At 30.4% G+C, this 125,295-nt stretch overlaps 9 protein-coding genes and 1 long non-coding RNA gene across 13 annotated transcripts; 7 read left to right on the top strand and 3 right to left on the bottom strand.

Moving 5' to 3' along the window:
- Positions 1-14,171: 14,171 nt before the first annotated feature.
- LOC125418537 (type IV inositol polyphosphate 5-phosphatase 9) lies at positions 14,172-17,361 on the top strand. Its single transcript, XM_060813696.1, has 8 exons — positions 14,172-14,520; positions 14,652-14,839; positions 14,982-15,080; positions 15,243-15,570; positions 15,769-15,953; positions 16,619-16,727; positions 16,842-16,993; positions 17,111-17,361. Exons 1-8 carry the CDS (start codon positions 14,500-14,502, stop codon positions 17,340-17,342), a joined length of 1,314 nt encoding a protein of 437 aa, XP_060669679.1. The 5' UTR covers positions 14,172-14,499; the 3' UTR covers positions 17,343-17,361.
- A 3,205-nt stretch (positions 17,362-20,566) lies between these two features.
- LOC125418546 (cyclin-J18) lies at positions 20,567-32,070 on the top strand. 2 transcript variants are annotated; one of them, XM_048462155.2, is made up of 9 exons: positions 20,567-20,745; positions 20,875-20,957; positions 21,586-21,685; positions 21,771-21,869; positions 21,957-21,974; positions 22,053-22,123; positions 22,210-22,336; positions 22,437-22,497; positions 31,495-32,070. In XM_048462155.2, exons 1-9 carry the CDS (start codon positions 20,680-20,682, stop codon positions 31,578-31,580), a joined length of 711 nt encoding a protein of 236 aa, XP_048318112.1. In that variant the 5' UTR covers positions 20,567-20,679; the 3' UTR covers positions 31,581-32,070. The 2 variants fall into 2 exon arrangements, with proteins under 2 accessions (XP_048318112.1, XP_060669202.1); XM_060813219.1 differs by lacking the exon at positions 31,495-32,070 and adding an exon at positions 22,666-25,510.
- LOC125418547 (uncharacterized) lies at positions 26,036-27,506 on the bottom strand. Its single transcript, XR_007237435.2, has 2 exons — positions 27,266-27,506; positions 26,036-26,683 (listed from the first exon to the last, which is right to left on the bottom strand). It is a non-coding gene; the product is annotated as an uncharacterized LOC125418547 (long non-coding RNA).
- An 11,482-nt stretch (positions 32,071-43,552) lies between the features above and the next one.
- LOC107405091 (65-kDa microtubule-associated protein 6) lies at positions 43,553-50,324 on the top strand. 2 transcript variants are annotated; one of them, XM_016012100.4, is made up of 12 exons: positions 43,553-44,511; positions 45,663-45,866; positions 46,891-47,157; positions 47,379-47,594; positions 47,670-47,825; positions 47,911-48,070; positions 48,223-48,374; positions 48,642-48,729; positions 48,801-48,874; positions 48,954-49,028; positions 49,176-49,530; positions 49,861-50,324. In XM_016012100.4, exons 1-11 carry the CDS (start codon positions 44,437-44,439, stop codon positions 49,509-49,511), a joined length of 1,803 nt encoding a protein of 600 aa, XP_015867586.1. In that variant the 5' UTR covers positions 43,553-44,436; the 3' UTR covers positions 49,512-49,530; positions 49,861-50,324. The 2 variants fall into 2 exon arrangements, with proteins under 2 accessions (XP_015867586.1, XP_024924709.1); XM_025068941.3 differs by lacking the exon at positions 43,553-44,511 and adding an exon at positions 45,132-45,486.
- A 5,968-nt stretch (positions 50,325-56,292) lies between these two features.
- Positions 56,293-64,228, top strand: LOC125418613 (IAA-alanine resistance protein 1). Of its 2 annotated transcripts, XR_007237595.2 has the most exons (12): positions 56,293-57,033; positions 58,974-59,057; positions 59,197-59,246; positions 59,698-59,749; positions 60,474-60,587; positions 61,312-61,577; positions 62,307-62,456; positions 62,602-62,709; positions 63,232-63,333; positions 63,422-63,466; positions 63,564-63,771; positions 63,902-64,228. XR_007237595.2 is itself a non-coding variant. In XM_048462608.2 (11 exons), exons 1-11 carry the CDS (start codon positions 56,694-56,696, stop codon positions 63,717-63,719), a joined length of 1,467 nt encoding a protein of 488 aa, XP_048318565.2. In that variant the 5' UTR covers positions 56,294-56,693; the 3' UTR covers positions 63,720-64,228. The 2 variants fall into 2 exon arrangements, 1 of the variants encoding a protein (XP_048318565.2); XM_048462608.2 differs by having other exon boundaries at positions 56,294-57,033; positions 63,564-64,228.
- A 624-nt stretch (positions 64,229-64,852) lies between these two features.
- LOC107405088 (uncharacterized) lies at positions 64,853-66,822 on the bottom strand. Its single transcript, XM_016012098.4, has 3 exons — positions 66,540-66,822; positions 66,150-66,350; positions 64,853-65,422 (listed from the first exon to the last, which is right to left on the bottom strand). Exons 1-3 carry the CDS (start codon positions 66,579-66,581, stop codon positions 65,162-65,164), a joined length of 504 nt encoding a protein of 167 aa, XP_015867584.2. The 5' UTR covers positions 66,582-66,822; the 3' UTR covers positions 64,853-65,161.
- A 10,696-nt stretch (positions 66,823-77,518) lies between these two features.
- On the top strand, positions 77,519-79,009 carry LOC107409537 (putative clathrin assembly protein At1g25240). The gene has a single exon (XM_016016968.4). It carries the CDS (start codon positions 77,789-77,791, stop codon positions 78,950-78,952), a length of 1,164 nt encoding a protein of 387 aa, XP_015872454.3. The 5' UTR covers positions 77,519-77,788; the 3' UTR covers positions 78,953-79,009.
- Positions 79,010-81,356: 2,347 nt separating this feature from the next.
- On the bottom strand, positions 81,357-83,468 carry LOC107405089 (protein BASIC PENTACYSTEINE2). The gene is made up of 2 exons (XM_016012099.4): positions 83,233-83,468; positions 81,357-82,480 (listed from the first exon to the last, which is right to left on the bottom strand). The coding sequence occupies exon 2, from the start codon at positions 82,473-82,475 to the stop codon at positions 81,639-81,641; it is 837 nt and encodes a 278-aa protein (XP_015867585.1). The 5' UTR covers positions 82,476-82,480; positions 83,233-83,468; the 3' UTR covers positions 81,357-81,638.
- Positions 83,469-88,662: 5,194 nt separating this feature from the next.
- LOC107429220 (PHD finger protein MALE STERILITY 1) lies at positions 88,663-92,704 on the top strand. Its single transcript, XM_016039870.4, has 3 exons — positions 88,663-89,025; positions 89,488-89,800; positions 91,194-92,704. Exons 1-3 carry the CDS (start codon positions 88,728-88,730, stop codon positions 92,581-92,583), a joined length of 2,001 nt encoding a protein of 666 aa, XP_015895356.3. The 5' UTR covers positions 88,663-88,727; the 3' UTR covers positions 92,584-92,704.
- Positions 92,705-112,693: 19,989 nt separating this feature from the next.
- LOC107429215 (zinc finger protein SHOOT GRAVITROPISM 5) lies at positions 112,694-115,723 on the top strand. Its single transcript, XM_016039867.4, has 3 exons — positions 112,694-113,196; positions 113,382-113,781; positions 114,634-115,723. Exons 1-3 carry the CDS (start codon positions 113,082-113,084, stop codon positions 115,481-115,483), a joined length of 1,365 nt encoding a protein of 454 aa, XP_015895353.3. The 5' UTR covers positions 112,694-113,081; the 3' UTR covers positions 115,484-115,723.
- The last annotated feature ends 9,572 nt before the right edge of the window (positions 115,724-125,295 follow it).

Raw genomic sequence — 125,295 nt, 5'->3', positions numbered from 1 at the left:
TTTAATAATAATTCCTTTTCAAAAAGATCTATTATATAAAGTTTTACAAACGAAAACTCTATTTTCATCAATTATACCAAACGGACCTTTAACTTAAATCATATTCCCACATTTGAAATTGATTCCAATCATAAGTGTGAAACTTGTGTGGAAGCAAAATTAACGAAGTCATCATATCAAACAATTGATAGAAATAACGAACCTTTGGATTTAATACATAGTAATATATGTGATTTAAAATTCGCACCGACTAGAGGTGATAATAAGTATTTTATCATCTTTATTGATGATAGCACGAAATACTGCTATGTATACTTGCTTAAAAGCAAGGATGAGGCTATAGAGAAGTTGTCTTTAAGATCACCGATGCTATATGTATTAAAATATTTATCAAATAACACATGTTAAAATATTATTAGTTGATATATTCAGATAATCTAAATATGGAAAAAGTAAATTTTTAAATGGATGAGTAAATTAAAAAAATAACAAATTAAATGCTACCTGCCATATTATTTAGTTTATTAATTTAGTAACTTGCTAGCTAGATTTTTCGTTGTTTAAGAGATAAGGATCTGGATTAGTCATCCTCAAAGATGGTAGATACAAAAGTTGATCATGAATTAGATAGCTGAATTAAAATATGGGAGAAAGATATTTTTTTCGTCAAGTGGCAATGGTATAAATTAAAATCGTCCGACTTAACGATGAAATGCACAGTGTTGACTTGGATAAGAAGATACCTTTTATATATATAGCTTAATCATTCATGGAGACTTTTTTGTATCATTCCGATCTCACTTATTAAACTAGTACACATCCTAATATATATATATATATATATATACATATATATATAGATAGATAGAATCTCACAATTTTTTACCGATCTCACTCATTAAATTAACTTATTTTATTTTACTACACTTATCTTTAACAAAATTGATTATTTTTACATATTTGATGTAAAAAAACAAAAAAATGGTCTTAACATTATTTATATTATTTTTTGAAAGCTATATGAAAGTTAAGTAAGAAAGAAAACGAACATTATAAAATAATGTGCCGTGCTCTAATGTATAAATATTTATAGGAAATTCAAGTGCAAAGTGTATAATGCATACAGGATTAATAATTTTTGTGTACCTATTGACGAATAAGATTCTTGTATGAGATAAAATAAAAATAAAAAAGTAAGATTGCGCCCCAACAAATTGTCAATAAAGAATAGCATATACATATATATATATATATATATATATATATATATATATATAAATGTTTACACGAGAATCTCACAATTTTGTTGTAGCCCAAAGTTTGACATTTTAAATACCTATGTCTGCAAAATTAGCATCCATCTACTCAGCATGAAATAATATACACATCTATCGAAGTCATGATACTTGGAATTGATGGAGAAATTAACAATCCATTTGGATAAGAAGAAACCATGAACCTTCACACTTAAATAACTTTATTAATAAAATAACAGAGGTTTTAATTTTAAAATTAAAACACTGCTTGAAATTCTGAAAGATAATTAACATGATTATATATCTTAGTTAACTAATGCTTAGGACATAACAAATATTATATTTGCCCTTTTTATTATGAACTTTTTTTTTTTTTAAACTTTTGTGTATTTGATTATTAGGGAGAAGAATTCTATCACCAAACCTAAAATCTAAAATCTGAAAATTATCATTAATAATAATTACCATCTGAGCTATTAAAGGAATTTATTATAAACATTTAAGAAGAAAGGGCAGAGACATTGGATATTCGCATCCAAATTAATAAAGGAAAATAGATAAATAAGACATGGATATTATGAGATAATATAAAGGCATGTTTGGTAGTGCATTTTTATAAACACTTATTTTCCATTTTACTTATTTTTCTTAGCATTTTCATTAAAAAAATGTTTCATAAAAAAAGTACTAGAGCATTTGGTTACTCAAAATCAAAAATACATTGTTTGATTAAAAAGTACTTTTAGTACTCTTAAATTACAAAAAGTGCAATACCAAAAGCCATCAGAAGATGTTGGAGAAGCCATCCAAATGGTAAAAACCATCCGAATAGAAGAAGTTCAATTTAAAAATTAGATCTGGTGGAATTAAAATAAAATGGGTTTATTTGAGGTATTTCAATATTTTATTTGATGTATCGGTGCTTTTCTATTTTCTTCATTCAAAGCATTTATTTAGAGAAGTGCTAACCTTGATGCTTTTATAAAAAGCATATTTAGTGCTTTTTTGTTTTTTGGCCAAAAATGTGCTTCTCATTTTTATGTTAAATATTATTACAGGTGCTTTTTTTTTTTTTTTTTCTTGATAGTACTTTTAGATTATATCATGAAATGTACCTCCAAACACATCCTAAATGTCATGATGATTCTCTTTTCAATATTAATTTTTTTTAGTGGGCCACCTTTCAATAGTTAGATTGAGAGGTAATTCAATTTAATACCATACCATGGTATGAGACCCAAGAAGGTCATGTTCAAATTTTTCTACTCGAATTCAACTAATGCAATTGTCCAAAAGTTCTACTTCAATGTAACCAAAACATGCCTTCCATATTTTAAGCTGATTCAAAATGATTATTAGTATTTAGAAGCCCGTTTAAGAATGATTATTTTGGAACCACTTCTCCTTTAGGAAATGAGTTATCAAAAAATCACTTAATTAGTATTTTTTTTTTTTTTATAGAATCACCAAATAGGTGATTTAAAAATAAAAAATCACCAAAAAGCGATGTCATATATACATTTTTTTACCAAAAACTATAGGAAGTATTTTCATTTATCTGAAAGTGATCTTACCCATTCTAAAATGACTCTTTTAACTTTATTAACAGTCTCCTAATGACGACCTAATGATGGAAATTATGATTCTATATATGAGTGAGTCCAAAAGATTGATACAAGCGAGTACTTTTAGGAGTGGTGACCAGCCATTATAGTCTGATTAAGGTGGGCAAAAGAAATTCCTTCCCTTTAAAAGAACAGACCCGTATGGAAGATGTTGGAACCCAGCGGGTATGCACAGAAAATGTGCATACCTTCAATATATTCTGCACTGCCTACCCATTCCCTCCTCCGAGTTTAACTTGCACTAACTCATGCCGCACCAATATATATATATATATATATATATATGTATATGTGTATATACATATATATATATATATATATTTTTTTTTTTGCTTTGTAATGATGTGTTGAAACTAAAATATAGACATTTATTTGAAAAAAAATTACTCAAATAATATAAAATTTCATTTTCAATATTACATTTTTCTTAATTATTTTAATATTTTTATAAATAATAATCAAAAATCAATTTAGTTATTATAGATAATGTAATTTTTAAGAAAATTATATGAGTAACAATAAAAAATCATGACAGCTTGAAAATGTAGTTTTTTTTTTTTTTTTTTTTTAACTAAACGTAGTAAAATTCCTCCACTAGTTTTTTAAAAAATAAAATATTATTACTTTTTAATTTTGTTAATGTTATTTTTTTATTCTGTTAGTATTATATAACGTTAGAAAAATGTAGTTATTGTTATAAATAATAATCAAAACTCTATTTAATGGAATTATTGAAAAAAAATTGCATCGGTAATAACGTAAAAGCACTTTGTGCATTTATTTATTTATTTTTGAGAGAATCAGTTTGTTCATTTTGAATAATGTAATTATTTACAAAAAGTTAGATGAATAATATTAAAAATCAATTTTATATATAAAAATGTGTTCATTTTTTTTTTTTAAAAAAATCTGTGTTATTGTACCATTAAGCACAAATATTTTACATCATTAATACAATATTTTTTTCATAATTTGTTATATATAATAAGTATATCTTTTAACAGATTAAGCTATGATAATAAGTGGTAATTAAATTTTTTTATCAAATCTTAGAATCCTAGATACCTTAGTTCATGTCATATCATCTCCCATTTAAAAGACCAAAATGTCCTACAAATGAAAGAGAATATTCACATATAATATTATAGCTCACTTCCATAAATTTAAATTTTTGAAAGAATAGATAATTCAACTTGGTATTAAAGTAAGAATCCAAAATGAATCCAAAAGAGATCGGACTTACATATAAAAGTGAATGTTAGAGAAAATATAAATAATATGATAATCCATCTCCTATTAATTTAAGCTTTTAAGAAAATTGGTAATTCAAATCAAATAATAAAATTCTCTTCCTAATAACTTAAGCTTACAATTAATAGGATAGAATTTAGATAGTATACTCATGCATACCAAATATGCCCTTCGATAAACCATAAATATACTTTTAAATAACATCCATTCATTAAAACCATTCGATAGTTATATATATATATATATATATATGATGGTGGTGAATCTAATGTGCACCACGTTGCCATATGTAATACAATAAAACTATACAATTACGTGTACAGAATATCAAATTCTCAACCTCCATCCCACTCACCAAGCAAAAATATTCAGATCTTATCAGATACAAATATTACCATGTAAATAATTAATTAATATAAAATTTTATTAAAAAAAATTATTATTATTATTATTTTATAAAATAGATGAATTAATTTAACTGCATCCCCGAAAATATCTCACTGTCTATCCAAATAAAGATCATGGCACAAATGCTTTAACAATTAATTTGTTTATTTTAATACAAGTAATGAATCTTCTCCTATATTTCCTTTTAAAAAGTTTCAAAGAAACGAACAAAATATATATATATATATATATATATTAAAAAAAAGTAAATCCCTCTTTTAATTTAATAAAGGAAAGAGATGAGAGAACGTTTGCATTGCCATTGTTAGGGGTCACTATCTAAAAGTGAAATCTCATTAGTGGCTTGCTCGTTGTGGTTCTCATTAATTCAAGTTGCATGATTTTTTAATAAGATTAGTTTAGTAGAATATTAATGGAATAGGTGGTGGTGGTTTTTATATGTTAGAGTTAAAGATAAATTAATATATATATATATATGGTAGTAGTAGTCTTTACATAATAAATATTGAAATGTGGTTAATTAATAAATTAATTAAATTGAAATTGAAACTTTTTTTTCATAGGTTAGGTTGGATACCATTCCAAAGGTCACAAACTCTTTTTTTATCATATCGATTACACGACAGAATTACACATGTTGTGCTTCGGCTATGGCCTACATTACACACATGGCTCATGGCTTCGCTAGCCTGCGTTAGTTAAGTTTTATTTCCGCTAGCCTTTTAATAAACTAAATTGTAAATTGGCTCACTATGGTTCTATTTTCAAAAGTAAAAAATACATAAAATAGTGACAAAAACCTAGCTATGGTTCTCATACGATTTTTTTTTTTTTTTTTTTTTACTTCAACATTTTTAAATAGAGTGAGCAGTGTTACTAAAATATTCATTTGTTTACTAAAGATACATTTAGTATATGAAATTGTTATTCCTAATAAAATATAAATACCTATTCATAAGAATTAAAAAAAAGGATAAGGAAAATTGAGTTAGGTTTAATATTTAGTTATTATTAAGTTTTTTTTTTTAAATCAAATTAGTTAAAAATTAATTAAAAGTCAAATTTTATAGTTATTTATGTATTTTTTGTGAGGCCTAAAGATGCATGTAAGAAAGGCAAGATCAGTGCATAATACATTAGAATAGATTGTGACAATCAATTGCAAATCAATGTAGGGCTACCAAGATAAGTGTAGGCGGATGCAGGGTACTAAAAAGCTACCTTACTGGCAAAGGCTACCTGGTATTCAATTCTACATTGTCTGGATATGGAATGATGATTGTTTACATGTAAAAATAATCACTCTCTTAATAATTAAGGTTTTTTAAAGTTGTTGGCAACAGGGTTTGAAAGAACTATGGGATTAAGCGTATTATAGTGAAAGCAATCCTTGGATGAAACTATAGATTAAACATGCTACAGTGAGAGTAATTCTAGAATAAGTGATCTCCTAAGAAGTATGAACAAAATCTCATATTTTTTGAATTGCAGTAGATAAATTGTGGATAATATGTAGAGAAAAAAATACAGTTACAAATGGTATCAAAGTTTGTACAAGACTATAAAAGTACCAACGAAAATGCTGGGCCTCAAGAGGGTGTATTGTAAAACCTATGAGCCATAAAGAATGCAATGCAAAAAAGGACAAGAATTAGTGAGTAATATATGAAGGTGAATTATGACGACAAGTGAATTGATGTAAGGTTGCCTAAATATGTGTGGGCAGGTGTGGGGTACTAGTAGGCTATCTTACTGGCAAAGATATACGGAGTCCAATCTCATATCGTCCAAATATGGAATAGTGATGGTTCAAATGTAAATATAGTCATTTTTTTAGTGACCAAGACTTTTTTAGAGCAATTAGTTTTAAAAATTAAAAAAACTCTAGAGTTAAGTATGTTCCAATAAGAGCAATCCTATGATGGTTGAACTTTTAGAATGTTTAAACAAAATCCTATACAAGTGAGTGTAAGTCTGAATAAAATCACATATCATTTATAATGCATGAATAAATCTGGGACAATATCGGTAGAGTAAAAAAGTGACAAGGCATTGAAAAATATACAAGAATGGGAAATCATATTGAATTTTAAAATATACAAGAATGCTTAAAATATACAATAATGGGAAATTATATTCAGAACTTATCCATAAGTTTTTTTTTTTTTCATTTAACTTTTATAGTTAAAAATCATAATTATAATTATGCCAAAACTTAGGGAGTTTAAATGAAATTTATCCTTTCAAGAATATTTATTCCTTAGTAATTCTTATTCCACTATTTTAAGAAATAACTATTCTTTTCAAACAGTTTAGAATTGATATTTCTTCATTTGAAGGATAAATATTCTACCATATTTAAAATCTATTTCAATCAAGAATGATTATTCTAAATTAAATTCTTGAAATTTAAAATATACCAAACATAAAAATAGTTAATTGTATAAAATAGATTTTTTATTCCTACATCTATTCCACAAACCAAGCATACAATATATGATGTGGTGAATAATGCAATAATATTTAATTACCGTATTTCTTTTAGTTCACTTATTCATATCTATACTTATAAATATATTGACCAATAATATATTAACACATGTCATTTAATAATAACTTTAATAAATTTTGATGTCTAAAGCATTACTATTTAAACTGTTATTTTAACAATGCAAAAGGTACTAAATTGTTTATTCGATCTGTTTACTGAAAAATATAGAATGTTTAATCAACTTGTTAAGGATTTTAGAGTTAAAGCTTACTTGGTTAGAATTGGAAGAAGAGATGTGCAAGTGAAGACAATAAGCAGTGCATGGCCACGCCATGCCATAGGCATGGGTGTTGTCACGGGGATGAGAAATTCTCCCAAAATTTTTCTCGCCTCCGTGTGGCCTAGAGCACCAACTCTAATCAGCCTTATCACGGGCCCACCTTGCATGTCGCAATGGAACGTCGCCGCGGAATCAATACGCAACACTTGCACACTCTCGGCCTGAGGCTCCAACCTTGGCCTACCTCACAAACTCTTGTAGTCCTTCACAAGGTTTCGTATGCCACCAAGCACACTTGACATAACCAACATAAACCCGAGGATCGAGTATGCCTCACTATACACTCACACACACACACAAAGTGTTTAAGCAATCACAAGGCACTCTCAATTTACAGGATTACTCTTTTGGCCCAACCTTTTTCTATTTCACTTCAGAAAGCAAGGATTACGAAATCCTATCACATGGATCAACACACCCTCTTTCTCTACTGGGTAGAATTATGATGTTGGTGTCTCATGCCTTCATCCCTACTTCTATTTATACAAATAGAGTGCAACTAACATCCCTACTTGCATGGGATAACAACTATTCTTATCCTTAGTTGCATGGGATCACAACTTACTCTCTTAGTTTTTGCAGGACTTTTCGAACCAGTGAACTCTCGCCACTTAACTCTGGTAGTTATTCGTCCCATAACCACTTGCCACATGTCATGCATCCGTCCATACCACGTGTCCACTTTGGCCAAATCCATATCCTTTTGAATTCAAATTCATATCCTTTTGAATTTAAACTCATATCCTTCGAATTTAAACTCACTTTCAAATTCAAACTAGGATAGGGTTGTAACAACCCCCTTGATCTCCGCTTATCAAGGCTTACAACCACCTTTCAAATTTCAGCCAAATCCATATATGTTGGCCACATTTCAAATGAAGCCTATCCTATTCAGACTTATCTCAACAACCCCCATTTGGTGCTTAACAAACCCCCAAAAAACATGGCCATCATGCCTTTTGCATGCACATGTTCAATAGCTCACACTAGTGCATACTCAAGCAGCCATGCACCCCTATCCATGCATGTAACCAGTGCATCGTTGCACCTACCAGTTCACGTATCACCCCACGCTAGCCTTGGATCCATTCAGGCATACTGCTGCATGTTGCATCTCAACTCTGCCTACAAGTTGCCACTATGCCACGCACCATGACTTGTCCCTTCTCGGCTCGTCATGCTCAGTGAAGCAAATGTCGTTGACACAGGCGAAAAGTTGCCGATACTGTCTGTTGTCGACTACCTCCGACACCAAAAGGGGGGGGGGGGGGGGGAAGAGTTTTTGTCATGGGTGTCGCCGGAATGTCGCCGGATTCGATGGGTTTCACCTGGAAATGCAGGAGTCGGTCGGGATTTCATTTTTTGGGTAGATATGGTGGAAAATCCGGTGGAGAAGTCGTCTGATTTCGGTGGATTTTTCAGGGAGATGTTGGCGGCTGTGATTCTGAGATCTGATATGTTATGAATTTGTTTCCCTGTTGGGTTGGTTGTGATCTGGCAGAGAAGAGAGGGAGGAAGAAGACGAAGGGAAGAGAGGAAGAAGAAGAAAGGATAAGAAAGAAATCTTTCTTCCACGTGGGGGGGAAGGAAAGAGAAAGAAAAAAATAAAAAAATAAAAAAAATATGATAATATTTTATAATAAAATAATAATATGATAATATTATATTATATAAAGGATAATACATGATTTTTTTATATGTAGTATTTTAATACACATCTCTTTATTTTTTTTTTATTTTTTTTATCTTAGTGTTTAATTTAATTTTATTTATTTTTTAATAAATTTGATTTTATCTATTTAAAAATAAATAAATAACATTATTAGTTTTTTTGTTATATAATATATAAGATTTTAGTATATATGCTTAATTGGATTAGTATTTTATTATATTTTATTATTACTGTATTCTAATTATTGAATTTTTATATTATTTTATTATATTAATTATTTTATATCTCAAAATTTGTATTCTAAATTAAAAATTTACAGTTTCCGTAACCTTATCGATATTTCCATCAATATCGACATTTCCATCGATATTTCTGTAAATTCATACCTTCGATATTTTCATCGACATCGATATTTTCTTCACTGGTCATACTCATCCCACACTAGCTTTGTATGCATGCTCCATCCATGCACGCTAGCCTTCCATGTACCTCCACCCACATGCTTTTGCTAGCCCACCATCCTTGCACGGTCACCCCCACCATGCCTTGGTTGAGTCCGAATCCATGCATAGTCCATCATGCATCCACCTACCAACACCTCATCGTGCCTTCAGTCTGTTTGCCATGTCTAAGGCATCCATCCAATGCCTACCAATGCTGCACGTCATGCCGCCCACACAACCTCATACTTTGCAGCAATACCATGGGCCAACCTCCTAGGCACATCAAAGACCCAAGGATGGTTCATGGCCTTCATGCTTGGTTCCCCATCCGATGCTTAAGGAGCTAACAAGTGCACTGCTTGATATCACCATAGGCTTTGGCATGCAGTAATGCAAGCATGCTCGCACTAGCATCTTTAGCAGCCTTCATGTGTGGGAATCTAGTGAGCATTGTGTAGGCGCACCCAAATAGCTAATCAGGTATGTTGCGCAGCACAAGTGCTAGCCTTTGAATGCTAGTGTGCCGTGGCTTGTTGCTGTTTATAGCAGCGCACAAGCACACAGTCTTCAATGTAAGGCACATTGCGGGTTGATTGATGTTGTATATTGACCGTTTTGCTTGCTTTAATGTATATCTTCTCTTGGGTATATCTGTATTGAGAGAAAAAAGGAGAAAGCTATTGGGTATTCTTCTCCTAGGGTTTTCGAGATTCTTGAAGCAAGTTTGTAATTCTTCTAGATCAATACAATGATTGTTCCTCAGTTTACTCATGGACATAGATCCTAGCATATATGATTGGACCACATAAATTTCCATGTGCTTTTGTTTTTTCTTTTGCAATTGTTCATCTTTGATTTACGCTTGGTTTGTTGTTTTTTTCTTGTTGCCGTTAGTGTTGTCTTTATTTTACTACATATATTATTTGCTTAAGACGTATGAAATTTTTTATTTGTCCAATATCTATCGATGGGTGTGCACACAAGGTATTTGATGAATTGTCAAGCTCAGATTTAAGAACAATTCTATATTAATTGTTAAGATGAAAAAATAATAGCACAAAAAAAATTGGAAATATTTTTTTTTCTAAAAACAAATGAAAACATTATTTTAAGATTGTAAAAAATTAAAAAATATTAGATAAGGGAGAAAATCCTAATGAATATAAGAGCATCTCCAATGGCTTTGTACATTGATTTTGTCCATTTAAAAATCATTTGCCAGATCAGATACATAGATAAGGTTTTAAAAAAATTATCTCCAATAGTTCTGTGCATTAGTTCTGTCAAGCTGATGTAGCAACAAAGAAATAGACGCTATGAAGGACATTGTCTACTTCTGGAAGCTCTATTCAATAGGCTGACTCAGTATTTTATTTATTTTTATTGACTTTTGTTAAAAGAAAAATAAATCATGCATGGACTTTTGATTTTTTTAATTAGATATAATTTTAAAATAAAAAATTACACATTAGCATTTCAGGACATTTTAAACAGAACTCATTAGATAGAAATTATTTAAAATATTATCTATTAAATAAAGAGAATGCCATATAGACATAAATACTTTTCAAAATTAATGTCACATAGACGCCAATAGAAATAACCATTGAAAGTGCTCTAATACTGCCATCCAATTGCTCGCTAGACTCCAATAGAAATAACCATTGAAAATGCTTTAATGCTGCCATCCAATTGCTCACTCTATAACATGTCAAGGGACTATTCTTTTCTTTTACTGATAAATAATAATTACTTTCTAAAATCTTTTTTGTGAGGCTCTTTTCTTTTTGTTTGATAAATATTTTTAAAATTACAACGGAGTGGTTTCAACCCAAAAAGGGCCCAAAACTATTGGAGGTATGTAACACTTTTCGCTACACTCTAATTGATTTTGATTTTGATTTTTTTGGAGTAACCCGCGCACTCTAATTGATTGAATGCATATTTATTGTTTGATTGTGCTCAAACTTTTCAATATTATAAATTGATTTTGTCCATTTAAAAATTATTTATCAGATCAGATAAATAGATAAGGTTTTAAAAAAATCATCTCCAATAATTTCGTACATTAATTCTGTCAAGCTGATGTGGCAACAAAGAAATAGACACTATGAAGGACATTGTCTACTTCTGGAAGCTCTGTTCAATAGGCCGAGTTAGCATTTTATTTATTTTTATTGATTTTTGTTAAAAGAAAAATAACTCATTCATTGACTTTTGATTTTTTTAATTAGATATAATTTTAAAATAAAAAATTACACATTAGCATTCCAGAACATTTTAAACAGAACTCATTGGAGAGAAATTATCTAAAATATTATCTATTAAATAAAAAGAATGCCATATAAACATAAACACTTTTTAAAATTAATGTCACATAGACACCAATAGAAATAACCATTGAAAGTGCTCTAATACTGCTATCCACTTGCTCACTAGACTCCAATAAAAATAACCATTGAAAATGCTTTAACGCTACCATCCAATTGGTCGCTCTATAACATGTCAAAGGATTATTCTTTTTTTTTTATTGATAAATAATAATTACTTTCTAAAGTCTTTTTTGTTAGGCTCTTTTCTTTTTGTTTGATAATATTTTTAAAATCACAACGGAGTGGTTTCAACCCAAAAAGGGCCCAAAACTATTGGAGGTATGTAACACTTTTCGCCACACTCTAATTGATTTTATTTTATTTTATTTTTTTTGGCCAACCCGCGCACTCTAATTGATTGAATGCATATGTATTGTTTGATTGTGCTCAAACTTTTCAATATTATAAATTGATTCTGTCCATTTAAAAATCATTGGTCAGATCAAATAAATAGATAAGGTTTTAAAAAAATCCTCTTTAATAGTTCTGTGTATTAGTTCTGTCAAGCTGATATGGCAACAAATAAATAGACGCTGTTAAGGACATTGTCTACTTCTAAAAACTCTATTCGATAGGCTGAGTCAGTATTTTATTTATTTTTATTGACTTTTGTTAAAAGAAGAATAACTCATGCATGAATTTTTGATTTTTTTAATTAGATATAATTTTAAAATAAAAAATTACACATTAGCATTCTAGAACATTTTAAACAGAATTCATTGGAGAGAAATTATTTAAAACAATATCTATTAAATAAAGAGAATGCCATATAAGCGTAAATATTTTTCAAAATTTATGCTACATAGACACCAATAGAAATAACCACTGAAAGTTCTCTAATACTACTATCCAATTGCTCGCTAGACTCCAATAAAAATAACCATTGAAAATGCTCTAATGCTGCCATCCAATTGCTCACTCTATAACATGTCAAAGGACTACTCCTTTTTTTTTTATTAATAAATAATAATTACTTTCTAAAGTCTTTTTTGTTAGGCTCTTTTCTTTTTGTTTGATAAATATTTTTAAAATCACGGAGTGGTTTCAACCCAAAAAGGACCCAAAACTATTGGAGGTATGTAACACTTTTCGCCACACTCTAATTGATTTTTATTTTTATTTTTTTTTTTGGCAACCCGCGCACTTTAATTGATTGAATGCATATGTATTGTTTGATTATGCTCAAACTTTTCAATATTATAAATCATCATAATTAATTAAATCCATATTGCCCGCAATTATTAAATATTTTTTATAATTATCCATATCAATCAATTAATTATGTATAATAATATTTATTTTGGATTTATAAGGAACTAATAAAGAATATTAAAAAATATGTGATACACTTTATTAAAAAATATATGACACACTTTTTTTTATATTAAATATGTAATGTATTTGGAAGTTAATCGAAGTGAATACATAAAAACTAAGGACGGATTCGATGGAATTCGTATTTATTTAGTACCATAATATGTGTTAAAGCTAGTTTTTTAATATAAGATTTTAAAAAAATAAATAAATAAGAAAGAACAAATCTTTAAGCTAACAATCAAATTATGGATTCGTCAATCTATGGGTTTAAAATCTTCCAAAAATGGTCTAATTAATGCTAAAAAAATAAAAATAAAGAAAATCAGAACAAAACATTTAAAGAAAATAAAAATTAACAGATTGATTATACGGAGCTGACCTTATGATTAATGTGGTTATCTTTTCATGCAAAGCACCAATCATCACTCAATTATCACTCTTAAAGTTTGGACTAATCGGATAGTTACGCTTACACAAGATACCACCCGAGTTAATTAATTTAAATTTTGCTGACATGGCAAAATAGAATATTCCAAATAATTAATATTGTGTAAGATATATATATATATATATATGTGAGGTGGAAATTCAAAACTAAAATAATGGCATGATGGCATCCACGAGCACTGTAAAGTAGCCAATATTAAATGGACACGTTAGCAAAGTAGAGAAGTAAAAGGCAGAAGTTTTCATATCTGTTTTCCAATATGAGACGTATACATGGTTTTTTGGGAGGAGCTGTGGGCATGGAGTATGAACCACCCCACTTAACCTCCCCCAACTTGCACAATTTTCAAGCCTTATTATCGAATCATCAGCTCAACTTTCAATCCTGCAGAGACCCTTGTTTCTCTTCTCTCTCTCTCTCTCTCTTTCTTCTCTCTCTCTCTCTGTCTCTCTTAATTTTCTTACTGAAATTTTATTTAAATTATTAAAAAAATAGTTAAGTTGTCTATCAAATTTTACGGAGACAGTTATGAATAATTTTTATCTACCCTTTACTGTTTGATATCGCCTTACACTAGCAATCCTCTATATATATATATATATATATATCCGTATCCTTCAAATCATATCCACGTCATGCCTGAAAACTTCCTCTTCTCTACCTCTACCTCTAACCCAACTTGCAGAGAGAGACAGAGAGAGGGTATAATAAGATGAGCATAATCTCTGCCATTTTCTTTTTCCTCTCTGTTTTGGCATTTCTCTACTTGTCTTTTTCTTATCTGACCCTTCTCTTCTAAGCTTTACCTCCATCAATAATATTACTATTGTCATCGCTCTCAATATCTCTTTTTTCTCTAGGCTACGTTTTTCCACCATGCCAATAAACCAAGGAGAAGTATATGCACTTCCCTCTCTCTCAAAACATACACATTTTCCTTGGATTTTCTCACTTTCCATCCTTTTGCTCGATTTTCTAATGAAATTTTTGTCTCTTTGTGTGTTTTCTGCTCTCTTTTCCATTATTAGATCATGTGGCCTAGATTAGTGGCTAACAAAGTCTTCAGAAAGCGAACCGGAAGCAATAACTTTTTTGCAGATTTTCGAACCAACTCGGATGCAATATTGGAAGGAACCTCGGGAGTTGTTGATCATGATCAACCATATTTGAATACCAAAGCAATCTTCAATCCTCACAATCATAACCACAAATACAAGTACTATTACGTTCCTCTCTCATTCAGCGCATATATATATATATATATATTGAATATCATATATTTTGCAAACCAATTCTGATCAATATCCATGCTTATATTTATTTATAATTATGATGAATATCCAAACTATGTTATAAAGGGTTTTTGTTAGTACATGGAACGTTGCTGGGGTTGAGCCACATGAAGATTTGAACCTGGAGGATTGGATTGATCCCTCCTGTGATATCTATGTTCTTGGGTATTTCTCACAACTCCTACATAATTTTTTTTTTTATAAAAAAATACAATAAAATAAAACAAATAACAGAAAAGAAAAAATAATAATTTACTTAAAGTTGTTTTTCTTACGATGCATGAAAAAAGTCGTTCATATGTATATATTTTGTATATATATATTTAGGTTTCAAGAAATAGTGCCTCTGAAAGCATCAAACGTGCTGGGATCTGAGAATAGTAAGATCACCATGAAATGGAATTCCTTGATTAGACAAGTTTTGAACAATAAACTACACCGAGTCAAACACAAAGAAAAAGATCAGAAAATACAAAAGTTGCAAAACTTCTTCACTATCAAAACCGAAAAGCTACAAGATTTTCAGTGTATCATAAGCAAACAGATGGTTGGAATACTAATATCCGTTTGGGTTCGAAGCGATCTTCGTCCATTCGTTCACCATCCAAGTGTCTCATGTGTTGGCTGTGGCATCATGGGCTGCCTAGGAAACAAGGTACATATATAGACTAATTATACTTAATAATTATATTAACCATATAGTCTTATCAATTCTCAAAATAATTGATTGGTTCAAAAATTAATTATCATCATTATCGACGTCATTGAATACATCATCCATCCAAATTAGTCCTATTGTTTTCTTTTCTGTTTTTTTTTTTTTTTTCATGGTTTTTCAAATTTCGATTTGCAGGGTTCGGTTTCAGTAAGATTTCGGTTACATGGAACAAGTTTTTGCTTAGTGTGCTGTCATTTAGCTTCCGGGGGTGGAGAAGGAGATGAGAAACACAGAAACTCGGACGTTTCCGAAATAATGTCAAGAACAAGCTTTCCTAGAGTCCCCTTGCTTGATTTGCCAAGAAAGATTCTAGATCATGAGTATGTTCAGATCCATTTCTGAAACCATCCAAACAATAATAATAATTTGATCAAATAATATACATATATTATCGTTTTTGTTCATGAATTTTAATTTATAGTTTGTCTCATTTAGTCAATAATAAAATTTTCTTTCAGTAATATACAAACATATGTATATATCATGAAAATAAAGACAGAATTACACAATTAATCTATTGCTTGATTGATTTTAATTAATTAAAAATAGCATATTATTGGTTATATACTATAACATTGAAGTTGTCACGACAGATTGAAGGCCGCCAATAATATAAAAATGATTTGTTTTGTTGGTTTTTTGTGATAAACTTTTTTATGTATTTTTCCGCCAATCGGTAGTTTGGAAATCTTCAATACGGTGGACTCACTCACTTGAATAGGTTAAACAACATAACAGAAAGTTGTGTTTGATAATTAATTATTTTTGTATATATTCTGCGGGTAAACAGTCCTTTTGTTTTTTTTTTTTTTTTAATTACCATATGCTTCATATTTCTTTAAACAAGTTGACTTCATAACCAAAAAGTAGTTGATTTTTTATATAAACCTAACAATTAGTTAATTATATTACTCTTTAACATTACAATATTAATTTAATGAAGTCAGCTAATCATAATTATGTCTTGATAATTGGAATGATGCAGTCAGGTAATATTGCTTGGCGATTTGAATTATCGAATTTCGTTACCAGAAGAAACAACAAGATTGTTAGTCGATGGAGGCGAATGGAATGTCTTGCTAGAAAATGATCAGGTAAATAATATTACAAACAAATTAAACTAAAGTTATATTTACAATTTTTTGGTTGATCAACTTCACTCTTATTGTTTAAGACTAATTTGAAATTTCAATTATTTGGAAATGAAGCTAAGGAAGGAACTAATTGATGGTCAAGTACTTGAAGGTTGGCATGAAGGAGATATAAAATTTCCTCCAACTTACAAATATTGTCCAAATTCTGATACATATTTTGGCTGCGTCCAAGGTAGAAAAGACGAGAAGAGGCGTGCTCCTGCATGGTAATTGATTTTTTGCTAAATATCTTAGTATATTTTTAATTAATTAACAATTTAAGCTTTTAAAAATAGTAGCAATTTAACGTTAACCATATTTAATTTTTTTATGGTGATTAATAGGTGCGATAGGATAATTTGGTATGGAAAGGGATTAAACCAACATCTATACACAAGAGGTGAATTAAAGTTGTCTGATCACAGACCTGTGAAGGCAATATTTACAGCTGAAGTTGGGGTGGAACCAATAATAAAAGGCTTTCATCAAAGCTTCTTTCTATCAGAAAGGTTTGAGCAGATTACAAACAAGTTTGAGGTATCCTCCACAAATGATTTCGTATGTAAAAGTAGATGAAGCTTCCAAATTTAAACTTCTTCTTCTTTTTCATTTTTCATTTTTCATTTTTTTTTTTTTTTGAAAAAAGAAACATTATATATATATATATATATATATTATATTTATATTTATATGTTTGTTTAATTAATGACATATTGAACAAGAAAAAATGGCCGGAAGATCAAAAACATAAAAGGGTTCACGAAGCTTCTCTTATATTATATATTCATATATATGACGATTAAACAGTAGTGAAAGTTTTTGTATTTTATAAACTCTATCCGAAGGCATCCTTTCTCTTTAATTTATTGGCTTATATATGAAATTTGTTGAAGTCCAAAAGCTATGATCCAAATTAAATTATGTACACTTCTATATGATGCTTCCCAACACGGGTGCAGATATAAAAACCGCGGCAATAGTTTATTTCAATTAATTGCCAAATGATTAGTGCGGTCCAAAGATTAATCAAATTGATTAATGTATATGTAGAATATCTCAAATTTAGATATTTTTACAAAATTTAAAATAATAGTTAATATGGTAATTTACACAATTATAATAAGAATTCTGATAAGATAAAAATAAATAAATAAATAAAATAAAATAAAAAAAGACTTGTGATATAAGGACATAATTTTTAGCGGGGACAAGACTTGCAGCTAGCTAGCTTCATCCTCATTACATTGTAAGTGGAAGATTCATCTTTTTGATTTTTAAGTCAATTGTTTATATAAAGCTAGCTAGCAATTTTAGTTTTTTTACTTCAAAGATATGATTTAATAACCACAAGTGGCTCAAAAGAAAAAATAAACTTATGGATGCTTTGTCGGCCTATATTTATATCTATATATAATACATGTTTGTGTAAATAATATGTATTATATATGAAGACATTAATGGATTAGACCCATTTGATTCCTAGTAAAATAGTTAGTGGATCAATAGTATCTCATAAACCATTTTTCATCATCACTATTTGCATATATATAATCTGAAGATTTGTGACAAAATATATGAGATTGAGATGTAATAAAAATTTGGTTAACTTTAATCTATATCTCTCCAAAAGGAAAAAAATATATTTATATATTTATAAAGGAAAAAAAAAAAAAACTATCCAAAAACACAATTGAAAATTGAATATTCAGATTCATGTACAAACCAACCAAACATATGGAAAAGCTAAATAAAACCCAAAGGGGTAAAACAAGTGGTAAAAGCTGGCTCTCCATCACATCTGCTTATATCTATTTTGGTGTGAACTCCACGTGCCCTCATATACTTTGGGAGAGAAGGATTGGGATAGTCATGCGATAGTGGGTTGGATAGTCCATGGACTCCTATTCAAGTTGCAAAATCATGGTTATTAATGGTCTCCAATTTCCAATCTCCTGAACCGATGATATCCACTAAAAAGCCTATTTTTTAATTCTTATAAATATATATATATATATATATATGGAAAAACTGAATATTTATATATCTTTGTTCCTTGAGGAAAAAGTTAAGTAGATGAATATATACCATATATGGACTCTAAATGATAGCTATTTAAGAAATTAATTGAATGTATACACCCCACCTTCCAATATGTCTAAATCTATCAATTTTCAATATCTTTTGTAATTGCAGGCAAATAGCCTTCATGCTTACGAAATTACAATTCAGTTTACAGGTTTTAGGGGTGGGATTCGAAGCATAACTAATAAATAAATTAATTTAATTATGTCCATCATTATGTGGTGGGTATATTTAACATTAGTTAGAGGTTTAATTAAAATAATTCCCAATGTCCTAATTAGGAATAAGTCAGCGAAAGCTGCAACTTGGTTCTAAATAATTCAAAAAATTTAGCGTCTGTTACTGTACCATATGTATAAATTATTTTAAATTTTTTGCCGACGGTATTTGGACCACACATTCAATTCTTATAAAGAATACAATATGTTACATTAATATACCTTGTCATTTCAAAGTCTTCTTCTATTTAACAAAGAGGCCAAAATATAATATTAATATAACCAAAACCTTTTTTAGTAAACTTTTAAGAAAAAAGATGATATAGGTTGTCGTCTAACTGGATTTGTTTTGGTATTAGCATATGCTTACGTATGAATTCTATCCATATATTATTCAAGATAAAAATAGTAATGTTTAATATAACCAATTTTACGTGCAACATTAGTTGGCAAATCATGTATCATTAAACACCAATAATAAAAGGGTATATTTAAATTATATATATATATATATATATGTATATATATATATATATATATTTTTCATCCAATAGATTAATAAACTATTACAAATAATATCAAAGTTATTGGTAAGGCGAAAGAGTTTACCGCCAGGAATGTGGGCCGTCAACTAAACTAACGGACCATTTAGGTGTTATATGGGTCCAATGGAAATGCCGTCCAACAAATAGTCTCACATGTTGACCATAAACTACGTTACAATTTGGCCTTTAATTTTTTTTTGTTATTTAATTTTCAATATTATTAAAATATAATTACTAGGAAGATATATTAAATTCTATTTTGGTTATACTTTGGGCTTCTCTCTCTCTCTTTTTTTTTTTTTAAGAAAATACAATTAAATCTGAATTTTTTTTTTCTTTTTAGAATTAACTATATTTTTGATATTCTCAACTTTTAAAATTTGACTATATAGATATTTAGTTTTTCGATTTAATAATTTAGAGGCTCTTTGACTTTTAATTATCAGGATTTAATAATTATTTCAGGTGGTTGATAATCGAAGTGTATTGAATTTTGAATTAGAAAATATTAAAGTGCAAAATTTTAATTTAAAAATTTTATATCTTTAATCTTTTATAATTTAAAATTTGATGCTATTATTAATCAGGTGATTTATATTAATTTTTATATAAAAAATAAAATATATTAAAGTATAAAATTTGAAAAATAATTTTAATATTTTTTTTTAGTTTAAAAATTAATACAATTGAAACTAATCGCGTAATATGATTGATAAATCCAATAATCAAAAATCAAATAATACTCAAATAACAACAAACTGAAAAATGAAGTGTTCAAATTGTTAAGTCCAAATATAAAAGACCTAAAGTGACTAAAAGTTTTTAGGTATCAAACTGCAACTAATGCGCTTTTTTTCTTTTTTCTTTTTTTTCTTCTTTTTTTTTTAAATATCTATAAAAATATGTTGGATATTGTAGGGGCTCACATACTCCGCATGTATGATACTGTAGCCAATAAAAGTTTTGCTTTTGATATAAAAAATTTCAAAATTCCCGCTAAAAATTCAAACATCGAGTTCGATCGCATTCTCATTTGAGAGAAGTATAGAGAGAGTAAGAGAGAGAGAGATGGGAAGCGAGAGCGCTTCGGCTATGCGAACCAGTCTGATCGAATTCCTCATCGAATCTGCTCAGGTGAACCCTAATCCCTCTTTTGTCTTCACTTATTTTTTTTTTAAAATTATTATTTGTTTCAATTTAAAAGCAATTTTTTTCCGTTTGGTTTATGAGTTTGAATTCCTGGAATTTTTTGAGAATTTGTAGAAACTCCAAGTCACTCCCATCGTCAAATACACCGCCTTGTCACTCTTCGCTGATAGATTCTATCACTATTTGTCTTTATCCAGGTAATTTCTTCTTCTTCTTCTTCTTTCTTGAAATTTCAAAATTTTCGCATCTGATTTTGCAAATTTTTGGAGCGAATAATTTGTAATTTCGGAGTAGAGATCATAATGTCGATTTTTTCCAATTATGCCTTTTTGCTTTTGGGTTCCGAATTTGCCGCACAATAATTTGAATAGGCAGTGATTTTCGTTTCTTCATGGTAGAATTCTTGTGTTGAGATGAGAACCAAGAATAAGATTGAAAAAAGCACCCAAAAAAAAAATAATTATATATATATATATATATATATATATATATATATATATATATATTGTTAACTACGGAGTAAAACAATGGGTTTGCTTTTTTTCTTTGTGTCTTTGATATATTCATCAGAAATGCATTTCCTTTTTTGTTATTAATTATGCTTGTTGTAATCAAAGTATGGTTCTCAGAAAACCAAATTTAGCGGCAACTCCGTATATTTTTATCTGATTGGCCAGGTGTTGAATTGTTCCTACATAGACTACTTTGCCTAAAGAATGAGTAACACTTTTGCTTTATATTTATATATAATTAAAAGTTTGAATATTTTTCTTTCCTGGCTGTCTAATGCTAGAAGAAAATGTAACTACTTGTATTTTTATATAGGTTTGAATCAGGTGATAAAGTATCAAGCTGGCTTTTGCAACCACTGAGGGAGAGCAACTTGCAGTTGTTTGCACTTGTTGCTCTATGGATTTCGAGCAAAGTGGGTTTTCCATAAACTAGCATAGTGATTTCTACATAATTCTCATTGTCGTGTTCTGTTGCTTACCTTTGTTGATTATTTATAGATGCACAACTCTCATCAGCTGCGCGTGAAATCTTTCAAGTCTTTGGGAGATACAGTAATCAAGGAACAACATTTTACAACTCGAGATTTCTTGGAAGCAGTAAGTTAGTTTGGCTATGATGTTTTTATAAGAATTGTATTTTGTTTTGGCTATCATGTCCGCTGTGGTTGACAAGAAATTCCACAGGAGGTGATCTTGATGCAGGTAATCTCATGAGCAATGGACATTAGCTTTCTATTCTGGTCAAATGGATGATATGTATACATAAAAATATAATGGAAGGTTATGGATTTTGAGATTGGTGCGGGAAATACTGCTTTTATATTCCTTGAAGAGCTCTTGTTCCAGCTCAAGTAAGTTTATTTGTTGGAAAATCTTATTTCCTTAGGATCTGCAGAGTGAATATGCATAACCAATAGGTAGAGTTTCTTTGTTTCAGGGCAGTGGCTAAAGTTGGGGACCTTGTGAACTTTGAGGCATGCATGGATATCATGGATCTCCTTTATGAAAAGGAGGAGTCATCAATTCTATATAGTTCTCCATATTCCCTTGCTGCCTCAGTCTTGGTGTTTATATATATTGGATTCTAGTCCTGTAGTAATTTCTAACAAATATTATTCTTTTTTCTTTTGCATAAGAATAATTTTCTTTTCAATCCTTCTCCAGGTTGCTTCATATGTCATCACGGTTCCTAGACAAAGGTGGGAGTTTCCCATTCTTCACTGGGGTAAGATTGACTGCGTGCATTTCGTCTGACATTTTTTATTTATTATTATTTTGTTCTACTTGTTTATTTAATTATTATTTTACGTTTTCTCTTTAGCGTGCATCTATGTTCCTAATGTGTTTTTTAATTGATTGTTCATTTACACTTTTCTGTGATTGAATTATCCAGCTCCCAATTAAGTCTTTCAGCTAATGTGTCCTGCTGTACGCCAGAATGTTTCTTGTTTTTCTAGTATTACTCTCCTTCTGCGTAATTGTTTTCCATTGACTTGTGAATGGTATTATATATATTATATACCTGTAGGCTGATTATTTTTACATACGTTTTCTTCTACTGCCCCTTTTCTTTTGGTGGAACATTTGCTGTCAAAAGTAGTGCCTAGAAATGCTAGAAAAATATATGGCAGTGATGGAAGCCACAGGAGGTAGTTCCAAGTGTTGGGAATATGAGGGATGGAACAACTGAATTTGATCCTTTTCTTTCCTAAACACAAAAGAGGCCCATCTCACATTATAACTATTCATTTTAGTTATAAGTGGAACATGGTTATCCTAATAAGGAACTCTTCTACATAAGGATTGTTTTCCTTCTCCGAGTTACTTCCCTGTTGTTCCATTTCACCTCTTTATTCAAGCTGTAACGGAGCTGTTTACAGCTTTTAGTTTAATCAAAACTCTCTTTTGTTTTCAAAGAATTCCTTTCCCTCCGTGTGCTATTTCAGGTTTGACGAGAGGGAAAAAATAAGGTGCAACTCTAGGTCTCTCTTTGAAATTGGCTATATCTTTTATTTGAATGCCAAGTGTCATGCCGTGGTTTTTGCAAGATGATGTTTTGTAGAAATGGCAATCGGGGCGGGTATATCCAAACCTGCGAACCTAAGGGTATATCCAAACCTGCGAACCTAACCCCATTATCGGATTGTCAATGAATCAAGTAATTCTCAAACACGGATCCGTTGGGTTCGCGGATACCCCAAACCTAATCTCTTTTTTTTTTTTTTTTTTCTCCAATTTTTTTAGGGTTTGTTTGGTATATGCAATGGTTATTTTTAATAAAATAGGATACTTATTTATAGGAATTAAAAAAAAAAAAAACATATCTTATTGATATGTTTGATTATTATCTTGAATTGGGTTCAATATTTAGTCTTTATAATTTAATTTTTTCTTTCAAAAATATCAAATTTGGTAAAAAAATTAATTAAAAATCAAATTTATAGTTATTTATGTATTTTTAGTTTAGGAATATTAATCTAGATTTGAATATATTTTAAATATGGTAAAAAGTTTTATATTTCAAATAAATGAATAACCATTCTAAGTTTTTCTTAAAAAATAGTTACTCTTTAATATGGGAGAATAAGTTTGGAGAGTTTAGCTTGTCTAATGCTAAAGGCTTGTTATTTTACAAATACATATTTTTTGGAGGCTAGATTAGGCATTCAACCTTCTCGTTTATGGAGAAGTCTTTATTAGGGTAAAGGAATTGGTCATGATCAAAGTACTTGAATTTATAAGGATGCATGGTTGCCATGTAATGGATCCTTACGGTCTTTCTCGTCCAGTTCTTGGCGTCCAGTTCTTGGCGAAAATGCTCTTGATCCTGATCTTATAACTGATCTGGCAAGTGGAATTACTGATTTGTTTAATGCCCTTTTCTTCAGATGAAGTTAATATTATTTTAAATTTGCCTATTGGAGGTCTTGAAAAGGAAGATCAGTTTGCTTGGCGTTTGTTTACTCAGTCGTGACTTTATACAGTGAAGTTCGGTTATTGTGTTGGAAGGAAATTACGTAGAGGAGCTTTTTTGGGTTGTTTGAGTAATCCAAGAGCAAATGTCTTATGGCGTGTGATTTGGAAGATGGAAATTATGCATAAAGTGAAAGTTTTTATGTGGAGAGCATGCTGTGAAGGTTTACCATGTGCTTCCGAGTTGGTAGGTAGAAAAGTTTTAGACAATGCTCATTGTTCTCTTTGTGAACGTGGTGAGGAAACTGGTCTTCATGCTTTATGGCAGTGTCTTAATTTAAAATCTGTGTGGAAACAAGCTGAGTTTTATTCAATTCTAAAGGTAAGACAATTTGGTACATTTGTTGATATGTGTCGATAGGTTTTCCCACAGCTTTCCAACAAGTTAGGGTTGCTTCGATTGCATGGAGTATTTGGCAATTCAGTGGGGGCTGACATGTGGAGTACATGAAAGCTCATAATAAGGAAGCTCATGATAAGCTCATACCGACTGTTAAAAATTGGCAACCTCCAATTGGGGATGAGTAAAATGTGAATGTGGATGTTGCAATTTGTAAGGCTTCTAGCATGGTAGGGGCGGGAGGAGTTGCTTGGAATTTAAAGGTTGAATTAATGGCTGCTTTTGATTAACCTTATTTTAGTGCTTGGAATTCGCTAACTGCCACACTAATTGCAATTAGTGATGCTGTCCTATTTAGTTTAGAATCAGGATTCTTTATAGCCAAGTTGTTAGTGATTCGTTGTGTGCAATTCAGTTGATTAAGGGCTAACGTGATGAAGTTGATGCAAATTGTTTTATTGTTGGGGAGATTCAATCCTTACTTTCTCTTTCATAGCAACTTTAAATGTCTTTATAATAGTAGAATTACTAGTAGGATAGCTCATAAAATAGATCGTTATGTATTAGGTGTGGATTCTTTTGAATCTTAGATAGAGGAAAGCCCTGATTGGTTTTTTAATCCTATTCAAATGATATTTGTATTTCTCTTCTCCTTAAATAAATTTTTTTATTCAAAAAAAATATTTTTATAGAATAAATATCCTTAAAATTTAAAATATATCAAACATAAGAATAATTAATCATATGGAATAGGTTTTTTATTCATACATCCATTCTGCTTACCAAATATATCCTTAGTAATGTTTTTAAGGACTGTGGACTTGCCTAAACTTTTTAAGTATTTCCGATTTGGTTAATAATTTTGGACTTGCTCAAATTCTTTTCTACTTAATTTTGAACATGTTATGTTGACCACCGAAATAATAGATGAATGAACTTAAGAAACAACATGTAGGTCAAGAGGCATATTTAAGTCATGAAATATTTAGGAGCCAAAAACATATTCATACAAAATAAAATTGAAAATGTAGTAATTGGCCTTATAAAAATAGCTCATTCAATACAAAATAATATTATAGCTTTCCAAAATAAACTACACAGCTCCTCCAGTACAAAATAGCACATTAAGCAAAAAATAGCTCCTCCAATACACAATAGCTCTATAGCTCTCCACAATAAACTACATAGCTTCTCCAATGCAAAATAACACATTAAGCAAAAAATAGCTACTCCAATATAAAGTAGTTCCGTAGCTCTCCACCATAAACTATATAGCTTTTCCATTCCAAAATAACACATTAAGCAAAAAATAGTTATTCCAACACAAAATAGCTCCATAGCTCTCCATAATAAACTACATAGCTTCTCCAATGCAAAATAGCACATTAAGCAAAAAATACCTACCCCATTACAAAATAGCTCCATAACTTTTAATAACAAACTACATAGCTTCTCCAATGCAAAATAGCACATTAAACAAAAAATAGCTATCCCAATACAAAATAAACTACATAGCTTCTCCAATACAAAATAGCACATTAAGCAAAAAACAGCTACCCCAATACAAAATAGCTCCACAACTGTCCATAATAAACTACATAGCTTCTCCAATACAAAATAGCACATTAAGCAAAAAACAGCTACCCCAATACAAAATAGCTCCACAACTGTCCATAATAAACTACATAGCTTCTCCAATATAAAATAACACATTAAGCAAAAAATAGCTACCCCAATATAAAATAGCTCCACAGCTGTCCATAATAAACTACATAGTTTCTCCAATACAAAATAGCACATTAAGCAAAAAACAGCTATCCCAATACAAAATAGCTCCATAACTCTCCAAAATAAACTACATAACTCCTCCAATACAAAACAGCACATTAAGCAACCAATAGCTCCTCCAATAAAAAATAGCTCATGGGATTTGTATCGTCTTCCTTGTTCCTTCTCTTCCCCAACTTTATACCCGTCATCCAAAATTCAGGTCTAACAAAAAGCATGTGCCATATTTGTAAGTGTCATAAAGCCTTGAACGCATAAGAAAATATAGTCTCCTAGATCCCCATATACTTCAAGTAAAAAGTGTCTGAAACTGAAAAACCAGAGAATTGAATTTGAACTTTGAAGCTTGTAAGTAACTAACTGATAATGGATAAATATTAAAAGTTTTGAATCAGACATGTTATGGAACTAGACAATGAAACACCGGATTTCTCCCATTTTTTGTTTTATGTGATTTTTATCTTCTACTTATTTCTTTCCTCTAACCAAGATTAATAATCACCGCTTTCTCACGTCCTGATCCATTTTATAAAAAACAATTCCACAGAGTTTGAATGCTCTATATGTAACTATTGCTAATCCACCAGTACCATAGAAAATAAAAACAAACCAGATATATTGATCTCAAATAATTTAGAAGCGGTTTGCATAGCTCATTAAATTGGTCTATTGTTCTCAGGTATTGACGCCTAACGTACAATGAGTCTAATTGCAATTTTTTTGAAGAATTTTCCATGCACACAAATTCAGATATGAAAATATCTTTTAAAAAAAAAAAATGCTCACTAACCAGCCTAAGATTCAAATTTATCAAATACCCAAATAAATTCAAACCCAAAACTCAAATAATTTATATCAATAAACAGAACAAAAATTGTACAAGCTCACTGACCTTGCCGTCACGGTCACCAGTGAGTCCTTGACCCTGCTGTTCGGGTTCTTCAATCTTGCCGTTGTGATTTCCGTTGCAAGTTCTGATCGAGTTCTTCAATCTTTAGAAAGAGTTAAGGATTTGAGATTAAGAAGAATCGGGAAATTTTTAGGAAATTTTTCAGAATAGTCTGGTTTCCTTCTTTTTATCTTTATTTTTTATTTTACTGTTATAATAATTTTTTTGATATTTTTAAACATGATTTTTCAATGATAAATTATTTGTTAATTTTTGATTAAAATTAAAGTGTGTATTTAATTTAGAATTAGAAAGATTTTTAAAATGTTTCGAAGAAGTATAGATATATTCTATTTATATTTTAAAAATGTCATATAAGATGAATGATATTTAATTTAAATTTTGATAAATTTTATAAAAATTTATTAAAATGCAGATGTAAAATTTTTTAAAATTTATAAGTATTTAAAAAATTGATTTTAAAAATTTTTAAAAAATAATTGATTTTAATGGATTTAAAAGAATTTTAAAGATAAAAATATAAAAAAAATTATTAATATAAAATTTACTTTTGATCTTAAATATTTTGTTGGATTCTTATAAATTAAATTGAATACATATCTAACTTTAATTTGTTTATGATGATAAAAAAAGATTTTTTTTTTTTTTCATATGTAATTGATGAAATCTTATATAAAGGTAGATAACATTAGAAGATTGGTATGTGATGGTAAGATACCTACCCTAAGGTATATTTTTGAAAGCTCAAAGGAGCGAATAAAGAACTCCTTTGAACCAAACTATCTTGATGAATTTTGAAAATGTAATTTTATTCCCATTACAAAAATTATTATTCACATTGTAATGTTAATGATATTTTTAGTGAACATTTGTATTGCAGGGATAAATTAGACTATTATAATTTTTTTTATTAAATTGGATTATTTTAAATTTATTTAATATGATTCGGCAAGATTTTCAATAGTTTAATCTAATTCAATAAAAAACAAAGAAATAAAAAAAAGATACAAAGATAGTTTAAGATCCTGATTGAGAGAAAGAATTGGGGAAGTGGCTATGGTGGTTGCTTTGGGAGCTTGCTAAGGAAGCATGAATGGGTTACTTGGAAGGGAAGCATGAAGATAGAGATAATTGAGGAAATGAGAAAGTGGCTATGGTGACTGCTTAGTGTATATATATATATATTTATTGTGAAATTGTTGGATGTTTGGTGTTTGTAAATTTAGAATTTTTTATTTTTATTAAAGGTAAATAGTAATCCTATATATATATATAATATCAAAATATATACCAAAAACAAAATAATGAGTAAAGCAATTTGAGATCTTTAGCATGTTGAAAGGCAACATAAATATATTTTATCCTAAGATAGAAAATAAAAATCAAATTTGATATCAATGTTTCTAGAATTTAGTATAGTTAATGTGAATTCAGCCGTCATTCGAATCCGAACTCAAATCAAAGAATTCAAGCTCAGATATGATATCCAAATTCGAGACCGTACTGAGTTCAAACCCGTTCCACACCTTTTTTCCATCCCATCCCCGCTTCAAACGGGATCGGTACTTATGGATAGCTGCGGGTTTAATTGCATTGTTTTGAAAGCGTGATGGGCTTTTTTTGGGCTGAGAATTAGACTTTTAGAGTTTTATGGGCCTAATAGACCTACAAAGGACATTTACTGCTTGCATTTTCATGTATAAAATTTTGGTTTGTCATAGTGCTTCTTATACATATATATATATATATATATATATGCATTTTATAATAATCGTGTAGAAGTGGCAAATACTTTTTAAGTTATGGTGGAGAACATCTAGCGCACGAGGACTGGAATTTAATTTCGTTTCTTTATGAACTGAAAACGATCTCTATCTGCTTTTAGGTCTCTTTCAAACTTTATGATTTTCCTCATTTATTTAATCACAAAACTTTTGCTTTCCACGGATTCGAAAGTTTTTTACTACCGTAAATTACCAGGCAATTGCTTGGAGTCAATGCAAGTAAAATTGTTTCTTTTTTGTTATTTTTAACCCCAATGATCTTCACTTTTCATCCTTTTGAGGTGTTTAACCGGGTAAAATTGTGTGTCCCCAATTACCCGACTAAAAGCATTATATTTGGGCCTGAAAATTTTTAGGCCATCGCATTCATTGTGGGTCCTCAATTAATTAGTGAGACTCTGTTGAATAGTGGGCCGTAATCAATGGTCACCAGGACAATAGTAGATAGGAAGTGTGTTTACTGGCCACAAGTCTAATGGGACTGGTACTCTTACATAGAACATGCAAAGGCAAATTTTGACATTTTTCATGCCGTTCCAAGCTGGGTACTAGACCGTCCAGAATCCAATCATATCTTCTAAAGCCATCACAATTGACTCTTGACCATGTACATCTGATCGTCGATCTTGTGGGTCTCCAAGAGTAGGATCTTGTGGTCCTTGCTTAAATATTGTACATCAACTTTATGAAATCACTGATGACAGCTTATCAGTTCTTCTCAAGGTAATTTCACGGCGCCCAACTCTATTTCGCTTGCGTTGCCTATCCTTTTCTTCTGTCCAATTTCTGCGTTTGTAGTCTCTCTAGTTGATGGACTCTAAGCTCTATCAACAGTACTTAATTTATACAGAAAAAGTAGTCATAGTGTTTTCCAGCGAAGAAAGTTAGTAGTTTTAAATAATAAATGCTTACTGCAAGTGAACATAAAAAGAAGCTATTAGGATTGCTGATTGAAAATTTTTTTTGTTAATACTCTCAAAGAAAAGCTTTTATTCTTTTCAGCACCGCAGAGATGTTGCTTTACTTGATTGTTATCGATCAGTGTCTTTTTTCTTTTTTATTTATATATTTATATATATTATATATCTATATATATATTACCAAAAAAAAGAATCCGTGCTTTTCCTTGCTTTTTATTTTTTTATTTTCTTTTTTACTTATATACTTTTGAAGAGTAGGCTAGTTGGCAAGTGAACTCATGACAAGTTCTTGTAATTTTCAACTTTTTTCCTTTAAATCTGCTGATTTTAGTACTACATTCGGTTGGTTAATCAAACATTGTTTAGTTCCTAACTATTAATCTTGCAAATACATTGAAATGGAATGGCACAAATACCAAATAACATGACATTCTACAGGGTAAAGGATATTGTGCAAAGTAGCATTATTAGTTTCGTTTTTACCTGTAGCTACTCTCCCAACAGTCTGACTTGAAAGCAAATATTGTCTTTTCAGTAACAGACTTTGATATGATAGGGGTAGGCACAGCTTTTGGCTCTTTCTGTTTAGAGGTACCCCACATTGACAGGTTGTGTTGTGGTAAATATAGTCAGCAAGCTGGAATTGAGTAGAAACCACACGTGTGAGTAGCACGGGCAAGGTAGTATAGAAATTTCATCATTAAGGTAGGTGATGGTAGGAGGGATTCCCACAACCTGTCTGTATTCCACAAACCGGTACTTATCCATACACAAAATTTAAGACAGAAGATATGTAGCATGATCATATAGTAGGGACCCATATTTCAACCCATCAGTTCCCAAATTCAGTCATCTTCCCTTCAGGGAAGATTGATGCTCCTCGTGTACTTGTTCCTACTCTGCTATGTTGTTAGGCTCTTCCTGAGACCTGAATTACTACTTTCAATAGGTTTTTTTTTTTTTCTTTTGTGTTATGTTTTATGAGATATTGTACTTTTGTTGTTTTCTGTTCTTGTTGCTCCATACTTACACATCGTGGTTGGTTGTACCTTCTTTTATATTGTCATAAATGTATTATCATTTCCTTTCTTTTCTCGAGCAAATTTAATTCTTTGTGCTTATTAATTTGGTGTGATATTTCTTTACATTTACCAAACGCCAGCTATTTCTTTTTGTATCTCTCTGCCTGAGTTGAATTTCTATAGAGTGTCTTGGACCACCTTAAAAAATTAGAGGTTTTGGCTAATCAGGGGTTTAAAATATTCTAGGAAATATCTTGCACCGGCTGAATTAAAATGAGTCAGCTTATGTTTTCTAGATTTAGGATTGGGAAAAGGATATTTAAGCTTTGTTAGGTAGCCCACCTAATCAATGTGCTTGATGGTCAACCTTGCATTAATTTTGTTTTTCCTTGAGCTAAATAATTTAATATTGAAACTTAATGGGATTTCTTGTTACTTTGAAATTCTCAAAGTGCTGATACTAATTGAAGGAATTTTATTTGCAGTCAAATTTGTAACAACATGCAAAGAAGAGGATATATTAGAGATTGTCGGAGACATTCTCAAGCATGTATTTGATCCATCTTGCTAAAGGTACAAAATTACTTTCAAACAGATCTCTGAAACTGGCAAAGGTTCATTGAATATATACATATATATATATCATCTGCTCCTTTTTTGTGGTGCTACTTTTGTCAATGGCAACTTTTTAGCTAATCTGTAGATTACGGGGGGTTGAGGTATATATTTCTTTTGGCCAAGAAAATTGTAACCAACGGTTGGGACCCATTCATATAACTCAATGGAAGTACTTTCCGAATGCTTAATATGATCTGTGGGCTCTACCACACGGCTGTTTCATTTCATAAAAGAGGTGGACTAGAACTTTTTCCTGCTATTCATCTCTTGTGGTATTGTGTTCTAGAACAAGCCAAAGATGCCAAAATAGTATGGCAATAATGGCCTTAGTACTGAATATAAACTTCTTCATTTTTTTTGTTATTTCTTATTTTTACTTGTTCAGTTATTCTGAATTGAAAGAAAATAAAATAAAAAAAAAAAAAAAGAATATCAATTAGAAATTTCTTATCTCGCTCTTTTCAACTTATTAAGTACTGTTAGTAAATGATTGGTTCATAGGGTACAGAACATCTGAAGCTAGGGCTTGGGACTTCTTATTCCATTAATCTTTTTTTTTTTTTTTTAAATTTTTGGTGAGACCTAAAACTCCGTTATTATACATTATGTGTTTTTCCTTCTTTTTTTTTTAATTATTTATTCATCGTTGTTATTATTACTATTATTATTATTTTAAGTATGGCGCTTCACGTGGGACTGTAATCTATTGTTCTACCATATATGACAAATACAAGATGTCAAACCCAATCTAAACCTCTCTGCCCGATGCAATTCTTTTTGTGTACTTTTAATGCTGTCATGTGAAAATACTTCTGAATTAGATTTTAAAATCATTTTGTTAGATCCAGCAGTCAATTTTGCGTTCACTGTTTTTCTCTATAGCTTTATTCTTAATTTTTAATCTATGGCTCTGCAATTTTTCTATCGGATAAAACCGTTTTGTCTTCCAACTTCTAGCTTTTTTTTTTTTTTTTTTTTTTTTTTTGGCTGTGTCACCAAAATAAATATTACTTTTTTTTTTAATAAATATTACTAAAAAGTGACGGTTTTCTATTTTGAATAAATAAATTAGACCTTAGGTTGAGTATAAATGGATAAATGCATATATGTTTTTTTTTTTTTTTTTTTTTTTTTTTTTTTGGGTGGGGGTGAAACTGCACGCATGGCCTTTTTTTTTTGTTTGGTAATTGTCTATGAAGGATACCTCCTGTTTCATAGGATGTATTGCTCAGTTTTAATGTCATTTTGTTTTGAAAGGCTTTAGTTGGTTTTTGGTATAAAAAGATAAATATAAAAATATTTTAATGTCATTTTGTTTTCAAAGGCTTGACTTGGTTTTGGGTATAAAAAGATAAATATAAAAATATAGGTAATTAACCGTATATGGTATGGGATTTCATTTTGTGGAAGCAAACTACCCTATTTGTATGAGATTTTTTTATCAAAGTTCTCAAAATGCTATCCATCTTTCGAATTCTAAAGCTAACTGTTTTAAAAATGTTTTAGTGTCATTAGAATAACTATCATTATATTTAAATTTTACACCCACTGTATAAGATTGGAAATCAAATAACCCTCTAACTCTTTCTCCTCTTCTAAATAAGGCTATTCTAGTTCAGGCAAGCTATTGACTCCATTTCTCATAACCCATATACCCCCGGATGTATACAATTATGATTATAAAATCCTAAGTCTTTCAAGGCAAGCACTAGCCACTCTAATCGAAACCTTCTAATCTACGGGTATCTCTTGCATCTGTCCACATTGATTATTACATTGACTGTCACATTAAGATAAATAGATTTAATTATTTAAAACTATTGAATTATATATATTTGATATGATAAGTAATTCAACAATTCTAAATAATCTAAGTTCATTTATTTTCAACTTAAAAAGTTGAAAATATTTTCATATGACCTAAATTATATAGATAATATCAAAAAATATGTACATATTATATATAGACTATATATATGTTGGCATGGGAATTCCACCATGGATTATGTGTATGAAAAAAGCAAATTTTGCCTTTGGATTGTACCGCAGAAGGACTAAATGGATTCATACACATATGTACTATCCTGCCCATTTGACAAATCTTTTTAATAATGTATTAAACGTAACCACTCATCAAAATAATATTTAATATTTGCTCATTTAATTATGTTACCGAGTTTTTAAAAGAAAATGTGATTTCATTTTTTTGGCACAGTTCAAATGATATTTTAGTTTAAAATTTGGTAGTGAAATTCCTTTAAAGTAGATGGGTTTGTTTAAATTCTTTTGTTTTCTTTGGATGTCATATTGTTCTAAATTCTAAGTACCTTAAATTTTTTTTTATATTGATATTGTAACAATCTCATATTTGGTCCTTTTTATGTCTTTTTTTTTAGTGCCACTCAAAGGTTGAAATTTTGTCATGTCAAAAGGAAAAATAAAAAGGCTGACATTTTATAGCATTCAATATATCTTTATTCATTATTAGAAAGAAAAAAATTTATATATATATATATATATATACATATATCTATTCATGTAATAATTATTTTAAAGTCAATCATGCGTTTTATACAATTTGCAAATATTGGATTCGGTATAGCTTTTCTTTAATTACCGTAATATGTTCTATTGATGAGCCAAATGATTCTTCCAAACCGAAGAGCGATAATTATAATTATATTATCTTTCAATCATTATTATTTAAATATTATCAAAAAAATCATAATATGTGCATTAAATTTTTTCATAGGTTTATATCTATACAAAAAGAAGCCAATTTGTTTTTTTTCTTTTTTTTTTTCTTTTTTTTTTCTTGTTTGATAGAAAAAGAAGATGATTTGTTATACATTGCAAAATAAATTGCATGTACTTGCAAACATTCCCCAAATTTAATAGGGGATAAGGATATAGCATATCCCAAGCAGGCTGTTTATCAACATATCACAATTATGTCAGTGCTATTTAATCACATGAAACAACGCATAAGAATATAACTTAATTAACAATGGAACTTTGGAACTTCGTCTATGACTTAACTTTTATTTGGTAGAGTTTTTTTTTTTTTTTTTTAAAGCTCTATTTGAGGATCAAAAAATTTTTTATAAAATAATAAAAGTGTTTGTCAAAAATCTATAAGTACTTATTGACTAAAAAATGAACTTTTTTAAACTGTTTTAGAGAAGTTTTCTCTAAAAAAGTTTTTTTTATTACTTTATATGGAAATTTAATTAGCATTTAATGTAGCTTTTTATATTTACAATCAAATACTTATTAGCTTTTTAATAAAATACATTTTTCAAAAAGATTTATTATACAAAGCTCTATAGACTAAAATTTTATCTACAGACTAAAATTTTATTATCTTCAGTTCTATCAAACAGATCCTTAATTAGATAATACCACTTTTCTATCATTCTTGGATAAGAGAAATGTGTAAAGATTAATATTAGCTACCAAATAAATCAATTAAGATGGATAATAAATTTTATATGTCAATAACTAGGATAAATGAATTATCAAAAAAAATAAGTATAATAAAACAATCAAATATTGGTATATAGAATTTGGTATGGTAAATTTATTTACCACCTTTAGCATTATTTAGCGATGTAATCGATAATGACGACCATTTTAATTTAGAGTAAATTTTATGGCTATTTTCCAACAATAAGTAGCAAATTCACTGCTTTTTAAAATGATTTCTCAATCTAAATTCTCTTCCTATGTATTTTAATATGCACAAAATAAAATAAAATAATATAAAATAAAACGCACGGAAATACAACACCGGTAAAAATATTGTTTAGCAAAGATAAAAGACAATGTCAAAAATGGAAGTTAAAAATGTTTTGTCAGCCTTTGGATTCACTAATAATCACCATCATCATCCTCATCATCTAACCACATGTTATAAGCCATTAAGAAAAGGTCCACCACATATATATTCGTCTCAACCACACTTTAAGCCCAAATTTTCTTTTAATTGTGTCGACTAATAATTCTGAGTAAACCAACCCCACATTTTCACTAACTGCAAATTCGTACCCTATTTGTCTCCGGTCCCACATCCCACCCCCAACAACCGCTATTTTTTCCTCTGATTTTTTTATCTTCTTTTTCCTGGGAAATCTTTTTGGTAATTTTCACTTATTATTTTTTTTTTTCAACTAATCACTCACCCTTTTCTCTCAAACAGACCCATGTCTTAGATTCTAAAGTTAGCATGAACAATTACAAGTAAAAATAAGGATTTGAATTTATGATTTTTTGAGATTAATGAATGCAATCATTCTGTGTCTAGTACTTGCAACTTCTTTAATTTCAAGTAGTGGCAATGCTTGGATTCCTACCTTCCTTTTTCCTTTTTTTTTTTTTGGGATTCCTACTTTTCGTAGCTTTAAATTTGGAAACAAACTTGCCCTTTTAGTTTGGTTCATGGACTCCAATGTTTTGCCACTATACATAATTATAACTCATACATTATAAGTACGGCTTAAATTAATTGCAAAGCCTATAACATGTTGTAATTTTTTTTTTTCTTTTGATATTGTATCATATGTGTTTGAATTAATAAAGAAATGCATTATAATATATAGTTGGAATCCCCCATAAGAGTCATTAAATTAACTTTCAAATTTAATTAACATTTTATTAGTCTTGAGAAATGGAGATTAATAACATATATCGTTGAGCCTTAAGATTAAGGTGGACTTTTATCATCTTAATCACCGATGAATCACGAAATTTATAATCATTTAGAAGATAAGTAATTTCATTAACTCTTTTTTTTCTTAGTCAAAAAAGAAAAGAAAAACAATATTTCTTTTTGGTCAAGCATCCCTATTTTGATTGTTGATAAAGCCATTAAATGCGATGCCACGTTACTACTACTATAGAATTTTCATCTTTTAGGATTGTCTAATGTGGTATATACGTCTAATTGTACATGATCGATTCTTTCACTAGCTTAGCTTTCGTATTATTTTCTATGTGTCATTGTATTATGTGGCTCATTATAAGATCATTAAAAATATGTGTATAAAATATAAAATGAAATGGAATTTGTTGGTTGATTAACAAGTGGAGAAAATAGTAAACATCCATGATTTAATATTCAACATCTATTATCAACTGGTTCTGAAATTCAGTCATAAATATAAAATTGAAAATATAAATGTCGCTAGGGACAAGTCTACCATTCATGATTGTATAGTATACTAATTTTTACCTTTTCAATTTTTTTAATTAAAAAAAGGATTATTTTATTTTATTTTCTTTTTTCTTATTAAAGAGAGTTTTTCAGTTCTCACCTTGTTTAAAAAGGGAAATGAAAGAGAAGAATTGCAGGGGGACCATGTCCATTCTCCATCTCCATAGATGAGAAATTTCCTGAGTGATAAAAATAATGAAGAAAAGAGCATCTTCTTTGTATGATTTTGATGATTGACAAATGAAAAACAATATTATTGTGTCCCTCTCTTCCTGTATTTTTCAAAGCCAGCTATATAGTTCCGTTGTCCTTGTCTCACACCACCATCTCCTTTCTTTCAGACTATATAGTATATATCTATGGTCGTTAGCCAACAACACCATAATCTCTCCCTCTCTCTTTCTCTCCTCTCATTATTGTTTATTATTGTATAACACATGGATTATTGTTATTATTAAAGAAATGATTAAATTTTGGGGGCCTAATCCACCAAACAAATTAATAAAAACTTTTAATCAAATATTATTAAAAGAAATTATATTTTATAATCTTAAGATAATGGGTATTTAATTAGGTAGATCGTATGTCAATCATTTGTGGCGTATGAGATATTGATATATATGAAATTGTATTATCTAGATGACCCTTCTTTTTTCTGGTTTACTTAGATTTTATTTACATCCATATGTCTCCCTATTTTTTAAAAAACATATATACTTTCTAGCTATTTATGTACCAGAAATATTAACTAAATAACTAAATAAATCATGTTTTATATATGTTCGATGCACAGAATAATAATCAGTTTCTGATCATAAATAATCAAAACTAACCTTTGCATAATTGATCTAATAATCCCCAGCCAAGTCATTAAAAAGTTTTTTCGTGTTTTGTACTGAAATTAACTAGATGGATTTATTAACAGTTTCCTTGTGCATTTGTAACCTATATACATATATATATATATATATATATATATATATATATATATATATATATATATATATATATATATATATAATAATAATAAAAAAAGCTCCTGCTCACTCGAAAAATAATATAACCGTACAACCTTTCTATCCCCTTGAACGATGCAACTTCTTTTAACTTCCTACCTTATATTACAGAATTCTAAATTTAAGATTTTATTTTGGTCAATAAATTTGATGAAGTTAAATATACACAAATCATATCACTTTATTCATAAATTGTTTTATTCTATTTAATATTATTTTTTGATAACTTACATGGCTAATTTTGTCAGATCACAAAGAAGAATTGCATGATTGGAATAAACTGATGAAAACGTAACAGTTTAGGGGCAATTAATATGAGGGTTTTATAATTTAAGGTGCAAAATGTAAAAGGTAAAATAACTGGTGGTGGTAAAATATAGTGACCCCAAAAATTTGTGTAAACCAATAACAAATTAAACAATTCCCTGATCAATGAAATGGAAAGGCTTTATTTTTATTTTTATTTTGTATTTCTTCAGTTATAATCTTCTGTTTATATATATATATATTTGCAATTGCAACAGATATAATATTCTCTCTCTATATATATAAATATCTATTAATTCAATACCTGGTCCCACATTAAAAAAATAAAAAAACTGGTACATCCCATGTATTATTATTATTTTCATCTATGTACTGGGGATTGATGAGTATTGATTTTTTTTTCCCCATCAAAAAAAGAAACAAAAGAAAACAAAAAAGATTGATGAGTATTGTCATGTATTTTGCTGTACCTTCAAATATAGTAGAAAATTATGGCTCACCACATTTATGTTAAAGTACGTGCATATGGACCGTTCCTCTTATTTTGTTTGTTTCCCCTTTCTTGTTTTCCTTCTTTTTTTTCCCCCGAAACTTGATAATTAAAATGTGAAACAGGACTATATAACATGTATATATATATTGGTATATAACAAAAAATTAAAGTTTTAGCAGCTATGTGTGGATCTAATCAAGACAGCTATCTATTGCTTGAAAAATGTGTGTATACAAATACAAATATATATATATATATATATATATGTCTGTTTGTTATATAAAAAAACCAAAAAGAGGTAAATAAACCTATCGTAGTCGTACCAGCAAACCTAAATGAAGTTAGGTTGTAATTATCAAGCTTAATTTCCAATAGTTCATGTAAAGTATACACAAACAAAGTTATTTTGAGTCATGACTATACCACTATTCTTGAATCTTTTTCTATATTATCTAAAGTGGAATAATCTCGCTCTCTAATTAAATATATATTAATTGTTTTATTATTATTTTTTTCCTTCTTTTGATTTTTCCATAATGAACTTTAGTTAATTCAAGTAGATTCATATGAATCAATATTGTACTTCAATATTTTAGTTTCATGATATGTAATATTGTACTTCAATAAATTATTATATAATATATCACATCTCAACAGCCTCCCACCATAATTTAGATTTTTGAAATGGTTTAATTTTATAACAAATTAATAATCATGTAAAAGGTAATTGTGCGCTTCATAATCTTGTAATAACTTTTGTGTAATTTTTATTGCAACAGCTTAATTAGTTTGAATGTCTAACTCATAATAACCTTATAAATCTCCTCTCTTTTAATTGCATAAAGACATTTGAACATTTTTATGATTTGACAACTATATAATCTTGATACAGAGACAATGGATTTATATATGATTTTTTATTTTAATATTTAAAAATAAAAATTCAATTTCAGAATCATTACTCGGTCTTTTTAGATATGTCAATTACAATTATAATACCAAGTGGAATATATACTGGTTTGCATATTTAGAGACATACAGTTTCTTTAAGCTCTGCTACAGTAACATATATAACATAAATTAAAAACATTTTGCATCATCATATACAAGAAATGGTTAAACAAATATAAAATGTGATCATGTGTTCATTTAATTTCTAGAAATACAAAAACATATACACAAAACTGGTAAGACAAACAGGACATTATTTTAAATTTCCCTTTTAAGAGAATAAAATATATTTTTTTAATCTTTACTAAAAGTGAAATTGATTAGAAGGCTTTCCCATCAAAGAACATGAAATTTCAGGTGCTTCGATACTGTTGGCTACCTTTACAAGGTGACCTTGCAAAATTGTGAGCATGTATTTGCTTTTTTTATCATAAAATTGGCTAAGCAGCTTTTTGGGGATTATTTGATGTATGTTGTGAATGATTGGTTCCAACATTTTTTTTTCAAATTTTATTGATTGAAGATTATATAATATGGGTATAGAAAAATAATGTAGATATAACTAATTAAAATAAAGACAACTCACAGATGGAAGAAGAAAAAAATTTCTGCTTGAAGGGAAAATAGAATGAAAAGAAGAAAATTGTATTGATACTAACTAGAGACATCTTTTTTAGTTTCAAGCAAAAAAATATAATAAAATAAAAGGGACCTACAATATGCATCCAAAGTTTAATTCCAAGGTGGCATTTTATAGGATTCCACTTTGGTCCTGACCTTATTTTACATTTTTTCTGTACGGTTTGTCTTCAATAATTATATGGTGAGGACAGCAAATTATAATTTTTTATTTTTGTTTTTGTGTTTTTAAAAGGGTGTGTGTCTATGATTGAAGCAAAATTGATATATATATATATTGATAAAAATAATGAAGCAAATTTGATAGTTGAAGATGACAATATAGTTTTTAGAAAACAATTCAATAGCAAAGTAAGTATTTTAGGATTTGAATCCCTTTATTCCATTATAATAAATAAATTTAACCCCAAAAAAAGAAAAAAACAACAGAGAAAGAGAGAGAGAGAGAGAGATTGCACGAAAATCCTGAAAATCCTTTAACATCTTTGTGTCCATTCATGAGGTCACTTTTGTTTGTGAGCCTTTACCAAAGGGTCTCTTTAAAAGTTCTGTCATAGATTAATAATTTATTCATTGGAGTAGTTGAAAATAAAGATTAGGAATTCTTATCCTTTTTTATGTTGGATTGTGGCATCAAAAAGTACTTATGATGGGTTAAATGATGACAGATGAAGGATTGAGTACCCAAAAAAGAAGGAAATACCAAGGGCTAAAGTTTTTGCCTTGCCACAAGGTGAAAACTTAAAAAGGAATTGATCTTTTTTTTTTTTTCAAATGTTTTCTATATTGTTCTCTTTTGTTAATCTCTAAACCATGGATATGGGGTAATATTGATGAATGACAAAAGAAAACTCTACATATTATAGTCATTGATAATGTAAAAGAAGGGAAAAGCTTCCTTTATTATGCATGGTGGTAAAAAACTATACTATAGGGAATTTCTTCTTCCTTTTTTTCTTTTTTAGTCAAATAATTATTCGATTCTAAAAGAACATCCAGAATCTAGTAAACAAAAAAAAGAAAAAGAAAAAAGAATGCACTTCAAACATAAAAAAAAAAAAGAAGCATAATATGAATCATGTCCCCACAAAAATTAAAAAAAGAAAAAAGAAAAAAGAAAAATGCAGATCATTGGTACAAGTGAGTGACTATTTGTCCATTCACAATCAGTAAGAAGTATGAAAATTATTGCTGCTAGTAAATCTCAACCATCAACACAATAATGAATAAGAAGTAGGAAGTAGACTTTCTTTTTTCTTTTTTTCTTTTTTTCAATGAATGTGGAAATTCGAAATTAGAATTATTCTTTTAAAAAATAATGACTTTGCTTCTAATGGAAAAATGCAACTTAGTGTTTGTAGTTTTAAGGAAAAATACATCATTAACTATAGACTTAGTTATGACAAAGGAATTTTATTTTTTAAAGGAAGATTATGGACTGGAAGACATGTATTTAATGGATGATTCTTACTTAGGCTTTTGTTATTTTTATTGCATTTAAAAGTTATTTAATATAATGCCTTGAATGAAAGGTTGGTCCAGGGTCTATGATACTATCAAGTAACTCTTTTTTTTAATTCACCAAAAAAGAAAAAAGCAAAACTATCTATCTTAAAGCTCAAAAAATCATCTTCTTTATATATGACATTTTGAGTTCCAATAACCTCAAAAATACAAAAATAGATAAATAACCATTATTTAGCATATATATACCTGCTTGACAGAATGTGCATTATTTATTTATTTATTTCTGGGAGCAAAGGATTGAAAAGGGTACAATAAATCATGCTTTGTATGGTACATTTATTATGAAACAATATTATTTTAATCTTGAATTTTATTATAAGATAATGTATGTCAATTATCTTATGTTATTTACCAAAACAAACACACTTTTTTTTTGGTAATTCCAAAACAAACACATTGAACTTCCTACAATAACAATCTTTGCATACAATTTAGCTCTCTAGAATTAGAAGGTGTGAACATAAATCTTGACGAGACAGGAAAATTTTAAAAGTTTTCGATTGTTCCTTCTGTTAGATTAACTTTTTAAGTGAAATTTCAAATTTTAATAAGTGGTATCAAAATTGAAACACATAATATGAAATTCCCTAAGCGATTGAACAATGGTGATTGATGATTAAAATTTGATGATAAAAATTTCATATGGAATAGTGTGGTAAATGAAACCTCCATATTCGGGAATATGAAGGAGACCATGATATACAATAAGCCAAATAAACTATAAAAAATATATTTGACATGATATATTATCCAACCATTCTATATAATTTAGCCTATTTATCATCTTTATCTAAACCAAATGTGTGTGTGTGTGCGTGTATGTATATATATATATATATATATATATGGGGTGGGTTTGAACGAGTAAATTGTAAATGTTCTTCATGATCAGGTGAGCGGTGGTATGTCTTTATGTGCATCTTACAACCACAACGCTGTTATTGAAAATAATTTCTCAAAATGTTACTGCATACAAATTCAAATGTATTATTTTATTTCTATAAATGGAAATATATATTTTTTGGGCCAACTATTATACAACAATATAACATAATTCTTACTTCAATACCATATAAAACTTTTGGGGAAAAAAAAAGAAAAAAAAAAAGAAGGGGACAAAAGGTTCCAACAACAATACCCTAAAACTTTATTTATTTCAATGTAAAGCTTCTTTTTTGGGTGCAGTGATGATTACAATTGCCATAAGAATAATAGCAAGCAAAATAAAAAGAAATAACAAGCACAAAATATTTATATTTTTGCCAAGTGTATGAATTATGATTATCCATCAAAAGCTAGTATTTTTTTTTTTTTTTTTTTGGCTCATTGGGATGTATGCCGTCTGGCTTTTCACAGAGAATTTGTTTCCCTTCGCCCTGTTTCTTCCATTGCTTGGAATTTTCCCCAACCAAATAATAAAAATAAGAAGAAGAAGAAAGAAAAGCTAAAATGGAAAATCACCACCACCATCCCCCTCATGAATATGCATGGAATTACAGTTTCAACATCAAACAGCTGCTTCTTGTCCTGACTTGAATCACCAGGAGCCCATTTCCATATCATCAAAAACTCACACCCCCACCCCACCACTCGCCAACTCAAAGCGTGATAATCAACCCAAGCTTTTGATATTAGAAAGTAGTTTTCACGCGCGAAGTTTGAGATTGGGTGAGCATTTTTCCAAGTGTTACAAAATAAATAAATGAAAAAAAATCATTTATTATATTTTTTTTGGTAATTCTATCTCAAAGCTCGGTGCTTTTCTTTCTTCTAGTGTGGATCACTGGCTCACTCTCACATCCCAAAGTAAAAATTAAAAATTAAAAAAAAAAAACAGAGAGAAAAAGAGAAAATCAAATGAAAAAAGAAAAAAAAAAGAAAAAAAACCTCTAAAAAAGAAATCGTTTTGGCTAATGTGCGCAGATGAATGTCAAAGTTTTCTCTGACATACCCAATGACCACCTACCTGCTACAAGGGCGCATTTTAGCCTAACCTCCAAAACCTTTTAAAGAATCAAAGAGAGAAAAAAGAAAGAAAGATAGTATTATTTATCTTCTTTGTTGTGGCTCTGTGATTCCATTATTGATAATTGTTTTTGCTTTTTTTTTTGGCTTATTAAAAAAAAAAGCTTTATTTTTTTAATGTTTCCTTATTACCATTTATCAGTATCTGCTAGTACTGGCTTTTGTTCCTGTGAAGCTTCAGCTGCTTAACTTCTCTGTCTGTTTCTTTTCTTGTCCGTACCGTTCAAAACCCATTTCACGGATCACTTTTCTTTCCATATGTTTTTTTGCTCTTGTTAAACTTTTTTTTTTTTGGTTAAATAAAAAAGAAAAAAACAAGAAGTTGAAACTGGGTTTTCGGTGCTGAAGAGAAAAAGGTTTGGTTTTTAGCTTCAGATCTGAAAAAAAGCTAAGGTTCTTTTGAGGCAATGGAGGCAAACCCAAATGTATCTTGGTTTCTTGGTCTCTATATTTACTTGAGTTGAGAAAAAAAAAAAAAAAAACCACTTCCTATTTTTGTTCACTCTTTTCTCTTCTTTTCTTTACCTTCTCTTTTTAGCTTTTTAGGCCTTCTTTCCATTTGACCTCTGTTTCTGGTATTTTCTCTGTGTCTTGGTCTTCAAAACCCACGAAACGAACTTGGTTTTCTTCAATTTTTTCTAAAGAAACTGGGAGAGAGGAATAGAGAGATCTGTAGAAAATGCTGGCTATTGGGAGTCCTGCTATCAGTGTCCGAACAAGCACTGGTTGCAATGCTTTACTCAAAGAGCTTCAGGTCTTTCTCTCTCTTCTTTTTTTTTTTTGTTTTTTTTATTCTACTATTTTGGACTTGGGTCTTGTTCGTTGCAGAGTTTGATGTTTTTGGGAGAGGGATAAATATGTGGGTTTTCTTCTTCTTATTGAAATTTTTTTTCTTTTCAATGATTGGGTTTTTTGGGCAACTTTTTTCTTTTACTGCTATGTCAAAAAGAAATCTTTGATTATGTTTTGTAATTGTCTCATAATGAGCCTATTAGTTGAGCTACTCAAATTAGGGTCCTTTTTAAGGTTCTTTAGAATATCACTAAAAGCTAATGTCTTTGCGGTTTAAGTTGTAATAGTCTCTGGGAACGTGATCTACCTACATCAGTTTTGGAACTTCGTTTATTCTGCTTCATTTGTAAAACTTGAGCTTAGTTTTTAAGCAACAGAAGTTTGAAAGCTTTGGAGTTTTTTTTTTTTTTTTTTTTTTTCTTCTTATTTATTTATTTATTTTTTTTATTTTAAATGCAAGTGGTTACACCAATTTCTTGAAATTTTATTATATATATATATATATATATATATATATATATATGTATATATTGTATCTTATGGGAAAAAAAGAACAAACTTCTTTGTAAATTCATCCCAAATTCATGATTTTTCTATTACTTTCCTTTAACAGTTTGATTGGTTTACCAGTGCTTAGGAAGAAGGGTCTTTCATTTTTGAGTTGACTTCCTCTGGGCTCTACTAATTTTAAGTTAGTTCGCTAATATTAAAAAAAAAATAAAAAATAAAATTCAAGTTAATTCTGTGAAAAATGTTGTCTTTCTCAATTTTTTCATCGTCTTTGGATATTGAGGAGGGATGACGCTTGGTGGGAATTGGGAATGGTTTTGAGGTTTTATGTTTCGCCTTCATTGGGTTTTGAAGGGTTTTTTCACTTGTTTCTGATGTGCAATTGTTGATGAAGAATAGGTTGTGGCAGGAAGAGAAGGGCATGTGGGTGTGTAGATTTTTTAAGTTTGATAGAAATGTTGAATGGGTTTTAGAAATAAATAATTTGCTTCCTATCCCAAATTCGTATTATCTCTGTTGCGGTAATGGAGAAGATAATACATGTTAGTTTACCACACTTCGCCTTCATTAACTGTTTTTATTTTTGCTTTACCCTGAAATCAGCAAATATGGAATGACATTGGTGAGACTGAAGCGGACCAAGACCGTATGTTAATGGAATTGGAGAGAGAATGCTTAGAAGTTTACAGGCGAAAAGTTGATGAAGCTGCCAACGCCAAGGCACGCCTCCATCAGTCTGTTGCAGCCAAGGAAGCTGAGCTTGCAACTCTCGTGGCTTCTCTTGGGGAACTCAATATCCACTCACCGGTAAAGAATCCAATAATCTAGAAAATGATTAGTCATTGTTCATTCATTCTTCCTGTCTTAAATTATTTTCTTGCTATTTTTTTCTGCTCTCATCTTGTCCTATTTGGATATACAATGATCAGGATAGCTGAATTGTAAAGTTTGTCATTCTCTAATCTAACTTGAATATATACATTAATCATGACAACTTGATTGTCATAAGAGGATGAGGGACTTTTTGGGGGCTAGGAAACATGCCTTATTTATAAGGAGCTTTATTAAAATTTGCCTAATTTAATCAGAATGGACTTTTGTTGTGTTGTTGTTTTAATGCTGCGTAGCATGGAACTACCATAATCAGATAGATAATTTAGACTTGTTGAGTATTGTTGATGAATGGTGTCCAAGTTTTTTTTATATTTATTTATTCTTTTTTCATCATAAGAAAAATGCTTCTATTAGATAAGACTGCAGGAAGATAAAAGCAATAGTGAAAATTCTGCAACATGATTGTGCTACTATTCCATCCTACTTGAATATTATATTAACAGTTATTTTCAATTGATCATCTATAACTATGCTAACGACATCCTGGCAGCATCTTATTTACCACTAATAGTGTAATGAGAAGTATTCATTTGCCGTACTCTCATTCTTCGTTTAGGTACCCATAACAATCACATTCTGAACCTTCTGGAATGTGCTCTGTGTGAGAAGCTTCATGCATGTAGTCCATGCCCTTTCATAAGGGCGGATCTGATTTCTACAAGTTTTTTTTCTTGAAATGTTATTGTATTTTTAGTTACTTAATGAAGATGGCTTTAATTTGACATATCCAAACATGAATATCTGTTGATCTTGCAGTTATACTTTTGGGTCCTGTAGTAGCTTTCGTTTCGGCGGAGATCCATTGTTTCTTTGTTGATTCTGTTTGTATTATCTCGTTTATGGGGATTGGGGATTGCCCATCTCAATTAATAATGCTCAAAATGCTCTTTTTCATATGATTTCTGTTGCTTGTTTGGTTATTGTTATAAATTTGCAGATTCAGACAGAGAAGAGGTCAACATCATTGAAAGAAAAACTTGCATCTGTGGCACCACTTGTGGATGATCTAAAGATGAAGAAAGATGAAAGAATGAAGCAATTTGCTGATATAAAAACACAAATTGATAAGATCAGTGGGGAAATTTCTGGATATAGTTATTTAAATGGTGTAGTGATCACTTCTTTGTCTCTGGATGACCAAGATTTATCTCTAAGAAAGCTGACTGAATTTCAAACTCATCTTCGCTCTCTTCAAAAGGAGAAGGTAAACTTGAGTTTATGGAAATTGATAATATATGTTCCTTCTTACCAGTTCTTACAATGATATGACTCTACACTTCTACTATGATATGACTGCATTGCTTGCTTGAAGAGTTACTGTCTTTGCCAATGTGGTTGTTCTTTCTTTCTTTTTGTTATTCCTTACATATTCTGATATGATGAAGATACCTTTTTATTTATTTATTTTTTTAACTTTTGGTACAGTCTGACCGCCTTCATAAGGTTTTGGAATATGTGAATGAGGTCCATTCTCTCTGTGGAGTGCTTGGTTTGGATTTTGGTCAGACTGTAAGTGATGTGCATCCAAGCTTGCAAGAGACGAGCATAGAACAATCAACAAACATCAGCAATAGCACATTGGAAGGCCTGGAACAGACTATTCTCAAGTTAAAGACAGAAAGAAAAGTTCGAATCCAAAAGGTATTGCTAATGATTTTGTAAGTGGCCATTGGTTTTTTCTTTGCTCTCTGTAGTAAACCCCTCATTTGAATCCAGTTGAAAGATATTGCGGCATCACTCTTTGAACTTTGGAATTTGATGGACTCATCAAAAGAAGAGAAGATAAACTTTTCAACATTTTCTTCTATCCTTGGAACTTCTGAACCAGAAATTATTGAACCTGGTTTTCTTTCTACAGAAATTATTGAACAGGTTTGTGAGCAGTCTCAAATAAATTTTGATGTTAATTATTCATAATAGATCCTGAAGCTGGAGTTTTCTTTTCTCTCTTTGACAGGCATCTGCCGAAGTTGAGAGGCTCACTAAATTGAAGGCAAGTAGAATGAAGGAACTTGTTATGAAAAGAAGGTCAGAATTGGAGGAACTATGCAGAATTACCCATATTGAACCTGATACAAGCACGTCAGCTGAGAAATCAAATGCAATGATAGACTCTGGTATGATCCTCTCTATCTGTTCTTTTTCTTTTGGGGTACGGTGGGGGCAAGAGATTCTTTACTTATCATAAAGCTATTAATGAGATGTAATTAGTTGAATCTCCTTACAAAGAGGAAAACACACAGATATAAATCTTGCTCCTTTTATTCAGGTCTAGTAGATCCATCGGAACTCCTGGCTAACATCGAAGCACAGATAGCAAAAGCTAAAGAAGAGGCAGCAAGCAGGAAAGAAATAATGGACAGGATAGACAGGTGGCTTTTTGCCTGTGAAGAGGAAAATTGGCTTGAAGAATATAACCAAGTAAGCATAAAAATTATGATACAAAGCCTCTTAAAAGGGACTAAACATGATTTCTTCTTCTTCTTCATCTTCTTATTTTATTTTATTTTTTTTATCCATATTTTCCTTGGATGACTCTCTCACATGCATGCGCACACACACGTTGGTTGTTTCACAATCTATATCAACAAATTCATAAGTTAGATTTGGTTTGTATAGGCTAGAATCTAAATTTTCAAGTTGTCATTTAACATTGGAGCATCAGTAAGATTTCTAATTGAATTCCAGGATGAGAACCGATACAATGCTGGAAGAGGTGCTCATATTAACCTTAAACGTGCAGAACGAGCTAGAGTGACTGTAAACAAAATTCCAGGTATTGCGTTTTTTGGTTAGTTTTCCTTATTTAATGCTTTACGACTTGGGGCTAACAGGGTCTCTTTCCAGCTATTGTTGACAACTTGATAAACAGAACTCTGGCCTGGGAAGATGAAAAGAAAACGTTATTTCTTTATGATGGAGTAAGTTGTTGTTGTTTTGCCAATCAATGTTGTTTAGATGATTTATCCACTTGGTATTTACAATCGTAATGGAATTCAGGTAAGATTGGTGTCGATACTAGAAGATTACAAAATCAGCAGACGACAGAAAGAAGAGGAGAAGAAGAGATTTAGGGTAATCTATCTTTTGCTGCTGTACATAATTCTTTACTTGAGGTTTACCATGGGCTTTTTTCTTATTAGACTCAATAGTAAATGAGTTCAAATCAAAATAATTTGAAAATAGAGTATAGCTTTTGAGTCTTTTTTTCTCCTTTCATAGGACCAAAAGAAGCTCCAAGATCTGCTTCTCACAGAGAAGGAAGCCATATATGGTTCTAAACCAAGCCCTAGAAAAAGTAACAGCTTCAGGAAGGTGAATGGATATCGAGCAAATGGAAATGGATCCATGACTCCTACACCTCGTCGGAACTCAGTTGGTGGTGGAACTCCTGAGCTCTTGACACCCCGGTCCTACTCGGGGCGTCAAAATGGATATTTCAAGGAAATGAGAAGATTGTCTACTGCACCATTAAACTTTGTGGCGATATCTAAGGAAGATACAATGTCCTACGCATCTGTTTGTGGTTCTGAGCTAGGGTCCCCTCCTCATGGATGAAGTTGAAAAATTCAAAATGGTAAATTGCTTATCAACATTTTTAACCATTATTTTGCATCCTTTCTGATTTTATCTCTTATCAAAAGCCAAAATAGTTATACAAAAAAAATAAAAATAATAATAATAATAAAAAAAAAATACTAGCTATGGAAGATATATTTGATTGCTTACACCCACCAATGCTTCATGTTTACCCTTTAAATGGTATCTTGCTTTGACACAATCCTATGCTTCATGTTTACCCTTTAAATGGTATCTTGCTTTGACACAATCCTTGGACCTTATAACTTGTAGTTCTACACCATTATCTTCTTCTTTAGGCTTGGAATTTGTTTGTACTTTTCTGCAGGAACAGGTTACTGTTTACAAAGCTAGAGGATATAGTACACCCATTTTAAGCAGCGGAAGGCTTGTGAATACGAAACAAATTGTACACTTGTATGATTGTAATTTGTTAGGGGATTACGTGGCGAATGGTAACTAATGATATGCGAACATAAATTTGGTTGTCGCTGCCACTGCTGAGGATCAGATTGTGGGAAAAAGACTCGCTGTCTCTGGCAGATGTACTCTGGTAGATTTATAGTTTTTAACTTGTGAAAGTTTGGTCGTCCATGTCAATATAGGGAAAGATAGTAGTAGTAGCAAAATTAGTAGTATGGAAGTGTTATAGGAGTGCTGACCACGTATTTTAGTGGATTTTGCTTGCGTTATGGATTCATGTATATATTTTGTATACCAGAGTGATGGCTATCATTTTAATGTGGGGATGTTTTTTGGAGTCTTTGGCAATGCTTATTTGGAATTTCTTCAGTTTGTGTTCCTGTCTAAAGCAACCCTGTATGTGCTAACGTGCTTTTTTTTTTTTTTTTCCTTTTCTTTTCTTATGAATTTAGGTCTTCTTTGGTATTGTTTTCTTTTTGTTTGGGTATATCTATGGATCTGATTATAGTCCTAGCCTGAAATATAAAGTATGTAAAGTGTGATGTTTTGTTCAGTGTTTGAAGTGTTGGAAAGAAAAGTATCCCATGTGGTTATATGAGGATAAGAGTGTGAAGTGAAGGGATTGTTTTTGCCTTTTCTTTATTTTTCTGTTTCTCTCTTTTGGCCAAAAAACATTGTTCTATCAGGGGATTGTTACTAACCATGGAAAGCTCTGAGGCCGTTTGATTAGAGAGAATAAAATGTTTCCTAAAAGTCCTGAAATTGGGATAAATGATTAATGGGTCCAAGAAGAAAGTATAATGAATGAGCATTACGAACAATTAATCCCTGGAAATTAAATTGTCATTGTAAGTCTAGAACTTCCTCTTTTCAAGATAATGTGAACTGAAAGAACAATCATGACTATAATTGGCAAGAGAGTCAACAACAATATTGCACTCCCTTAAAACATAAGAAATACAGAAAAAAGGACTTTGAGAAGAGATGATTTTGCAGCTTTCAATGATATCTCATGATGAGGATGAAACATATCAAACCCTTCTTTAGCCCCAGAAACAACCAGCGAAGAGCCAGCTTGCACCTGAACTTTACTTAGTTAAACCCAATCTTAAAGCAAGCTTCAAAACATGAAGTAAACCCCAGCTTCAGCAGCAACACTACAGGCTTTCTTCCCCAAGTTCACAGCAAACTCAGACACCCAACAGCCTTGAGAATTTCTCAAAACCCCTCCAGAACCAGCCTGACCATGACTCCTACAACTTCCATCTGTATTCAACTTGATAAACCCTTGGCCAAAAGCCCTCCATGCCAACCGGATCATATTTTTCTCACAACTTTTAGTAATCTTCTCACCAGCCAAATAGCATCACTAGGAAGCATGAGGCAGAGTAAAAACTGTCTTACATCTCCACTTCCACAAAAGCCAGCAGCCAACACTAAACATAATGCTCCAGTGAACATTCATCTTGGCATCAGCTAACACAAAGTGGCTTTTACCTTTCATATTAACTGCGATCCAGTCAACCCAATTACGCTGAAAGAACGCAGCATCTCTATCCAACACAATCAAAGTATTCCACATCCCCCTTTGCAACTTTACCAACAATCCCTCAACACGTTCAAACTATTCTCATTGGCTTCACGCATTGGTTAAAAGCTTATCCTGTACTATAAGCCAAAGAAACATTTGAACCAGAGAAATGACCTTCATATACCAAATGCAATTCCAATCCCACCCCCAACACTTATTTAACAGATCCTCAATAAAATTTAAAAAAAAAAAAAAAAAAAAAAAGACTGTCCCCAGATAATTTGGTCTTTAATGTCCAAATTGGCAGCAATAGGAATACTATGAATTTCCTGGACAATATCCATGGTAACAAAATCAGAAAGTTCATCAATTTTCCACCCACCCTCATGCATTACTTCTTCAGTCACCCTTAAAAGACCAATTAATATTCAGATTCTCAATTGCAAACTCTTTCAAGTTTTCGCCATTGCACCAACTATCATCCCAGGAAAGCACCTCCCTACCATTACCAAGCCTCCAAGTTAACCCCCTCTCTTCAAGAGAGCGAAAACCTTATTAATACCATTCCACTGGCAAGATTTTAAGCTGCCAGAAAAATCAAAGTTCCTAGACACAGGATTAAATTTGTATCTGCTTCTCAAAACCTGCGCCCAGATACCAACATTATCTTGCAACAATCTCCAAGCGAGCTTCATGAGAAGGGCTTTATTCATAGAATCAGCCTTTCTAACGCCCAAACCTCCCTAAGGTTGGGCCTTACAAATAGTATTCCAATCAACCAAATGAATTTTCCTTTGGGATTCAGAGCCTTGCAAAATAAAATCCCTGTTTACTTTATCAATCTCATCACAAACATATTTAGGAAACAGCAAAACCTGCATTCGAGAAGTAAGCATAGAATTAAGGACAGATTTCACCAAAGTAACTCTCCCTGCAAAAGATAAGACTTTTGCCTTCAAAATAGATTTACTATTATAATGGCCTCTACCATCCATGAACAAACCAATACCCAAATACCTACGAGGCTCTTTAGCAATAGGAATATTAGTTAACTTCCTCACTGCATTTTTAACACTCCTACAAGTGTGCTTGGGGAAGAAAAGCTTAGATTTAGCATAACTAATCTTTTTTACCGGAAGCACTGCAGAAATCATCAAGAAATTTAAGCACCAGCTTGAATTGATCACCACCAGCTTCAGAAAAAAATTAAAAGTCATCTGCAAACATCAGATGGGAGATGCCCGGCCCCTGTTTAGAAATCTTCATAGCTTTCCATTTCCCCACAACTGAATGCTTTAATATAGCAGGGGAGAGTTGTTCTATGCTGAGAACAAATAAGTAAGGGGATAAAGGATCCCCTTGCCTAATTCCCTTGCTAAGAACAAAAGAATCTGTTAGCTCCCCATTCCAAACCAAATTCATCTTCTCCATTTTAACACATTCAATAATGATTCGTCTCCAATTATCCGAAAGACCCACCTCCTTAAGAATTTCAGCAATAAACTCCCAATTCTTAGCCTGTCATAGGCTCTTTCCAAATCAATTTTCCACATATTTCCTAGCCTTGGAATTCTTAAAATGATTTAACATTTCCAAAGCAACCACAATATTATTAGTGATATGTCTTCCAGGAATAAAGCTAGCTTGATTAGGAGTAACTAGCTTAGTCATTAGTCTTTGAACCACAGCTTTACTGATAATCTAGCAAAGAGTATTATAAAGACTAACTAATCAAAAATTAGCCATTGTTTGAGGGCATTCCTCCTCAGGAATGATGGAGATTAAATTGATAAATGAGTTTTAGCTTGCTTGTTAGTCTTTTATAACTTGATTATTCGTGAAAAGCTTAATTATTTATCGTTATTTTGATATGTTTTACTATACTTGTATAGATGAACTCTAAAATGAAATTAAAGCTAATTAACATAGTTTTTAGAACTTCCCGGATCGCCTCTACTCACCATACCTAAACCAAGTCAAACATGTCTTTTTTTTTCTTTCTTGATTTTCAAAATGTTGACTTTCAATGTCTTATGGATCAAAATAAAGTGTAGACAAAATCATATGCTAGTCATGGGACTTTGTTCATCATGTGCTAGTTATGTGACTTTGTTTTAAGGAAGTCAAATGTTAGTCATGTGACTAGGTTTTGATGAAGATATCTCAAAGCCATTTGACTCGGTGTAGAGAAAAACATGTGATTTACACATGGTTTTATTTTAAAGAGTGCAAATGAGCGTTATGAGCCTTGTAATTAGGAATGAATGACTTGATTATTCCTTTCTTAGTAGGGTTTTAATCTTGTGAAGAGAGGAGGCTTAATTGATAGTCTAAATATAGCCTAAATACACAAGAATATAGGGGCTTTTAGAAGAACAACACACACACAAGTTAGAGATAGGCCTCAATTCTAGATAGAGAAAGCTTAAGAATTGAAAATAATTCTTGGAGAATTCAAGAGATTGAGCATCAAGATTAATCATTATTGAGTTTTCTTTCACTCTTTAGTCTCTCTAATTTTGTATTTAAGGATTCATTTTGGGAATATTGTATAAATTATGATTTTATTAATAAAATCCTATTTGATGGAATCTCTACTATGATTGTTAAATGATTGAATGGGTTGATGATTATTTCATTTCTTTTATCAATTTCTTGTATTTTTTTACATTAATTGTTTATAATATGGTAAAGTCGTCATCAATCATTCAAACCTTTAGGTAACTGGCTAGTGTCAAATACTTCCTTAACTAAACAACATATATTAGCTCCAAAGAGATCCCAATAATTTTGAAAAATAACAGCTGAAAACCCATCAATCTTGGAGGTTTCCAAGCACCAATATCAAATAAAGCTTTTTTAAAAGATCGTTGTATTAAAGAAAATTAATATTCAGTTTTAGTCTTTTAGAAAAAGTGGGAATTGAGTACAAGTGTTTGGAAAACAAGCGAGAACAAAAAGAGTGAAAATGAAAGGGAATGAAATTCATCTTTTTTAAAAGGAAATTGGAAAATGATGAAGACATGGTAAATCAGAAATTAGGGTTACTTTATAGAAACACCCTTTTGAAAATTATAAGAATACAAGAATGTAATTATATATACTTGCTTTATGGTGTGTGAGTTGAAATTAATTTAGCCAAATAAGATCCTTTTGAATAATTTCTAATTTTTTTTTAAAAAAAAAAAAAAAAGGAGAAAGGAAAAACTAAAAACTCATCACACTATAAGGTGGGACTTAGATCATGGTCGGATTTAGTATAGTCCCAGTATGCTAAACCTTGAGTTTCCTTCATACGCCTAGTATTTTCATAAGAAATTAATATTTGTACTTTTATATTAAATAGTTTATATTGTTTATAAACAAGATCAATTTGTTAAAGAGGTTTTAATGTTTTGAATTACTTTTTTTATAAGTCTTATTGCAAAATCTTATCTGTAAATTTAGCTCAATGATAAAATGCTCGAGAATTCAAATATGGATCTATGTAAAACTCTCTTTATTTTAAATTGTAATAATTAAAAAATTGTTAACTATACTTTTAGATCTTGTAGCTTTGCCTCCATTTTTAATCTTTCAATATTGTAATCGAGTGTCTCCATTTTCATTTTGATTCCTATTTACGTTTTGTTTTTAATATTTTTAACTTAAATTCTCAATTTTAGTTGTTCTTTCAATATGAGCAAAATCTAATGAAAATTTTACTTGAAATAAATGTGAAAAAAAAAAAAAATTATTAACTTGAAATAGTAAAAAATAAATAAAATTACTATCATAAAGGTTATATATACAATACTCCAAATTGAAATAAAAGGAAAATTAAAGATCACAACTTAAAAATAATAAAAATAAAAGTTGAGGTCTAAATTGAAACGAAAGAACAACTCGAGACACTCAATTGAAAAAATTGAAAGTTGAAGCAATTAATTGAAATTGGGGGCAAATTAGAAGGTCTGAAATTATAGTTTTTATTTTTTTTCCACCAAGTCCAAATTTATGGTTAACCCATTTAAAAAAAGGGTCTTATTGAAAAAGTAAAACCTATGCCTTCTTCTTTTTTTAGCAGATTTCACATTCACTATAAATGATACATAATTAACGCTAAAAAAAAGTAATAATATTCAATATATAATAAACGCTAAAAAAAAAAGGTAATAATATTCAATCTCTTTGATGCATAATTGACGCTAAAAAGGTAATAATATTCGATCTCTTTAATTATTAATGTTGTTAAAGAAACCTTTTTATTATTCATTTTGTACAAACCTCTTTAACTAAAAGCAAATTTTGGAGGTACTTTATTATGGTTATTTACATTTTATTGTCCATTTAAACCACTTTTATTATTATTACATGCTTAAATCTCTCCAAAAAAAAAAAAAAACTATGTTAAATTTTTGGTGCATTTTATTTTATAATCTTATTAATTTAATAAAAATTGATTTTTATAAATAATCTTTATTTAAATAATCAAGTCAAACTATATATATGTATTTCTAAATTTATCGAAGTTACTATTTAAAATTCCAAAACATCACTACATTAACTCTACGATGTCAAATGTTACAAAATCATAAGTGAAGTGACCAAAAGGTGAATTAAAAAAAGAAAGTGGTTTGTAATGAATGGAGAAAAGAATAGCATGGAAGGGTAAATGATAACATTTTGGACTTATTACCATTTCATATCAAAGTTTTAGGATAGAAAAGAATAAAACAAATAATGATAAGAAAAATAAATAAAAAATAAAAATCTTGGAACATGGGTAGTTATGTTTATCACCTACTAGGAAACCATGAACAAAGTATGTCCACATTTACCAAAAAAATGAAAAAGGAAAAAGGATTTTCCATTCCACTCCACTTCACCTCTAGTACACACTGAGCTACAACAGAAAAAAAAAAAAAAAAGGCCATCTGGGTCTGTCAGATCCACATTTTGGGACTTCCCAAAAAAAAAAAATAAAAAAAATTGCAAAGTAGAAAATGATGGATATTGTAACGTTCGGAATAATAATCGGCATAATCTTGCTCTTCTTGGGTATTGTTTGTTTTATCACCGTTGAGGGTACCTGTATACGCCGCAATTCGGCTCATTCCTAGTCCTCAACCAAACAGCCCCTTATCTCACCACCCTCCTAAATCGGAAACACTCGCTGTTTTCCTTACTTGGAGTTGGGTTTTTGTGGGTTTTGACTGGCTGACAAAATGGTGTTTGGCAATGTATTGGTTTGGTTGGTTTTGGTCTGTGGGTTTTGTTTGGATCTGAGCTCTGCTTCTGGGTTCTGTTCATCTGCTGTCCCTGAATCCCATGGTCAACACCACCACTGTGATCATGGGCACGACCACCGTCACCACCACAAGCACCATGCACATGAGTATCATCAGCATCACCACCATAAGGAGAGCTTGGTGGAGTCTAAGCTTAAGCTTCCTGAGGAATTGGCTGAGGAGGAGGATATGAGGTTGTATGGATTTGGGTTCCAACACGACCTTGACCATGACCATGACCATGAACATCTTGGTGTTTCCGAGCTCTCGGGTGTTGGTAATTTCATTCGATCATTTTGGACTTGTTTCGTGTTGCTGCTCAACTCTTCTTGATTTTTTCTGGGTCTAATTTTCTGTCTGTACTTTGCATTATACTATACTGTTTGATGCCTGAAAAAGAAGAAAAAAGCATGGAAAGCTAATAATCTAAAGTTTTGATTTTGGGTTTTGACCTTTGGGAATCAAGGAAATTATGACCTTTACTGCTGTAGTGAATACTGTGAAGCCTGAGTTTTTCATACTTATGGAGTTTACTGATTTCTTTTTATGCTTATTAAATCATCTAGATATATGGGTTGAAGTCTGTAGGCGATGTTTTTTAAAGTGAAAATTGAAATACATATTCACTTGGATGGTCATTGTTGACAGTTAGAAGCTCATAAGCCATGTTGCTTTATAGGATGAGATCTTTATTTGATTTTTTTAATAAATATCTACCTTTCTATCAGTGAGATGGAATGGGAACATTGCACAGTGGATAGCAAATTCATGAAAAGATCATTGAAAGATGATGATTATAGTCCTATTGTAGGTGAATGAATCTAAATCTAATTGCACTTGAATTGTGATGGAAGGATTTAAGTGTCATTTATTCACTCATTGCCTGCTCAAGTCAAAGTTGAATTCGTATTGTGAGCTACAGTTCTCCTTCACAAAGGATTCATATTTATCATTCTTTTATGATCCATTGGTTCCACTTCTCAACTTGGTGTTTCTGAATTCTAACGCAGTCAAAAGGACACAACCTGCATCATTTTATTGCAATACATTGGAAAAGAAGGATGGGGAAAGAGCGAGAAGATATAGAAAGAAGACCAATGGGATGGCAAATTACAGTCTTATGTGTCTATAATATCTCAGTAGAAATGTATATTCATTAAATAGTCTGTTTATAAGTAGTTCAAACCATAGACAGCTTATAAAGGCATGTTACTTGGACTGTTCACTTTATCTCACTATACCCCTGTCAGACACTTGGATACTGCTATGCGTATGGCCATCAGACACTCCAAATACTTTGAAAAAGTTTGGTGAAAGACAAATCTGAACACTTGGACACATACGCACACCTGACACTCATATCCAAGTTTGAGCAACATTGATCTGAAACCGTAATTGTAGAGAAAACCTGGTAGTGAAAGCCTCAAATCAAGAAAATATCCTTGCTTTTTCTGTTTGCACATTTGCTTAATTTTAGTGTGACAAATCTGACTAGTTTTACTTTAGACCTTTTTATTAGATACCCTGTATGACATTGTGATTGGTTTTAATCATTGACCTTTTTATTCGTTTAAATTCTATTTGGTTATTCATTTAGGCTATCTCCTAGGATGTTGTAGAAAATATTTGTCATGGATCCAGATCCTCCATTTATGGCCAAAGGCATATGACTGATGGGATGCTTTTTGTAAAGCACTAAAGAAAAAGAGAGAATGTAGTTGAGATGAAGCATTGAACTTCGCTTTTCTTTGAAACAGAAATGTTTTGGGATGCTTCAATTTGCTGTTTTGGCTGTCTGGATGTCAAGGGAGTGAGTTTACCTTCCCCAAATATGCAGAAGGCATGGTTTTTCATTTGAGCAAACCCATCTTGGTTATTAGCTCCCATTAGTCAGAGAGATCTATGAGTTGAAGGGCGGGGGTCTGCTAGTGTTAGGAGAAACCAATGCAGCTGTCATTTTTCTATGATTGTCTATTGAATTGATAGGCTGGGTTAATGAAAAATGAAAATCATCTCATGTATTGATATACAATTAAGTAATGCTAATATAGGCTGGTAAAGTAACCCATGCTTACTCTGTTTTAGATATCATTTAGTAAAATGAAATCATGTACATCTCCGTTGTTAAAATAATCTCATGTGAGGTTTGAGGTTTGAATCTTGATATATGATTTGAAGTCTGTTATGTGGAACTTAACTTATATTCTGTTTCCCTAGGCCTCTGGATGAATGCATTGGGCTGCTCGTTTTTGGTGAGCATGGCTTCCCTTGTTTGCCTGACTATCTTGCCTGTAATATTTGGTCAGTAACTTAAATATTAATACATTTGTATAGCTTTTTTCTCAACATCCGCTGTGGCTTTTTCTTGATATATATATATATATATATATTTTAAGATGTCCATCTTAATGAGAAGATTGAATTTCTTGAATTATTGCAGTACAAGGGAAACCATCCAAGGCAGTTGTTGATTCATTGGCTTTATTTGGGGTCAGATTCTAGAAGCTCGCTTATTTGGTTTATAAATCTTGTCATTTTAATTATTGAACGTGAGGTTAATTTCAAACACTTGTTCTTTGGTCTTGTCTCACATTGGGTGGCCCCTAGAAACTTTTATATTATGTAATCTCAGGCTTAACTAATTTCAAGTAGGTCCTTTTTGGAATAAACCTCAAGTTGGGGAATAAAAATTGACAAGATAGACTGTCTAGCATACAAGTAGATAAACTATGCAAATAATAGTTACTTGAATTAAAGATTTTTTTGGAATGAAATTAGTGAAAGAAATAAAGAGAAGTAGAAAACAATTTATAGTTTACTTTTCTATTTTTTCTCTATTTTTTCCCGACTTTTTATAATCAATTCAGTTACAAAACTAATTTTTTATACATGCAAATGTCCTCTGTGTATTGCTGTTGATTTTCATAGAATGCCATTGCAGGCAGGTGCCATGCTAGGGGATGCTTTTCTTCATCAGCTGCCACACGCTTTTGGTATGTATTCTGATCAGATGATACATGCATACACTGATTTACAAATTATAACTAGTAGTCTTTTTGCTTGTTTTAAATGTGTCAAGAACATAGCTGTGCTATATCACTACCGGAGTTCTTGTATTTGTTAGATTGCCAGAAGATCACTTTAGTGGAATTGATTTCAGTTGCTTTCTAGTAATTGTGAGAATTTTTGTTCAACATACTGTCTTTCCCACCCATGGAGATTGTCAGTCCAGGTGGGCAGGGCCTCTGCATTGGGGGGCCACCCATTGGAGCAGTCTCCACTGGGAGCTGTCCAGCTGGACTGTAATTTTTCATGGCTTGGGAATTGGAGAATGTCCAATTTCTAGTTGTTTGTTACTTCTTGGAAGTTTCTGAGTTCATATTTCTTAGTTTCCTTCACAATATTTTAAGAAACCAAGTAAACTTATTACACTCTGTTAATTTGCTGCATTTTTCAAGTAGTTCTTCAAATGCTCACCTATTCCTCTCCAAGAAAAAAGAAAGATGTAGTTAGGTGGTTGAATTATAAATCAGTCTACTCAAAACAACAGGTTACATAAATTTTTTGTTTTTCAAACCGTTGAGAGTTGTGGTCTCAACATGAAAAGAGTCAACTCTATCTAAAGCAACATACTTTCTGTTTTTGGTTCTATTATTGGCAATCATATTTTTCCTCGCTACATTTTGTCATAAATTAATGTGATTATATTTGCTGCAGGTGGTGGACATTCTCACTCACATGATCACCATGATGACCATGTCCATGATGAACATCATTTACATGCCCATGCCCATTCTTTAGCAGATCTTTCAGTAGGAATTTCCGTCCTTGGTTAGTATGGATTATTTTAGACTGGTATTAATTGTATTATTTACATATGTTGGTTATTTGCATGCCTCTTTGTGGGTGTATTTACATACACAGACTCACGTGTGTGTGTAAAGTGTAAGAATATGTTTGTATGGTGTGTTTTGCCTCTGCATGATTGCATCTACACAAAGCTTTATGCAGCTTTTCATAGCATATGAAAGGTTTTGGAGCTTAGTTTCGATAAAGATGTAAACATAATAGATGATAATTTTTTTCTGGACTTTTTTTTTTTTAATTTTTATGACGATGGACATAATACATGAGATTGAGTTAATGTTCTGCATATTCCTTTAAATGATCTGGTAGATTTTACCTTCAAAATGGACAAGAAAAATGAAAGAGGAAAAACTAACATAACTGGCTAAGAAAGAAACAAGAAAAAGATAAATAAGGGACAAAGTAGGAATGCTTTTTTTTCTGTATCAGTATCATTAGATGCCTCATTAAATGATTGTATTCCATTTGATCTGTATATCCTTGCAGGCTGCAATATCTTCTTTACTTTCCTGATATATTGGTTCTAGTCGACCTTTGCTTTGAAAATCAAATTGAGATATTTGTCATGCTGGCTTGGTATATATACTTGTTGGAAAAACTTTGTAACAGGTTAAGCATTTGATGTTAATAAGTTAACACAAATTATATCAGATGTTTATATGGTACAACATTGTATTGGTTGATGCAGCTGGAATTGTGCTTTTTCTTCTTGTGGAGAAAGTAGTGAGATATGTTGAAGATTACTCTGGAGGAACTAAGGCATGGAGTCACACTCATCACCATCATCATCATAAGAAAAGTAAGAAACTGAAGGATGATAATGACATGCAGTCACAATCCTCTGATGGAAAAGATAGCACTGCTCTGAATAATTCGTCTGAAGAAAAAGTGCCAGATGATGTGTCTCATAATTCTTTGAAGGAAGACACTCAACAAGAATCTTACATTAGGAAGGTAATTTATTTGGTCAGAAGGACATGATGATTCTCATAGTGACATGAAGTCATAATCAAAAACCGCTTTGTTCTAACTTTTAAGTGGAGTGCTCACTGGGACATGGAGACTTGAACCCAGAGCAGAGGTTGGGTTAGGACATACATATGTGTTTTGGAATGCCCTTAAAATATTTGATGTGGAACAGCTTGAATTGAATTAATAGGGCTAACTTATTGTGCCAATGGTTTTAATTCATGTTTTTAGCTGTAGATATGTAGTCATCATGGAGGATAAAGGTCTTGGTTCAAAAAGAAAACTGGAAGTCCTGGATACCAGTGAAAATAGGGGTTAGGATTGATAGTAAAGGGCTATGATAGGGAACGGTGTTTATTAAAATAGGTTGAGCTATTAAGCTTTAAATAAAGAAACTATTTATAGTATTTGATTAAGGTTGTTTGGATCTTTTTGTACTTGGTGCTAATAAGTTACAGGTTTTGATTGGGCTTTTAGGATGAAACTTGCGAAGGTTAAAAGTTGTGGTATCGTACAGGTCTCACCTATTTTACAAGATTTTTCCATGTTAAGAATCAATTCCACGATTTGAGACAAAATCTTGTTGAGGCTGCATACCAAAGCAGAAAGTATTAGAATCTTATTAGAATGTTGTTTCTTATCTAAATTTCATTAACGAGGTTGGACTTAGATGTAATTGCTGGATAACATTATCGTACTTTATGTCTCCTGCAGAGACACTCTACTGCTGATAGAGATGATAAAGAAGATGTAGATACTGCTAAACTCTCCGCTAGTGATATTAAAGTGTTGAATGAGAAGGAACATTCTAAACCATCATCAAATCTTGTGATTGGCTATCTCAATCTCTTCTCTGATGGTGTTGTAAGTGATTTGTTCTTTTACTCTGGATTTCATTTATTTATTTTCAATTTCTTTATAGGTTAATTTGAGTAATACAGCGTTAATTTTTATGTTTGGAAGATGGTAAGTTTCATGTACTGATAGATAAGTTTTTGTTGATTTGCAGCACAATTTTACTGATGGGATTGCTTTAGGAAGTGCTTTCTTGCTTTATGGTTCAGTTGGTGGTTGGTCTAGAACTCTGTTCTTACTTGCCCATGAGCTTCCTCAAGAGGTTCACATCTCTCTTATTCATTAAAATGTGTTTGCTTTTAGAGAAACGTTTCCTTCTTTGGACATGTAATATAGTACTTCATCTGGAAATCATTTCTTCTTCCTTTTGGCTAGGCCATATTGGCTTAGCCTTTTAAATTTGTTAACTAGAGCGGGCCATTGAAAAGAGGAGCTAGCTGGTACCTCCTCTCCTATTGGACCCTATAATTGAACATCGTTGGCCTACGCTAGGATGCTACATTGTCAATTCTTGTTGTGAAATGTTTTCACTTGAATGTTAGCTCTTCTGCCAAAAGTAGTTCCAAACCATCTGTGGTTCGTTAAGGAACAAAATAACCTTGTTGCCTTATTTCTACCTAGATCCTCCACATAATTGGTTATTAAGGAGCATTTTTGGCCTTGTATGTGCATTAGTTGTTAGTCCCATTTAATCTTGTATCTTGATTTGTCAATTTTTTTATTTATTTATTTACTCACAACTTTCTATTGTTTGAGCTATATAGCTTGGTTACCTCCTGTGCAGGTTGGTGATTTTGGTATTTTAGTAAGGTCTGGTTTTAGTGTCTCCAAAGCCCTGTTCTTCAATTTTCTTTCAGCACTTGTGGCACTAGCGGGAACAGCAATGGTATTGTTTCCATTGGCAGAGTCATTCCCTTCGTATTAATAGGTTTTAGGACATGAAAGGTGAAGTTTATTTGCTTCTTTTGGTGTAGGCTCTGCTCTTAGGAAAGGATCCAGGACAGTCATCTTTGATTGAGGTGAGCAAGTCTTGTCGAAGCAACATGTTGATTGGGATTTAAGTTCAAATTGTTGGTCCAGATCATAAACTTCATTGTCCTTTGAACTTATTTGCAGGGGTTTACGGCTGGTGGATTTATCTACATTGCAGTCGCCGGGGTGCTTGCAGAAATGAATAACAATGGCAGCTCAACGGTAAAAAGTACAGCAATACACTTGATTTCACTGATCCTTGGCATGGGTGTTGCCCTGTGTATTTCCCTCGTCGAATGAAAGTGCATTTAGCAATGAGAGCACTGTATCAACATTCAGACTAACTTCACAGGTAGAAGCATCCAGATCGATTTCGTCTTGTCTTGGCCAATTTTTATTACGGTGAATTTAAAAGGCCTATGAAAAGGTGGAAAAGTGAAGGAATGAAGAGTTTGATTAAGCCCTGGTTCTGTTCTTACCAGGGACTACTGGAAAGAATGCGTGCAAGCTCATTGACATATTACTTGTGCTCTCAACACAGAGTTGTCTAGTAGATCATTTGGGGCCAAAACTATGTATGACTTGACACATGACCTAGAGGAATTGTATATCCAAAGCTTTATGTTTCCTAACAAACTTTAAATTTCCCATCCTTTCTTTTGTTTTTTGTTTTTGTTTTCTAATGAGAAGTGGGCAAGCAGACATCATTAATCCTTTGGAAGCATTTAGCTATTGTAACTAATAGGTATTTTATTAGGATTTTAGGGGGTTCTTTTTGCAAAAGAATAATTTGATTGCACTTTTTCGTTTCCCCATATTTTTAGTGGCAAATTGGCAATGCTTTTGTTTTTTAATCTCTTAAGGATGGCTTGAAATTCACTACTGTGTTTTGCTCTTGATTAGCGGCACTCATTGCTTTTATATTCCATTGGAATGCGTGCAGCATGCCTAATTTGAAAAATTGCTCCCTTCCTCTTTTCACAAAGTTTTAGTGCTTTGCAGTTTGCATTTTGCTTTCTCAAGATTTGCTAATTTTTTTTTTCCCCCCCTTTATCTATCTATTTTGTATCATAACTAATGCACACCAAATCGCATCAGAACTTTAAAATTGAACATCTTTGGGCAAGAATGATATTAAAGATAGGTGATTTTTTGAACAAATTTGGACGAGAGTGGTATTAGGATAGGTGATTTCTAGAAAGCTCAAATGTTGCATCCTTGCTTCTAAAAAGTTATAAATAAAAATAAAATAAACCAAACAAAACAAACACAAAAACAAACAAACAACCATTTTCAACGTTGTATTGGCTCTAAATCAATGTTTCACATGGCCATTGTGACAATTTTCATACCGTAAATTTGAACTTCCCCTTCTAAATTTGTTTACTATTACGTAATTCCATAAAGTAAATCTCAAAAGCAATATAACCATATGAAATCAACATGAAAGATTTGGTGATATATTAATATTATATATATTATACTGAACAAAAATCTGAGGGGGAAAAAAAAAAAAGAGAAAAGAAGCAGGTGAATTTTACGGAAATGTCCATGCTACTGGTTGGATTTTTTCTTGTCCTATAGTAGTACCAAGCTACAAACATTGAGTTTTTTTTTCTTCTCATCACTCCAAGTGGGTTTGGAAAAATACCATACTTTGATGAGAAATTAAAAGGGTCTAAATTTTTTTTTTTATTATTTTTTTTTTGGGTTTTTTAATTTTTTTTTTTTTATAAATAAATTCAGGACTCGAACTTGTCAAATTGCTGAAGCATTTGGAAGATGGTGACGCTCTGAGTTGGAAGAGAAGGAAGAGGTGGCATTCTTGATAAAGGCATTATGATATGGTCTCCTCCATGTGTGAGTGTATGATGCCTTTTACGCACCGTTTTGATTGGACGCTCTTCTACTACCTCCTCCATTCCTCCTTTGTTCATTTCTTCTGAAACTTCTGCTCTTTTCCTCATGCTCTCACCAAACCTTTTCTCTCGTTTTCCTCCTTCCTTTAATGAATTAAACCCAAATAATAATTAACTATTATATATATATATATATATTATAATTTGAATAGAACAAAAAAAAAAAAAATTGTTCCTTACAAAATTAGTTTGAATTAGAATATATGATAAAATACACAACATAAAATAATTGAATTTCCACTAGTGTCATTTGATAATGTTTATGTTTTTCATTTCTTTTTTTTTTTTTACTTAATTATATGCAATTTGCCTACATCAAATATTAGTTTGACTAGTAAGCGAAACCAATAATAATATTACAAATATTGCTTTGAATTAGAATATGATAAAATGCGTATATAATAAATACATCATGATATTAATTTATTGGGTAAAAGGACCACAGCATAAAATAATTGAACTACAGTATAAAATAATTAAACTCAATGTTCTGACAACGTTTATATTTTTGGTTTTCGGAATTTTTTATTATTTTTGTATAATTTACTTATTTTAAATATTTTATATTGATGGTTTAAGTTTATTAAACATCTTAAATAATTAAAAACTAAAACAAAAAAAAAAAAAAACATAAATTTCGAATTAAAAGTTGTAATTAACTGAGATGCTTAACAAACTCTTTTTAAAAATAATTAATATTTGAACTAAGCCAACTAAACACAGTTAAGTTGAAAAAACAAAACTTTAACAGAAAAACAAATGAAACATCAATTTTTCTCAGGGATAAAAAAGCGGGGGAAAAAGTGCTTACATTAATAACAGAAGAATCAGCAGACATTGGACATTTAACAGGTCTATCTTCATCTGGGGGTTCCATGGGATGCTCTACAGGCCAGATTTCGAAATCCACTTCAACATCTTCATCATCATGGTGCATTTCCATACCAACTCTCTGTTTTGTAGCTCTGTTTTCGTTTACATACGCTGCAGCAACTTTGCTTTCTTTTCCATCCTAAAATGGTCCAAAATTAATAATGACAGAACTCAAACAATCAAATCCATTACATCTATAAACAACCAAATAATTAGACTCAAACAAGGCTATAAAGAAAACCCATAAATATGACCAATATAGTAGTTCAGCCATTGATCTTTTGGAAGAGAAAGAAAAAAAGGGAGAGAGAAATATAGGACTACTTACAAAATCATCTCCACTTGAAAATCCTACAGAGAAGATGTTCATAGTCTCGTGAGAGAGAGAGAGAGAGAGAGAGAGAAGATGAGAAGGACTAAACTTTGTCTACGTATGAGAGAGAATAAAAGAGAGAGAGAGAGAGAGAGTATGAAAAGTAAGAGTAGTAGTAGAGCACCGGGAGAGAGAGAGGTGGCGATGTAGGATAGTCTATGCACACTAATGTTAGCAGAGGTAGGGAAGAAAGATTCCAACCCATTTTTCGTCTCTTTTTATTTTTTTTTATTTTTTATTTTTTTTAATGTGGGAATACTTTACTTTTAACCTTTTCCTTTCTTTATTGGCCCCTTTGTTTCTCTTTTTCTTTTCTCTCTTTCTCTGTGGGATTGTGAGAGAGAGACCCTTTTCCTTTGCGCTTTGTTTGCTTTAAGAAACAATCCGGAAGAGAGAGAGAGAGAGAGAGAGAGAGAGTTTGTGTTGAAAATCTTACAATCCCACCGCTTTTCTTTTTTTTTTTTTGGTGAATATTTTCTGTGCTTTTCTTGGTTTCTGTAGAAAACGGATATATATATATATATATATTAGCGCTTCTATATAGAAATCCTGAATAAATTTTTGCTCCCAACAATATTAAATAATATGTTGTTTAACGTTTACATCTCAGAAAATATGTTTTCTAGATAAAAATTTCTTCAAACTTTCACGCATAATAGAAATTTTTTATATAAATGTGTATATATATATAAATTTTGCTAATGTAGGCATTAATCCACCGTTATAATGTGAGCATCAACTGGTCTTGATTTTGTCCAACAATATGTTGCGGACATAAGAGCCCCTGACAATATGTTTCGCAACATAGTATAAAAATGCCCATATTATGATAGGGGACTAGCCACATCATCAAATTGCTATCTATATATATATATATATATATAGCGAGAGAGAGAGAGAGAGAGAGAGAGAGAGAGAGAGAGAGATACACACACACACACGCAATAGATGTTTTGTTATAAAAAATGCCCATCTATGAGAGTCTAAAACATTTATACATGTGTAATCCGTTTATTTTCTAAAGGATATGCACGTAAATGGTTAAATCTACACGTTATGGAGCAGAAAAACATTTATATATATATATATATGTAATCTGATTATTTTTCAAAGAATACATATTTAAATGATTAAATCTACAGCAGAAGTACAGTTTGCTGTAACATTACTATATGCATGAGAATAAGATAGATTTGTTACTTTGCCAAGATACCCTTATTAAATGTTTTTTTTGGTTTAAGGGCGCCCTACCGAAGTACCAAAGGCTTTCGAGGCTTACACCTCCCTATTAAGTGTGAAAAAGCTAATAAGCTATGTTGTGAGAGAGAGAGAGAGAGAGATCGAGAGAGAGAGAGAGAGAGAGAGAGAGAGAGAGAAACAAAGAGATGCAAAGGGGAAGCGGAAAGCAGGATAAATAGCAGCAGTAGGGCAGTAGTCTCCACAGAGAGCTTTAAAAACTTTTTTTTTAGCCGTTTGTATATTTCGATGCAAATCAGTTGTAAAGTGATTTCTGATGTGTTGTACCATTTTTGCATTGCCCGCTTCTCCTCACGGAAAAGATTTCTTAAAGCCAATCCTATATGCATCTCCCTAATCCTTTTTTTTTTTTTTTTTTTTTTTGGTAATATCTCAATTTTATGAATTAGATAATTTGTGATAGCACAACTAACCCAGCTCTTTAGTCACAGCCAGGGATAGCAATGGGGCCGCCTACCGGTTATAGTGTGACAAAGGCAGAATAGGGATTTCCCATATCAGTGCAAAGGTTTCCCCATTTCTTGTTCCGTTTTAATTTATAAATTTTTTTAAAAAAAATTTAAATATTGTTATTTCCATTTTAACAAAAAAGAAAAGCAATAAACAAAATAGATGAAATTTATAATTAAATGTATAAAAAATGAATAATAATAATAATATACTTTTTTTTATTATACATTAATATATATGGGATCAAAATTATATTTCTTGTCCCTACAGCAATTCCAACCTAAAGCAAAAAAAATTGCCTCGTTACTGCCCCTATTAATAAGGGAAAACCCACTGCTTTAGGTCTGGGCATCACGAGACAAATTACCACCTGTATTGATAGTCATAATCAGCTGATTTGGAAAATTTTAATTTGGTTCCTATCTCTAAAGCTGTTAAGCATAACATATAAGCCTTATTCTACTAGGCGTAGTCCAATTTGTGCTACTATATAAGATATCAATTACACATAATTCATCTAATTGCATGATTATGATAGTTAACAATGATTTCTAGTAAAAAGTCACAGTGGCAACAATATATTTGGGCCAAATGAGTTTTATAAGAATATAAGAAACTATTAATGTATTTTTAAATTTTAAATATTAAAACGGTTCAAAAATTGATAAAGGAAGTTTTTATGATAAAACCATAATGTTAATCTAATATTAGACTAATTATGTATAATATATATATATATATAATCTTGATCGATGACTTTAGGAAATCCAGATTTTATACAAACAAAATCCAATGCAAAATAATTAGGATACAATGTTGATTTAATGCAAATAACCTATCAACCTTGATCTGGTCATGCATATACTTCTTATAACAGTCCGGTTTTTCTGCCAATATAAAATGGAATATCAACTAGCTTATAGCTAGCCCAACTAGGATAGGAATATTTCCTAAAACATCATATTGCTTTTAAGTTCTTCGATATGCTTTAGAAGTTTCATACCCTGTTCAAATGTCACTGGCCCACGCTACTAATTTGTACGTTGTTTGTTTGTTTTGTTATCACTATACAAGATAAATGTTAAAGTTTTTACTAAAAGAAAACATTTATATTTGGATTAGAATTAATATAATTCTAACTGATAATTAAGAAGAAATTAATTGTTGGAAATTGGGAGCGAGTAAATAATGTGAACAAATAGAGGAAGGATTATAATTTTAATTACTTGGGTTAAGTGCTACGTTTAAGCTAGCTTTTAACGATAATATTCAATATTATAAACTTTAGAAAGAAATGTTTTGGGGTATTTAGAATAACAAATGGGAATTGGGAAGTGATGTAGGATTGCTTAAAACCATAATTTTATGATTCAATATTAACAAGTTAATGAAACTACAATTGTTATCATCCTAAAAACACTTAATTTTTAAACCTTAATTACTTTCTGCTTCTGGTCCTCTGTTATTCAACAAGAAAAACCAGCTACATCCCCAAACAGTCCCTGAACAAAAAGTGAAAAATAAGATGGGCAAAAAGAGGTTGGAGCTTTTTAGTGTCACTGATCTGTGTATAAAGATGAGAGCTAATAATATTCAGGTATGGTGATGGTGATGAAAGAGACAAGTGCATGCCTTAGAACTACATAGGGTGAATCAGGAATCCGCGTGAACTCCAATATTACAAAGAAGATGAAGAGCTTCATGTCTAGTTGTTTTCACTTGACGTCAGAATCGTGCAAAACGCTTTCTTTTCCCTTTTTCATATTAATTTGTTAATTCTTTTACCAAAAGAATATATATATATATATATATATATATATATATATATATATATATATATATATATATATATATATATATATATATATATGTATATATGCATTTGCTAAATTGGCTTTTTTTCTTGTTCTTTCTCTCTTTTTCTTTTTTTTTTTTTTTAATAATCTATCAAGAACTAAATAGCAAATTATTTTCATTTAGTATTTCTAATTTTGGTTCAATTGTGTAAAACCACATACAGTTTCATATTTGGGTTCTTGTTGGTGAAATCTCCTCTCCTCTTTTAATTTAAAATATATTGTGATCTTTATAAAGAAAGCATAAAAGCTATGTTTATTTATAACTTTTTTTTTATAATCAGGATGATGGATTCGGATATTTGTTTCTATCGTTACTATAAAAACCATTGTTTTTCAAACAATAATCATTAGTTGGAATCCTTCATTTAAAAAAATAATCATAATAATGATATAACACCTAATAATTAATAATTTAGCACTTCTTATCGAACAAGTGCATACTTGGATCCTTAACAAAATATATATTAATATTGACAAGTGAATTTAGTGTAGTGGAATTTTTTTTTTTTTTTAAATTGTGAGTTTGGATCAAATCCATCTCTATTTAACTTAACCAAATTATACCACATAAACAGTTTGGATCCAATCGTCAAATTGCGCCACGTAAACAGTTTGGATCCAATGGTTAAATTATAACATACTATTATTCTTAAATTGGAATCAATTTCGTTAATCATTAGTGTTAATTTCCTTTTATAATTTATAATTAACAATAAATTAATTAATTTTCTTATTTATATATATGTTTCTAATATTTTTTTCTGAAAAATACATTTTATATATTAAAAAGAATATATATTTTGGTCCCCCAGTTACTATATTGTCATTTAAAAAATATTATTATCTATAAATTATTATTATTATTATTACACTAATTTAGAAAAATTTTGATAGTATTATTGTAGTATAATTATGTATTAAATATAAAGTGCTAATGTTTTTGCCTTTTGTGTTTTTCATCTATTTAAGGTACCATTTATTAAAATGTTTATTATTTTACTGTTTTTCCTAATATAGTATCTTACTTACCATACACTAATATTTGTAATTTAATTTTTTCTTTTCTTTTTTCAACATTTAATTTAGTAGGTTTTTAACAACAGTATTACAATATTATAATTATCAATTAGGAAATAATATTTTATGGACAAAATAAATATATGGAAATAAAAATAATGTAAATGAGATTCTTTTGTTTACATATCTTTTATAAAAATTCAATTAATAATTTTTTTTTGTAAATAAATGGTCATTTAAAATATTTTATCTAGTGTATGTGTGTGTGTGTGTGTGTGTGTGTGTGTGTGTGTGTGTGTGTGTGTGTGTGTATGGGCCGCCAAAATGATTTTCAGATGGGTTTTTCCCATAAATAACCACCTTACAACTCCATTTTAGAAAAATAGCAAAATTTTTTTTTTTTTTAAAAAACTAGCCACCTTGGGACAAAAATATCCTTGATAAAATTGAAAATTACACAAAAGCTTTCCTTTCTTCTACACAGCCGTTCGTTCGTGGGGGTGGGGTTTATACAAAACTGTTCGTGGGGTTTCTCTAAACTCTTTGCATCTCATCGCCTCTCACTCTCAATTTTTTGTATTTTCTCAGATCTCAAACTAAAATCAGGTAAAATTTTTATCTTTTTTCTTATTAGATGAAAGTAAGGAAATATGTATTTTTTTTGTTTTTTCTCTTTCTATTTTTTCTTGTAAGTTTTATTAGTTTAGGATTTTTTAAGCTTTTTATTTGATATGGGTATGCAAGAAATTGATTTATGAGATGTTCTATGTGATTTTAAAGATACTTTAGGTGGCATATGGTTTAAAAATGGGAGAAATTTTGTGTAAAACTGAAAAATCACGAAAAACAGTAAAAACGGAGGAAATTTGGCGAAAAAGATGAATTTCCGCCAATTTCCTCCAGTTTGTCAGTTTTCGCAAATTTCCGCCAATTTTTCGCCAATTTTCCGCCAGTTTTCCGCTATTTTTCCGCCAGTTTTCCGTCAATTTTCCGCCAGTTTTCCGCCAGTAGGAAAAAACTATATTTGGCCCGAAAAAAAAAACAGAATCAACTTTTTTAATATAGTTAATATGTTTGTTTAATATTATTCAAAATTTTATATATTTATTGATTTAGTTTAACGTTATTCATTTAATTTTGTAGTCAAATGGAAGATGATGACATTGTAATTGCGGTTTTATACAATGGAACATTGGTACAAAATGATAGTGGTGATTGGGAATATCGAAATGGTAAAAATGTAATGGTTTCCGTCGGCAAGAGATGCACAAAATCAGAGTTAGAGGATGAGATTTTCAATTCTATTGAGATAGATCGAAATGAATATTTGCTAAAGCTAAAATGGATATATGGACGATGTGCATAAAAGTTGGATCCTACAGAAATACGATGTGATAGGGATGTGAAATGCTTTCTTCAAGAAGTGAGGAATGGAGGGATGACAATGATGCGGCCTCCATTGTATGTTGAGGTGATTTCAAAAGTTGAACATGTATGTAGAAATGTTCATCAAACAGCATTTGCTTCGGATAGTGGGAGTAATCTTCATTCTTTTTCTTGTCCTCCAATTGGCGGTCGTCTACCACAAGCTTCCGGTACTGAACCAATTCAGGCTACATCTCAAGAAATTATGGTTCAAGAAACTCAGTTTAGAGATCAAGTTGATGTTCGTGGGGGGGCCTGGACATCATTTAACATTCACGAAGGAGTTGATGTTGGAGGTGACTATGCTGAACGGTTTCCTAACGACGAGGAGTATGAGCAGTTGCATCATATTGATCATGATGAGAATTACAATGCAGCAGGGGATGATGTTGGTCATAATGATGTAGATTTTGATCATGAGTTGCCGGATAATGATAATGATATGCATCCTGAAATGAACAATGAAGGAGTTGATGATGTTAGGGTTCATCGTGCTACAAGTGACCACATATCATCGAGCAACAGAAGTGGTTCTATGGCCATATTTTCGTCAAAGTTCACTGGCTGTGAGAGCATAGTAGTTGGACAATTATTTCGCAACAAACGTGACCTACAGAATAAACTGAGTATCTATTGCATGCGAGAAAATAAGGAGTTCAAGGTGACACGATCAACTACACAACGGTATGAGGTTGTATGCTTGGAAAATACTTGTAAATGGCGACTACGTGCAACCACATTTAAAAATGGAGAAATATTTGTTGTGAGAATTTTTGATAATGTACACAGTTGCTCGTTAGATATCGTGCATCGAGAACACAAGCAAGCTAGTAGCCGGGTTATCGGGCAATGTATCAAATCTAAATATGAAGGTATTGCACGTGTTTACAAACCCAAAGAAATTCAACATGATTTTTTGCAGAAATATGGGGTGAATATAAGCTACAACAAAGCATGGAGAGGTAAAGAGTATGCACTTAACAGTGTTAGGGGATCTCAAGAGGAGAATTTTGCTAAGTTACCTGCCTACTGTTTTGAGTTAGTGTCGAAGAACCCTGGGACTGTTACACGTATCAAAACAGACGATAATAACAATTTTGTATATTTCTTTATGGCGATTGGAGCAAGCATTAGGGGATTTAAATCCCACATAAGATTCGTATTGGCTGTTGATGCAACTACATTGAAAGGGAAATAAAAAGGGTACATGTATATTGCATCGGGCATGGATGGCAATAAGCAAATATATCCTTTGGCTTTCGGCATTGGAGATGGAGAGAACGAGCAAGCATATACATGGTTTTTCCAAAACCTGAAGGATGTCATCAGAGATTTTCCAGATTTGGTGTTTGTGAGTGATAGACACCCCGCTATTGAAAGGGCATTACGCAAAGTTTTTCCCAATGCATACCATGCGTTGTGCACGTACCATATAAGCAGAAATATTAAAGCAAATGGACATGCGAAAGATGAATCAATAATACAATGTTTCATGCTCGCAGCTAGTGCATATTTGGTTGAAGATTTTAAGTTTTATATGGGGCAAATTGAGGCAAAAAACATTAGGGCTGCCCAGTACATTCGATCATGTGACCCTACAAGGTGGGCACGTTCTCTTTGTCCATGTAGAAGGTACACTATCATGACCACCAATATTGCAGAAAGCTTGAATGGCATTCTGCTAGATGCTAGAGAGATGCCAATAGTAGCATTAATAGAGCACATACGGGATTTACTGCAAAGGTGGTTTTATGAGCGACATACTGCAGGTGCAAAATTGACAAAGCCTGTGACTGACCATATGGAAGAGCAACTTAAACTACGAAATTTGGAGTCCATCGGACTACGTGTGAAAGCCATTAATATGCATGAATTTCTTGTGGAAGGTGGGAGTTTGAGGGGTACAGTTAATCTCCAATCAAAAACATGCTCATGCAAAGTCTTCGATCTTGATCAATATCCTTGTGATCATTGTATTGCCGCTTGCAGAGACCGAAAAATTGCTCCTTATGGCATGTGTTCTCATTACTACACCGCGGATGCATATCGTGCAGCTTATGCTGAGTCCATTTATCCTTTGTTAGATGAAAAACAGTGGCATGTCCCGGATGACGTGGCAAGTCGCATTGTTCTTCCACCAAGATGGACACGTAGGCGAGCCGGTAGACCAAGGATGCAACGCATACCATCCGAAGGTGAAGATGTTATTGGACGTAGATGTAGCCGATGCGGTGGTGTTGGACATTATAGGCAGAGATGTACGAATCCATTGTCTTATGCTTCGAATTAGAAAGTTTTAATTTAGTGTTATGGTTTAATATGTTTTGATAATTATTTCATATCTTTTTTTTTTTTTGAATTTAATCCTAAATGAAAAGATGCTTTCTGGAATTGATTTTCAATCTTTAGTTTACATATCATTTTATGAAATGTCCAAATGATTTTGAAAATAAAAACAAACATATATCAATTTTATTTTTATTTAAAATGGTTATTGATTTTAAATGTCACTACATTTTTTGTTAATTCCATCTTCATCTTATATAATATTTGTCTCCACTCCCAATTTTTTTTATCCTACTATTAACTTATATAATCTATTAGAAATTGATTTTCCAAGTGGAGGAAATTAGTTTCTAATAGGAGTAAAAATTATTCAACAATTTCCGCTTGGAGGAAATGTTTTCCAACAGGAGGAAAACTATTTCCGCTTGGAGGAAAATTTTTCCACCTGGCGGAAATTTATCAAGAGGCTTCAATTTTTCTTCATATGGGATTTCCGACTGGAGGAACGTTTTTCCTCCATTTTTCCTCCAGTAGGAAAATTTTTCGGCCTATAGGAAATATTTCCGACAAGCGGAAATTTTTTTAAAATTTGCAATTGAGCTCTTAAGGCGTTTGTGCATAACGGAATTCTAATAAATAAACATGACACATTTCCTATAAGGTCAATTACTTATCATTACATCAATACCACATTGTTATCTTTGTTAAATGAACATTATAAGCCACCATTATATTTACAATTAAAAGTCAAATATAATAAATAATATGCATCTATAAACATGAAAAAAGGAAAGAAAAAAGCATCACCACGCAGCTCATATGCTAAGTTCTTTGTTGTAAACCTCATATGCATAGTTCTTCCTAAAGAACTCCATGTTATCTTGTGTGAATGTCAATGGTAATCTAGCATGTAAGAATTCGATGGTCTTGAGTGTAAATATGCCACAGTCCTCTAACTCTGATTTTGTGCATCTCTTGCCGACGGAAACCATTACATTTTTACCATTTCGATATTCCCAATCACCACTATCATTTTGTACCAATGTTCCATTGTATAAAACCGCAATTACAATGTCATCATCTTCCATTTGACTACAAAATTAAATGAATAACGTTAAACTAAATCAATAAATATATAAAATTTTGAATAATATTAAACAAACATATTAACTGTATTAAAAAAGTTGATTCTGTTTTTTTTTTCGGGCCAAATATAGCTTTTTCCTACTGGAGGAAAACTGGCGGAAAACTGATGGAAAACTGGCGGAAAAATGGCGGAAAACTGGCGGAAAATTGGCGGAAAATTGGCGGAAATTTGCGAAAACTGACAAATTGGAGGAAATTGGCGGAAATTCATCTTTTTCGCCAAATTTCCTCTGTTTTTACTGTTTTTCGTGATTTTTCAGTTTTACACAAAATTTCTCCCATTTTCAAACCATATGTCACCTAAAGTATCTTTAAAATCACATAGAACATCTCATAAATCAATTTCTTGCATACCCATATCAAATAAAAAGCTTAAAAAACCATAAACTAATAAAACTTACAAGAAAAAATAGAAAGAGAAAAAACAAAAAAAATACATATTTCCTTACTTTCATCTAATAAGAAAAAAGATAAAATTTTTACCTGATTTTAGTTTGAAATCTGAGAAAATACAAAAAAATGAGAGTGAGAGGCGATGAGATGCAAAGAGTTTAGAGAAACCCCACGAACAATTTTGTATAAACCCCACCCCCACGAACGAACGGCTGTGTAGAAGAAAGGAAAGCTTTTGTAGATAAGGGTACTTTAGTCCAAACGGGTAAAATATTGGTTAGTTTTTAAAAAAATAAAAAAATTTGCTATTTTTCTAAAATGCAATTGTAAAGTTGGTTAGTTATCAAAAAAACTCTTTTCAGATTCCACCCCTCCATCGCTTCCTTTTTTACATTAGAAAATTATTGTAATTCTCACCCCAAAATATATATATATATATATATATATATAAAACCATTAATTTTTTATGATCTTCTCCCCTCTCAATCAATTAAGAAAAATTTATCTCACTTCTTTTCATTAATTATCATTATACAATCATTAAACACTTTTTTTTGTTTTCTGAAAACCGAAAAAAAAGAAAGATATAAACTATAAAGTTTTAAAGAGATGCAAATGGGACAAATTCGATTATGGTGTAATATACGCCTAGAAGCAGCCGGCTAGCATATACCACTGACTGGCAATAAAAAATAAAATTAAATAGAATAAAATAAAATTAGTTGAGTGTGTTTTTAAATAACTGTCACACCTAAAATGAATATATTGGTTGGAAGTTGGAACCACTACATTGTGCCAGATTAGCTACTACATTAAACCATGAACCAATTATTATGCCCTAAAATAGAATCTAATTAGCACGTCTTCATATAATTTAATTAATTGGCACAATATTTCATTTAAAAAAAAGAAAAAAGAAAAAAGAAAGACAGGCACGATACAAATACAATGTACAATACAGCAAATTTTGAAAAAGTCTAAATTTAAAAATAAAATAAAAACAAAAACATCACCGTCAAAATCTCTAGTTAAAAACAAAGCTTAACAAATTAAGCTACGTACACCACATTTCTCTAATCTGGCTATGCCAGAATGTTAATGGTTTTTTTTTTTTTTTTTTTTCCTTTCTTTTTTGGGATCCACAAGTTTTTAATTAATAGACTACCAATTGCTCAAACAAAAAAACTCAATCAGTGAGAAAAAGAAGAAAAAAGAAAACACAGAATGCAAACAAACCCCATGAAAGAACTACAACAATGAAATCTTTTTGATCAAATGGGGAAATCTCTCTGATTCACAATCGAAAAAAAAAAAAAAAAATCAATTTAACCTTTGAAGAGGTTATTGAATGCACAAAAAAAGAAAAAAAAAATGAAGCTTTGGAAGAAAATTGCAGGGGCAATCAAAGACAAGAACAGCGTATGGGTTAGCAGCATATCCCAAAAAACCTCCTACAGAAACCCAGATCTTGAAGCAACCGTCATCAAAGCCACAAGCCACGACGAATCCTTCGTCGATTTCAAGAACTTCCAGAGAGTTTATCTATGGCTTAGGACTTCACCACTCCATTTGAAACCCTTGGTTTGGTCGTTATCCACAAGAATGGAAAAGACCAGGAGCTGGGTCGTAGCACTAAAGGGTTTGATGCTCATGCACGGCGTCTTCTGCTGCAACCTACCCAACGCCAAACTCATCGGACGTTTGCCTTTCGATCTCTCGACTTTCAGCGACGGACATTCGAAACCCAGCAAAACCGGGGGATTCAATGCATTTGTACGTGCATATTTTGTTTATTTGGATCAGAAATCCGCCTTCATTTCGTCGGATTCTAGACGAAAGAAAGGGATTAAGAAAGGGGATGATCGTGAAGCATTGATTGACGAGCTCAAAAAGCTTATGAAATTGCAAGCTTTCTTGGATTCGCTGATTCAGATCAAACCCGAAGACCCAAAAAATATGAGGATCAACCTCATCAAGGAAGCGATGACATGCATTCTCACCGAGATTTCCCAGGTTTACACCACCATATGCAGAGGGATCGATCAAGATCTTTTGAGAATTCATTCATCACCACCCAGTCGAAACAAAGAAGAAGCTTCAATGGCTCTTGAAATTCTTCAGAAAGCTAAAGCTCAAGGTGAGAAACTCTCTCTTTACTTCGTTTTTTGCACCGATTTCGGTGTTATCAAAGAGTCTGAGTGTCCCAAAATTGAGCAAATACGTGATGAAGATATTCGTGAGGTAGAGAAGATCGTCAATGGAAATTGTAATGATAAGGAATTGATGCTGTTGGAAGAGGGATATGAAATTTTGGACGACATCAAAGATATGGCCATCGTCGTGAGACCGATAAGCAACTTCGGTACAGAGAGGGTTATGACGACGATAATTACAGATAAATGGGAGGTTTTTGATGATCATGATGAAGATGGTGTAAGTATGAATAATGGTGCAAATAGTAAAGATCCATTTGCAGCATCTTATGCACCAGAAAATAAACAACTTCATCATTTTCCAGATTTAATTAGTTTCTAGTGTAAGAAAAATTCTGAATCTCGAATGTTGCACCACCACTTTTTTCTTTTTTCTTTTTTTTTTTTAATTATAAAAAAAACTTAATCAATGCCACATCAAAATTTTTGGATTTAATTAAATATATAATTATATATTTATATATATTCCTCTTTTTCACAAATTCCCTATTCATGATTTATTTTATTTTATTTTAATTAGCTTGGTTTCTATTATTCACTGTTGTTGTGCTTGTTAGTGCCAAATTACTTGCGACATCTATGTCTAATATCTCTAGCTCTTGCGCCTGTATCGAAAAAAAAAAAAAAAGAAAGAATGCGTATGAAAAAAAACTTTTTAATTTTTGCTTATTTAAGGAAATTTGGAACTCAACTTTCTAATTTTCTTCTTTAAAGTTTTTAAGTTTTGCTGAGTTGCAAACTAAGATGAAGAAAGGAAGTGAAGAATTTTCGAACTAAAACAAAATTTAAATTAATAAAATGCCAACATATAAAAATCATAAATTTATATTTATTTTATATGTTAAAATCTGAAGAAATTAAATGGCGGTTATTATAGATATTGAATAATTTTAATTATTTGGAAAATAGGAGTATTTTTCTTTGCTAGTTTTAGGGATCTAAAATAGACTTTCGCCCCATTTTCAGTTTCAACAATTAATCCAAAAGTTAGCTTTTAGCTACAATTGGCCAAAGGGAAGCTTTTCATTGTCCTGGAAATTGATATGTAGAAGAGAGAGTTTATTTATTCAGTCAGCACCAACATGAGGTTGCTTTTGCTATACAAGTATACAAAATGATCAATGTGATGATCATTGCTCTGCGAGATCGGCTTTCAAAGATCGACTGGCATGTTTTTGTTTCGAAACATGTAATGAACTTGCTCAAAGGGTGGTATACTAAAGTAATTGGTCCTCTAGAAATTACGTTGCACTTGATTTACTTAGTTTTGGTAACACTTCGACTAAGAATAGAGCGGTCTTTAGTGGATGAGAACAGAAATTGTTTTCCGGACTGCGATTTATCTTCCTCTTTGGGATGTCAAATTTTCCATGAATTTATCTTTTTGCTTTTGCTTGAAGGACCAGGGAAGAAAAAGAATGGATTTTTCTTTTCAATTTTGCTCTGTTTCTGCTGGTCTTGAATCAAAACCGTAGATAATTTCTTATGAAATAAGCCTCTCTTGAGTTTTGCGATAATGGCAGCGGAAATCTCACTTTCTTGAAAAGCAAGTAACAAAACGAAGCTCAATCTGTCTTTGCAAATTAAAAAATTTAAAGCTTAAACAAGCCAAAACTTTAATTGTTGATTTTCTGTGTTTATAAGAAGTTGAAGGATTGCTTACACTAATAATGCTCATATTTGCACCAAAAGGTTCAGTTGGGTCATTGTCAAAATTTTGATTCTTCGATTCAGGTCTAATCAACCTCCGGAACGTCAACAACAACAAATTATCAGATTGCTTAAAGCATCAGAAAAACCAAGGAGTCCTATAAAGTTACAAGTTAAGATACAGATTGTTTTCAGGAACAAATATATATCAAACAACTAGCTTGGAAAGCAAAAGTGCATCATCTATTGTCCATTGGCAACCCCTTAGAACCAAAATTGCAACATTCCTAACAAAACTAAAAACAAATGCACACCAGTTTCTGTCTCACACCCCTTTTCCCAAACCCTCAAACATATATAACCCCATAATATTTGAAAATCTTTCACGTTAATAAAACTCTATACGAACTCTGTTTTACCACATTGACTTTAAAAATGGTAAATAACAAGGCAAAATAAAAGCAGCTAAAAACTGTAAAAAGGAGCCGGTATGAAAGTCACAGAACAACTCTATACGGTGCTACTTTTAACTTAAGGGAATATATGAATTTAACATTCATTAACAAATAGGTATGGAAGGCCAGAGTAATGTAATCAACATTTTCAAAAACAACGTAACCAATTCAGGTTCAAGGTTTTCAGTAAAAGTAGAAAACATGGAAGAAATACATTAACTGTCATTTTAAATTTACAAAGCTTCATAATTTCCACACAAAAACACAAACTTTCAAACCAAAAATTGGGAAAAATGAAATTTCCTCACAAGATTCCAACACGACCAGCATAAATTAGATTCCAAAGGTAATATAGAAAAATGAATGCATAAGTTTATAGTTACATCATATTTAGACGACATATACCAGTAACATCAATGGTAGAACCAAAGAAATGGTGGACAAAATTTTGAACTTCACACAATAAATTGTCAAATTCCCTTCCTAGAACTAAATATGAAAGCATAATACATACTTCAGTTTCTACTCATATGTATGCAAGTAGGCAACAAAACTTTGATCGCACACATTACAAGCTAGCCTAAAGATCCATATAAAAAAAGCATTTGGTTGCACATTAGATTAATGGTAGGATGAATATTATCCAAAATCAATCCAATAAATGAGAACTCATCCACATAAGTCTTGGTGGCCATAAGAGTCAACCCTTATCATAAGCCGAAATAAAAATTTAACAAAAGAACCATTCCAAATTTCAAAAACAAGTATCATCAGTCATGACTGAAAATTCAACGACTACAAAGTATCAGAATGATCTCTGCAAAAGGCCATAGATATATATATACAGGGGAAACAGACCGAATGCAATTGAAGTCTCCCACTAAAGGTACCAACAATGTAAATCTACCTGATAGTGACGAACTTGTTGGTACCATGTCTCGCCCAGTGAGTCCTCAGATCAATCGGGGTAGCAAAATTATAACCTTCAGCTGCAAGTTTCTCTAATACCTTCTTAAAAGCACCTTGGCTCATTTTTCTTCCAGCTATCCTAGCACCACGCCTTTTGGTGCTCATTGGCAAAGGATACACTGAAATATTTGTTGTGCAACAAGCTGATTGCCAACCTCCACAGCCCCACCTATAACACTGCTGCGGAGTCCCGGTGCATGAGCAAACTGGAATTGGAATGCCTGAAATGTCCATATCAATCCCATTTATGACAACATCCATACTCTTCTTTGCTGGCTTCACACGAGGAACCGAAGCATTGTTATTATCCTTAGACTTCCTCGGTTTTTTCACTTTTGGGGCTTTTGAAGCACCTCCATTCTGTCTTTTCTTTGATGGGCCACTTTCCTTGTTAACAACAGGCTCTTCAATTCTTCCCACCCTCTCATCCCTTGACGTATCAGGTGGCTGTAGCATCTGCAACGAGTGAGCTCCCGACGTCTCCGGAATAACACCATAGTTGGGATTCGCAGGCAACATGTTGAGAAACTTATCTCTCTGGTTAACCCAGCTGTCCCTCACATAGTTCATTGGGACAGGAGCATCCGATACAACACAATCCCGTGGATGAAAGGTAGCATTGGCGCTAACCATGACGGTAGGATCACGTCCAGGTAGAAAAGCTTTTGTGTCACGCTCTGCCATGCTTGACATGAGCTGCAGGCCAAGATGGCCTTTGAAAGATGGTTCATAATAACCCCAGTTTCGCATGTTCAACGCATCGTCATCCATGAAAGCTATAGATCAATTGGAGAAACAGTGGAAATTAAAGGCATTGTAATGTTTGTTCCATTAACAAAAGCATTAGGATAAATTATAAATTTTCCCACCAGATAGCCCTTTGAGACTACGGAAAAGGAGACAGAAAACATTGTGCACAAACGAAAAACAGAGCACGGGTTAAATTAAAAACATATTGCGATGCATCAAATATATCCTCTCCAAACCGAATTCCAAGATCAGCCCTTTGTTTGGCTTCTAAGAAAACGAAGGAAACAGAACAATCCTAAAACAAAATCCCAGATCAATTCCATCAAATGTATATATGCGAAAGATTTCCCATTTCCGATTTGGGTTGGTGGTCCTAAAATGGAAGATCCATCGATTTCTCAGAACAATAACATCGTAAATTCCAAAATCCAAAATTTCTTTATATTTCCTACATTTTTCTCAGATCCCAAACAAAAATACAGGAGCCCAGATCCACAATTTCAAGGATAAGAAACAGGGTTTTCGGAATCTGAGAATTCCGAATCTCAGATCTAAGCACATCATAGAAGAAGAAAGACCAACAAAACAAAGAAAAAAAAAATCACATATTTACAAAATTCAAATCCGAGCTTTCAAAAATAAATAAATAAATAAGCAAAAAAAAAATGCAAATGACAAGTTTAATAGTACAAAGGACCCATATATTCAAACTTTAGAAAGAGAAAGAGATGGAAAGAGAGAGAGAAAGAGAGAGACAGAGAGGAGAGAGAAAACTTACTTAGGTGGGTGTAAACGGCTCTTTAGGGTTTTGCCCTTCTGGAGAGAGAGAGGAGAGAGGAGAGAGAAACCTGTGAGATAGAGAGAGAGAGAGAGAGAAAGAAAGAAAGAAAGAGAGAGGAGAGAGGAGAGAGAAACCTATGAGAAAGAGAGAGAGGAGAGAGAAAGCCCTAAAAATGAGAGAGAGAGAAAGAGAGAGAGCTAAAAATGGGGTATCTATCAAACATATAGTTGTCACTTTAAAATAAGGAAAAATCTAAACCCAAAAGATTATATCTCTCTCTCTCTCTCTCTCTCTCACAGCCCAATTTCACATGTTCCCTTGAATTTACATTTTTACCCCCTCCTTTTTCTCTTTCTCTCTTATCCTCTTTTCTCTCTCTCTTTTTTTCTTTTTATTATTTTGTTTGTAGTCTTTTTATTTTTTTGTTTTTTTCTCGCGTATTCCATTTCAAGCACACCACTCCACTTTGCCTTTATTCTATTCCTTTTTTTCTTTTTTTTGCCCTTTCCATTTTTATTATTATAATTATTATTATTATATTTTACTTTTGCTCATTTGTAAATTGGCCTTTTTATTATCTTTCTAATTTTCACCAAATTAATATGAATTACTATGTTAGTTGAAGATCAATTACAAATAAAAATAAATTAATTATTGTCTTATCTTATATAGTAAAAACAAGGTTGGTTTAATTTTTTAGTTGTGGGGAGAAAAATTTGAGGAAAAAGCCAAGTATTGATAAAATGATAATTAATTGGATCTCGTAATATGTAGGTAAATATATTTTTATTCTATCAAATAATGTATGGAGTTTTCGTCTTTTTCTTTTTTGTTTTTACTTAGCAAATATATAATTTTAAAATAAAGAAAACCGCTCCAAAAAGTTTAAAACGTGAGAATTTCATATGCTATAAACTTTTTTTTTTGGTTTAAAATGATCTAATATTTAAGTTTAATTTCAGATTTAATTACATAAGAGGCATATATATCGTTGTCCATATTATAACCAATATTTTCTTTGCCATGGAAAGCATAGCCTTATTCTACCCAAACTAAAAAAGTGTCATTTCTTTTCTAGAAGACTTGACAACATCTTGCCATTTTATCGATTCAAACATCAATTCTCAATTACGTACCTTGCCAAACTCTTAAAAAGATCTAATATAAGGAATCGTAAATTCTCCATACCAATGAAGAAATAAATTTCTGAAAAAATTAAAAAAAAAAAAAGATTGCACCAATCCTTGAAGCACAAATCTACTACTTTTTTATTTTGGAGCAACAAAAAAAAAAAAAACTATTTTTTCATATCCTCACAAATTTAAAAAATATGAATTTAAAGTATCAAGAAACTTTAATAAAATGAATTCAAAATGCTTATAAAAATATACTTGAAGAATATCATAAAAAGAATTTAGAATTTCAGAAAGTCTCATTTAAAAATAAAACCATAAAAAATCTTTCAAGTTGGACATAGAAGTGCAACTTTATAAAAAGTCTTTTGATTACTTCTATTATTTTCAAGATATTTTATCTACCAAATACTTTCATTGTCATTAAATGATTTAAAAACTTTCCTTCCAATTCCCTTTTTCTATTGACATAGCTTTTAGATTTTATTTTAAAATTACAAATAAAAATGATTTTTTTTTTTTTTTTCCAAAATAAGTGGGGGAGGCTGTAGGATGTGGGGTTTTGGGCCTCGGTGGGCCGAAATGCGCTGTTATTTGGATGGATCTTGATAAGTCTGTTTTCTAAATTTACTGCCCAACTCTTTAACCAATCAAGCTTCAATAATGATATAAATCAAAGATAAACAAGCTTAATTATTTAGAATTACTTAGAGTATTTTAAATTTGATAAATGATAAATGAACTTAATGATTTAGAGCATTTGAATTCGAATGGATTTGAAGAAATCAGTAAATTTTATTACAATGAAAATAAATAAGTAAAGAAATTGTAGAGAACGAATCGGAAAAAGAAATATTTTGGATATTTTATGACAAGCTTAAACCAGACATATTTGTGTGATGTGCACAAAAGTTGTTCAGAGACAGCAATGAGCCTCTTAAAAAGAGATTGAATAAAACACGAGGAAGGGACAGATAGAGAGGGTTTCATTTTATGTGTATATATATATATATATATATATGGGTCAAATAAAATATATGTGTTCCATTTTGTATGGAATTTATAAGATTAGTGGTATGCTGTAAGGTACCCATTGTCCCTTGGTGGAGGCTCCATCAAATACACAGTAAACCTCTCCTACCCAATACAAGACAAAAATACTGCACTACCAAACCCTACCATGTTTAAATGCGTATAAATATATAAATATTTTTATTTTGGAAATATATAATATACAAATATTGGTCAAGGAATGGGTTTTTTTACAAACCATCTAACTTTTTGATTTCCTTCATTTTATAAATATGAAAAAGTTATAACTCAGTGGATGTGTCATTAAAATTTCATTGTCTAACACATCCTATACAATCCTTAATTAATTAAGTTATGCATTTTCTTTATTAGGAAACAAATTTGTAAATAGATTAATTTAATATTAAATATAATCTTGAGAATGATATTATGAAAATACAAAAAAGTTTGCTCGCAAGAAACTCTAACACATGCTTAAGAAAATGAAAACATTTTGACTTCAAATGTCTATACTAGTGAGTTATTACATACTTGTAAGTTCATAAAGGTTTTAACAACTCTAAAAAATAAATTAATGTTTCAAACAACTTTATGTAAATATTTTTATCTTAAGGAAAATCTTTAATGTTACGTACCATATATTTTAACTTATAATTTATTATAATATAAAGTTTATTTTTCTTTATAATTTGATCAAGTTGGGATAAAAGTTTTTTTTTTTTTATAATTAAAAAGAAGTTATTCCATTATAAAGTATTATTATAAGGAAGTTTTACCGTATTTTTGAATAACATATTGAGTTACCTACAAACTAAAAAAGCCCTTAGATGCCCCTATAAACTATTGAGTTTAATATCAATTTAGTCCAATCATGTAAGGATGTAAAAATAAAATAAAATAATTTTTAAATATAATTTATAATAAGTTTTATGAAGTTCATATGTAGATATGCATGACTATACTAAAAATCCAATAAATAAAAAAAACAATAGTTTATGATGCAAAAGTAATTTTTATGGTTTAAAATATAAAGTGCAAAATATGGTATAGGACAAAGGTGAAATGTAATCACACTTGTTTTTAACTTATTATTAGTGGTAGTCTGGTAGATGCATCACTTACCATAGTATAAGGTTGTGGAGAAAATTTTAAGAATAAAAAAATAGTTATTAAATTATGTCATTCATATATTTTTTTGGTGAATATATATGTTATATTTTGTAACTGGGAATTTGAAATGAGTAGATGAATTCGTAGAAAGGAATTATCAACGATTTCAAAAAGAAAGAGTCCATTTGTGATGAGGAAAGGAATTTTGATAGGTGTACAAGTTGGAAAAGAATCTCGCTTTTTTTTTATTTTTATTTTTTAAAGTAAGAATGGCACTGCAATATTCATAAAAAGCCAATTTCAAAAAAAAAAAAAAAAAAAAAAAAAAAAAAGAGAAATCACAAAATGGCAATAATAGCCTCCAATCTCATCCAAAATTGTCTTTTTGAATTTTGGATGGGATAAGAAATTTTAAGCCCATTGGAATTCCGGAATGGACAGATCCATTTGTCTGTTTGGCCCAAAGTCCAATTCAGACAGTTATTCAACACTCAGCTACAAGATGTTTTTTTTTTTTTTCTTTTTTTCTTTTTCTTTTTAAGCCGACTTTCGATGCATTTTGTATTTTTACCGCTAATTTTAATTTTTTAACAGCATTATGAAAATTTAATTTTCTCAGAGAAAGGAAAAACATGGGAAAAAAATATCTTTGAATTTTTATTAGAAGAAAAATAATCCTTTACTTATTTTCATGGAAAATTAAAAATATATTTTATGAATAATACTAAGACACCGTATTGTTTATCAATATATATATAAAAAAACATATTTATTATTATTTAATTTGTTTTTATTTTATAATATTTATTGACTTATTTATTTTTAAATTATTTTATAATATTATTTTATTTGTTTATATTTTGTAATATTTATTGACTTATTTATTTTAAAATCTCTTATTTATTTTCATGGAAAATTAAAATATATTTTATGAATAATAGTAAGACACCGTATAGTCTATCAACATATTTATAAAAAAAATATATTTATTATTATTTAATTTATTTATATTTTATAATATTTATTGATTGATTTATTTTTAAATTATATTAATACGTTAACAAATTAAATAATAACATACATATTTTTTTTGATAAATATGTTAGAAAACGATATGATACTTGATACTCTATAATTCATATGTACATTTGAAAAATATGTTAGAAAACGATATGATACTTGATACTCTATAATTCATATGTACATTTGATTTTCATTTCTAAGCCATATAATATTTATTTATAACTTTATTTACCAAATATGGAACAAAAATTGCTTTATATTTTCTTTTTCTTTTCCCACGCGTTTTCAAGTAAAAAGCATAGCTAGCCAAATTAATGTTGTCTTTCGATTTCCAATTTATAACTTTTGTATGTGTAATTTGCTTGTATTGATATACATATTTGAACCCCTTTCTTACGAACTTGATATGATATCAAACCTTAGCCGGATCAAAAATATCTTATATTTGAAAATTTATATCTTTGTATATATATTATTTTATTTTCTGCTCAACAATAATATAATATTACTTCGTTTAGAATAACTACCTTTTAAAAGGATATAAAATTATGTTATTGGTAACCAAAAAAAAAAAAAATATATATATATATATATTATTAGGAATTGAAAAATTCACAGTTTAATTACTATCTTAAATATAATGATTTTTACTACTGAACTGATCCTAATTTATAATAAAATGATTTACAATAACATGATGAAGCTTTTAAGAGTAAAACAAAAGAAGAGAGGGTAGTTGGACAAGAAATTTTGCATTCCCTCTAAGATATAAGTCAGCAAATCCCAGCCTCAGCATAGAAATTGGAGAAGCATATAGGAATGTGGATTGTAAAATGGTGAGAAAATTGTATAATATATAGTTTTGCACGGTGGTGGTGGAAAGCATGGTGCTTTTAATTTACTCCAAAATCCACTCACATTCCATATGTACACCGCGATAGATTTGCATTCCACTCTATTATTGAAATCAAATCATGCACATAGTGAGCTTTTTCAACAGCAGACTCTCTTTTGGTCTTACATTTTTTTTAATTTTGTTGCCCACAAATTTTGTGTGATCTAGCAGTATATATCTTAGGCTCTAATTTTTTGTTAATCCATAACAAGTTTTGCAATTGGAAATCTTTCTTATTTGCTATCTTCCTATAAAACCATCCTCCTTTATTATGTGTTTGCTTCGAGTTGCCCAAAACAATGTCTAATTTGGACCTAACTGGCTGCAAGAAGAGGAAGAGAGGAGACAAGGTGTTTAAGTTCAAGAACTTTGGAGAAAATGGTTACCCGGCTGAGTTTGTTGGTTCGTCGTTTCGTGAAAATGTGAAAGCGCTTGTTGAATTTGGGCATTTGGAGAGTAATTTGTGTTGGGGAATGCTTTGTTGGTCATTTCAGCTTGAAGTCCATCGCCACCCTCCTCTCCATGTCTTGCTTTTTGTTGTTGAAGAACCCATTGATGCCTCGGTCAATCGTCATTGCAAGCAATGCCATTTCGTGGGTAAGTTTTCTTTTATTCATTTTTTCCTTTTTTGGACGTCAAATTGAGATATGATCTAAAAAATACTGTTCACAATGCAACTTTATATTGTATATTTTTATATCTTCTTTATTATCTAGTTGGTTTTATAATAATAATGCAACAACTATATTTTAAATATGTTTAGTTTAACGAATGTTAAAAACAATTTATAATTGATTTAGTTTCACTTTTTGACTGGATTACAATAATTTTTATTCTGTTATGAAAAAGTAAAAACATGTAATTTTATATGAATAAAAAGAAGTTACCAAACTCATTCTAAAAGAAATTTAGTTGGTCATTTTTTATTTTTTTTTAATTTTAACTACCTTTTTATTTCAAAACCCACCCTTATTAATAAAAAGTAGGTGTAGTTAAAATCAATTTTTGTTGTAGTCGTTTGAATCTAATAGTGGTGCGTGATTTTGCCTTATAGTTCAGGCTGGGGGAAACATATGGTATGCAATAAGAAGTATCACTTTTTGTTGGTTTCCAAGGAATCAATAGTGGTGGAGGCTTGTACCAAGAGCAAATGCAATTTCCACTACAATATTATTAATGGAACAGATTCAGGAAATGGTATGTCCTCCATTAACGATTTAGTGGATTCGCAGGGCAATGTCATGCATGGTGTCTTTCATTCTAATGGCTTCGGCCACTTGCTGTGTGTCAATGGCGTCGAAAAGGGTTCCGACTTGCCTGGTTTTCTCATTCTTGAATTTTGGGATCGTCTTTGCACTGCATTGCGAGCAAGGTTAGCCACATTTTGGTTTTGGCTTTTCCATGATTACATCTTTGATTGCAAAGTGTGTACTAAAAACAAACAATGACATTAGAATTGCTAAACTTTTTTTTTTTTAATCGAAATACTGTAAATATTGTTTTTGTTAGGTTTATTTGTCACATGTGTTTTAAATTATATTAGTTTCTTATTTGGTAATGTATTAATTTGTTTTTTGGTATTATCTAAAATTTGATGACTTTAGTGGTATTGTTATATTACTATGTAAAATAAAATATTCTTCGTCCATTTTCACTTTTACTTTCCGCAAACATGTTTGGATTAAGAAAGATAGAGCCCATCTCTATATGGGCTTCATGGGCTTCAAAGAACGTAGCTGTTAGTACAAGCGCATGATAGGTAATCGACGAAAAGCCCAAGAAGGAAATGCCGAATGTGCAAACAGCACTCCTTATATTTATATGCTAGGCATAATTTTTTGTTGTTTTTATTTCTCTTATTTAGAATTCTAATAGTTTCTGAACTAACTTTTGAATACTCTCTTAATTAATAGGAATATTTTCATTTAATTGTTGATCGTGACGAATTACCAATGACACGGTAAATTATATAATATGTTTAATCATATTTTGTATAATTTTCGTCTCAATTATTTTATTTTGAATTTTGGTGTGGGCCATATTACCATTTATATTAATTTTTTTTTTCTTAGAATGTAATTTTAATTTTTTTTTTTTTAGGTCAAATTGCATGGCATTAATTTATTTTGAGATTGGTCCTAGACGTAATGAATTTATTTCCTAGGAAATGTAAAATACGAAGTAATAAATAAGGCATGCATGTGCATGAAACTTAAAGAGGCAGGCAGACTTATTAATTTGTTTTTGTTTTCTTTTGTTTGTTCGTTTCCTAATTCTATAATATTCGATTTTTCCCATAAAGCTGACAAAATATTTAATGGACTGGGCCATCGCCTTTCTCTATTATGGGCCCTACCTTTTTTACATAGAGAAAGACATGGATATTCCATCTCCTGACAACAAATCTATGTCTAGACCAAAACTTTCCCAAATGTAAAAACAAAATTGTAAATACTATTTTCATAAAAAACCCTTTTATTTCAATTTTACCCAAAAAAAAAAAAAAACTTTTATTTCAACTAGAGCTAGAGTTAGAGGGATTTTTATTTTATTTTATTTTTATCATTGAATTCCCCTGAGATAATTTTATAAAAGTTTCTCGAACAATAATTTTAAATTTAAATTTCACGAACAATAATTTTAAATTCAAATTTCACATCTAATTTGAATTTTTTTTTATTAGTAAATTACATGTTCATCAATATCTAAACCATAGCAAAGTAATTTTAACATGGAATAATGTTTTTAATTGTATATTCTGATAGGAAAGTGAGTTTGAATGACATTTCCCAGAAGAGAGGCATGGAATTGAGGCTAATTCATGGAATAGCATACAAGGAACCATGGTTTGGTCGTTGGGGTTACAAATTTGGTCGTGGAACATTTTGTGTCACACATCAAATGTACAACAAAGCCATTGAAGCCCTTCAAAGCTTACCACTATGTTTACTAATCCACCATCTTGGACCTTCCAACCATGAAATCCCACTCATTTTCTCAAGGTATCAAACTTTATCAGAACAATCTTTGGTAACCCTAGGTGACCTATTCCACTTCATGTTAGAGCTCAAGTCCCATCTTCCGAAGGAAAATTCTCTAGGCTTGTCCAATAATAACCAAGGAATTTTGCTTGAAACAACATGTAGATGGTCACCTAAAAGGGTTGAAATGGCTACGAAAGTAATCGTTGAAGCCCTTAAAAGGGTTAAATCCAGATGGATTTCGAGGCAAGAAGTTCGAGATGCAGCTAGAGCCTACGTTGGTGATACCGGCTTGCTAGATTTCGTATTGAAATCGCTTGGAAACCACATTGTTGGGAATTATTTGGTTCGTCGAAGCTTGAATCCGGTAACGAAAGTCCTTGAGTATTGCTTGGAAGATATCTCCAATGTATTGCCTAATTACCAAGAAAGTTTGGCAATGAGTAACTCCAAATTGAAAGCAAATTGCAAGGTCACAAGGTTTCAGCTAATGAAGGACATGTTTTACTTAAACAAATACATTTTCAAAGACCCAAAATTCAGCACAGGGATTTTCTCAGCAATACAAGTTGCTGTAAGGATAGTTCTTGATTCGAAATACTTTATCAAAGAGTATTTTGGAGAAATTCCTTCGAAAATTGATTTGGGTTTAGAAGGAAAAGTAAACCTCTATTGTACAATTCTGAAAAGAAAAAATAAAGAGATGGTGATGAACAATCCATCATTGCCACCCTATGAGTGTATCACAATGAGAAAAAATGCTACCATTGATGAACTCAAGCTAGAAGTAGAAAAAATCTTCAAGGAGATTTATTGGAGTTTGAGGAGCTTTGTTGTGGAAAAAATTTCCAATCTGAATGCAAAAGGAAATGATTTGGCAATTGGGTTAGTGGAAGTAGGTCAAAAACTTGTGTTTGAGGGGAAGAACAAAGATGATGATGATGAGGTGGAGGAGGAGGAGGAGGAGGTGTGTGAAAGTGGTCCAAGGAAATATGTTGTGGAATGTATTTGTGGTGCAAAAGATGATGATGGGGAAAGAATGATTTGCTGTGATATTTGTGAAATTTGGCAGCATACCAGGTGTGTTGGGATTCCAAATTCTGACCAAGTTCCTCATATTTTTCTATGCACTCGATGTGAGCAAGAAATTATACATTTTCCCTCCCTTCCATAGCATTAAAAAGATAAATAAATAAATAAAAAATAATTTTTTTTTTCAATTTTCTATTCTATGTCATATTTCAGAAATACTGAATGAAAAACTTGTCTACATATGAATATATATACACAGAAGATTTTATTTTCATTTTTGTATTTATTTTCTTAGCAATTTCCTATATACATATTTGAATTGACACTGTCGTTTATGATCCAATCCAACTACGCTTGTGTTATTGTCCACCAATATATCTAAGGCTAATGAAATTGATTCATACGTGGATCGGATTGGAATTCCCTTGTTGGAGCTAGCTAAGATCTATTGACTGTTCATTTAGCCCAAACCCTGTTGAATTCATTTTTTTAACACCAATTTTATATGTCTTTTGCTGTTTCTAAATAATAAAAAACTGTATGCACACGTTATGACGACCAATTGAAAGGAAAATATTAAGTGAAAACCAAAAACCATAAACATAAAAACATAAATGTTTCCAAACAAGAGGGTTTAGTAAGAAAGTAAATTGCTACTTAAAAGAAAGTAATTTATGGGCGATGGCATATTGCCATACAATGTATATAGAGGAAGTAAGAAAAAATAAATAAATAAATAAAGAAGGACACGGCGTAAATAATTCATTATTGAGCTACTCGGTTAATAAACAAGACCACCAATCACCACTCAATGAGTTATAAAATATATATGTTATGTTGAATTTAGCTACTTTGGCTGTTGCATGGCATGAAAATAATATCCCTTCAAGTATAAGATATCACTTTTTACCATCAAATCATCTCTGAAATGCCAACGATTCTTTATGATCTACTATGTTGAGATTTAAAAAACCACCAAGAAAGCTCTTTCCCACCAAATTTACTGATTAGCCAGCTAGTGAAGTCGAGTGGTCTGATATTTTGATTAATTAGGAGATTTAATTTGCACAGTGTTTTGATTACATAATCCCCACTATAATCGTATGCCTATTAAAAACAATTAACATTTGTAAGGATTAAAATTGTTTAAATATACATACATATTAAATCAACTTTTTAATAACTTAAATTTTGAAAATAATGGTAATTTATTAATAGGACGGACATCTATTATAGCAAGATTATATTATATATATACACACACACCAAATCTTTTATTAGGTCACTTGATATATAATATACATAACACTATCTCTAATCATAGCTGTTTGTTCGATGGCTTTCATGTTTTTTAAAATTAAAAGATTTGGTCTTATAGATCTTTAATATCATCAAATTTACCAAATAAAATATTTAAAATGTTGACTATATACATATATATGCAATGCTCTTGTGAGAACTATCTTTCAACTCATAATGGGTGATATGATGACTTGACAAGTATATCTTATTAAAAACCTAGTTAGCTATGGATATAACAATCTTAAATACTTGTCATATTATTATTTATTTGTTATAAATTAAAAGATAGTTATCAAAAGATTAAGTTTGTACACACATATATCTATATATGGTTACGATCTAATTTGCTAAGTAGCTCACCTCATGAGCCACATAAGGGTGGAATTGGCAAACTATGGATAACAATACCAATTTACAATGTTTATTTTTATTTTAACTTTCTAAAACTAAAAAATTAACTATGGATAACAATACCAATTTACAATGTTTATTTTTATTTTAACTTTCTAAAACTAAAAAGTTAATATGGAAAAGTAGACTCTTTAATGATACTTAATTAATATTTAATTAAATCATCACATGGTATGTATATCTAATATATTTTTCTTAAAAAAAAAATAAAAGGCCTATTTTATCATTTTTTGATTTTTAAAACATTATTTACAAAATATAAAACAAAAAAATAATTAAATATATATTTATATATATATTTTAAAAAAAATAATGGATGTTTGGCAATCCGGGATCTCAAGATTGCTCGGGTTTGTTTAGGCAGTCCTAAGTATCCAGCTCATTCGAGCAAGCCCATATATCAGGCCTATAGGTGGGCACAAACCTTATATGAACCAATCAAATCAACCAACTGGTACGATATGGTTTGATTTTGGCCAATAGTCGAGTCGGTTCAATTTGGACAATTTTTATCCTAAATCAAACCAAATCAAAACGATTATATTATATATATATATATTTAATATTTTTACTATAATTAATTATATTTAATATATTTTTATGTTTTAAATTATTCAATTAAATATATTAGTAATATTAAATTAAAATCATAATTAAATTATTGAGAAATAAAATTAATAGTAAACCCAATCAAACAAAACCAAAGATAGCCGTGTAAGTTTGGTTTGATTTCTCCTTATGATTCGGTTTAGTTTGGTTTGTTAAAAAAAGTACAAAAACCTTACTAAATTGAATTGACACCTACCCTTAGTTGTGTCCATTTGGATGATCCTGAAGACCAAATCCATTCGAGCAGTCTTTGACATCTAGCCTGTAACATCCCGTCCCGAAGTATACCGGAAATTTTCCATGTTTGATCAAGGTTGACCGGGTTTGACGGTCGTTGAGCGAGAAAGGGTCAAATGTTGACTTTTTGCTCCTGATGAAATTTCACATTGATCAAGGTACCGTTAAAAAATACACGTTGTCACGAGTTTATAGACTAGTAGCACGTTGAAGAAGGAGCTACGGTTTGAAAGTTATGAGCAAAACAAGTTAAGGTCCAAACTGTCCAAGAGATGCCAGAGTTGACTTTTTGTTCATGCAAAGTTGAGCTTTGACTCATACATGTTTGTGAAATATTCGTCGATACGAATTCATAGACTAGCGGCACGCTTAAATTGGACATCTGGTTAAAAAATTATGGACCTGTAAATTTTTCGACTATAGTATTATTTTAATATTATTTTATATAATTGTTTATTTATTTTCTTTTTCTTTTTCTTTTTTTCTCCCCACGTGTGAAAAAAAAGGGAGAGGGGGGGGGGGGGGGGGGAACACGGGACTTTCTTCTTCTTCTTCTCCTTCTTCTTCTTCCTCCCGACGGGTCCCTCTCTCTCAGTCTGCATTTTTTTCTTCCGGCCATCGGACGGCCACACGTGCCAGGCGAGCTCAGCCGTCGATTCTCCGGCCGGTTGGCCGATGGACACGCTGGGATCGGTGCCCAACATCGGCGGCCGGCGTCTTCCCTGTTGACCAGTTTTCCGGAGGCTACCGGCGGCGTGACTGGTCTTTTTCCATGAATTTGGGCCCCCTGAATCCGTTTCCAAGCTTGAATTGGCTCAAATCTTGCTCATTCGTGAGATATGACAAGAGATCTGTTTCGGTAGCAACTTCACGGTAGGATTCTGGCTACCTCCAGCGGCGGTTGGACCAATTGAAGGTATCTTCTTGATGCTCTCATCATAAGCTTCAAATTGGTAGCTAGAATGTGAATTATAATTGAGTAATTAGGAAGTTGCCATTGATGAAGTTAAGTTGTGTTTATGTTGAAATTGGATAGAGATTGGACAAGTCCTTAGCCAGTTGCCATTACATTTGGGTTCTTAATGATTGTTAGAGGCTAAAGAAATGGTTAATTTGAATTAATTGTCAAGATATTGAAAAATCCGAAATTTGCAGTTTAGGTCATATGGGTTCATCTAATTTTCTATCAAATTAGAGTGGACAATGTTGATAATATTAAGCAGAAGGTGTAAAAGGATTGTTATAGATTTTGTGAGTTTACTTGTTATGTTGATTGGAATTATTACACCAAAATTATAGTTAGCATGTGTATAGATTGATATATATATATATATATATATATATATATATATATACACATGTACGGTAAACATATGATGCATATATGTATGTATATATACATATATATATATATATATATATATATATATGAAGATGTGTGATGTTATATGGAAATACATAATTATATATATGTGGATATATATGTGAGCTAGCCCCATAATCATGTCGTCTACGAGTCCAGGGGATCAGACGGCCAATATAGGCAACCACCCTGGTTTGTATTGGTAGCAGAGTGCCGGTGACAACTGGAATCATGGATCACGTAGCATGTTAGAAGGTATCGTACGTATCTCCATTACGAGCGTGGATTTTAAGATATGATTTTACTTATTTATGTTATGTTATCTATTTGTGAATTAATTTTTTACTAATATTCTTAATGATGTTATTATATTCTTATTAATATTAATTGCATTTAACTATTTATTTAATCATTATTATTACTGTTATCGGGATTCTTATTATTATTTATAATGATTATTTTTATTGTAATTCAAATTCCTATTATTATCATTATTATAATTATAGTTGTTATTATTGATTATTATTTTTATTTTTATTTTTATTTTTATTAACACTATTATGAGATCTTTAATTTTAATTTTGTTATTGTTTTTATTATTATTACTACCATATAGTATCTTCGGATAAGTATCACAGCCTACAGGCAAGAAAGATAGCCATCAGACAAGTATAATAGTTCTCAGACAAGTGGTAGCCTTTGGGTAGGTGAGATAGCCCTCAGGCAAGTTACATTAATATATGTATGGGAATATAATAGCCCTCAGGCAAGTTACATCATTACCATCATCATTAAAATGTTTGTTATAGTTTTTGATTGTTAATGTGATGTTGTTCTTACATTTCTTTCTATGTTACGCATTGGCATATTTGTAAAACGATATTTAAAGAGTATTTGACATGCGTAGCACTAAGTGGGCGGACGAGAATCTATGATGGTATATCTTAATTGGTTATTTGCTAAATTAATTCCATTATATGCCTTTTATATAATTTGTTATTGAAGTGCTGCCAGTTGTGGAACTTAAATTGTAGTAATGTGGGAGGAATAAGGTGGTGTATATAGAAGTGTATTTTCAGTGCAGGAAAATTGTGGTAAGTTCAACCCTTAGGGGAGATTCTGCCGGATTTTCCATTGGAGGATCCGGTAGAGTTTCCCTGGAATCAGGGCTTGTCTAGGGTTACGGTGAGGAATTTTGGACGGGTCCTGACAGTTGGTATCAGAGCTCTAGGTTCTAGTATTCCTAAGGGACTGTGCATTGTTGTTTGTCCCATCGGTGTCTATTCATTGAGGTGTTTGTGATCCACGACCCCATTCAAGTGGTCTTGACCCATTCTCATTTAGAAATTCTTGACCTCTATCTCGTTGGATGATACCAAATTCATGGTTAAGATTACTTTATATTATATTAAACTTGTTTCTAAAATAAGGGAAAATAAAGTAATGTTGTTTCTTAATTTTTGTTTTTAAAAATTATTTTCAAAAAATAATGGTCAAATCCCTTTAAGTATTTATAAAACTATTATTTGTTTTATAAAACAAAAAATAATTTTAAAAATAGCTAGCCAAACATGTTTAAAAAATTTCTACATTTTCTTTTTTACCGACATTTAACATATAATTAAGCGACATCAGTCTATGTATTGAAAAGTAGATCACTACATGGTCTACCAAATTATTATTATGACCATCAGTATGAGTTGGTACAAGAAGTACTAGAGAGCTACTTGGTGTCCAATCCTACATTGTTCAGGCTTGAAATAGAGGATGATTCAAATATAATGATAGTTAATTTCATAGCACCAATGCCTTTACGGAGCGATTAGCTTTAAAGTTTGAGAAAAATATGAAGTTAAGCATGCTCAGGTGAGAAAAGTCCAATAATGGATAATCTCCTAGGAAGCTTTGAACAAAAAATCTTACATTGAGTGCGATGGAAAAATTAGGGATAATATTGACAGAGAGTAATACGTCTGCCAATAAAGATAGAATGTTACAAATAGTATCATATCCTGTACCCAGCCAGAAGTATGCCAGTGAGGATGCTAGGCTCTAAAGAGGGTGAATTGTGACAATCAATGTGGGTTAGTGCAGGAGGCATTAGCAAATTACTTGATGTCCAATCCCACATCATCCAAGTGTGGAGCAGGAGATGGTTCAATAGTAACTCTTATAATAACGGAATCTTTTCAGAGCGATTGATTTCAGGATTTGAAAGAATTCCAAAGTTAAGCGTGTTCAGGCTAGATTAGTCATAGGATAGTTAACCCTTAGGAAGCTCTGAACAAAAAATCTCATACTTACCCATATCAACTGCGATTGAAGACAAGGTGTTACAATTATCATATATATATATATATATATATATGTATGTATGTATGTGCGGCGTGTTACAATTGTCATATATATATATATATGTGTGTGTGTGTGTGTGTCATTAAGCATAATAACTAGGAAATAATTCAAGTTTTCAATAATACCATGTACACTTTTTGAAGGAGCCTAAATTACCTTTATATCTTGATTAAAGTTAAATAACTTTCAAAATTCTTTTTATTTTTATTTTTTTTTACAATAATCAATTTGAATATTTCAAAATCTGTTTTTCTATATTTTTAATTAATTTTTATTCAAACAATGTGACAATTTTTTTTTGCTTTATTTTCTATTAAAACACTATGATAATTTTAATTACTTAACCTTTCTTAAGTAAGTTATAATATTTCATAAATATATATATATATATATATATATATATATATATTTGAATAAATTTGAAAAATCATAATATATTTAATTATATATATTTGACACAGTATCATACACTTTAATACATTAGTAAAATATATTTTAAAAATTATCACTTGGATAAAAAAAAACTTATTTGATTAAAATCACCATAAATATATAGATATATATATATATATATATAGATATATATATATATATATATATACATATATATATATATATTTTCAAATTGAAAAATCATGACTTAGTTTAAATAAAATTTATTAAAATACCAAAAAATTTTGAAGTCTCTAATTAATTATTGCAAAAAAATAAATAGAAAAGAAAAGAAAGGAATTTTGGTAGTATGGGTATAAGGGTATTTCAGATTCCTTCAAAAGGTATAGATAATATTATTAAAAATTTAAGAGATATTTTCGTATTTATCCAAAACATGAGAGTACAAATAAAATATTCCCTAACTACTTATCAATAATAAGGAGGTTGGATGTACCAAATTCGCTGCAATTGGTATAAGAGCTCCCTAGCAATCGTGTAAACTTGCATCGATCTATAAATACATAAATTAATGCAAAATTGAATAACATAAGAGAGTAGGCATGTTAGGTGTAAAGTAGCGTGTAAACTAACATGAAGTAAGATCTTAATCTGCTTTAATTTGCTTCCAATATGTAAAAAATCTGACTCTATCTCTGAAGCCGTGAGGGATATTGATGGAGTCAAATTAATATTCCTAATATACACGGCATCTAAATTTGGAGCTTCCATGGCAGATCAATTAATTACCAGCAGGGGTGGAAGGAATCCCACTGCAAACTTATTAATTGAAGAGGTTTTGGTACAATGATATTGGTCAAGATTTTATTATAACTTTTATTTTTATTTGGAGATATTATTATAACTTGTAACCAATTCTCTCCCATTTTTTTTATTTTTATTTCTTTATTTAAATTTATCTTTCTCCTCTAATTTATCTCCTCCAGATTAAGACAGAATTTATTTGTATAAATATTCTTCTGCTTTTAACAATTTCAATATTTAGTAGAAGAAAAAATTGTGGGAAAAAAGAAGAATACTTCATAAACAAGAAGAAGAAGCAGCAGAAAGAATATGTCTCTCATGAAGAAAATTTAATATTATGGATAATTGCATAAGAAGCTAAGGAAAATAATTTTTTGGTCCACAAGTGTCCTATTCTATTGTCGTCTGCATATCATTTACACAGAAATTGGTTTTGGTTGACAACCATTAATTTGCGTTTGCAGAAGAAAATATAAATTGAATTCTCTTTATATATATAGTTTATAGTAAAAAAGGGTATTAAAGACGTGACAACTAATCTAGCGATGGCAATTTGCACCGGATCAGCTTGTTCCTGCGGTATCCTACCCTAATGGGATGGTGATTTCCTAGTTAATTGGGATGGCATTTTAGGTCGGGATTGGGGTGGAGTCAGGGAGTGTATTCCCAGCCCCATATCTACCCCATTTACACATAAATGATAAATATTATAATTTTTCTTTTTTTTTTTTTTTACAATTTGCTTTTTTTTCTTGATTTTACCAAATTTTAAAAATATTATTTTTAAAGAATTATAATCGCTTAAAAATATATAATTAAAAAAATAATTAAACAAGGAAATAGGTTGGGGAATGGGAATCCTTGTCCTGACTCTAATTAAATAAGGAATGAGGTGGGGATAAGAAAGGGTTGGATAGCTACTCCGACCTTTGATTTTATGCCATGTGTAACACTTTCTAAATCAGCAAACATACTAAACAATTCTTTCTCTCCCATAAACAAAACTCTATTTCACGGAAAACCAAAATTTAAAGCTAAAGTTGGGAACATAAAACTATCCAACCCTTTGGCAACAAAAAGTGAGCCAATCCAGCACAGATGGTCATGGTTTGAAGAGGTTTTGGAAGTTACATGGTTTTTGGGGTAGATTTGCCAATAGAGAACAACAAGTTGGAAGCTTTTGTTTCTATGAAATTCAAACAATTCTACAACCTCTATTTGGTATTGACTTCATCTTACTGTGTTTCACCATCAAAATAAACCAGCATAAGAAATGATTAATACTAAGTGAGATGGGTCATTCCAGCGTAGGAGACAAAGCAATTCCAAAATTCTGAATTTTGATGTAGATGAGAAGAGAAGAGAAGCTTCCATTTGTGAAAGAGAAAGGGACATTTGATATGTTAGCTAATATGGAATGTGTTCCATGTGGTATAAAATTAAAGGTAGGAGTACTAAAACTCAATACTACATGTACGAGAGTTTTTTTGGGGACAGGGATGGAGAAACGAATTTTGGACATCCACAAAGCCATTAAAACTATTATTATACATATATATATATATATATATATATATATATATATATATATATATATATATATATATATATATATATATATGTATGTATGCAATCAGACTTACATTAAGTAGATTTGATGATTTTAGCATAAGATTTTTTTTATTAATCATTAATTTACTTCAAAAGTTTAAATTTAAAAATGCATTTATAGTTTACTAAGTTTATATAAGGTTCATTTTTCTCATATATGATTTTGTTATGTTAGTAAATTCATATTAAATCATTATTTGATTTTTAAATCTTAGCACGTGAAATGAGCTAAATGCTAATAAAATAAGACTGAGCTAAATGCTAATAAAATAAGACTTGATCGTAAAATCATTTAGTCAACCTAATGTAAGCCTAACTATATATATTATTAAAACTAAGTCTTTTATCTATGTGGTAAAAGTTTAACTATTAGATAAAATAATTATTAATATTTGAATTAAAATCGAAAATTCTAGATGTAATTTGGCAATATTTAGCATTTGCTATAAAATCACCTTTTACTTTAAAAAGTTAACCATTAATTGATTTTTAAATCTTAATATGTGAAATGTGCTAAATGTTAATAAAATAAGATCTGATTGTAAAACATCTAGTCAATCTGATGTAAGCTTGATTATATATTGTCAAAAGTAAGTCTCTTATCTATATGGTAAAAATTTAACTATTAGATAAAATGATCATTGATATTTGAATTAAAATCTAAAATTGTAGATGGGATTTGGCAATCATTAGCATTTGCCATAAAATCATCCTTTACTTTAAAAAGTCAAGCAATCCTTGATTAGAGAATTCTTATACATATATATGTATATATTGGAAGTTTCACCATAGGATCGTCCTGATAGATTACTTTAAAGGTTGACATTTAAAGATATATATGGAGTTTAAATACGTATATTTAGAGTTCACTTTGCATTTGGGGTTTAATATGCCATGAAGCTCATATAGTTAGATTACATTTTTGATTGTATAATATATAAAATTAAGCTCACATTAGGTCATTAACATTAGGATTACTCGAAGGGCTTGGATTTAAAAATTAGTTAATGATTAAATATGAATTTACTGATATAATAAATATCTATTAGGGAAAATGAACTTTGTAGGGACTCAGTAAACTAGAAATATATATTTCAATATTATCTCTTGAAATCATTTGATAGTTAATAAAGAAAGTTAGGATAGATTGACCTTATATGAACATAGTTATATCTATATATATATATATATATATAATAATTCTCATATCATATACTCCTTTATTAATCCTTGAATTTTTTTAAAGGTTAAATTGAAAAATGCATTTGAGGTTTATACAGTTTTGATATAGTTCATTTTGTTATTTTAGGTTTTAACACTTTAATAAACTCATGTAAACTCCAAATATATTTTTAGATTTCAATTTTTAAAGTAATTTATGAACTAATAATAAAAGTTCTCATGAAAAATTCATCAAAATATCCAGATGAAAAATCATTAGAACGTCAAAATATTAAACTGACTATATATAGATATATGTATGTATGTATATATAAACGAAAGTGAAAACAACACCATCCATTCATGTTAGCATTTAAAGAAGCCCTTAATTGACACCGGTCCCCTGCAAGCCATTTCAAAAGTGTAGCCATAATTGTACTCCCAACTCTTTGTTACATGCCTTTACATTTACTTGAAAACATGTGGAGTTTTTATGGTTCTGGACCAAGCATCCAATAAAGTTTAAAATCAAAACTAGAAACACAGAACAAAAAAAAAAAAAGCTTGAGGTAATTTTCTGTCCCTAATCATAGCATAGATCTTTTGCCATGGAGAGAGAAGGGCCTTGCACAAATTTGAAGTTAGCCTTAAAAAGGCATAGTAATAAGTAATGAGCCCAAATCATATGGACAAAAAGAGGCTAATGAAACTGTCACACTTCGATAAATATAAGGGCCTGTATTTAGGTATATTTGTCTCTGTATGTTGCCAAACTTCTAAAAACACTTCTTTTCACTTTCTCAAGAATTTCTTCCCAAAAGAAAATAAATAAATAGACGTTCTCAAGAATTCACCAGACCCTAGTAAATTTTTTTGTCTTTGCTTTGTATATATTTTTTCCTTTTCCTTTCTATATTGTTCCTTTCATTTTCCTTTTCCTTTTGGGTAACTTTTTTTTTCCTCCTCCCAATTTTTATTATTGCTCAAGGCAGGTTGGCTTTTCAGAACCTGACATTACCCACCAAACAACTTGTCAGCCCTTTTCTCTCTTCTCTCTCTCTCTCTCTCTCATTTTCACATACAAAAACAAACAAAGTTTTCCCAAGAAAACAAAAATGAAAGTTCCATGAAGGTAGAGAAAACAAACAATCTGAAACAAACAAACAAATCTTCTCTAAGCCTTCAAAAGAGAGAGAAAGAGAGAGAGAGAGAGAGAGAGATATGTGTCCACCTTAGTATTCTGGAGTCTATAACTTTTCCAAATTGTGATACTTATTTTTTTTTTTTTCTTTTTTGGTTTTCAGTGCGATGTTGTAAAGGATAGAGAGAATAGATGCTCAACTTTGGTTCACTTCTTTGGATACCAACAAAACTAAACCAGACAAAGACTTCAGGTATCACTGCAGGAAAACAGAGGGCCATTACTTGCCCTACCCATCATGATATTATTGAGAAAACTCACACCCTAAATATTTCAAATCTTTGTTGGATTATACATTGATTGGAATGTGGAATTTTCAGAGGGATAAGAAAAAAAAAAAAATAGAAAAGAGTGCTTGAGATTTTACATTTGTCTACCCAATTGCCAATGTATCTTAACAATAAATTTGTACGGTTTCCCTGAAGCAAAGAACTATATGAATAAGACTATGAGATATAGGCTTCAAGCCTAGGAAGCTTCTTTACTTCACTACAATTTAGTGATGGCAGATAGAACTCTTCAAAGTACTTAAATGTATAAGCAGATGCAGGAAGACAATATGGGTGCATACATAAATAAGAATTTTCATGCTGGGATAATTTTCTGTAGATCTTCCTTTATATTCGTTTTTTGTATTGCTTTGGTGATTAAGACCTTTTTTCTTTTTTTTTAACAGAATAGCAAAAGGTCCCACTTAAGTGGAAGAGAACCACTGAGACCCTTTTTGGCTATTCATTCAATGACTAATGACTGAGATTTGAAAATATGTATTAGTGGTTATTTGGGTTTATATAGGTTCATTTTGCCCTCTTAAACTTTTAATATTTATGCTTTTTTACATTTAAAGTGTGTGGATTAAGTTTGGGATTATTTTATTAAACTTATAAAGCTTATTAATACACTCTTAAATCCCATCAGGGTGCCTTTTGTGCTAATAAAATGATAACTACATAATATATTACAAAAATATATAATCATTATCAATATCTTAAAAAAAATAATTTTACAGATATTAAAGTATTAATGAATAATATTTATCAAATAATATATGTTAATATATTATTAATTGATATATTTATATATTTAAATTCAATATGGATAAATAAATTATTAAATGAATAAATGAATAAAAAAATAAACTGATTAAATATTGTCATAGCATTCACCACAACATCATCAATTTTGGTTCTCAAAAACCTATTGGTTTTGGTCAAAATCTATCCTATTGTTTTTCATCTGTACAATAAGTATCACTAAATTTAAAATGATGCAAGGTATAGCTTCCAACCCCAATTTAGTTTATACAATGTCCTTATCGAGAAAAATAATAAAACAAGCACAAAAAAAAGAGAAAGATTTGGTAAATAAATTTTATGAATATTTTGGTACCCCTAGTATTATTTAAAAAGAAAAAGAAAAAAAGAAGATATATAATCATATGAAAAATGACAATAGATATCTGTTATATATGTTAATTATATAATTTAATTTTGGATTAATTGTGCGATAGTACACTTAATTTATAAGATTTGTAATTTAAGCTTTCAACTTTCAAATTTAACGATTTAGGCTTTTAATTTTTAAATTTGTTAAACATTGGTCCAATCCACAATTTTGGCAAAACAAACTGGTAGCAGTCTAGTTATGCTCAGAAACTTGCAATACATTTTGTGAGGAAAGAGACTACGGTGCTATCTAAATAAAGTAAAATTGTTATCAATTTGTATGATCAAAATATGGAATTGGATCAATTTGCAACAAATACACAAAATGAGAGCATAAAATGCTACATTTGAAAGTTAAGTACCTAAATCACAAAACGCTATAAGTAAAGGGAATCAAAATGCAACTAATGTTTAATAATCACAAAATCCTATAAAATAAGGATATCAAATTGCAATAAACCCTTTCTTTAATTTTTATCATTTAACATAATAGTACTACTTTAACAGAACGAGGTATCAAGTAGTATTACTCTTTTACAATACTAATGTCTTTTTAAGCAAAAAAATGATGTTTTACTTATTGATGAACAGAAAGACAAATAATTCGTTTAAATAAAAATATAATAATAGTTAAATCTAATGTCAAATAAAGGTGGGAGGCATTCTATATGGATGGATCTAAAAAAAGTTAAAGAGGAAGTTATATATTTTAACATCTACTTAATTGGACTTTTTGGGTTAAGTCAACAGAATTTTTTAAAGCATATATGGGGTTCGCCACGTTGAAATGTGGATTAGTTTAAGAAAAGTTCATTAGATTTGGAATCTACAACACTTGGGAGGGATGATTGTTTCCTTCTTGCTTTTTTTGACGCAGCATGTGATGAGAATCCCTCTCCCATCATCCTTTGCATTCTTTCCAACTCAACAACAAATATAAGCATCTTTCCCACTTTTTCAAATCAATTATTTTATTGTTTTAAAAAGTTCAACTTTATCTCATAATCCATTTCAAAACCCCAACTCTTAAAAAATAATCTTTCACTTTTCTCTCTCTAAATCCAAAAGAAATAAATAGAAGCTACAAATTTTACCCCACACAGACACACACATATATATATATATATGATTTGCTGAAAATGTATTCCCACTTTATATTGTGTCTACATGATATAAATATAGTTGTGAACACACACACACACACACATATATATATATATATATGTATATATATATGATTGGCTGAAAATGTATTCCCTCTTTATTTTGTGTCTACATGATATATATATATATATATATATATAGTTGTGAACCATTGAGAATATAGTCTCGATCCAAGTGGAAATGTGGCAAATTTTGAATGTGTACTTTAATTAACTATTAGCACTTGTCATATTAGGAGATTATCAATATAATATAGAGTCTATGTTTTAAATATATTTAAATTGTATATATGTAGTTCAGATCATATTAAAATATTTTAACCTTTTAAAATTAAGATACAATGCAAATATAAATAGTTAATTTTTAATTGAAAAAGTTAGTCATTTGCACTATATGAGGATATTATAATTTGATAACGTTGGATCGATGTTATTAAGAATTTTATATGCATATTGCTTACATGCATAAGGGTGGATGCTTGAAGCATTCAGCGCAGATTAAACATTTGTCCTTGGAAATACTATCATTACCTAAGGAATGCTCGAGAGTTTTTTTTTTTGGTGAATAAGGAATGATTGAGAGTTGGTCATAGATAGCACTTCGTCTTCATATCCAAGTACTATGGAGAAGACCAAGTAATTAATTTTCACACCCACGGATAAGAGATAATGTTTCAGATTTTTTTTCAAAAAAGAGAGAAACAAAATTAGCATGTGAAAATCATTGCAAATTTGGTCATGATATTTTATTTTTTTGAAAATTTAAATTTACAATAATTTTTATCTTTCATTTTGATATCTCAAACTAAATATTTTAATCATAAATATAAATAATTTATCAACTGAATCAGCATTATTTAGTTTTGTCATAACATATAATGGGTAATTATTTATTTGGCTACTATATATAACATGTTGAATAAATGTTACATATATTTTTGTTCACGACCATACCATTATCATAAGTATAAATAATAATAATAAAAAAAGTAGTAATAAAAATTAAAAGAAAAAAATTTTTAATTAAAAAGATACTTTTCCATAAAAAAAAATGTACTTAATTGTAACCAAAACTTTTAATTACTTTTAGAACTATAATTTCAAGTTTTAATCACAATTTCTCTTTTTAGTGAAATAACAATATTCTACATAATAAGTTAAAAAATAATTCAAATTCACAAAATTCCCTATATATCATAACAAATCCAAATTAATTTAAATTCTCAGTTCATTCATGCACGTCATTGTCATTCACTCGTATTTTTCTCCCTAAAATCACTGCCTTTTTTCAGTTTAGTACAATACTATTATTCTTACTAACTTTGTAGTTTTAGTCTTACTGAATGCATCATGCCCAAGTCTCTCTCTCTCTCTATATGTATCTATATATATATATATATAATCCCCTGGCACATTATTTTGTGGGTACTTTTTTTTTTTTTTTTTTTGGATAAATTATTTTGTGGGTACTTCTACTACTACTTATAAATTCTTTTAATATTTGGAAATTTTCATTATGATCTCTTTTCAATCTCTTTCAATTTGTCGTTTAGTTATGGCTCTTTAGCCAAAATTGTGGTTCAGTAAATTGTCTATGTATATGTTGTTTTTGCTTTACCATGTACTGAGCATGCAAAGCAGTTTTATCAAAATCGGATAGACACGGCGTACTCTAAGCAAATCAATAATGGCGTTGTAAGGTATTTTCAGGTGCAAAATTAATTTTTCCCCTGCTTTCTTTTTTTTTTTTTTTTTGTAAGACAATTTTCCCCAACTTCAATTTATAACTTTAGTTATTACTTTAAAGTATCAGTTATTACTTTTCCTTATTGTTATTTTCTCAAACATACTAGTGAATACTAATGTTTTTATCCAAATAAAAAAAGGAAAAAAAAAAAAAAAGAAAGAAAGAAAGTGAATAACAATGTTTGTAGCATCATCATATTTTACATCATGTTTTATTATAGTAGCTATTTTTTAAAATTTTTCTTCTTGATATCTAAGCGTAGGGATTCAACATCAATTATTATTTAAGAAAACAATAAATTTTAAAACTTTACTTCCATATATATATATATATATATATATATATATGTACATGTAAATATTTTTCATCAATAATTGGGCATTTACATGCATCTTAGCTGTACATTTATATATATATATATATATATATATATATATATACATATATAATTTGTTATAAAATGCATGCTTGCATATGAAAATAAACATGTACACACATAATTACATATAATCCAATGCAATTGGATAGTAGATTACATATAATCTAGCATGAACATGTTTGATGCCATGCATGTGTACATATTTTATAGCAAAACTGTATATATATATATATATATATATATAGTTAGTTAGTTAGAGATTTATATAAGGAGGATTATGATTTAAAATTAGATCTTTTTTTATTAATTAGCCATTTGATCACATCCACAATTAGAATTTAAAATTTAAAAAATAATCAAATATAGTTTTGTGACATACTAATTAAAACCAATGAATCTTGTCAAGACCTGTTGACTAATAAATAAAATTTTAAATTTCAATCATTCATGCGATCCAAAAAAATGAAATATAAAGTTCTAAAATTAATTATGATATTAAAAATCCGATTTGAGTTTGACTATATATATGAGGGTCAGATCCATATACTAACATATTGGACAAATTCTTTTGATAAATGTTATTTTATCTATTAAATGGATAAATCTAATGGTTTATCAATAATAGAATAACTATTAATAATTTTTCAATACTTATCCGTTATAGATGTTTTCAATTAAAAGCTAAAATAATTTATCAAATATTTTGGTATATGTTGAATGCTACCCATATATATCTATATCTATATCTATATATATATATATATATATATATATTAGGTGGTGGTTATTTATGTGAATGATAATGTGACATACATCCATATGTGCCAAGGGATGCATGTACATATATATGTTGCAGCAGGCATGCCAATTAGATAAAATATATTTGAAAGATTTAAGAGCCAAGACATTTTACTATTCGATAACATATTACTATAGTTTTGATTGTGATATCATTAACAATGTCCTTCTCAAACTATACATAATTCAAGCCGACAAACATTACATATGATTTTTTTCTTCTTTTTTCATATCTCCTTCATGATCATCATCTTAGGGAAAAAAAAAAAAAAAAGGTCTTGCCCCAATTATTAAGTACTGTCCCATGCATGAAACTAATTATTTCAAGAAATCAACAATAAAATAAAATTAAAACAACGCCTTTTTCTTTTGCTTTAATATATTAGAAGTCTGAAATCCATTATATATACAATAATCTTCAGTAGTGGATGATAAATAGTTATATTAATTTCGTTCAAACTAATTAATTAACAGCATAACTAAGCTATCAAAGAAGCAAATAACTTATTAAAATGTAAATAAAAAAGGAAAAGAAAAATTGAGATGAGAAAATAATTGAGAACATAATTAGTGGAAGTGGGACTTTTGAGCTGGTGGCCCTTTAGGTGGAGATAGGGTGTAGAGGTGGCGATGCATGTTTAGATTCGATGGAACATATTGAAGTGTGTTTTGGATAACAAAGATATATATAGAAACAAACACAACATATATACGGGGAAAATGGCAAACATTTTGAAAAGTCAATCTCAACGTTATCTTTTCTAGTCTTTCAACGTAAAATTAGCCCAAATTATATGTATGTATGTATGTATATATATATATATATACACGTTTCTATGAGTTTTCTATTCTTGTATATCAGAATTCATCTCCTAAAAACTACCAATTTATCCTAGGAAGTTGATGGGATGAATAAAAATGGAATAATATATGGAATCACAAAAATTATCAAAATGGAAGAACTGGGATAATGAGTACACGAAAGAAAAAGAACCTTTTATTGTAATTCCTATGATGCACTTGGAGCCTATCGGCAGAAAAGAATCCATTTACATAGTCTTTTGTAACCGCGGTAGCGACTAGATCAACGTATTATTATTACTTCAAAAGAAGCTTTTATTGAAGTTCATTATTAATTAATACCTTTGGTTTTACATGTTAGTCCTTTAAAAAATTTGTTTTTTAATACTAAAAATCTAACTAATATATAAAAGCAAACAATTGAGGGTAAGCATTTATATATTTGTGTTTTTAGTTGATCATGTGGATTTTTTTTTTTTTCGTGTATACATTAGCATATCTCTAAGGATATATTAGGAGATAATTCTTACTAGAATATTTTTGTCTTATATATAAATTAATTTAATTTGTCTCTTAGGAGATATGTTTTGTAACGACCAGTGTAACAAGGTATGAACTATTAGCAAGTTACCTAATGTTTAATCCCATATTATTTAGGTGTAGATAAAATAATAATTTAAATATAATAATAGTCACTTTTATAATGCCAAAACATTTTTAAAATGGTTGATTTTAGATTCGAAAGAAATCAAAAATTAAGTGGGCTCAAGCAAAAGTAATTTAAAGATTATTGACCTTCTAAGAAGCTCTGAATAAAAAACTCATACCGAATGTGATGACAAATTGGCGACAATGTTGGTGGGGTATTACAAATGGTATAAAAGCTTGTAACCAATTAAAAGTATGCCAGCGAGGATGCTGGATGCCATGTGTATGTGGATGTAGTGGCACTGATAGGCTCTTTGGTGGGAGTAGATTGTTACATCCAGTATGAGTGGATATGGAGCACTGGCAAGCTATCTAGTGTCAAATTCTACATGTATTAGTGCATATGGAGTAATGGCAAGCTATTTAATATCAAATTCTATATTGTATCTTCCAAGGGAATGAATTGTGACTCTCAATGTAAGTGAATCTAACAGACTATTTGATGTTCAATCCTATATCATCTAAATATAGATTAGGAGATGATCTGATGTCATTGATATTAGTTTTCAAACCTGAAGTTAAGCATATCTTTCAGAATGATTGATTTCAGTTTTCAAATCCAAAATTAAGCATAATTAGTGTTACATATTTAGAGTTTTTAAACAAATTTAAATGAAATTCGGGAATAGCATAGTGTGGAAGGACTACTGTTTGACAAAATTTTAAAATTGTTATAATCAAATAGAAAAGCATTAATTTTTGAAATAATTTCGTTGACATTTTCTTCATTAATTTAGAATAAATAAGCAGTGATATGAAAATTCACAAGATGTTAACAAAATTATAATTCGTTTGAATTTATGATCGAAATTAATAAGAAAAGCCCATTAAATTAATCAGTTTTTCTCCAACTCACCCAGTCATCCCCTGATTTTGACGGTGAGAAATTATAAGTTAAAAACAAAAATTAAGTTTTTCTAATTTTTAGAAAAGGAAATAAACAAATACGAAAGAAAAAGAAAAAGCAGATGAGGGGCCAAAGTCTATTAAAAATTCACCGCATGGACCGCGACTTTACTGCCAGCACAAAAAAGAGTACGTTTAAACGTTTTGACAGCTCCTCTCAAAAAGAAAGCAAAAACAAATAAAAATAAAAAACGTTTTTGAGTTTTTTGACAACAAAATTTTTGAAGCCCATAGAATCATACAAAATTTAATATATAAATACATTAAAAAAATAAATAAATATATATATAAGGAGTAAGTCGGCAAATATATATTTCTGGGAATTGAAGAAAAAACAAATAAATAAACTTTAAAAAAAAAATGATTACAGAGCTCATGAAAGTGACCAGTCGTGCTTCCTTTTTACCTTTTCAAAAGCTGCGTCCAAAGACACACATATTAATCAGGTTTTTCTTTTTAGCTTTGCTATAAATTAATAAGCCAAACAGTTACTTTACTTAATGAAAAAAAGGAAAAAGGCAAAAAAAAAAAAAAAAAACAAAACTCATTTTTTTAACCCCCATTTTTTTTTTGGCACTTTTTTTCAGAGAGAGAAAAAGAGAAGTTGGTCACGTGAGGAGGGAAGTGAGCTCACGTGTAATAGAGGGGTATGGCCTGCATTTATTCATGCAAATTACAGTGTGATGAATAATGACTGTTTGTTTTCTTATGAGTGAGTAGAGGATGTTTTTTTGTTTCTGTCCAAATTCTGTGTGTGTTTGTGTGGGGCTCAAAGTTTCAAGCATTGTGATTGGGTCAGCCATTTTTTCTCTCTATCTCTCTAAACTTTCTCTCTCTAACCCTATTTCACTACTGTAGAGAGAGAGCTTTATAAACAAGACTTGCCTCAGCCTTACCTGCTCAAGGTGAGGGGTCAATGAAACACTAAGAAAGAAAAGGAAGAAAAGCTTCATGGAAATAAAAGAAAAGAAAGAAAAGCTAAAAAGCTCTTAAAGCTTAAAAGAAAGTTTTTTGCAGAAAGCAAGAGCTTTTTTATTTATTTATTTTCCTCTCTCTCTCTCTCTCTCTCTCTCTCTCTATCCATTTTCTCTCTAAAGCTGAAAAACCCACTATTCCAATTTAACCAGGTGTACAGGTAGGGATTGATTTTGTGTGTGTGTTTATTTTTCCTTATAATCTTCCCCCACTAAAACACAAAAAAAAAGAAAAAAAATCTCTCTCTCTCCTTCTCTCTCAAATAAAACCCATGCTGGACAATAACACTGCTTCTTCTGCTGCTCCATCTTCTTCTGATGCTTTTGCTTCTTTAGAAAATGGGGTCACAAATAACAAAAGGAAAAGAAGACCAGCAGGCACTCCAGGTAAACAATATATCAAACATTTAAACTGCACAACAACGAAAAAAATTAAAAAAATAAAAAAAAAATCTTCTCTTCTCTTCGTATTTTCTCAATATCTTTTCCAAAACTTTTCTGGGTCAATCAAATTTTGTGTTTATTTTGATGATTCTGAATTGAATTTTTAATTTTTAATTTTTGATATATAGATCCAGATGCAGAAGTTGTGTCTCTATCTCCAAAAACCTTATTGGAATCGGATAGATATGTATGTGAGATCTGCAACCAAGGGTTTCAAAGAGACCAGAACCTTCAGATGCATAGGAGAAGACACAAAGTTCCATGGAAATTGTTGAAAAGGGAAAACCAAGAGGTGAAGAAGAGGGTGTTTGTTTGCCCGGAACCAAGCTGTTTGCACCATGACCCATGTCATGCTCTTGGAGATCTTGTTGGGATAAAAAAGCATTTCAGGAGGAAACATAGCAATCATAAACAGTGGGTTTGTGACAAATGCTCTAAAGGCTATGCTGTTCAATCTGATTACAAAGCTCATCTCAAAACCTGTGGCACCAGAGGACATTCCTGTGACTGTGGCCGTGTATTTTCCAGGTTCTTTTTTCTTTTCTTTTCTCTTCCCAATTCCCCAGTCCAAACAATAATCCTTGGTTGGTAAATTGTAATTGGTAATTTAGTACTCCTTTAATTCTCAGTATAGCAGTTTTGGATTGATTTTACAGGTTTCAATCGCTTATGCTTTTTCTAACCCTAAAATCTTTCTTCCATCTTTCTTCCACAAAAAACAAATCTTTGATTCGATCAAGATTTTTTTTTCCCTTTTTTTTTTCTCTCAAATTAATGCTTTTTTTTCTTATTGGTCTCTCTCTCTCTCTCTCTCTCTCTCTCTTTTTCTCTCTCTCTCTCGGGTTTCTAATACATTCCCTGAATTCAAAATTTTTTATTTATTTTTTAAGTGTTTCTAAATTCTATGTGTTATAAATATAATTCCTTGTCGCCGTACGTACTTGACCTCATTAGCGTTCCTTTCGTTATGATCTAAAAAAATAACCCAATAGAAGTTCAATTTTGCTGAAAGAATCACTATTCCCAATAATAGATTTTCCATATAGCTATGCTAAAGACATATTGGAGCCAGCTTAAACACAAACACACACGCACAGAGACCCCATTTTGATTTCTTTATTACTTTTATAATTATCAAATATACTAAACAAACTAAAAACCTAGTCAAAGTATATAATAGATATTCATATATATACTATATATTAATAATGTTTTTGTTTGGTAACCCTACAAACAAGAAGAAGAAGCTCTCCCTATTGTTTTTCTTAATACTAAATAATTCTCAAGAAGAAAAAAATACCATTTTCTTTATTTTGCCAAATTATATCACTTTGAATCATTCTTTCTAAATGTTCTTTTGTTTCTTTGTGGGGTTTTCAGAGTAGAGAGTTTCATAGAGCACCAAGACACTTGCACCATCCGGCAAGTCCGTCCTGAATTACAAGCTCTTCAACCGGCTTGCTCGTCTCGAACGGCTTCGAGTACGAGCCCTTCAAGTGACGCCAATTTCACCATCCAAACTCCATTGCCAGGGCTTCCAATGTCGAATAAACCGACTACGGCTGAGCCCGTGTTTCTTTGCTCGTCGGAGAGGAATAGTAATAGTAATTGTCAACCTTCTTCTTCCAATCATCTTCAGCAACAACAACAACAGCACATTCTCGAGCTACAGCTACTTCCGTCCTCAGATAACCTTCTGAAAAACTCGGGAGATAATAAAAATAATATTAATAATTACGCCACGCATTTGAAGCTCTCGATCGGCTCTTCTTGCGAAGAGGAAGAAAAAAATGAAAAACACCAACCAACAACCGATCACAAAGGAAACACTACCATTACTGAAGTTTCCAAGTTGCAAGAGTTTGCTAACGAAGAGCTGAAGCTGGCTATGGCAGAGAAAGCATACGCGGAAGAAGCTAGACGCGACGCCAAGCGGCATATAGAGATGGCGAAGCTTGAATTTGCAAATGCTAAGAGAATCAGACAGCAAGCTCAGGCTGAACTAGAAAAGGCTCAGCTCCTGAAAGAGCAAGCTTCGAAGAAGATAAGCTCTACCATTTTGCAGATCACTTGCCAAGCTTGCAAGCAACAGTTTCAAACTTCGACGACGGCGGCGGCGACGGCGGCGACGACGCCGGCATTGGCTATGGTGGTTGGTGGTGTTTCTGATGAGACTTCTTTGGCTATGAGCTACATGTCATCAGCTACTACAGAAGGTGAAGATATATAATACGACGTCGTTGTGATAATTTATCATCCCCATGAGAGATATAATCATACAACCACGTTTACTTTTTTAAACCCATAGTTATTATTATTATTTTTTTTTGATAACCCTATTTAAGGGAAAAAAAAAAAAAAAAAAGCTCATAATTAATCTGTTTGTTTTTTTTGTTACTGTTTTGTCAGTTTTCTTTTTGTTGTATTGAGTAGGTCCTTATTTTATTGCCCCATAGCTATGGGGGTGTTGATTAAAGTGTTATTATTATTATTATTATTATTTTTTTTTTTTGTAACTGGGCCGTTTGTATTGATTCAAATATTTGATACATATCATCAATTGTTATAATTTTGAAAAAAGAAGAAAAACATTAAAAAAACAATAATACTATATATGCTTCTTTTTTTTTTTTTTATATGAAGGTTTTCCTTGCATTTAATAGTGATCAAAACGTCTTTGACAGTGATAATAAATTAACAGAAACTTCTGATATCCTGTGCACTTAATTTCCCTCCTGCTTTATGACAAGAAATTAATTAATATTTCCAGGATACTTTTGCCTTTTTACCGAAGTAGTTTTCAAATTTGGTACCAACAGGTTGTGGGAAATAAAATGCGAGCATGGGAAAGAAATTTCGGCACGTTATGTTTCTCTTAAGTTAAATACATGAATAGTATTTTACGTTAAAGTTGGGGTACACAAACTGTATTTTCTATAGAAGAATTAACAAAGAATATTCGGACATAAAATAAAAGTGAAGCTAATTATTATACATATGGGTTCTAGTAGATTGTATTAACTATATAACATCAAATTGTCTTATTCTCTTTTATTTTAATATATATATATATATATATATTTTAATGTGTAAACTTTTCAAACCCATTAGACTATATCGAATAAAATAAGACTTAATAAAATCCATTAATGTCAAACTCGGACCATAATACATATATATATAAAATGTATTTCCCGAATTACATATAATTGCTCAATAGCATAATTTTTTATATCTATATATTGGATTATGTATATGTATAAAAAAAAAAAAAAAAGTGATATGGGTTGGATTATTTACTTCCTTGGTGAGGGACCATGTTTACTAAATATGCAAGAGGGTAAAAAGGAAAAGGCATTGAAAGGTGCTGACCTGACCAATGTAATACTTAAAAAAAATCCAAATTTCAATGGGGGGAGAGAGAGAGAGAGAGAGAGAGAGAAAAAGATGGGAGGTCATTTTCGGAGCATTTTGTGTCCCCTTTTAAATGTTAAAAAAAAAAAACACCATGTTTTTCAGTGCCACAGTTGAAATGGTTAAGCACAGGCATTCGTCCCTCTCAACATAAACAACACACAAACTCATACAGAGCAAGAGAGAGAGTGAAAGATAAGAGAGAGAGAGAGAGAGAGAGAGAGAGAGAGAGAGTCTGTTTGGTTACTCAGAGTCTCACTTTATCAGAATCAAGAGGAGGGAAGAGGGAGAGAGGCAGGCACAGTACCCTTTTTCATTAAATTAGTGACCAATTGAGATAGAGAAAGCAGTTGAAGGAACACCCCATTTTCGTGTTAAAGATAATAGGAAACTGCGTGTGGTCTTTCATTTTTCTTTCACATTTCAAACCAAAGCAAAAGCGAAATCCAGACCCTAGTTTCACCATAAAAGCCTTCCTCTTTGTTTTTTTTTTTTTTTTTTTTTTTTTTTTCAATTTATAATTTTTATTTTTAAAAACTTGTTTTTTTATTTTTATTTTTTAATTTATTTTGGGACCACGTGCACCTCTTTCCCCACCTTTTAATGCACCCTTCCTTTTTTGTCCCGTAGATAGCTACGGATGGTACATTGTAATATAGCTTTTTTTATTTATTTATTATATCATTTTTTTCTACCTTATTTATCTCCCCTGTATTTTTATGTATTTTGGGATCCTGGTCCCTCTTTATTATGTTTTCTGATTACCAATTTTCGCTTTTTTTTTTTTTTTTTTCCCTGTAGAAACATAAATGCCTACACATTTTGATTATCTCAGGACCAACTTTTAGTTGATCAAGCATTTTCCAATCTTTCCATCCTAACACAATTTGAGATCTAGAAACAGATCTATCACATAAATTGTTGATAGACAAAACATCATGAACCTGTGATAATTAAAATGTTTTTTTTTTCTTTTTATTGAAAACAAAATTTGGAAAGATAGATATTGGTGCATTTTTGCAATTCTTGAATAGTGAATCAATCCAAATTGATTGGGTGGCTCGCATAAATCTAACTTGTAATTTTGCATATATGGGTGAACTTCTTACTCAAACGATGGCAGTATTCTTACTGCTCTTCTTGGTTAAAAGTCCAGATACTTTAACAAATTCATCCGTTAAAATTTGTTTCGATAATGTTATTTTTGCCAAAACAGATTAGGAACAAAATATATATATATATATATATATATATATATTATTCTTTGGATAATTATCAAAGATAATAGTCCCAGATTTCGGATTCAAAACTTGGTACTATATATCTGTCTCCAATTTATCAAAAAAGTTGCCTCGGAAGGTTTCTTTTGGGCCACCCAGTTTGTAACTTTTGTGGTAAACTGTGCAGAGGATGATTAAACTTTGAAATTGGATTAAATAGTGTGGTCGGTTAATCTACTAACAAGTAACAAATGAAGAATATAGGCCCATGTAGGAGTTGGTAATATGGAGCCATCAAGTTCACGTTTTTTACTGGTCATGTAAGAATCTAATACTGTTCTTTTGCCCCCTACCCACATTTCCAAAACCTTACAAACACAAAAGAAAACGTATACTTCCTAACAAAAGTATGGGATAAAACTGTCTTTGTCTCAATGTCCTAATCTTCATCAATAGCATAATCTATTCCAAATGGAAGGTAAGAAAGATAGGAGGAAAAAAATAGACCACCTTTCATTTTGATAGATACAGTTTTGTATGTATATATGCATGAGGGAAATATAAAAGTTAGCATAATCCCAGTTGGCGTTCCTTCCAAATAAAACAAATAAACAAATAATAATAATTATTATTATTATCATCAAAAAAATTTTCAAAAATTATTGGTTTTGTATAATTAATGAATCAAACCCTACTTATTTCCCACCCCAATCCATTTACATGGAAACAAAAATGAGAGACAAATATTTAGAACCAAATTAAGATATATATGCGTATAGGGATTATGGAAAGATTTGGAAAAAAAGTAGTGAAGTTATATGATGAGATGTATATGGTAGAAAATGTTTGTGCTATATCCAATTGATAGAGGACAATCAATTATGAAGGACCTTCAATTAATACATATACATAGAGACGGGGGGAGGACAAGTGAACACCTTTGTCTTGTTTACACCACTAATCTTTTATTGCACTTGACTGTGTGGACAGTTTTCTTTTTAATATACTTTGCTTGAAAAACTGGCTAGAGGTTTGCATATATGCATGGATATCACTTGCTTTCTTTATTACCTTCTTCATATCTGCGGAAAAAAGGAGGTCATAATTGACGGATAAGAATGGCCCATATTTGGTGCTATATAGATATCAAAGCAATTGAATATAATAGAAAAACATTTGTGGGGTGGGAAAAGCTTTTAATTATTTGCATTGCAACAAATCATAAACTTTTAATTATAAGCATTGTAATAAGTCATTCATAATTAGATATTTTAATAATTCTTTTACAAGTCTCACATGCTTGAATCTGATGTTGGATAGAACTAATAGGTTTTTCCGTTTATGATGGATGTGGTAATTTAAAATATATAAATAATATGACATAACCGTTATATAATATTTATCATATATTTGAGATTTTGTAATTTTTGATAGTAGGATATCATATTGAAAGCTTGGAATGAATGGTAAGTTCTTAATTGTCTAAACCAGTGGTAAATAATCATATCTATAATGTTAGAAATATGAAATTGTCTATCAAATAATGTAATAAATAATATGATTGAACATAATTAGTTTGTATTCAATTTGGTTTACTTTTATATATTTAATTTATATGATTTTTTTCTCCTTAAATAAATAAATTGATTTTGTACCTCTCTTGCATTATTGATTATCTTTGATAAAAAATTTTCCCCTCAAACAGTAAATAAGCACATATCATATGGTTGTTGTGTTCTTAAGGGTCAACATTTACATTATCCAAGACTCCATCTCTATACTTTTGAAACGGTGTCGTTGGAAAAATTGTTAAAAAAAAAAAATTCTAAAAAAAAAAAAAAAGAAGAAGACATTTTTGTTTTATTGCTATGTAACTTTTGTATGGAAGACATGAAAAATTTTGAGAAAAAAAGAATAGAAGGAGTGGTGGAGAGAGGAGTATGCAATATTCCCCCTTGGCATGATATCTGGTGAAAACATCCCCCATTTTGTTTTTGTCTCCCTTAGCTGTACAAGGAAATGGAATTGAGTAGAAAATAAAAAAGCATCACTTGAATTATACACTCGATAAGGAAGGGTGGGAGTGTAAACATTACATTTGCCTGTTCCTAAGGATTTCACTTTCCTCTCTGATTTCAGCTTATGGGCTAGGCTTTAAGGCTTAGTCCATATAATATACAAAATTAGTTTGGGCTTATGTTTCAAAGACAAAGTCTAACCCAAGTTTGAATACCCTCCACGTGGTTTAATTAGCTTGTGCTTTTAACTTTTCCTAAATTCATCATCCAGGCACACTATACACCCCATCAATTTAAAATATTTCTTATTTGGTTAATATGTTATAATATTTTTGCCTTTAAAATTTTTTCACTCCAATTGTTCTTTCTTTTCTTTTTGCTTTGACTTTCACTCTAACTTTTTAATATTTTAAAGAATATCCCAAATGTAGTGGACTCATTTTGCAATACAATTGTTTGGCTAAGTGATAATGCATTTATTCAGCCCAAAAAAAAAAAAAAAAAAGTGTATGGTTTTGGGAAATTATGAGCCTCCTTTTTAACTTTCTGGTGGAGCATGAAAACCAACCCATATTGCATTCATCCTGGTCACCATTTCTAAAATTGGCTTGGTGGAGCTGCCACTGAATTAATCCAAATATAGATTTTAGAGCCATGACAAAGCAAAACATTGAATAGCAGAAACCAGCGGCAATATGATCCTTGTTTAGTTAAAAACATACATAGAAAAAATAATACCATGTCACCCATATTATATTAATAATTACTTGCTATGTTGTTTTAACTATTTATAATGTGTACTAACAAAAATAAAATAAGGTAAAAATTAAGCATAAGAGTATTCTTTCAAAATATATATAAAATGTCTAATTACAAATGATCAGTTGTATTGTATCGTTTATATTAGTTTTGAAAACAAAAAATTATTAGAAAGTGTTATTTTTTTACCCAAAATAATAATAATAAATTTTTTTCCTCCCTTTTTGATCTACCATTTGAGAACTTTCGGATCCATGATCATGTCCTAATTATTCACAAGGGGACCGTGAAATTCAATAATAATAATTTTCTGTATGTGGGGATGGATCTTCTATTCCTCGATCCAATTCTTTGAAAACGACCTTTCCTTGTATAGTTGGTGACAAACCATGAATGGTCACACTGTTCTCTGAGCTTACCACTAGAGAAATCCAAAATAAAAAAACATGATTCTATGGTTTTAGTTTTCTATTGATGGCATTATATATATATATATATGTATATATTTTTTTTAGATGTGTAAAAAATCAAATTTGGATTTATAATCTGTATATTTGAGAATTTCCTTGGTATCAGATAATTGTCAGTATTACATGTGGAAATTATTTCTTTCAACACAGTTTTTGTTTTGTTCCCTGAATTGGAACATTGAAATAAAAGTGAAATGACCAATGCTTTCAGCATAATTTGTGAGAAGAATTTGCACTATACAGAAGTCAGATGATGACTACTCATGGCATTATCTTTCATATCTATCTCAATTCCTTTACTCTCGGGAAGAACCAAAATAATTCCATCTACTTATTATATTATTAGCTGGACATGCGAAAAGAAAATACTAACAACAACCATAATAAAAGGGAAAAATATGATAAAAGAGTAAAAGAAAAGAAACAAAAAAAAAAAAAAAACCCATTTTACATCTAAGATTTTTGTAAACAAAAGGAGTACAAATATTAATTATACCTACAACTATTAATAATATCAGTAGGTATACAGTTATTATTTCACACTAATTGATCTCTATATGAGTTGATTGTCCAACAACTTCTACTTACAGCAATACTAATATTCATTAAGATCCAAAGTATTGGGGAAAAAAGTACAACTGTTTACTATTTTTAAAGGTTTTTTTTTTCCTATGCAGAAACCCATTTTTATCCACCAAATCTATGGTAGAAAATTCACCCCCAAAAATTTAACCAAAAAAAAAAAAAAGAAAAGAAAATCTATGGTAGGAAAATAATTTAAAAAAAAAACAGAAGGAAAAACAATTTAAAAAACAAAAAACAGACTTATAGAAATTTATTTAACCATATTAACTTATCTACGATTTGTAGCTGACCTCATACGACTAGTCAAGTATACTTGCCGAAGTACAAAGCATATTGTCTATTCAATTTGGATGGGTGGTTGCATGCACAGTGTGCTACTCTAAGATTGCAAATGGTACGCCAACCTAACACATATTGGTTACTAATAATTTTTGTGGTGAACAACTTTAGGTTTAGTTTTTATATCTTATAAAACATCTTTTATGGTTTATGTCACTTAGTATAACATAATTATTTTAGAGAGAGAGGTGAGGCAGAGACAGAAGTAGGTAATGGCTATCTTAAATGATAATAACGCACCATTTTTTTATTTTTTATTTATTTTTTTGGGCTGACATGAGTTTATCTGTATCAAAAGCATTAATTTAGGATCTGAAAAAAAAAAAAAAAAAAAGTGAGAATTTATCTTCCATAAAATATGTGGTCTGTCTGTTTCTATTTGCCAATCGTTTCTCTACTTTTTTGGGTACCTTAAAATGGACAACCTTTCACGAATAGATGAACTTGCATTGACTGCAGCATGTGTTGTGAGGAGAAAACATTTATGCTCGTCTCTCAGTTAAAATGAAAAAAAAACCATATCTACCTCTCTTATTTTTAATAATTTTGTTATATTTTTTATTTTTTCTTCCCAATGAATTAATTAAAATATTTTCACTATATTACTTAAATAAATCCAAAAAAAATGAGTTTGATTTGCAACCTTCATTATCTTTAATAATCATCATTTATAGCTTTGCAGATTTTTTTTTCTTTGATTATAATCTTTATTTTTATCTGTAAATGGTTAAAAAAAATATGAAAAAGGGTGAGGAAAACATGAAAAAAAAAAAAGAAGGGAATAAAGAAAAATTAGAGAAAAATCATGTCATTTCACAATTGAAGACAACTCGGTCCGCCTCCATTGTGTAAACTATCCTGATCTCATAAACGAAGGGATCCTTCCCTAAAAGAGAGTTGGGGTGTTGACCTCTCCTCTTGAAAGTGGCCCTCACTCTGTTCCCTCCTCATGGAACCAGTCCCTTCCCCCACGGAGAAGGAATAGTAGTTTTATTTAACTTTGTTTACACCTAGCCCCTCTCCTCATCCCTCATGGAACAGGTCTTATGGGGACACTACTGTAGTTTTATTTAACTTTCTCTATCACCCACCCTTCTTCCCATGAAAGAGGCCTTAATGGGGATAGAGTTTGATGTTTTCAACTTCGGATTGATGTAGTTTTTTTTTTTTCCTTTGTTTTTGTATATATAACCTATTTACAAATAAAAATATAAATTATTATCAAAGTAAAAGAAATCCAATAATATTGTTCACTAAATATCTACATTCAATTAATAGATTTATAAATTTTAAAACTCATTAATTTTTAAATAAAAAGATTCCTTTGATGAATGTTGAAATATATATATATATATACGCATTATAGAAAACACTTTAGATACCATTATTAGATATTGTAGTAGAGCTACAAATGCTGATTATTCCAATTATATTATTATATTTTTTGGCAAGATTGGACAATAATGGGGACTACAAAGCAAATTTATTTTTGTGGGTTTATCTATATAATATGATAAAGGTATTTTAAGTAATTCATTGGATAGAATAAGTGAAGGATGGGTATAATTATTGAAAAAAGAAAAATCAACATTTTTCTTTATTTTTTCTGAGGGATAGATATTTTTGTGTTTTCCTCTTTGTTGCCATCTTAGTTCGCGTTTGAACCAGGCCTGGCGTAAAGGGTAGGCCACGAAAGGCGTATGCCTAGTGCCCTCGTTATGGAGGGGCCCAAAAGAAATATTATATTAATAAATAATATGGAATAAATAAACAAGCAAATATATAAATTGACTTGTTTTGAATTCTATATCAATTGCAACTTATTATTTATATTTATACATATATTTTATTTTTGAAAAATAGAATCAATTAATTATTTATTCTATTTTATTAAAAAATATTAAATTTTTTTATATTTGCAATAAATTTTTAAAAGTTAAAATGAAAAAGAAAACGTTAAAAATCCTTTAGTTCGTGAATTTTCTCATCTTATTTTTATATATATTTTTTTCCATTCAGTCAACTTTTATATAAGTTGTTTAGTCTTTCTTATAAACTGAACATAATTTTAAAAAAATTTATTCAAAGGATTTCTTAAAAAAAAAAAAAGATAATCTTCTCAATTATTATTATTTTTCTCTCATATTACCTATTACTTGTTATTTATTTAATGATTTTATATTGTTAATCCTCATAATATATATATATATATATATATATATATTGTTTTCTATAAATTCAAGTTTGTAGTTATCAATTTTCCAATTATATCATTGTTTATCATATAAAAATAAAACACACGTGTTTTATTATGCATTTTTTAATTTATTTTTAAAAAAATTAATTAGAACTTGCCATTTGTATAATTCATTATCAATCAAAAAATATATTTGTTATCAAAATTTACTCTTTTTTTTTTTTTTTGAAAAAACATATATTTAAAATATAAAATAAAATTTAATTAAAAAAAAAATTATTAACACTATTTGATAAAGGCCTTACAATAATTTTTGCCTAAAAGCCTCACTAGGAGTTAAGACGGCCTTGCTCGGCCTTGCTTGAACTAGGCCGCCATACAATAAACACCAATAATTTGAATCATCACAATATATATATATATATATATATTTTTCCATTTCAAGTGTCTTGTAAGTGTAAATGGTTTATTAATTGAATCAAACTCTCTTAATAAATTACAAAAATTATTTTATAGAATTTACAAGGTTCTAAATATAGTATTATCATTAAAAAGTTAAGCATATAGTGTTTTTTTTTAATTTTTTTTTACCGTTAATATTATATACTCATTCGAACAGAACTAAGTAACAGTTTAACACTTATGGAGAATCGATTTATTTTCATTTTAGCTAAAAATATCAGAGACGCAAAATAATCTAGCGGGTAGAGATCAGAATTCACAACTTTCGCAAAATCTTTGGACTGATTTGGGCCTCAGTTGACAGTAGGCTTACTCACTGGTTTTTCAGTAAAGTCATGGGCCTTCTTGCTATCATATGATGGGCCATGGCCCATGATAACCTGGTGTTAAAACAACCTACAATTGGGTCCAAGAACCAGTAAGTATGTTGGAACTCGTGACAAACTCCTTTGGCACCTCCTTTGAATTGGAATCTATTCCGTGGATTTCATTTAAGGTACAGAACTTTTTTTTTTTTTTTTTTTTTTTTTGGGGTCAAGTTTTAAGGTATGGATTTGAATATTGGTTTTGAGCTCTTA

The sequence above is a fragment of the Ziziphus jujuba genome, chromosome 12, assembly GCF_031755915.1.
Source record: "Ziziphus jujuba cultivar Dongzao chromosome 12, ASM3175591v1".
Taxonomy (NCBI): domain Eukaryota; kingdom Viridiplantae; phylum Streptophyta; class Magnoliopsida; order Rosales; family Rhamnaceae; genus Ziziphus; species Ziziphus jujuba.
The sequence above is the reverse complement of the archived record's forward strand: the minus strand, read 5'-3'. Positions and strand labels throughout refer to the sequence as shown.

Bases quoted from the DNA above. Each gene is read 5' to 3' on its own strand.
- LOC125418537 (XM_060813696.1), top strand. From the start codon at position 14,500: ATGCCAATAAACCAAGGAGAA. The intron at 14,521-14,651 runs GTATATGCACTT...TTCCATTATTAG, and splicing joins TGCCAATAAACCAAGGAGAA to ATCATGTGGCCTAGATTAGT. The intron at 14,840-14,981 runs GTACTATTACGT...TATGTTATAAAG, and splicing joins AATCATAACCACAAATACAA to GGTTTTTGTTAGTACATGGA.
- LOC125418546 (XM_048462155.2), top strand. From the start codon at position 20,680: ATGGGAAGCGAGAGCGCTTCGGCTATGCGAACCAGTCTGATCGAATTC. The intron at 20,746-20,874 runs GTGAACCCTAAT...GAGAATTTGTAG, and splicing joins TCCTCATCGAATCTGCTCAG to AAACTCCAAGTCACTCCCAT. The intron at 22,124-22,209 runs GTAAGTTTATTT...TCTTTGTTTCAG, and splicing joins GAGCTCTTGTTCCAGCTCAA to GGCAGTGGCTAAAGTTGGGG.
- LOC107405091 (XM_016012100.4), top strand. From the start codon at position 44,437: ATGCTGGCTATTGGGAGTCCTGCTATCAGTGTCCGAACAAGCACTGGT. The intron at 45,867-46,890 runs GTAAAGAATCCA...ATAAATTTGCAG, and splicing joins AACTCAATATCCACTCACCG to ATTCAGACAGAGAAGAGGTC. The intron at 47,826-47,910 runs GTTTGTGAGCAG...TCTCTTTGACAG, and splicing joins CTACAGAAATTATTGAACAG to GCATCTGCCGAAGTTGAGAG.
- LOC125418613 (XM_048462608.2), top strand. From the start codon at position 56,694: ATGGTGTTTGGCAATGTATTGGTTTGGTTGGTTTTGGTCTGTGGGTTT. The intron at 57,034-58,973 runs GTAATTTCATTC...CTGTTTCCCTAG, and splicing joins TTCCGAGCTCTCGGGTGTTG to GCCTCTGGATGAATGCATTG. The intron at 62,710-63,231 runs GTTCACATCTCT...CCTCCTGTGCAG, and splicing joins CCCATGAGCTTCCTCAAGAG to GTTGGTGATTTTGGTATTTT.
- LOC107405088 (XM_016012098.4), bottom strand. From the start codon at position 66,581: ATGAACATCTTCTCTGTAGGATTTTCAAGTGGAGATGATTTT. The intron at 66,351-66,539 runs GTAAGTAGTCCT...GGACCATTTTAG, and splicing joins TTTCAAGTGGAGATGATTTT to GATGGAAAAGAAAGCAAAGT. The intron at 65,423-66,149 runs GTAAGCACTTTT...AATTCATTAAAG, and splicing joins CTGATTCTTCTGTTATTAAT to GAAGGAGGAAAACGAGAGAA.
- LOC107409537 (XM_016016968.4), top strand. From the start codon at position 77,789: ATGAAGCTTTGGAAGAAAATTGCAGGGGCAATCAAAGACAAGAACAGC.
- LOC107405089 (XM_016012099.4), bottom strand. From the start codon at position 82,475: ATGGATGACGATGCGTTGAACATGCGAAACTGGGGTTATTATGAACCA.
- LOC107429220 (XM_016039870.4), top strand. From the start codon at position 88,728: ATGTCTAATTTGGACCTAACTGGCTGCAAGAAGAGGAAGAGAGGAGAC. The intron at 89,026-89,487 runs GTAAGTTTTCTT...CTTATAGTTCAG, and splicing joins CAAGCAATGCCATTTCGTGG to GCTGGGGGAAACATATGGTA. The intron at 89,801-91,193 runs GTTAGCCACATT...ATATTCTGATAG, and splicing joins TGCACTGCATTGCGAGCAAG to GAAAGTGAGTTTGAATGACA.
- LOC107429215 (XM_016039867.4), top strand. From the start codon at position 113,082: ATGCTGGACAATAACACTGCTTCTTCTGCTGCTCCATCTTCTTCTGAT. The intron at 113,197-113,381 runs GTAAACAATATA...TTTGATATATAG, and splicing joins AAGACCAGCAGGCACTCCAG to ATCCAGATGCAGAAGTTGTG. The intron at 113,782-114,633 runs GTTCTTTTTTCT...TGGGGTTTTCAG, and splicing joins TGTGGCCGTGTATTTTCCAG to AGTAGAGAGTTTCATAGAGC.